This window comes from Callionymus lyra, chromosome 10 (assembly GCF_982586985.1).
Source record: "Callionymus lyra chromosome 10, fCalLyr1.hap1.1, whole genome shotgun sequence".
Lineage (NCBI taxonomy): Eukaryota > Metazoa > Chordata > Actinopteri > Syngnathiformes > Callionymidae > Callionymus > Callionymus lyra.
Window position 1 is genome coordinate 7,701,970 of NC_141827.1, and position 117,829 is coordinate 7,819,798.

General features: G+C 40.2%; 6 protein-coding genes across 8 annotated transcripts; 4 read left to right on the forward strand and 2 right to left on the reverse strand.

The window, feature by feature from the left end:
* Positions 1 to 6,914: 6,914 nt before the first annotated feature.
* On the forward strand, positions 6,915 to 14,532 carry ccndbp1 (cyclin D-type binding-protein 1). Its single transcript, XM_087801830.1, has 11 exons — positions 6,915 to 7,072; positions 7,393 to 7,452; positions 7,529 to 7,608; positions 7,697 to 7,778; positions 8,752 to 8,848; positions 8,953 to 9,026; positions 9,644 to 9,720; positions 9,809 to 10,068; positions 11,062 to 11,122; positions 11,902 to 11,948; positions 13,981 to 14,532. Exons 1-11 carry the CDS (start codon positions 6,955 to 6,957, stop codon positions 14,087 to 14,089), a joined length of 1,065 nt encoding a protein of 354 aa, XP_087657956.1. The 5' UTR covers positions 6,915 to 6,954; the 3' UTR covers positions 14,090 to 14,532.
* A 1,673-nt stretch (positions 14,533 to 16,205) lies between these two features.
* On the forward strand, positions 16,206 to 32,294 carry tgm8 (transglutaminase 8). Its single transcript, XM_087801826.1, has 15 exons — positions 16,206 to 16,369; positions 19,819 to 19,989; positions 20,050 to 20,295; positions 20,355 to 20,473; positions 21,486 to 21,614; positions 22,337 to 22,511; positions 25,077 to 25,212; positions 25,288 to 25,397; positions 26,611 to 26,726; positions 26,795 to 26,921; positions 27,075 to 27,451; positions 29,088 to 29,262; positions 30,370 to 30,533; positions 31,760 to 31,893; positions 31,968 to 32,294. The coding sequence occupies exons 1-15, from the start codon at positions 16,345 to 16,347 to the stop codon at positions 32,113 to 32,115; spliced, it is 2,352 nt and encodes a 783-aa protein (XP_087657952.1). The 5' UTR covers positions 16,206 to 16,344; the 3' UTR covers positions 32,116 to 32,294.
* Positions 32,295 to 33,306: 1,012 nt separating this feature from the next.
* tomm34 (translocase of outer mitochondrial membrane 34) lies at positions 33,307 to 39,086 on the forward strand. The gene is made up of 9 exons (XM_087801829.1): positions 33,307 to 33,413; positions 33,524 to 33,634; positions 35,119 to 35,260; positions 35,323 to 35,422; positions 36,036 to 36,188; positions 37,315 to 37,472; positions 37,541 to 37,697; positions 38,053 to 38,179; positions 38,853 to 39,086. Exons 3-9 carry the CDS (start codon positions 35,137 to 35,139, stop codon positions 38,946 to 38,948), a joined length of 915 nt encoding a protein of 304 aa, XP_087657955.1. The 5' UTR covers positions 33,307 to 33,413; positions 33,524 to 33,634; positions 35,119 to 35,136; the 3' UTR covers positions 38,949 to 39,086.
* Positions 39,087 to 40,135: 1,049 nt separating this feature from the next.
* Positions 40,136 to 57,032, reverse strand: LOC148070123 (14-3-3 protein beta/alpha-A-like). 3 transcript variants are annotated; one of them, XM_087801832.1, is made up of 7 exons: positions 56,891 to 57,032; positions 46,286 to 46,445; positions 46,053 to 46,193; positions 44,372 to 44,495; positions 43,555 to 43,718; positions 43,344 to 43,439; positions 40,136 to 41,821 (listed from the first exon to the last, which is right to left on the reverse strand). In XM_087801832.1, the coding sequence occupies exons 2-7, from the start codon at positions 46,436 to 46,438 to the stop codon at positions 41,765 to 41,767; spliced, it is 735 nt and encodes a 244-aa protein (XP_087657958.1). In that variant the 5' UTR covers positions 46,439 to 46,445; positions 56,891 to 57,032; the 3' UTR covers positions 40,136 to 41,764. The 3 variants fall into 3 exon arrangements, with proteins under 3 accessions (XP_087657958.1, XP_087657959.1, XP_087657960.1); XM_087801833.1 differs by having other exon boundaries at positions 46,286 to 46,448; positions 56,891 to 57,027; XM_087801834.1 differs by lacking the exon at positions 56,891 to 57,032 and adding an exon at positions 47,764 to 47,868.
* A 13,355-nt stretch (positions 57,033 to 70,387) lies between these two features.
* On the forward strand, positions 70,388 to 105,536 carry rims4 (regulating synaptic membrane exocytosis 4). Its single transcript, XM_087801405.1, has 6 exons — positions 70,388 to 70,922; positions 92,592 to 92,736; positions 95,193 to 95,305; positions 96,444 to 96,545; positions 98,851 to 98,990; positions 101,421 to 105,536. Exons 1-6 carry the CDS (start codon positions 70,826 to 70,828, stop codon positions 101,634 to 101,636), a joined length of 813 nt encoding a protein of 270 aa, XP_087657531.1. The 5' UTR covers positions 70,388 to 70,825; the 3' UTR covers positions 101,637 to 105,536.
* Positions 105,537 to 108,747: 3,211 nt separating this feature from the next.
* On the reverse strand, positions 108,748 to 113,158 carry abraa (actin binding Rho activating protein a). Its single transcript, XM_087800877.1, has 2 exons — positions 112,492 to 113,158; positions 108,748 to 110,065 (listed from the first exon to the last, which is right to left on the reverse strand). The coding sequence occupies exons 1-2, from the start codon at positions 113,122 to 113,124 to the stop codon at positions 109,628 to 109,630; spliced, it is 1,071 nt and encodes a 356-aa protein (XP_087657003.1). The 5' UTR covers positions 113,125 to 113,158; the 3' UTR covers positions 108,748 to 109,627.
* Positions 113,159 to 117,829: the final 4,671 nt, after the last annotated feature.

Genomic DNA, 117,829 nt, shown 5'->3' on the forward strand with positions numbered 1-117,829 from the left:
ATAAAACCTCTTCTGTTATTTAAAAAAAAAAATGTTCTTTACTTTTTTATTCATCAATAACGAGAAAGTGTTTAGAACTAAAGTCACAATTTACAACTTTTATATCAACTTTTCACTTTATAAAGGTGCCAAGAAAAATAAACGCTGACTATCTTTACCGAGTATTTATATTTTTTCCTTCTTTTTTTCTCCTCGTGTCGATGATGTTTTGTGGAATTTTACTTTTTGTTGTTGGTATGAGTCGATTGACACGATTATCTCAATTATTCTTCCTTTCGTTTGCTTCGTCCACGTGCGCGACCTTCTAATGCTAATGATGCTAACTGCTAACAGCACGAGTCACTAATGGAAGTGTGTCATAGTGTTGTGTGTCTGTGAATGGTCTGTGTGGTGGTAGTGTGTTGTAGTGTTGTGTGTCTGTGAATGGTCTGTGTGGTGGTAGAGTGTCATAGTGTTGTGTGTCTGTGAATGGTCTGTGAGCTGGTAGTGTGTTGTAGTGTTGTGTGTCTGTGAATGGTCTGTGTGGTGGTAGTGTGTTGTATGTTGTGTGTCTGTGAATGGTCTGTGTGGTGGTAGTGTGTTGTAGTGTTGTGTGTCTGTGAATGGTCTGTGTGGTGGTAGTGTGTTGTAGTGTTGTGTGTCTGTGAATGGTCTGTGTGGTGGTAGAGTGTCATAGTGTTGTGTGTCTGTGAATGGTCTGTGTGGTGGTAGAGTGTCATAGTGTTGTGTGTCTGTGAATGGTCTGTGTGCTGGTAGTGTGTTGTAGTGTTGTGTGTCTGTGAATGGTCTGTGTGGTGGTAGTGTGTTGTAGTGTTGTGTGTCTGTGAATGGTCTGTGTGGTGGTAGTGTGTTGTAGTGTTGTGTGTCTGTGAATGGTCTGTGTGGTGGTAGTGTGTTGTAGTGTTGTGTGTCTGTGAATGGTCTGTGTGGTGGTAGTGTGTTGTAGTGTTCTGTGTCTGTGTGGTGGTAGTGTTGTGTGTCTATGTGGTGTAAGTGTGTGAAGTGTTGTGTGTCTGTGGATTGTATGTGTAGTGGTAGTGTTGTGTGTCTGTGGATGGTATGTGTGGTGTAAGTGTGTGTAAGTGTTGTGTGTCTGTGGATGGGCACATGGTGCCCAATAGTGGTAGTGTGGTGGTAGTGTGTGGTAATGTTGTGTGTCTGTGTGGTGGTAGTGTGGTGGTAGTGTGTGGTAGTGTTGTGTGTCTGTGTGGGTGAGTCAGTGTGAGACTCAGCTGAGTCAGAAGGAACCAGGTGCTCCAGTCACTGACAAGGACTTGACTCACAGTCTGAGAGACGTTTATCAGATTTGAACTCACAACCCCCTATGTAAGGCGCACACACATCAAACAACACAACTGCAGTGAAGATCTCACCGCTCAGGAATGTCTCGGTGACCCTGAGATAAGAAACATTTGTGGGTTTACGACTACGATGTGAATCAACTTAGACGACTGAGTCTGTTAACATATCGAGTCTTTTGACGTGTCATCACTTTGTTTCACTCTTTCTCACTCTGTTTCTCTCTTCATCACTCTATTTTACTCTCAATCAATCTGTTTCACTCTTCGTCACTCTTCGTCACTCTTCATCACTCTGTGTCACTCTTCATCACTCGGTTTCACTCTTCATCACTCTGTGTCACTCTTCATCACTCTATTTTACTCTCAATCAATCTGTTACACTCTTCATCACTCTGTGTCACTCTTCATCACTCTATTTTACTCTCTATCAATCTGTTTAACTCTTCATCACTCTGTGTCACTCTTCATTGCTCTTAATCACTCTTCATCACTCTGTGTCACTCTTCATTGCTCTGTGTTACTCTTCATCACTCTATTTTACTCTCAATCAATCTGTGTCACTCTTCATTACTCTGTGTCACTCTTCTTTACTCTGTGTCAGTCTCAATCAATCTGTTTCACTCTTTCTCACTCTGTTTCTCTCTTCATCACTCTATTTTACTCTCAATCAATCTGGTTCACCCTTAATCACTCTTCATTACTCTGTGTCACTCTTCATCACTCTGTTTCACTCTTCATCACTCTGTGTCACTCTTCATTACTCTGTTTCACTCTTCATCACTCTGTGTCACTCTTCATCACTCTATTTTACTCTCAATCAATCTGTTTCACTCTTCATCACTCTGTGTCACTCTTCTTTATTCTGTGTCACTCTTCATCACTCTGTGACACTCTTCATCACTCTGTGTCACTCTTCATTACTCTGTTTCACTCTTCATCACTCTGTGTCACTCTTCATCACTCTATTTTACTCTCAATCAATCTGTTTCACTCTTCATCACTCTGTGTCACTCTTCTTTATTCTGTGTCACTCTTCATCACTCTGTGACACTCTTCACTGCTCTGTGTCACTCTTCATCACTCTGTGTCACTCTTCATCACTCTGTGTCACTCTTCTTTACTCTGTGTCACTCTTCATCACTCTATTTTACTCTCAATCAATCTGTGTCACTCTTCTTTACTCTATGTCAGTCTCAATCAATCTGTTTCACTCTTCATCACTCTTCATTACTCTGTGTCAGTCTCAATCAATCTGTTTCACTGTTCATCACTCTGTGTCACTCTTCATCAATCTGTTTCACTCTTCATCAATCTATTTTACTCTCAATCAATCTGTTTCACCCTTAATCACTCTTAATCACTCTTCATTACTCTGTGTCACTCTTCATCACTCTGTTTCACTCTTCATCACTCTGTGTCACTCTTCACCACTCTATTTTACTCTCAATCACTCTGTGTCACTCTTCATCACTCTGTGAGACTCTTCATTGCTCTGTGTCACTCTTCATCACTCTATTTTACTCTCAATAAATCTGCGTCACTCTTCATCACTCTGTGTCACTCTTCTTTATTCTGTGTCAGTCTCAATCAATCTGTTTCACTCTTCATCACTCTTCATTACTCTGTGTCAGTCTCAATCAATCTGTTTCACTGTTCATCACTCTGTGTCACTCTTCATCAATCTGTTTCACTCTTCATCAATCTGTCTCACTCTTCATCACTCTGTGTCACTCTTCATCACTCTGTGTCAGTCTCAATCAATCTGTTTTACTGTTCATCACTGTTCATCACTCTTCATCACTCTTCATCACTCTTCATCAATCTGTTTCACTCTTCATCAATCTGTCTCACTCTTCATCACTCTGTGTCAGTCTCAATCAATCTGTTTTACTGTTCATCACTGTTCATCACTCTTCATCACTCTTCATCAATCTGTTTCACTCTTCATCAATCTGTTTCACTCTTCATCAATCTGTCTCACTCTTCATCACTTTTCATCACTCGTTGTCACTCTTCATTACTCTGTGTCAGTCTCAATCAATCTGTTTCACTCTTCATCACTCTTCATCACTCTTCATTACTCTGTGTCACTCTTCATCACTCTGTGTCACTCTTCATTACTCTGTTTTAGTCTTAATTGTTTTGTTTCACTCTCTTCACCATTTGTATTCTCTCTTCATCACTCTGCTTCATCACTCTCTTCACAATGTCTCCCATCACTATGTTTCTGCCTACATCACTCTTTATCACTCCATTTCAGTTTGTATCACTCTCACTTCAGTTTCTCTCTTCATCCACACTTTCTGTCTTCATCACTCTTTACCTCTCTTTTTCGTTCTTGATCATTTTGTTTCTGCTCTAGAATCCTCTCACAAGGCATTTTCACTCTTATGTATTTGCTTTTTAATTCAACTTGATTGGACATGAATGTGTGTGTGTTAGTGTGTGTCAGTGTGTGTTAGTGTGTGTGTTAGTGTGTGTCAGCCCTGAGGTGTGTCTTAGTCTGAGTGATGTGGCGTCGCAGGTGGGATTGAACAGGGATTAAACTCGTTTCTCTGAGAATGCAGACAGACAGACTAATCTGACTTTAGCCGAGTTGAGAAAACTGAAGACTCGAACAATCTCACTCCACCGAGTGTGTTTCCGTGTTTGTGTATCTTTATTAGAGTGTGACGAGTTAACAAATGAAGGTCATGTCACACACACACACAAAAAATCCACAGTCATTAGAAACGACTCGACGATGGAGAGAGAGAAAAACGACAAGCTGATCAAGAAAAAGCGACGGTGAAAAAAAACCTGCCCTCTGGCTCAGCTCGCCATGAAGCAGCAGCGAAGAGGAATTCTGGGGAAATGATGAGTTCAGTCACATCCTGCTCCAGACACACACTCGCTCTGCAGTGTGAGGTAACGTCTGACTCGTCCTCCTCCTCCTCTTCTGCTGTTTCCACTTTCTTTCTCCTCACTCCTGCTGCCTCGCACCACTACAGGGTTGTGGGTTTGATTCCTTTGGTTCTTTCGAGGTGTGCGTTTCCTGTGTGGACCCTCTGGTTTCCTCCCACGACCCCATGTACCTGTAGACCTGTCCAGGGTGTCTCTCGCCCAGAGTAGCTGGGATACGATCCGTCCCTGCCGCACTGCTTGTTACGTAAGTGAACGTCACTGCCACCTGCTGCACAGTTGAGGTCATTGCTGCCGATCATTTTTCAAATGCTAAAGAAGGAGAAACTTCTAAAAGTGTAAATCCCTGTTTAACATTTTTCTCTTTTGTTATCCCCCCTCATTTAGTTTGGACCGGACTGCACCACACTTGCTCCTTCTGCATGAAGGTGCCTCTGCATGTGGTGTCGCCCCCTACAGGCTGGAAGACCCCCCCCCCCCACACACACACACTCTCTCCCACCCGTTCAAACTGAAGAAAGTTCTCGCCTGTGAAATGAGGAACAGCGTTAGCTCTCGACTGCAACCTACTTCTGTCACCCCAAAATCATCGGCTCACACTCCCACACACAACTTCTTAAATCTGCACATAATGAAGCTCACACACACACACACGCACACACACACACAGATACACACACCTACACACGTTAAGCTTCCGCGGAGAAAATAAAAAACAGCAGGCATCTGTGAAAATAAACAAACAACCTATATAGAGGTTCACAGACATTTTCATCACACACTCACACGTACACAACAACACACACATGTACACACAAGCACCTACACGATACACACACACACGGTCTGGTAAATGGATTAAATGATGTCATTGTGTAATCACACTAATCTGATTACGGCATGACAGATTTGATGTCTCTCAGTTTCCTGTCTGTCTCTCCGTCTCGCTGCCGGAGAACCCGTCTGTGTGCGGAGCCTCGTCTTATCCGGGCTCACCTGGACAGGTGGACACGAGGCTGTTGTCACCTTTTTTTGATTTATTATCATTTAAATCCCATTTAAATTATTATTATTGCTATTATAATAACTCCATCTGTTTGAAGTATCTCTAGTCCGAGTCTCTCCTGATGGACCGACCGAGAGTCATGTGCTGAGATGACATCACAAGTCAGGTGGTCTGATGACATCATCAGCATGAAGGCCGCATGTGTGTTCCAATCTGCAGGTCACTGGCCTGATTTTTCTTCTGGAACTTTTTCCTCCATTTTTTTTAACTTTCAGTTGAGTCATCGTCTTCTCCGCTCCCTCCATCCATCCACTCCTCTTTCTCACCCAACCTCATCCTTCGTTCCCCCCCCTCCGCACACACACACACACCCACACACACACACACACTCTGTCTCTTCACCTCCCTAAAACAAGCCTTCTTCCTGTCTCTCGGTACCTCACCTGTCTGTCTCATCCCTTCCTCTCGGTCACGGTCTCTCGCTCCCCCGCCGCATCTCCCCCGTCCTCCTTCTCCTTCTCATTATTCGCAGTAATCGCTCGTCTAGACATCCTCCCGCCGTCGCCCCCCTGAACACATCACACCTGAGAGAGAGTGGGGGGCGAGGAGAGAAATGAAGGGAACGAAAAAAGGAAAAGTGGTAAAATGATTTTCCTCTTTTGTGAGGGAACAGGGTGGCGGGGGGTGTCTGACTGGAAATAGACAGAAGTAGACATGGGGGAGGAAGAGAAGAGACGGAAGGAACACAAAGAAAGATAATTTGTCGTTTTGTTTCTCCCCCTCAGTCATAACATAATGGCCACTAACCCAGAACCTTGTATGTCTCACATTTGCAGCCAAAACCAACAACGTTCTGCTTTCCAAAAGAAAATGTTATCACCTTGAAGTGTTAGTATTGTAAATGACATTCATTTTCCTTTTATATTTCAATATTTTGAGTCATTTTCACAAAAAAGTGCACAATTTATCCATGAAGGACCACATTTTCCTGTTTTAATCACAACATTTTAAAATAATTATGTTAATACTGAACAATTCGATTTTAATAATGTTTAAAAAAAACATTTCTTGGAAATAGAAATCATGATTTATGTCCATCCTGCAGTTTTACACACCGACATAACATCACAGACTTACTCAAACCCTCGCGGGAGCCAAGGGCCCTAGGAGGCCAAGTTCAGATACAGTTTGATAAATTGGTAGTTTGATGGTGGTCAGTTTAACTTACCTACCACGCCGTCACACAAGATCAATTTAAAGTGTAACAATTAAGTTATTTTCTAGCAATAATAATGAAAGGACTTTACATTGTAATTCGTATTTATTTAAACCAAGTGAAGTGTCGTGAAATCTTTGAATCTTTGTTGAAGATTATAACGCAAATTGTGTAAAAATATAAAATCAAATATCATATTTCATTTAAAATTTTGTTTAACTAAAGAAAATAACATGTTTAACTTGAATAAAAGTTTCAAAATGTAGTGCATCTGGTCTTTTACTGGTCGAAAAATATATTAATCTATAAGATAGTTTGTACTGGGTAGACTTATATTTGGTATAATGATACCAGAAATACTGGATTCATATGTTGTGAGAAAAGTCTAAAAACTGAGAACATTCACTTGAATCTGATGGTTTCTCCTGCAGTAACATGGACCTACCACAAGGATGCAGACGCTAGCCTGGTGTCACCTTTAACACCTTCCCCCTTGAACTCGCTCCCTCGTCTTCAGTTCCACAACACACATGTTTGTCACTTTCCCGGCTCGTGGTGACATGAGTGGCGATAACAGAACCGGAGATGTGTCGGTACCTCTTCGGAACCTTCTCAATTCGGTCCAGTGTCTAAGAGACCGAGTCTGTGGTCAGTATGTTTCGGCGTTTCCTTCTGAAAACGAGCTGCGTGGAAGCTTAGCTGTTAGCATTAGCAATATCTGTTTACATCTGTCCTGAGCTAACTTTAGAGCGATTTACTCTAGATTCTGTGTTTTTTAGTTATATTTGATGAAAAGTCTGAAAAAGGGTCATGTTTGTTCGTAATTAACACATGTTTTCTATTTAAAAATTGTATTATTCATAACTAGTTTCAGGCATATAAAGTACAAGTAACTTGTTCATGCTTTAGTTTCGCAATTTTTTTTTTTTTTTTTTTTTAAATAGTTGTCTTTACGTTTTCTTTCACAGATGGAGAAGCAAATGAATCTGATGGAACGTTCAGTCTCTCACAATTCTGGCAGACTTTGAGTTGAGTGCTTGTTTACTCTATTTCTAACTGCTTTCAAACTCCTGTATATTAATATTTGTCCTCCGTCTTTCTTAGATCAGTCGGTGAAGATGGTCTCGCAGGAAGCCACCAAGCTGAGTCTGGCCTTCTCCAAACCTCCGCTGCCTTCACAAGAGGTGAGACGATACTTGCGATATTCATGTTGAAATAATACATCTGTAAATATATGACTTTGTTATTTGGTCTTTTCTTGAATGATTACAGGATGTTGAAAAGTTTTCAGAGTCGATCCTAAAGAGCGTCTTGACTCTGTCGACTGTTTACTACTGGCTTCCAAAAAGTCAAGGTACGAGACTTGTGCTCATAAGATCACGTCCACAAGCTTTTGTAATAGTTTAATTGGCCTTAATTCCTTAAATAAAATCTTATTTAAAATGTATTTTTACTCATTAAAACTCCCTTTTTATTTGAAAAAACATTACATGTAAGTAAGTAAGTAAGTAATATTTATTTATATAGCGCTTTTCGAGACCAGGGTCACAAAGCGCTTAAACAATCAAAACAATACTCAAAAAAGTACATACTTTAAAGATCAAGATAATACTGAGAACACAACAGGAGTTCGAGAAATTCAAGGAAAAGCCTGAACAAATAGAAACGTCTTAAGATGTTTGTGGTAGTCTTTTATAAGCAAAGTTATCCCAACTTGAACAAAATGTCCTTATTTTACTTTCCTTACTTTTAATGTACTTCAAATCATGTGTTTACATCTCATTAAAAACTCTCCTGGGAAAAGTGTGGCCCAATAAAGTCATTGTTAAGCAGGGATGTGAAACCTTAAGAGGTGGACATGTTTTAACGGACAAGGTGGTGAACCAAACAAAATGTATATTTTTAAAATTGTAACAAGAATTATCAGTCTGACTGTGATGTTGTCTTTTAATTATTCGAGGCTGAATACATTGAAATGATCTTCTTTTATTATTCCTTTAATCCTACATCATTTTATCTTATTGTAAGAGTTTGTAAAATTGTCTATCTCTTCCTTAGCTTATCTTTAAAACCATGTTTTAGTCATGGAAACTAATCTACTTTGATCCAACCTTGAGTGTACTACATGTACTGTAAAGTCGTAAAACTGATTAAGAATAAATGTTTGTGACAGACGACTAGAAATTTAATTGAATACATATTTTATCATAATTCACCACTGGTTCTTTTCCAAATATAACTTTTCAAAGTACTAAGTGTTTAGGATTTTCTACAATCATATTTATTTCCAAACACATTTTTAACATGTCGCGTCTCTCTTCTTTCAGGAGTCAGTCTGCGGAGACAGATCCGAAACGCAGTAGTGGAGGTTCTGGAAGGCGTGTCGGCGCTGGTGGAGGTCATTCTGAGTTCGCCGCTTCAGAGGTAACTCTCAAACCAGGGACATCACAGCATGAACTCGAAGACTCAACTCTCAGGAAAGTCATGAAGAAACCTAGAACTCATCCTTCTGTTGATTCACTCTGCAGCCTGAGTCAGGAACAGCTGATGTCCACTGGAGGAGTTTGGTCTGCCTGTGATCGGTTCACTCAGTTACCCACAGGTCGGTGTGTTTCGCCAACAATCATCCTTTAGTTGATCTCATTCTTAACTTGACTTTGTTTTGTGCGTCATCGGCTTCTTCAATTCTGTCACATGATCACATCTCAAACTAAACATTAAAAAAACAAGATTAATCTTTTGTTATTCTGGTAATCATAGGCAGTTAAACCTGTCTCGTGTCCACTCGAATAAACTGTGAATCAACTAAAGTCTTCACGTCTTCTGCTAAAGGACGCCCTCTGGTGGACTCCAACGTCACAGCTCCCTGTGATGTTGTTTTCAAATGTTTAAAAACATTTCTGATTTTATCAGCGTAACATCACCTGTTTCTAATGAATATTATTCAATTAAGTGTAGTTAATAAAATTATATTTATAATAAATTAAATATTTTAATATGCAAAATGTCATGTAATGTAGCCTTTTAATTGTATTTAATTAATATCCTTTTATTTAATCTATATGCATTTCATTCTATTCATTCTATGCTGTCATCACCAAACAACCCTGTTGACGAATGCAATAAACCCTAAAAACATTTTATTTTCAAAAGAACAGTTTCGATGAATTCCTTGATATAATAATAGTAAATAATAAAAAACATTTGTGTGTCTGACAGACAACAAAGCTGCCCTGCTCGTGCTTCTGTCCAACCACGTGGGAGTCGTCAAAGACGCTCTGGAGGAGATGCAGGAGGTCAGTGCGGTGCCTCGTACACCATCTTCACGACGTGCCAGTAGATGAAACGACAAATATCGTCACTTTGTTTCGTCTGGCGGCTCAGGCGCTGTCAGAGGTCAGCGACCCCTTCAGTGACGTGCTGGACGACAGCGCCGGAGATCTGGAGCAGCGAGGGAACCAGGACACGTACTGGTCGGAGAAGGACCGCGACGTCATCGCTCCGTGTCAGGGCCTCATGAAGACGGCGGCCGCCTGCTTGAAGAAGCTGATGTCGGCCGTCAAGAACAACGCTGACGTGAGCACGCCGCAGAACCTGGCGCAGCTGGACGACCTGGCAGACATCACCAAAGACATCAGTCCCGGGTCAGCGCATGCACACGTGCACACACACACACACGTGCACACACATGCACACGCACACACACGTGCACACACATGCACACGTGCACACACACACACACGCACACACACAGTGCTTATTAGTAATAAAGCCTTGCAGATATGAGGAAGAACGTTAACAGGCCACTAGGGGGCGACCTTGCCCCAAAGCATCATGACAGCGAGTCATTATTGAGGATTAAATAATTGGATCAATTGAGTCAAGCCAGCAAAACACTATTGAAGTGTTTCAATGTCATTGGATTGGATGGTTGAACTTAAAATTTAAAATAATTATTTTTAAGTATTTGAATTCCATCCTTTTTTTTTTTAAAGGTTGAATAATTGAATTCAATAATGTGTATTCTTAAACGTTGAATTATTATTATTAATTTAATTTTAAAAAAAAAAGATGATATATATAACTTGAATATCAATATTAAACTAGGTGTAGAAAAAAAAACACATTATTTTTTAAATTACATTAAATTATTTAATAAAAAGAAATTCAAACTTCAATGTAACAATTATTCAATTTAAATTATTAAAACAAATAATTCAATGCTTAAAAATAAAAAAATAAAAAAAAATTAAATTTAACCATTCAATATTCCGATGCACATATAAACTTCTTGTCTAAACTGAACAACATTGAGCATTTACCGACTCCTTTCGGATCAAAAGTGTCTAGTGTTTTGTCCTGATGCGTCAGATCAGGTCAACAGAGACTGGAGTTCCTGAATCATGACTTACAGTTGCAGACTAAATCCTCAGTCAATCCCACAAAAGCTCCAGAGAAGCTGGTTTCTATAAGTCAACACCACGAGTAACGTCGCACAACAAAGTGAGGTCACCTTAAAACACCCTTGTCTGTCATAACAACTCTCATGAACCTCATAATTCGTATTCAATGTTTTTTTGGTGTGATTTCCTCTTTAACTTCGAGAGCTAATGAAAACCTCCTCTCTTGTGACTCAGGGTGGACGACCTGGCCTTGTGTCTCTACCCACCCATGGAATACAGCGGCGTGGAGAGCAACGTAAGTAACGAACCACGACACCAGCTGTGACTGAACCTATTATTACAGGTCAATACAGACCATTGATCTGTCAGGGAAAGAGCTGAGCCAGAAGACAAAGCCCTTCTCTGTAGGGATGTGCATTAGCAAGAATTGACCATACTACAAGTATGATGATACAGGGTCAATGATACGATGTATCGTGATACTGTAGTAACAAGTATATATGTGTAGTATTGTCCAGTACTTGACTCTGGTTTTGCAGAATTTACAGACCACATGACTCTTGACAAGTCTTAACTTCTTTTTGTTTTGAAAAGAAAATATGTTTGAACATCTCCTGTATCCTCTCATACTCAGTCATCGCCGGTGTCTTTCATTGTTATTTAGCCGCAGAGAACGTAATGACTGCTGCCACCTACTGGCCAGGAGTTTAATTCCATCAAATAATGAACAAACGTGTGAATATTTGCATGTTAAAATCAATTAAATGGCCACGATCCGGGACTCTTGGCGTCTTCGGTCAGGCTTTGAACAGATGAGACAGATTTTACCAGAACAGTTCAAACAGTTTCCAATTTGCCCTGTAGCCATCAGCACAACCGTCTCCACCTCACTCGTTCTCTGTTCTCTGAAGGATTCATTTATCGGTGTTCTGGCTCAAAAGCTGTCAAAACAACAACTCAGGCCAGCTGTGATTAAATGTTCCTTTGGTGAGATTAAAACCTGTCTCGCTGGCACAGCCTCCGAGTGACTCCTCTGCCAGAGCGAGACTGTTTATTTATCTTTTTATGTTGCAGATCTCTAAACTGGGCGCGGTCCTGAAGAAGGTCCTGGGGATCACCAGGTGGGTTCTGGAGCAGGTCAACACTAACGTTTGTGGACGAGCGTCAGTTTACTTCTCAACTGCCTTCGTCTGACTCACCTGGGATCGTTGTACAAAATAACAAAATTAAATCTTACTCACACTCGTGAACTCAAAAGTAGATCAGATTAGATTAGATTAACCTAGTCTGTGAATAGGCAATGGTTCAGTTGGAATGAAAACTTGTTTTGAATGCGTTTAATTAAGATAAACAATCCTTTATAGATGAAGATTTTACATGCGTTTATTATGTGAGCGTCGACTAGTATTGAGTATATATTTTAACTAGTAGAAGTTATAAAGTTGAAATGGAGCCAGAGAGAACAAAGCAGAAAACTCGGCGCCTGAAGACAACCACACACCTGTTTAGTACGTGGGAGCGTCAACTCAGGTGTTCTTTTCACACACAAGTCGTTGGGTTCACAATAGACAACCGAACCCACGTAGAACCACCTTTGATGAATTTAAATTCTAAATCATCGAAAAAAACTACCAGTGGGTTCAAATGTACTCGTCCTCGGATAAGTCATCGGTTCAGGAGTTTGTCTCCGTGAACAAGAGTTCAGCTTCGTTCAAGAGAAGAAATGCCGACATGTTGGCGTCACCTGTGAGTGCAGGAGCCGGTTCTCAATCGCAAGAAATTAAAAATATATACAGTATTAAATTTGACTTGTAAACGTTGATCCCTCGTTTAATGCGGGGGATCAACTTTTGGTCGCGCGTTCATTCAACATTGATGTGAACTTTCAAACTCACTTTATAAGGTTTATAAGGTTATCTGAAAAAGCTCCCATGATGCTTTGCCGCCCAGCCAACCGAAAACTGCAGTTGACATCGAAACGCAGACCTTGAATTTAAATAAGGTAAGGTAAGGTAAACGTTGTTGTAGCGACCAATCAGCAGTCAGTAAATAAAGGTGTGTCGAAAGGCATCTTGGGAGTTCACTGTTTCGGAGCCAACATAAGTAAGTTGGGTGTGGTAGTTAGTGCCTCCCACTGGTCTCTGTGGTTGAGTTGAAGTTGTTTTGTTGTTGCCTTGTCTTGTAACAATGTTAACAATGACAATACCGCTTGTTACATTATATTTAATTATGCAGTACCAGAATAGAGAAGCTGCAGAAGGCGACTATAAGGCACAACTTTACCATTTTACTCATTATAACTTACAAATACTGAACAAATCGTCTACGTCACACTGTAGTTTATGGTACTTTTAAGGTGTGTGTACTGTCAAGAATCTGGTGATACGATACAGGGGCAGCTATACAATATATCGTTATATATCATGATACTGCAGTAACAAGGACATGTGTGTAGTATTGTCGAGTACTTGACTCTGGTGTTGCAGAATTTACAGACCACATGACTCTTGACGAAGTCGTAACTGCTTTCATTTGTTTTCAAATCAAAATATGTCCAAACATCAGCTTTAAAAAGCTGCTGGAGTCGATGTATCCTCTCGTCCTTAGCTGGGATCTCGCAGGAATTTCATTGTCCTACAGCTTCATAGTAGGTAATTACTGTGGACTTCCACTTTAATTGCAACACAAAAAATGAACAAACGCTGATATTAATTTAATTGAAATTGTAAATAAATAGTTACATTTTAATTAAAAAAAATTATAATTGTTATTGAACTATAAACTATAATAAATTATGTTGAATATCAATACGGTATTGATTTAAAAAAAAATCTTTGAATGCCTGAAGAAAAAAACCTTTGAGAGAAACTCAGACGTGTTTGATTATAGATCGTGTCAAACGACTCCAAACAGTTGACTGAAGATAGTTAGTCTTGTCGTCGTGAAAACAAGCTCGACGACTCGACTGTTGAGGTGAGTCGAGGCCAAATATTTTCCCCGACACACCTACAAGATAAATCTTGATTCAACACCGTCTGACTCGACCTAATTCCTCTCTCCTGCTCATCTGTAAATGTTTTCTAAACCTATAGTGAAGCGTCTCTGACAAAGAACCGATCATGTGACGTTCACCACCTGCTCTCGTCCCTGTAGGTCGAGTCACGTCTGCGGGGAACCCGAGCTGACCTGGGTGCAGTTTCTGGAAAGCGCCGTCGATCACAACCTGCAGAAAGCCACAGACCTCATTCACCAGCAGAGCTAGTGTGTGCGTGAGTGTTTATCACAGCCAATATCTTATATGTTCCGCAATAAAGGGCAGTCGTGTCTGTGCAAGTCTGGTTGCGTACCGTATGGGAATATTTTTATATGTCATTTATCTTGTTTCATTTGTGTAATTATGTCTTTGGCGTCTCACCAACACAAACAACACTGTTTTCTTTGCCTGTCACTCAACGATGTTGAAAGAACAGATGTTGAGCTCGATAAGCTTCACAACCATACATGAAAATCCCAACCCACCTCCACCCACAGGTGTCTTTTACTTCTGCTCTGCATCGTCATGGAAGGTTGTTTTTTTGTTTTTTTTAATGGGAGGATTTCAACACAGAAGCTGCCAGACGAGTCTAAAGATAGTCGACCGTGTTTTTTTTTTTTCACATTAAGATCCATTGTGTACGTTTGCGACACTCGAAGCTGAAGATAACTTGGTAAAATAATGTAACCAAGTGTTTCGACGACAAGCATCAAAGACATTAAAATGTATATTAAACTTCACTTGTATTTTCTAGTTGGTTTTTAAAATGTAAATCAACATTTTAAAATCAAGGCTAATGAAAGTTATTTTTTAATCGTTTTTATCACGAGGTGTCGTCTGTAGAGGTGAAGAACGAGATAAACTTCTCTTTTCAAGCTCCTACTGTCTTCGGTGACGATTGACCCAAAGAACAGGTTCAAATCTCAAACTGGACCTTTGCTCTGAGATGTTGTGAAGAGCTCAGTCGTTCAAGAGCGTGTCCGACTGGGAGGAGACCTCGGGGCAGACCCAGGACACGTTGGTGAGACTATGATTCCTTCTTGACCTTGACCCTATATTATTTACAACTACTGAATAACGTCCTAAATGTGAATGAAGTCTTGACATTACGACTTGATTTCTGAATAACGGTAAGAAATAATTTTGAAATAACTGCATTACCTAAGATTGATATATTGATTTCTGGCTCCTCCCGTGTGTTGGATCCGTGTAATTGTGTTGAATTAGATTAAAGTTCAACTAAAGTGTTGATGTAAGTCGTAAATAGATGTTCGACTCTATTGTATCATCAGTGTTTGTACAAAACTATCTTTTCATTGAAATATTTACATGAGAAAATGATCTTAAGCCCCGCCCACTGAAAAACGTTCCGTTTATCTGAAGATGAAATCTTGTTAACCATAACCACACCCAGTCTGCTGCGAAACATCGAGGTTTGTCACCGCGCGTCATCAAATCCCCGAAAGCTTTGAGAAGTTCTCTCGGTACTTAGATGGAAATAAACACAACCGCCGTCCCCGACCACTGCTGTATTCAGTCAGGTTGTTCAGTCAAAGTCATGTTTTATTCCGTGACGGATACAATACTTCAAACATGGGTTGTGTCAAACAAGCACCTAGGGGGAGGTATGTGCTGTCAAAGTGCTTTTCTCGTTAAGGATGCAGCTTCAAAAGAGCCATGGTTTGATTTAGTGATGTGTATTGGCAAGAATCTGTTGATACAATATATGGGTAAAGATACGATATATTGTGATACTGTAGTATCAAGGATGTTTGTGTAGTATTGTCGAGTACTTGACTCTGGTGTTACAGAATTTACAGACCACATGACATGAAGTCGTAACTGCTTTCATTCGTTTTCAAACCAAAATATGTCCAAACAACAGCTTTAAAAGCTGCTGGAGTCGACAGTATCCTCTCGTCCTCAGTCACCGCCAAATCTTGCTGGATTTATTGTATTCGTTCCTTAAGCTGCAGAGTAAATATAGATAGATAGATGAACTTTATGAATCGCTCTAGATATCTCCTTAAAGGAACTATAATACAAATGAAACATGATATGAAAGCAAACCCAAAAACAATCTATAAAGGACTTTAAAAAAAAAAATTCAAGTGTCGTACTCATACCACTAGTCTGAGTGTGAAGTACGACTTCCTTGTCTATACCACACCTGTGTGCCGCAGCGCCTCGGCTACATCAGCAGGTTTCAGTTCCCAGAACTTCTGCTTTGTGCTGAGCTGGTAAGTTACCAAACTTTTCCACCACTTCCTGTTTGCCTCTGAGCTGTGGTTTGAATTGAGACTCTGCCAGGATCTCATGGAGACCAGAAGGATCTGCTATCAAACAGTTAAACCTCCGGGCGTCTGACTCAGGTGGAGGGTTGGGCTTCTCCGCAGGTCTACCCTGCCTCATGCTCACGCACCTGTCAGTCGTCGCTGCAGCTGCAACTTATCGCCTCACTGACTTCCTGCGCCCGGAGAAAGATGGCCGCCCCCGAGGTGCAGCCCGGTGAGTCCATCAGCTCGGCTGGTCTAGTCTGGGTGCTCGTTGATGATGTCATCCGTGCGAGTCATGCTTCATAGCTTGTTGTTTTATGTTGTTATTGTTAGTACCTGAAAGTACTCTCATACTAATACCACTGAAAGTACTGATGTACTCATCTAGATAACGAAAAATACTGGTTTCTACTTTAGAAAAACGAGAAAGTACAACTTCAAAATCTGTTTTTATCCAGTTCACTTTCATTTTAAGTACCAGTACTGCACTTATGTTAAACTGCAACTCACTCTTGCAGCAAGTACTGACACCTGTTCCTACTTCAAAAACTGGTGAACAAACATGATACTATTAGTGTTACTACTCCACTTGATTATTCATTAAGTCATTACAACTTCTCCTACAAGTTTAAATATTTGACTTAAATGCTCCATCATCTACTAATAATACTGCAACTTCCGTAACAACTAGTACTACTGATGAGCTCCAGGATTTTTACTACAAATACTTTTTTACACATATTTATTTGACTACAACAGTGTCTGAATAAACAGTATATCTACTATTTATCTACGGGAAATACATGCATGTTCAATTCTTCAATTCTAGTTTTTGACGATAAGTACTACTACGACTGAAACTACTACCTATGTGCTTTATAAATCATTTCTGCTGTACCAGTACTTCTATTAAAACAACATAATACTATTAACACAACTACAGCAAAACCCGATGTTTATAAAAAAAATGTACTAGTAAAACTACAACTTTTGTCAAAATACCTTATTTTGTTAACTATACTGCTAAATGCTACATCATCCACTAATAATACTGCAACTTCCGTAACAACTAGTACTACTGCTGAGCTCCAGGATTATTACTACAAATCCTATTTACATCCATTTCTTTGACTACAACAGTGTCTGAATATAAAATATATGTATATATGGTTTTATAATAAATAAAATAATAATAAATAAATAAAGACGAGCAAATACAGATCAGAATGTTATGAAAACCTGTTCATCTGAACGTTTAATTTAAATCTTATTTTGATGAAAAGCTGCAGAGGAACGCTGGCGTTGAATCAATCAAATCAATCTCTACTTCTGCCTGGAGCTGAGAGCGATAACCAGGGAACCGGACAAACCTGCCTTAATGATTACTGTGAAGTTATTTTGATTATGCTTTTGGATCGTATAGTGTTTACAGGTAATTTTCCAGGAATCTGATTGAGCGCACACAACCTCAGCCTCAACACCTCAAGTTCAGCAGCTCCACTTGGTTGACTAGTAACTAGTTAGTAACCACTACTGTACCATATTTACCTCCTTTGATAGTATTGATGTTACTACTAAGCCGCTTTACAAATAACCTTTACTTACTTACAACTATGAATATTACCAGTACTACAGTACTACAGCAACACTACTTTTGTTTTCCAGGAGTATTACTACAATAACTATTTCAAGGGCTATTGTTTATTCTCATGTCTGACTATAAAAATAGTCTTCTAGTATTTCTAATACCGGTGTACCATTGCAACTACTTATATTAGAACTTGTAAAATTTCTCATTTGATTCTCGTTTCTTTATACAATTATATGTAGTAGTATATCTAAAAACTGCATGCATTTGTGGTTCTGCTACTTTACTACATATATGCTATAAAACAGTTACTTGTAAAACTAATACTTTAATCAAAATACCTGTATTTTTTAACTTTACTGCATATTTTACTACTTGTTCCTTTTCACAAAGAAGTACTTACTACAGTTACATGTATATACAATACTTGAATAAGAACAATTGCTCTTCTAAAAAAATGTCTGATATAACAGTATTTTACTAGTGTCTCTAATACTGGTGTACCATTGCAACTACTTATATAAGAACTTGTAAAAATAGTCATTTGATTCTTAATTCTTTTATACAACTCTATGAAGTAGTATAACTACGCATTCTACTACAAATTCATGCATTTGTGGTACTGTGACTATCAACGCAACATACATCACTACATCTACTGTTCGACTGTTCTCAACTCTGACTTCTTGTTTTTGACTCGTGTATAATATATAACCACGCATTCTACTACAAATACATGCATTTGTGGTACTGCTACTTTCAACGCAATATACTACAAATACTTTGTAAAAAATCTTTATTTTACTAAAATATTAGCTTCAGTTAATTACTATTGCAATACACTTGTCGTTCAAATCCTTCCGCGATTGTTATTGTTATTGTCAGGTTAATTCAGGTCAGATTTGATCTTGTTACAGTTCACAGGTCGCAGCAGGTCACATGATCAGTCAGGCGTGTCAGTGAAGTGTCTGATGAGTCACTGTCGACCTTTTTCTACGTGTTGTGTATCTGTTAGAAATACACTGGTGTAGTTGTATCAGCAGTGATGTCATCTTTCTGTCATCCTTCCATCATCCCTCTATCCATCCACTTATCTTTATATTCATCCATCTTTCTGTCATCCTTCAATCCATCCCTCTAACCTTCCATTTATCTTTATCTTCATCCATCTTTCTGCCATCCTTCCATCCCTCTATCCATCCATTTATTTTTCTATTCATCCATCTTCCTCTGTCATCCTACCATCCATCCCTCTATCCATCCATTTATTTTTCTATTCATCCATCTTCCTCTGTCATCCTACCATCCATCCCACTATCCATCCATTTATCTTTATCTTCATCCATCTTTCTGTCATCCTACCATCCATCCCTCTATCCATCCACTTATCTTTCTATTCATCCATCTTTCTGTCATCCTACCATCCATCCCTCTATCCATCCACTTATCTTTCTATTCATCCATCTTTCTGTCATCCTTCCATCCATCCCTCTATCCATCCACTTATCATTCTATTCATCCATCTTTCTGTCATCCTTCGATCCGTCTGTCTATCCATCAACTTATCTTTCTATTCATCCATCTTTCTCTGTCATCCTTCCATCCATCCCTCTATCCATCCACTTATCTTTCTATTCATCCATCTTTCTGTCATCCTTCCATCCATCTTTCTATTCATCTAGCCAATCAATCCATCATCTTTCTATCATCTATCCATCCATCCATATTTCTGTCCATCCATCTATCATTCGTACTTTCATCCATACTTGCATCCATCCATCCGTCTTCCCAAGAGCATATTTTGTAGTAACAGTACTAAAGTTGTAATCGCTGTAGTAGTATTTTAAGTTGTAATTGTATTGTTGGTTGCAGTACTGGTATAAAGGTGTATTAGTTTGTACTACGAGTATTTGTTCCCGTTTATAGAAATGTGGAAATATCTGGCGATAGAAGAGGTAGTAGTATTTTGAAGTAGAACTTAAAGCGTAAATAGTGATTGTAGGAGATGGATATTTTAAGTTATAACTGTAGCCATTAGTGCAGCGATGGTTGCTCTAGACTCACAGGGGTGGTGGCGTGGGTCCGTGTGACAGTCTTCACAGAGGTGGACCTCCACGTTGAGGCCAACAACACCGAGCACCACACCTGCGAGATCTGCACCGACAACCTGCTGGTGAGGCGCGGTCAGCCCTTCAAGGTCACCCTGGGGGTCGCGACGCCCTACAACTTGGCCTTCGACACGTTCAACATGGTGGCCCGTACCGGTGAGACTCACTCCGTCCAAGTGGCTCCTCTTACCCTCCTGACGTCTCTCGCTCTCCCAGGAAACCACGCCGCCGAGGAGGACGGGACCAAAGCCTGCTTCGGCGTCCCCGACAAGAACCAGGCCTCGCCGAATGCGCAGGCGAAGTGGACCGTGAGTCAGGGCGTCGGCGTGTTCAAGACTCTGGTCGTGAACATCACGCCGTCCGTGAAGGCACCGATCGGGTCGTACACGCTGACGGTGGAGTACAAGGGCAAGAGCGAGGAGATCGGGACGCTGGTGCTTCTGTTCAACCCGTGGTGCGGCGGTAGGTTCTTTCTCCGTCTTCACGCCGGTCCGAGTCTTGACCTCCGACCTTCCCTGCAGACGACTCCGTGTTCATGCCGAAGGAGGAGGAGAGGCAGGAGTACGTGATGAACGAGCAAGGCATCATCTACTGTGGAAGCAATAATTACATCGCGACGACAGAATGGGACTTTGGTCAGGTGAAGTGTTGTTGATGCCTTCAGGTAATGTAGGCCTGCCCTGTACACACATGCATACACATTTATACACACATGCACACACACATACAAACACATGCACACATACATACAAACACATTTATACACACATGAACGCACACATGAACACACACATACAAACACATGCAAACACGCATGCACACACACATACAAACACATTTATACACACATACAAACACATTTACACACACATACAAACACATACACACACACATACAAACACATGTATACACACTTGCACACACCAATACAAACACATTTACACACACATACACACACACATACAAACACATTTATATACACTTGCACACACCAATACAAACACATTTACACACACATACACACACACATACAAACACATTTATACACACTTGCACACACCAATACAAACACATTTACACACACATGCACACACACATACAAACACATTTACACACACATGCACACACGCATACAAACACATTTATACACACATGTATTCAAGCCCAAGCACGCACACACACACATAGGTTATTACAAAATTATATAGAGACTCGTACACATGTACAAACACACACACATGTTTTACCACAAACATTATACACATGCACGCACACCCACATTGACACACAAACAAAGGCACACACACACACACATATACATTGATTATTTCAAGCCCGAACACACAAGTTTTTACATGTATATACACATGCACACACACACTTGCACGGACAAACAATTACACACATAAGAAAATTCAAACACTAATGTACACAGAGACTGAAGCACACAAATATACCTACACTTACTCACACACACGCACTCTCTTAAGGGACTTTCATGTATACACATACACACACACATATACATAAAGTCACACACCATGACACACATTTGTATACAATTGTACACACAAATATACTTACAAATACACACACCAAACGGTTTCTGTAAAAATGTGTATTGATTAAAGTCTCTTTTCTTTCTCCGGTAGTTTGAGGAGAAAATGCCGAAGATTTGCCTGAAGATGTTGGACCAGAGCCGGCACTTCCAGAAGGATGAAGTGGAGGATGTGAAGTCGCGCTGCTCTGCCTCCTACGTCGGCCGGATCATCAGCGCCATGGTGAGCTGCTCGTGTCGCGTCTACACACCAGACTCCACATCCGACTCTGAAGATCTACACGATTCACATTCTCATCTTCAATGTGAACAAAGTGTTTGTAAAGTTAGTTTCCTGACACTGCAGCTAGCACTGTTAGCAGCTAGCACTGTTAGCAGCTAGCACTGTTAGCAGCTAGCATTGTTAGCAGCTAGCACTGTTAGCAAATGTAGCACCCCAGCAGCTTTTAAAGCTGATGTTTGGACATATTTTGGTTTTAAAACAAATGAAAGCAGTTACGGGGCATGTGGTCAAGTACTCGACAGTACTATAAATATATCCATGTTACTACAGTATCACGGTATATCACTATTTATCTAATCATTGTAAGGGGCCGTCAAGCTAAACAAAATAAGCTAAGCTAAGCGTAAGTTTTTCATCTCGTATTACATTAATTTAATTTAACTATCCTAAATATAAATAATTTAACAACTATAAACTAACATGTCAATATGAAATAAATTATTTTAAAATGCTTTTTTTTAAAAAAAAATTTAACATTTTTCATCAAATAGTTTTGTGTGAAAAGCACAATAACTCAAACAAACACTGATACAACTTATATTGAGACTTGAAAATGTGTGAACCCTCGTGTTATCTCGGGGTCAAGGTGACCCAGAGGCCCGAAAACAAATGTGTTTGTTGTATCCCTTGTCAAGGATGATGATTTTGTTCCTCTTCGAAAGGTCAACGATTTTGACGACAATGGGGTTCTGGAGGGCCGGTGGGGCGGGTCGTACGCCGCAGGGAAACGACCGACCCACTGGACCGGAAGCGGCCCCATCCTCAACCGCTGGTACAACACCGGAGCGCCTGTGAAGTACGGGCAGTGCTGGGTCTTCGCCGGCGTCATGTGTACAGGTACGAGAAGGTTCTCCTCGTCGTGATGTTAGTTTGATGAACGTGTGTTTGGAGAGTTTTAACCCTTTATAAACCATCACAACTTTAAACTTTGGATGGATGGATGGATGGACGGATGCATGGATGGATGGATGCATGGATGCATGGATGCATGGATGCATGGATGCATGGATGGATGGATGGATGGATGGATGCATGGATGGATGGATGGATGCATGGATGCATGGATGGATTGATGCATGGATGCATGGATTCATGGATGCATGGATGGATGGAAGGATGGATGCATGGATGCATGGATGCATGGATGCATGGATGGATGGATGGATGCATGGATGCATGGATGCATGGATGGATGGATGCATGGATGGATGGATGCATGGATGGATGCATGGATGGATGGATGGAAGGATGGATGCATGCATGATGCATGGATTGATGGATGGACGGATGCATGGATGGATGGATGCATGGATGCATGGAAGGATGGATGCATGGATGCATGGATGCATGGAAGGATGGATGCATGAATGGATGCATGCATGGATGCATGGATGCATGGATGGATGGATGGAAGGATGGATGCATGGATGGATGGATGCATGATGCATGGATTGATGGATTGATGGATGGATGGATGGACGGATACATGGATGCATGGATGCATGGATGCATGGATGGATGCATGGATGGATGGATGGATGGATGCATGCATGGATGGATGCATGCATGGATGGATGGATGCATGGATGCATGCATGGATGCATGGATGGATGGATGGATGAATGGATGGATGCATGGATGCATGCATGGATGCATGGATGCATGGATGCATGGATGCATGGATGCATGGATGGAAGGATGGATGCATGGAAGGATGGATGCATGAATGGATGCATGCATGGATGCATGGATGGATGGATGGAAGGATGGATGCATGGATGGATGGATGCATGATGCATGGATTGATGGATGGATGGATGGACGGATACATGGATGCATGGATGCATGATGCATGGATTGATGGATGGATGGATGGACGGATACATGGATGCATGGATGGATGGCTGCATGGATGCATGGATGCATGGATGCATGGATGCATGGATGCATGGATGGATGGATGGATGCATGGATGGATGCATGCATGGATGGATGGATGCATGGATGCATGCATGGATGGATGGATGAATGGATGCATGGATGGATGCATGGATGCATGCATGGATGGATGGATGCATGGATGCATGCATGGATGCATGGATGCATGGATGGATGCATGCATGGATGGATGGATGCATGCATGGATGCATGCATGGATGGATGGATGCATGGATGGATGCATGGATGGATGCATGGATGCATGCATGGATGGATGGATGCATGGATGCATGCATGGATGCATGGATGGATGGATGGATGAATGGATGCATGGATGGATGCATGGATGCATGCATGGATGGATGGATGCATGGATGCATGCATGGATGCATGGATGCATGGATGGATGGATGCATGCATGGATGGATGCATGGATGCATGCATGGATGGATGCATGCATGGATGGATGGATGCATGGATGCATGGATGGATGGATGGATGGATGCATGGATGGATGCATGGATGGATGCACAAACCAACTATACTAAACCCTCTATTATTGAATAGTGTTCATTTAAAATTAGTGAATTTACTGAAAGGTTGAATAGAAAAAATAAATGTTTTGAATTGTTTTTCGGTTCATAGCCTTAGATATTCAATATAGAAATGTTGTTGTAATATGTTGTTGTAATAATGCTGAATTTTAAGGGCTGTGAATATTTTCAAAAGATTTTTAAAATTTGATTTTCTAACAAAAATATATATTTTTAATTCAATATATGCAAGTGTTGGGATCAAAAAATACGTTTAATGTTGAGTTTCAAAGGCTAAGAATATTTTTAAAAAAAAACGTTACACATAGAGCTTTTGATATTTTAATTCTAACAATTCAAGAATTAAATTTCTAAATTTAATATTTTTTCAATTGTAGCTTTTTAAATTCTATATTAAATTGTCATCATAGTGCCAATGTTTTTATACTGTATTCAAAAGGCTTTAAAATATTTAAAATGTATGTGTTTTTTTACATATAGTTTACTATTCTAGTTTCAATTATTAAAAATGTATTTTATAAATTCTCTTTTACATATTTATCTTTTAGATTTAATACAAGCAAATCGGTTTAATACTGCTGGAATAAAAAATATAGAATTTTGAAAATGTATTTATTTAATGTATCGAACTCTATTTGCTAAAAGCAAATTGATCATGAAAATATTCGACTTTTAAAAATTGAATTATGAATAAAATAAAATAATTCAAACTTTCAATATCAAAATTATTGACTAATAAAAAAATGATTGAAATCTTGTTTTTCTAAGCATTTTTTTAACGTTAAATCCACTCAATATCCTGATGACACCGATCTACTTCCATACTGTTGACGTTGATAGCTTTGTTAGCACGTTAGCTAACTGCTCCACAACTGTCGTCTGCTCTCCCTGATGGTCGGACTCTCTGCAGTCATGCGGCTCCTCGGGATTCCGTGTCGTGTCGTGACCAACTTCGCGTCGGCCCACGACACCGACGGGAACCTCTTAATCGACTCGTTCCACAGCATCGACAGAAACCGGGAGATCAAATCCCACGACAGCATCTGGTGAGTCCACAACAGTGTGTAACCCTCGCTCACACCGGCAACTCTACACGGTCGCACAACTCTGTCGTCCGTCAGGAACTTCCACGTGTGGGTGGAGGCCTGGATGAAGAGGGAGGACCTCGATGACGGCGGAGAATTTGACGGATGGCAGGTGCTGGACGCGACACCGCAGGAGTCGAGTGGAGGTGAACGTTGCGTCTGTCCTTGAGACCAGAACCTTCAATGGTCGCCTTCATCCATCCTCGGACATTCAAGCATGAATGGCACCTGCTAGCTGCAATGTTCGAAGGTGTTCCAGTCACGTCACGATACAGGGTTAACAATACGATATATCGTAATAGTGAAGTAACAAGTATATATGTCTAGTATTGTTGAGTACTTGACTCTGGTGTTGTAGTATTTACAGACCACATGACTCTTGACGAAGTCGTAACTGCTTTCATTTGTTTTCAAACCAAAATATGTCCAAACATCAGCTTTAAAAGCTGCTGGAGTCACTGTATCCTCTCGTGCTCAGTCATCACCGGGATCTCAGGAGATTTCATTGTTCCTTTAGCTGCGTAGGACGTAATGACTGCTAATTGCAAATATTTGACAATTTAAATATTGGATACTTTCATTTTATTTAATTATTTTGATGAAATATAATCCATAAAACTATGAAAACAAATGAAATGTAAAAAGAGAGCATCATGCTAATGGCTACATAGAAGAAAAAGCCTTGTTTTTGTTTCACCTGATGACAAATATGATCCTTTGAACTGAGAACAGTTGAGAGACGCTTGTGTACTTCCTGTGCTTCACCTTCACAACATAGAAGAACTTTACAGCCGAGGTAGTATTTGTTTCGTATCAGAGTTTCCGTGGCATTTGAACAAAAAGAAAGATCCTGTTTGCTGGTCAAATATTGAAGTATATCAGCGTCATAATATTAAATGGTGGAGTTTTTATTTTCTAATTGAAATATAAGAAACGATTATGATTTTTAAAAATGTTTTCAATTATCTAAAGTTCTCTGTTGAACAGTTGAATTTCTTGTTTTGTTTTCATTTACTAACTGTATTGAGTAATTGAAATGTCTTCAAAGTTAATAATCATGAAAAAACATTTTCTGAATATAACATTTTTAAATCCGTAGCCTTTTAAATTAAAACTTAAAACTTAATGTTTTTACACATTTTTTTCACACATGGAGTTTAAAATTCTAAATCCAATAATACATTTTCAAAATGTTTATATTGTAATTCTATTTTAACTATAGGAATAAATGCATTTAAAAAAAACTACTTTTCAATATGCAAATAATTAAATGTAGTCATTTAAATAAAATGCGTAAATACCTCTTCAATAATAAAATAATTCAAGGTTTGAACATTGAAACCCTTGGTTATGCTGCAGGTCTCTTCTGTCTCGGGCCAGCGTCGGTCAAGGCCATCCTGAAGGGCAGGGTTGACCTCATGTACGATGTTCCGTTTGTTTTCGCCGAGGTCAACGCCGACTGTGTGGACTGGCTGGTGGGAGACGCTGCATGTCCTCGCCCTCTTCCTCGCCGCCCTCACCTGAACCTCGGTCTTCTTTCCAGGTCCTCGACAACTGGGAGAAAAAGAAGATCTTCTCCGACACCAAGAGAGTCGGTCAGAGCATCTCCACCAAGGCAGTGGGCGAGGACAAGAGAGTGGACCTCACTGACCTTTACAAACACACTGAAGGTCAGTCACACAACAAAGATGGCGTCCGGTCAAAACAAAGGGAAGCAAATTTCTCAAACCCCAGATGTTTTTTTTTTAAACGTAGCCATGTGTTCAACGTTCGTTGAAAGAAGAAACCCTTGAATCTCACTCCAGACTGTTGTCTCCTGACAGGGTCTGAAAAAGAGCGGAAGGTGTTTGAATACGCCCTGACCCTGGAGTACATAGATTGGGAGGAGTGGGAGGAGGAGGAGGAGGAAGAGATGGAAGAGGGGACGGGTGAGACAGAAGGAGAGGGGGAGGCTACTACAGGGGGTGAGACCGCTGGAGGGGGTGAGGCTACTACAGGGGGTGAGACAGCTGGAGGGGGTGAGGCTACTACAGGGGGTGAGACAGGTGGAGGGGGTGAGGCTACTGCAGGGGGTGAGGCTACTGCAGGGGGTGAGGCTACTGCAGGGGGTGAGACAGGCGGAGGGGGTGAGGCTACTACAGGGGGTGAGACAACTGACGTAGTTGTGAGGAGACACGAGCTGAACATGCAGTTTGAAGAGGTGAGATGTTGATGTGATCATTAAGATAATCTGTTTATCTTTCTAGAATGTGTGTCCATGTGTTTGTACCATGTTCACTTGTTAACTAAGTAATGAAAACATGTTTCCTTGTTAACTTTAAAACCAAGACGTGTTAACTAGTGAACCACCACATGTTCAGTTGATAACTAGCAAAGGAAGACTTGTTATTAGTGAACCACAACATGTTAACTAGTCAAGGCAGACATGTTCACCTATTAACTAGTAAACCCTGACATGTTTACTTGATCACTAGCGAAGAAAGACATGTTGGCTATTAAAGGCAGACATGGTCATTCGTTAACTATTGAACCACCACATGTTCACTTGATCACTAGCGAAGGAAGACTTGATAACTATCGAACCACAACATGTTAACTAGGCAAGGCAGACATGTTCACCTATTAACTGGTAAGCCCTGACATGTTTACTTGATCAGTAGTGGTGGAAGAAAAGTTCACATGTTAACTAGTCAAGGCAGACATGTTCGATTGATCACTAGCGAAGGAAGACTTGTTAATTAGTGAACCACAACATGTTAACTAGTCAAGGCAGACATGTTCGACTGATCACTAGCAAAGGAAGACTTGTTAATTAGTGAACCACAACATGTTAACTAGTCAAAGCAGACATGTTCAACTGATCACTAGCAAAGGAAGACTTGTTAATTAGTGAACCACAACATATTAACTAGTCAAGGCAGACATGTCCAACTGATCACTAGCAAAGGAAGACGTGTTAATTAGTGAACCACAACATGTTAACTAGTCAAGGCAGACATGTTCACGTGTTAACTAGTGAACTATCACTAATAAAGGGAGACTTGTTAACTTGTGAACCACAACATGTTAACTAGTCAAGGAACACATGTTCACCTATTAAATAGTAAACCCTGACATGTTTACTTGATCAGTAGTGGTGGAAGAAATGTTCACATGGTAACTAGTCAAGGCAGACATGTTCAACTGATCACTAGCGAAGGAAGACTTGTTAATTAGTGAACCACAACATGTTAACTAGTCAAGGCAGACATGTTCGATTGATTGCTAGCAAAGGAAGACTTGTTAATTAGTGAACCACAACATGTTTACTAGTCAAGGCAGACATGTTCACGTGTTAACTAGTGAACTATCACTAATGAAGGGAGACTTGTTAACTCGTGAACCAAAACATGTTAACTAGTCAGGCACACATGTTCACCTATTAAATAGTAAACCCTGACATGTTTACTTGATCAGTAGTGGTGGAAGAAATGTTCACATGGTAACATGTTAACGATTAAGGAAGACATGTTCATACGTTAACTAGTAAACGACCGCATTTTCACTTGCGAACTAGTGAGTGAAGACATGTTCACTTGTTAACTAGTGAATCGCAACATATTAACTAGTCAAGTCCTCTCCTATTACAAACTGGTATAACTAGTTCCCTCGTTCCTTCATTCATGTCTGGTTATGTTTCAAACGGTTAACGTGGGTGTGTTTGGTTCGTGTCTCATCAAATGTGTGGGAAAATGAACGTTTATGTAAGACTTACCAAACCTGGCCCCGGGAGTGTCGGCCATATTTGTTTGAGTCTGGCGAAGAAAAAACGGCTAGTGACCTCGTGACCTTTTCAGGTGACGAAGCTGCTGAACGGGCGAGCCATCCATCTGATGCTGGTGCTGACCTCCGACAACACGGTGCCGCGCTCGCTGACCCTCAACATCCGAGTCCAGGGCATGTTGTACAACGGTACCGTGGTGACCACCATCCAGGCGGTGGACCGGCAGGCCCAGCTGCTGCCCCGCACAGGTACCACCTCCCTGGATGTGCCTCGAGCTCGGGGTAGAAACCATCTTTGCCAAAACTCTTTCAACACAAAGAGCCCGAAGCGTGTTCTGACAAAGATGTTTGTTTAAACCCGGTTGCTTTGAGTGACACATCATTGTGAGGACGTGACACCTTAGTCTGTTGCTCATGAGATAAACGTATAATTTATAATAATCTCTATTTCTATAGCGCCTTTCTAGACCAGGGTCACAAAGCGCTTTGACAGTCATTCACACATACTGATGGGAGTAGGCTGCACACGCGCCAAGTCTGCCATCAGCAGCAATCAGGGTAAAGTGTCTTGCTCAGGGACACAAGCTAGTCTGGAGCTGGGATTGAACCTGCAACCTCTTGGACTGCAGGTCCATCTGAGCTATGACGCCACACACTTCAGGTGACATCACTTCCTGTTTCCATGAGCGATCCCGCGCTGTGTCTCAAATCGCATACTAGCGTACTCAAAGTTAGTATTTTTAGTGCGTAAGTGCGTCTCACTTCTTAGTATGCGAAGTTTAGTGCGCCATGCACACTAAATCATCACTAAAACGCCCACAAAACTGAGCATGGTTCGATGGACACTAACCACCCTAAACGCCGCCATCTTAGGGATGTTCTAAACGGAAGTTACATCATATATAAATGCATATATATTCATATACTTACAGGTGTGTTTTCAGCAGCAGTAGGAGGATAAACACGTCTTCGCTGCTGATACCAGCTTAAATATCTCGCGATTATTTAGATTCTCATATTTTTTCTTTATTGCTTTTTCCAAACTTGCAAAACGTGCTGCCAGCAGGTGTCGCTAGTGTTCCTACAGCTGGTTGAAACATCGTTAAATAGTAGTAGAAGAAGAAGCTGTCGAGTCATTTCCTGTTAGTGTGTAGCAGCAGAATTTGATTTGAGACATACTATCTGTGGAGAATGCGTACTAGTTAGTATGTACACTATCCTGATGCATACTAACTTCTAGTATACTACAGCACCAGCTTCTCCGAGGTCGGGACCGCGTTGACGAGCGGCCATATTTGTTGCGAGTCGCTCCTCTCTACCGCCCCCTGCAGGACTGATGTGTGTTGTGACCCACAGAGCTGAAGGTCCCCATCAAGGTCCCGTTCTCCGTGTACCACCCGCTCATGCCCGACTTCGACAACATCAGGGTGTCGGTCATCGCCACCGACAAACTGATCCCTGACGAGCCGTACCTGGCCGAGGATAACCTGGTGCTGCTGGACCCCCCGCTGAGACTGATTGTGAGTGTAGACGTGTCATCTTAGTGTGTCACCCTTCGTTTTTTGTATAGTCCTTCAAATGTGCGTGTGTGTTTCATCGTTTTTGTGTGTGTTTCATCGTTTTTTGTGTGTGTGTCATGGTTCATGTGTGTGCGTGTGTCATCGTTATTGTGTTTGTCGTCATATGCATGCGTCATTATCTATTTGATTGTGTGTGTCGTTGTCAATTGTGTGTGTGAACATGTGTCATCATAATGCATGAGTGTGTTCATGTTTGTGTTTCAAAAGTGTGTGTGTGTCATCCTTGGAGAGTAAATTGTGCGAGTGTTATCTTTTTTTGTGTTTGATCGTTTTTGCGTGCGTTATATTGTTTATAGTGTGTGTCGTCCTTCTTGTGTGTGTGTGTGTCTTATTTTTTGTATTTGTGTCATTGTTTATGTGCGTGTGTTATCGTTTTCTCATCGATTAAGTATGTTGCCGTTTTTGTGTTTGATCGTTTTGTGTGTGTTTTATTGTTAATAGTGTGTGTCGTCCTTCTTGTGTGTGTGTGTGTCGTATTTTTTGTGTTCGTGTCATTGTTTATGTGCGTTCGTTATCGTTCTCTCATCGATTAAGTATGTTGCCGTTTTTGTGTTTGTGTCGTTGTCAATTGTGTGTGTGAACATGTCATCTTAATGTGAGTGTGTGTCATCGTTCATATTTGTGTCATCTTTCACGTGTGTGTGCATGCATATGTCATCATACATGTTTGTGTAACTTTCATGGGGTGTGTGTGGTTTTGTCATTGTATATATGTGTGTGTGTGTGTCTGTGTCTCTATATCTGTCATTTGTCTTTATATATGTTTGTGTTTGTGTTTGTGTCATCTTTTGTGGTGGAGAATAAAGGGTTACATAAGTGTGTGTGTGTGAGTGTGTCATATTTTTTGTGTTTGTGTCATTGTTTATGTACGCGTGTTATCGTTAGATGTGTGTGCGTCTCATCGCTTTTATCTGTGTGTTGTCATCGATCATATTTGTGTCATCTTTCACATGTGTGAGATGTTTGTGTGTGTGTGCAAGCATATGTCATCACACATGTTGTGTGTTAACTTTCATGTGTGTGCCTGGTTGTATACATGTGTGTGTCATCATTCATGTTTGTGTGTCGTCTTGTTCGTGTGTGCGTCTGTCATCGTTTTTAGTTGTTGTTCGTTCTTGTGTTAGTGTGTCAAGTGTGTTGCGTCACTGGTGTGTCATGTGCTGCAGGTGTTGGGTGATGTGAGGTTGCTCAAGCCCACGCGGGTGGAGCTGATCTTCAAGAATCCTTCCAAAGAAACGTTGACCAACTGCAGCATGACGGTGAATGGAAGCGGTCTGTTGCGCGACGAGTTCCAGTTCAGGTGTGTGATCACGACACGAGCGCCTGTGCGTCACCAGTGAGTGTGTGTTGACGTCCGTCTCGTTGTGCGTCCAGTGTGCCCGACATCAAGGTGTCCAGTCGAGTGAGGGTCCAGATCAGCTTGTTCCCGTACCGGACCGGAACCAAGAAGCTGCTGGCCGACTTCGACTGCGACCAGTTCAAGGACATCAAGGGCAGCCTCACCTTAAACGTCACATACTGACGGCCACTGACCACTGCCGGCACCACCTGACTTGCTTGGTTTTGCTTCGATAAAAGAAAAGCTGCACCTTCCTTTTTTTTCCGCGGGAGTAATGGCAGCTGCTCTCCAGCGGGGGGCGCTAAGAGACTCAGAAGACTCTGAGGGGAAGTTTGTTCAAAATAAAGGAGATTTAAAATAAATGTGTCAACATCTCAGTATTGCTTCGACAAAAACTAAGAGGAACTAAAAAGTCCACATAATTGACCTATGAATGAAGCATGATCACCTTTTTGTGTGTCTTTGAACGCAGCACGTTTTTTTCTAACTCTTTTACACATGTGTGTGTCTTTGAACGCAACACGTTTGTTTCTAACTCTTTTATACACAAAAATGATTACTTTGCGTTTGTCTTTTGAGCAAACTAGTCCCGGAAATGTTTATGCTGTGGAATTACAGGATAGGATAATATAGGATAATAAATTGATTATTAGGGATTGCATATATATATATATTTATATATATATAATGCAACGAAAAACGTAGAAACTTCCAAAGTTGCATCTTTGATGACTCTCTAAAGATGCGTTCACAGTCCATGCGATGTGTCCATCAAATAACGTTATTTGTGCAATAATACAAATATTATCAATTAAATAAATTGATGTTAGAATTTCAACATTTAAATTGTGTTTATTTTTATTGAACTGTTGATTTTTTTAAGCCTTGATTTATCTCGTTCAATAATTAAATTCAACAGATTCAATATTAAATTGTTGACTTCATTTTTTAAATTGAATTCAAAATCCGATCTTTTAAATGTTTTTTTTTTTAATTTTTTACAGAGTTTGATATTTTACTTTCAAAATGTAACATTTCTAGTTATTGTAAGTAAGTATGTGAGTTAATTATATTTTCAATGTATTATAGAGACATTGGCACTATTATACGAATATATATTTATATTGAATTTAATCTTAAAAAATGATTAAAATGTATTTTTTACAAATGTTGGAATTACAATATTAAACGTTATGTCGTCGTCGTAAAATTAAATAATCAAAAAAAATTAAAAGAATAAAAAACAAACAAATTCAACCTTTAAACGTAGAAATGATCGAGTTTAATACATCAAAGACACAATTAAAACTTGCATTTAGATTTTTAAAATGAAGTTTCAACATTTAATAATAATATTTACCTTTAGGTGGCGCTATTCAGAAACAACGTCACAAGACGTGAACGCATCACGCGAGAAACGAAACCTTCTTCTTCTTCTTCTTCTCCTCTCGCCCCCCGTGGAAGTGACCAGAGCGGCGGCTGTAAGTTCCTCCGCGGCTCCTCCTCGCTCTCTCCCGGCCAGGAACCCTCGTGGACTCCCTCGAGTAATGCGCATTTGCTGCACTCTCACGCCGCCTTCACATCCCTCCAGGCGCCGGCAGACGACCGCCAGGCTCCACCGGTAGCTGCTCCCCCCCTCGCCCAGGGACGAACACCGGAGAAAACTTGCCCCTCGTGGCCGCTCCTCAAGCCCGTAGATCCGGTAAGAACCGCTCGAGCGTTACTAGCCGGTCCCGGTTCTCTTAGCATGCTAACAGGTGGAGCCGGGAGCTAGCATGCTTAGCTAGCTAGCTAACGAGAACAAATACAGCAACAAAAAGGTGCTTTTAAACCTCGAATAATTTAATTTTATATCGTTATTAACAATAAAACAACGTGAATGTGTCAAAATAAAACGTTAACGTCAAAGAATATTGGTAAATAAAAATACATTGAATATTAATTCGATGTCAAAAGTGTTGCCAGGTAAACTTCGTCTCTGGTTCGAGACTTTGGTCCAAGTATGTCAACATCTTTCTGCGTAAATGTATCTTAAGAACGTCATTATTACTCATTGCATTCAGTTGCACAAGTAGAGGAGAGGAAATAAATTAATAAAATCAAGATAAAAGCCAAAATTATTATTTTATTGTATCTTATAAAACTTGATGTGAAAGCACTTTTTTTTAAAAAAATATTGACTTACTTACTTTTTAAGGTGCAATAAAAACTCGCAAAACAGATTAAAAAAACTATAGTCACGTGTAAAGACTAGTAATGAACAAAAGAAGTGAATAAAAAAATCTGAATAAAATAGTTTCTACATAATGCAGTCTTGTGGCCCCTACTTTCCCAGGTCTGATCTAGTTTTTAACTTCGTCACAAAAGCCATAAAAGTTTTCAGTTAATCTGCGCATGAGCTTTATTTATTGTTTCACTTTAACACAGTGATGTAAAAGTGAAACGTCCTCAGGGGCCACATTATGTCCCGTGACTTTTACAAGGGGCCGTAAAGTGAACGCAAAGAAGGGACAAAATGAAGTAAAGGAAAGTAAAGTTCATTTTATGACGAAGCTACAACTTATACATTTTTAAAATGTAATATAATGAACCATAAATTATAATTTCTAAACACTTAATTAACTTTTTTAATTTTGTATAAAAAAAAAAGACAAAAGTAGAGAACCTTCAAGAAAATAAATAACGTGTTATTTTTATTTGTTGAAATGAACAATTGTATGTTGAAATGAATGACATAAATAAAAACAAAATAAGATTGTTTGCCATCAGAGGAACTCTAAGACCTGCTCATACTGACTTCACGAGGGCCACATAAATGCAGTCAAAGGGCCGCGTCTGGTCTCACTTTACTCGGGTCTGTAAAACTAATAACTTAAACTTCGTAAACGAGCAACAAACCAGTTAGTTCGCTTATTATTTATGCTTCGTCTTCAGGGGCCACATTATATTCTGTGGCTGTTGTTGGGGGCCCTAAAGCAAATAGAAAGCAGGAACACAAAAAAGTAAATAAAGCAAAGTTATTATTTAACGGGAAAAATAGCTTTTTTGAATGTGCGTACCCAAAATAATATACATTTGCAATATGTAATTATTTCATAAAGAATATAAAAGTGAAGCAAAAGTACCTGAAATGAATCATGTCACGGTTCTATTCCTTGTCGTCCGTCTCATCCCTCGTTCCTCCAGACGCAGACTGAAGACAACATGCCTCAGAAGCAGAAGTCCTGGTCGCAGCTGAAACAGGCAGGAAACGAGTGTTTCAAGAAGGGCCAGTACGGCGAGGCCACGGCTCAGTACAACCAGGCCATCAAGGAGCTGGAGAAGTCCAGTGAGTCCGACATCCGACCCCCCCCCCCCAGTCCACCTCTGACCCCTGTCGTCTCTGCTCAGGCACCAAGAACCTGGACGACCTGGCGGTCCTCTACTCCAACAGAGCCGCCAGCTTCCTGAAGGACGGGAACTGCTGCGAGTGTGTGAAGGACTGCAACACGTGAGTCCACTGAGCGCCTGTTGCTACACTTCTGTCGTTGCATATGTAGGTGGATCACGTCATCAGAATATTGTTACATCTTCTCTATATATGGATTTTTTTTAAGCATTTAAAAAAATATTTTTTACATTGGAATTTGTTTCTATTGAATATTTGTATTAAATGAAATCATTTTGTTAATACTAAATACTAAAAGATTACTGAGCTAATTGATCCAGTTATGGTGGCACTATTGTATCAATCTATATTGAATTTAAAAGACTACCAATTAAAAAAAAAATCAATTTATAAAATGCATTTTTTAATTATTGGAGTTAAATTGTCATTAATTCAATTTGAAAATATTCCACTTCTAAAAGTTTTTTTTTTACTAGCAAATTCAACCCTTCAATAAACAAATAATGAAATTCAATTATTAGATCACAATTCTATGCTTAAGAGAACCAAAAAGTTTTCAACATTTGAAATTCATTCAATGTTTTGATGTCACTGATCTATTCAATACCTGCCTCAATGCTGCCCCCGTGAGGCGGATGTGTGCACAACCATGACCACGTCAATATCAACCAGTGTTGTTCACAGAGAGTGTTGATGCGACCGTGTCTCCTCTCAGTTCGCTGGAATTGTCTCCGTTCAACGTGAAGTCTCTGCTGCGTCGAGCCGCCGCCCAGGAGGCGCTGGAGCGATACCGTCAGGCGTACGTGGATTACAAGACGGCGCTGCAGATCGACTGCAACATCGCGTCGGCCCACGAGGGAACCAACAGGTGCCAGAGAAACACTCGCGACTTGTTCTGGAGAAAAACACTAGTGTGTTTTAGAGAATCTGACGATACAGGGTCAACATTACGATATAGTGATACTGTAGTAACAAGGATATATGTGTAGTATTGTCCAGTACTTGACTCTGGTGTTGTAGTATTTACAGACCACATGACTCTTGACGAAGTCGTAACTGCTTTCATTTGTTTTCAAACCAAAATAAGTCCAAACATCAGCTTTAAAGGCTGCTAGAGTCGATTGTATCCTCTCGTACTCAGATGAGGAGGAAGTCACGACTGCTGCCATCTATTGGCCGAAGGTTTAATTGCAACAAAAAAAGCAACAAACGCTGTGAACATTTGGATTTAATTTGTAAATAAAAATGCTAATTATTTGATGTAATCCAAAATGTATTTGAATATAAACCATTAAACACTATAATTTAAATAAAATGACTTGGAAGCAACAAAAAAAAGACGCATACTTTTTAAAATCGACAAAGTATGAAAAAGTTATTGCGATATTTAAGTGTATCAATATTTCCTTACACCACTATTAACCAGCTGCAGTGATGAGTTCACAGAGAGGGAGTGAGAGTCAATTATTAAAGTTGTAAATATGTTGAATAATTCAATTGATTAAAAACTCTAGTCGGACCTAAATAAAGTTTTGAATGATTTTGAGACTAAAATGTAACTAATTGTGTAAAAGTTAACAAAAGGATAATTTTCTGTATCCATAATAAATATTATATTTATCTGGGATTGACAGGATGTTGATTTAAATAAAGTTAATTTAAAACTGCGTCCAGCTCGAACGTGGTTGTTTTCAAGTGTGTGTTCACGCGTGTGTACAAGTGTGTGTACAAGTGTGTGTACAAGCGTGTGTACAAGCGTGTGTACAAGCGTGTGTACAAGCGTGTGTACAAGCGTGTGTACAAGCGTGTGTACAAGCGTGTGTACAAGCGTGTGTACAAGCGTGTGTACAAGCGTGTGTACAAGCGTGTGTACAAGCGTGTGTACAAGCGTGTGTACAAGCGTGTGTACAAGCTTGTGTACAAGTGTGTGTGGAACATGGAACACGAGTTGACGGCTGGTTCTGGTTCCGCGGATCTTCTCCGGGTTCTTGCAGGATGTCGAAGGCTCTCTCTGAAGCTGACGGACCTTCATGGCGGGACAAGCTTCCTGCGATCCCGAGCGTCCCGATGTCTGTGAAGGAGAAGATCCATCAGCAGAGCAGCGGCGGCGGCGTCAGGGCGAGCCCTCAGCAGCAGCAGCAGCAGCAGCCGGGTGAGTTGTCGGTTCTACGCCGGCGTGCAACGGATGAACTACCGGTCGACTGACGACCGTGACTCCAGTGTCGTCGGCCGTGAGCTCGGAGCAGCTGAAGAAGGCTCAGGCTCTGAAGGAGGAGGGAAACGCTCTGGTCAAGAAGGGTCAGCACAAGAAGGCCGTGGAGAAGTACAGCCAGAGCCTGAAGCTCAACCCCGCAGAGGTCACGACCTTCACCAACAGGTGAGACTCAACATATTAGACACTATGAACGTGTTTGATGGTTCAAGTCCTCGCGTCAGTGAGAAGCAGGAACAGAAATAAAACGGGGAAACTTGCCCGTAACCGTGTTCAGGAACCATCAGTAGATCCTGATCCACAGACCTCAGAGCCCGAGCTGGGGTGTAAGTCTGGATCAGATCACTGATGGAAGGTCTGACCATGAATAGATCTGAAAGTAAGAAACGGAATTTTTAAAGTTGATCCTGAAAGAAACTCGCAGCCAGTGATGAATTTTAAGGATCAAGGAAATGTGAGTTCTTCTACTAGAGCGGCTCAGAAAGGTGAAGATGATCCTGTAGTATATTTGTGTGTTCAGGGCGCTGTGCTACCTGTCGGTGAAGATGTACAAAGACGCCGTCAAGGACTGCGACTCGGCTCTGAAGCTGGACGGCGGCAACGTGAAGGCGCTGTACAGGCGAGCTCAGGCCCACAGTGGCCTCAAGGTCAGTGCTACTGATGCAGATGTTGGACTGGTGTGTATCGTCTTTGAACTTTGAGAGGAGGCGAGAGAATTATACCTTATAACTTTATTTCTTAAATAATCAATTAAATAAATGTGAATTATCTGTAGCTACCACATGACTCTTGACGAAGTCATAACTGCTTTCATTTGTTTTTAAACCAAAATATGTCCAACATCAGCTCTAAAACCTGCTGGAGTCGACTGTATCCTCTCGTCCTCAGTCACGGGCAAGTTCCTCAAGGTTTAACTGTTCCTTTAGCTGAGGAGGGTGTAAGAACTGCTGCCATCTAGCGGCTGGACGCTTAATTGCAACACAAATATTAACACTGTGAATATCTGCATGTTGATTTCAAATAAATAATAAGAAAATCTAAATTATTTCTCAAACACACTTTTAAACTGAAAAACCATCAAATAAAACTCGTAAAAACATGAAGTTTTTGATACCTCGCTCAAATATTCCATCAATCGGCAAAAGAGAATTGGTCCCAAAAACGGGTAGAGAATGACCTCTGAGAAAACTGAAGGTCGTGAGAAACCTTAGGGGAGTTGACCTGAAAGAACATAACATTTTGAAAAAAGTGCGTTTGAATCCTGAAGTGAGAACCTCTGCTGAACGAGTGAATCCTGTTCTGACCGAGCGTCTCCTTCAGGACCGGAGCTCCTGCGTGGACGACCTGCAGCGTCTCCTGGACGTGGAGCCCAAGAACTCGGCGGCGCTGAAGCTGCTGGAGGAGGTTCAGAAGTGACCTGAAGGTCCGACCGGAGCTGGAGTCGTCTGCTGCACCGAGTGTTGCCTTTTTTTGTCTTTTAAATTTCAACTTTGGAAATATTTATGTCTATTTATACTGTGAATGTTCCGAAGAATAAACCAGTGTCTCAGACTATTGATGTTCAAACACGTCTTTCTCGTCCGGAGTTAAACCACCGCCATCTGGTGGTGTGTGTTGGTAATGATCAGGTGATATGATATATAGTGATAGTGTAGTAACAAGTATATATGTGTAGTATTGTCGAGTACTTGACTCTGGTGTTACAGAATTTACAGACCACATGACTCTTCACAAATTCCTAACTGCTTTAGGTGCAAACATCAGCTTTAAAAACTGCTGGAGTCACTGTATCCCCTCGTCCTCAGTCATCGCCGGGATCTTGCACGATTTCATTATTGATTTAGCTGTGGCTGACGTAACTGCTGCCATCTAGCGGCCGGAGGTTTGATTGCAACACATTGCATGTTAATTTATAAAAAATAAAAATCTAAATTAATTTTTAAACACATTAATCGAAAAACCATAAAATAAATCTATGATTCAAAAGTCAAACATTGATTTTCCATTTGGTTTTAAACATTAAATCTAGGAAGAATAAAGTGCCGTAAATAAAAAGAATATTGCGATGTAGTCGTAGCGACATTTTCAAACACCCTACCTCCACCTGTCGCCATCGTTATCTCGGCTTCCTTCGTGTCTCAAATCACCATATCATCAGCAAACATCATGGTCGATGAAGACTCCTCCCTCGCTAACCGAGCGCTCACAAAAAGTAACTTATGGTGGAAAACTGAAGGATGGAAGAAAATGGTTTCGTTTTAAGAACATTTATCACTTTTTCAAAAACAATTTGACAAATTCATTGACAAATTGTCATTTTGAAAAAATATATTCCCAAAATATTTTTGGTTTCATGTCAGGCGATAGTTTAAGAAACTGTCCAAATAAAAAGAACATTTTGTGAAAAATCTCTGGACAGACGTGACTGTAGGTGAAGAACTTGAGCTTCTGGACGAAGAGTGGACGTCCTGGTCCTTCCACAGACGTCGGTTCATCCTCCAGCAGGTGGCGCCACACCCGTATGAGTCCAAAAATGACGACGGTTCTGACGACGTTCTGACGCCGTGCTGCTCTGGGATCTCGACCCACACAAGAAGCAGAAGTTTTCGGAACTGATAAAACCTTTATTTCACTTAAAATCGTCTTTTACATTTCGTCCTGTTTATAACACGTAAGGTGAAACTAGAGTTTTATTTTTTGAAAAGACATACACAAATCTAGAATTACGTCAATAACCAGGGAGGGGGGCGGGGGGGACGAGGGAGGGGGAGGGGAGTGTCCGGGGGGCCTTTATTTATCTTTTGTCAGTTTGAAAATAAAAAAATTCAAATCGGCGTTCTTAAGCTAATCTAAAATTTCACAACCACGTGCGCTAAGCAAGAAAACTGTCACAGAAGCAATTTTTTTTTTTTCAAGATTTTAAGTTTTTTTTGGGGGGGAAGAGGAGGGGTTCGGGGGAGGGGCGGGTGGTTCTCTTTTTTTTGTATTTTTTGTACTTGGAAGCGGAATACTGGTCAGTAAAAACAAAAGATTGGAAATACCAGATATACAGACAGGCTCGGCGCCACATTCACTACTGCATGGATCAGTTTTTCCTTAAAAAGCGAAGAGTAACTTTTTTCTGTTTGGCTAATGAGAGAAGGGGGCGGGGCTTATGAGGGGGTGTGGTGGGGGGGGGAACATTCCAACTTCAGTGCATGTTCTTCACCAGCGGAACCATCTACGGGTGGAATGTGAGACGATTGTGACACTGATTCGTTGGGAATGTTGCGACGGAACCGAGTCACGGGACCAACCGGCGGGAAAGTCCCGAAGTCTCGGCTCGTCAACCTGCGACCGGGATTCTGTCGCCCGCGGCTGACGTGGAGCGACGCCCGCGGAACCGTCGTCTTTCGACGCGACGGCGACCGGACGCAGAATAACCGTCTGTGACCTCGGTCGGCTTCGACCCGGGACTCCCCCCCCCGGAGGTACGTCTGGATGCTAGCTGGATGGCGGCCGGTCTTAAGAGTCGTTTAATCTGTCGGGACTCGACCCAGAGGTCGTACACGGAGCGACCTTGGACTTGTGAAGATGCTCAGGGAACCCCCGGGGTGGTCGGGGGTGCACGAGAGAGAGAGAGAGGGGGGGTCAGGACGGACGACGGCGGAATGCTTGGAGTGTTTTCGCGCTCGCTAGATGTTTCTGGAGAAGCTCAGTGTCACAATCTGTCCTCGTGTGGAGCCTTCTGTATGACCTTCAGCAGAGCGACCCTGGGCTGGACGACCTTGGCCCTCCAGAGAGAAGAACGTAACATCACAGTGTTGTTGAAAATAATCGGACAGTTTAATATACTTTTTTTTTTGTTCTGGATTTGGAGTCAACACTAAGAAAAGCCAAAAGAGGGTCGGGAGCTAAGATCCATGAATCCACTAGAGGGCGGTGTTAGGGAGGAGATTAAATAGGAAAGGGGGGAGGAGGGGGTGTTAAAAAGACAAATCAATGTGGGGTCGGATTAAAAACCCTCCCAGCGTGCAAACGGACCGGCGGGTGGTCCGCCCGGCCCCGGAGTGCCATGATGGGGGGGACGAAAGGGGGAGGGGCTTAACCCCCCCCGCCCTCGCATGTTTGAGTCGGTCGGGTTCATGCTGCTGGTTATACAGAAGGTCGGGGGAGGGGATGAGGAGGGGGCTCGTGTACGAGGAAGAGGAGGAAGATAAGGGGGAGAGTCGGGGTCAACAGTGAAGTGCGCTCTAGTTCTCGCCCTCGCCAGCTTCACCCTCGTCGCCCTGGTTTTCTGATGTCCACAGCTGTGAAAAACAAACAAACAAACAAACAAACATGGTCAGTTCTGCGTCTTCATCATCATCAACATCACGTCTCTTGAGATTTTGTATCTGCTAATAAACAAACCTGGAGCTAGATACTATATGCTAACATGGAGCTAGCTATCATCTGCTAATAAACAAACCTGGAGCTAGATAGTATATGCTAACATGGAGCTAGCTATCATCTGCTAATAAACAAACCTGGAGCTAGATAGTATATGCTAACATGGAGCTAGCTATCATCTGCTAATAAACAAACCTGGAGCTAGATAGTATATGCTAACATGGAGTTAGCTATCACCTCCTAAAAAAAAATAGGGCTCGCTAGTATATGCTAACAGGGAGCTGGCTACCATCTGCTAATAAACAAACCTGGAGCTAGATAGTATATGCTAACATGGAGCTAGCTATCATCTGCTAATAAACAAACCTGGAGCTAGATACTATATGCTAACATGGAGCTAGCTATCATCTGCTAATAAACAAACCTGGAGCTAGATAGTATATGCTAACATGGAGCTAGCTATCATCTGCTAATAAACAAACCTGGAGCTAGATAGTATATGCTAACATGGAGCTAGCTATTATCTGCTAATAAACAAACCTGGAGCTAGATAGTATATGCTAACATGGAGCTAGCTATCATCTGCTAATAAACAAACCTGGAGCTAGATAGTATATGCTAACATGGAGCTAGCTATCATCTGCTAATAAACAAACCTGGAGCTAGATAGTATATGCTAACATGGAGTTAGCTATCACCTCCTAAAAAAAATAGGGCTCGCTAGTATATGCTAACAGGGAGCTGGCTACCATCTGCTAATAAACAAACCTGGAGCTAGATAGTATATGCTAACATGGAGCTAGCTATCATCTGCTTATAAACAAACCTGGAGCTAGATAGTATATGCTAACATAGAGTTAGCTATCACCTCCTAAAAAAAAATAGGGCTTGCTAGTATATGCTAACAGGGAGCTGGCTACCATCTGCTAATAAATAAACACAGAACTAGTTAGAGTCTTCTAATAAACAACAAAGTGCTAGCTAGTAAGGAACAAATACAAAGCTAGCTGGTACCTAGAGATAAACTAAAACACACTTGGCCCTAACTGGAAGTTGCTGATAAAAAAACATTGCGCTAGCTATCATCATCTGCTTAACACATTTGAGCTGACTAGCATTGCTAATTTACTAACAAAGAGCTAGCTACCATCTGCTTATAAACAAAAACAGATATAGCTAGTAAATGTTGAAAATCGAACACAAAGCAAGCTAGAATCTGCTATTAGACAGACCTGTCGCTAGCTAGTATATGCTAACATGGAGCTAGCTAGCATTAGCTAATAGACAAAAATGCTAGGTAGCATACATAAATAAACAAACATTTGACCGTTTTAATTGCGCTACAACCTCAGGAATGTTTGATAATGCGTCACATACTACACATGCTAGGTAGCATATCTAAATAAACATGCTAGCAGCGCGACTGCTCGTCAGACTCACAGTGAGGTTGTCCCTTAGTAGCTGCATGATCAGCGTGCTGTCTTTGTACGAGTCCTCGTTCAAGGAGTCGAGCTCTGCGATCGCGTCGTCGAACGCCTGACGAACACAAACAACAGCAGCGTTACGAACATGAATCTCTCTCAATGGTCAGGTTCTCATCCTGATCTTCTTCTTCTTCTTCTTCTTCTACTTCTTCGTCAGGCGACCTCACCTGCTTGGCCAGAGCGCAGGCCTCCGTCTGCGAGTTGAGGATTTCGTAGTAGAAGACGGAGAAGTTGAGGGCCAGACCCAGCCTGATGGGGTGCGTGGGCTGCATGTCCTTCTTGCTGATTTCGAAGGCTTCCTTGTAGGCCTTCTGGGAGTTGTCCACCGTGTCTGCAACACAACGCCAGGTTGAGCTAAACTCTTGGTTTTCTTGAGTTTAGAAGAGAATCAGAGACATCGGAATATTGAACGCTTGGATTTTAACTTCTTAAAATCTTGGAGTTTTTGTTTCTTTTTTATATAACCAAATTAAATAATTTGTATATTTAAAGGTTCAATTCATTTTTAGCGAATTAAATACATTTTTTTTTTAAATTTTCACACATGGAGTTTGATATGAAACCAAAATGTAAAAAATAAATGTTGTAAATGACCTTTGAATTTAATATAGAAACGTTGGTATAATGGTGCCACGATACGATTAATTGAATTGAAAATATATATTTTTTTAATGTGTAAAAAAAAGCAAAATATTCACATTATCTTAATTCAATTGTTAAAAAATATTTTTTGAATACAGATTTGTTTCGATAAATTTAATACAAAAATTCAATGGTTAAAAAACATTTAAATAAAACATTTTAAACATTAAATGTAATCATTCAATATTCTAAAGACTCTCAGATACTTCAATAGATCTTCTAACAAGACAAAAATAAACTCGATCTCCACTTCAAAAAGCTGAAAAATGGAAAGTTGATTTTGTGGTCTCTGGCGGAGGAACATCACATGACTCCTGCGGTGCTTCGGGTGTGAACTCTGACCTTTCTTCGTGTCTACGCCGGCGACCTCGGACAGGTATCTGAAGTAGTCTCCCTTCATCTTGAGGTAGAAGACCTGGCTCTCAGGGGGGTTGGCGTTGGGAATGAGGTATTCTTCCAGGAGTTTCTGAAACACAATCAAGAACCCGGTTCCATTACTCACTCCCGGACGGGTCGGACCCGCATCGGACGAGGTTCCTGAGCTACAACGTGGCCACTGACCACTGCGGACGAGTGACTCTCCCGCTATGTTAGTTTCCTTCAGCTGCGATCAGACAGAACGTTCTTCAGATCTTGTGACCGGATCAACGGGAGCCTGGAGCGTCTTCGCCACTGAGAGCCGCTTTGTTCTCCAGACATGAACATGGTGACGGTGGAATGTTCCGGAACACAAGCCTCATGTTTCATGAACGGACCGGAAGTTTGAATCATGTTCCGTCCAAACTAGTGACGAGTCCTTCAAATATTTACGTGACGTCAACATAGGAATGAAGTCAAATCCACTCATGCCTTCAGAAAATTTAGCATCAGACAATTTATCGATGTATTTTAACAAGTAAATCAATAAAAAAACGAAATTTCTTCACTTGTATTTCTCAACACGTCCACCAGGTGTCGCCTTCACTCTCCTCCCTTATTCCTTCAGTTTAAGTGACACCTTGTTTGACCTTCAGAATGAGATTAGACTTCTCATGACACTCTTTTAAACTTTGAGAGTCAACCTGAGTTTTTACCGCGGATGAACCGTGTGTAGTAATCAACACGTTTGTGTTGTCAGGCTTTGAAGCTAGTTTTGTGGCCGTTTTACACGATAAATGACATCATTTTAAATAACTTAAATGTATAAATAAGTAAATATATTTTTAAATGTTAGAATAAATAGAACAAAGAACAATTATATTTCTGTGTACATATAAAGTAATTTATTTTAACTTGTATTTAGTTTTCCTTATAATTATTATTATTATTATTATTTCAACATTTACTGATACATGTATTTAAAAGTTTCGCTTTTTCTTAATATCGATTTTCCCGAGATTGTCCAAAGTAAGAGGAGAACTGAATATAACTGTACATGTATTAAACATGAATAAGTAGATATGTATAATGTATAAATGTATATATATATATATAAATAAAAGTTTAAAAGTCTAAATGAATATTTACACAGAAGTTTTTCATCAAACATAACATTTATTTATTTATTATTTTTATGTTTATACATTTGGTGATTTTTTTTAATACATTTATTTAGTAATACTTTTAAATGATCATCCTTCATAATTGTATATGTTTTAATTTAATTAAAAAATAATCATTTTTACACTGAGATATTGTTGATATATGTTGATATAAGTATTCTGAAAACTAAGGACCGGAGTCACACCCACTCGTGGATCAGGACTCTGCGGTCAGATCTGTAACCTTTCTCCCTCGTCCTCGAGCACATGAACCCGGTCCGTACTCCGCTGCCGGTGGTGGCGAGAAGCCGCTCTAACTTTCTCTGCTCGACTCTGTGGAATCGATGCGTCACTGAGGAGATGAAACTGAATCTTTGTCTGCAGCGTCAACAGCTGTTGGCAACTTAAACGCAGCTTCCACGAGCAAACATGTGACGGTTTATTCTCTCCTCAGCCAGGAGGGATGAGCCCCCCCCCCCCCCCCTCCCTCGGCGTCCACCTACCAGAACATCATGGCAGATTTCTTGGAGTTCAGACTCGATCTTCATGCGGTACTCGCGGGCCATCTGCTGCTTCTTCTCGTTGCCCTCCGTCTTCTGCTCGATGCTGGAGATGACGCGCCAGGAGGACCGGCGAGCGCCGACCTGAGCGACGGAAGAAGAAGACGAACAGGGTTGAGGAACGTCTCGAGAGAAAAGCGAGCGTTTCTGGAGCCGAGCCCAGGACGCAGACGTACCACGTTCTTGTAGGCGACAGACAGAAGGTTGCGCTCCTCGTTGCTCAGCTCGTTGGCCTGCTCCGTCACCGCCTTCATGGCAGCCGCCATGTCGTCGTAGCGCTCGGCCTGCTCCGCCAGCTTGGCTTTCTGCACCAGCTCGCTCTTATCCATCTTGATGCTGCTGGAGGAGAGACACGGTTCAGTTCAACGATGCTGGTCCAACCAAACCAACCAAAACATTCGCTTGAAATCACGAGTCATGAAAGTGTATCAGTGTCATCAGATTAAATGGTTGAATTGAACATTTCAAATGTTGAAATAGGGAATATTTTTTATCTAAAAGGTAACTGCATTAAATCCTTTTTTAAATAATTTCACAATTTTATAGTGAAAGGCTAAATATGTCTTTATTAAATGAATTGACTTTGACATTTTGAATATATATATATATATATATATATATATATATAATATAATTCCAAATCAATGCTTTGTTCACACAGAGTTTGATATAATAATAATAATATTATAGTTCTAATAATACAAGAATAAACCTTCTCAATTCCATATTTCTTAATGTGTAGCCTTTGAAATTTGATATATTAATGTTGGTTTAATAGTACCACCAGAGAATTCCAATAGTGTACCGAGCTATGCAGCCGTTTTACAAATAGAGCTGGATATTCTAATTCCAATAATTTAAAAAAAGTACATTTCCTAAATTCTATACATTTTTTATTTCCTAGCCATTTCAATTCAACATGAAAATGTCGGTATAATAGCGTCACCACATTTGGCTAAAGTTGAACCAAGTATCTCTGTTCTCTTTTGGTTTTGTCTGGTTGTAATTATACCAACATTTTTATATTGAATTTAAAAGACTAAAAATGTTATAATATTAAATTCAGAAAATGTATTTTAGAATGAATGAGATTAGAATATCAAACTCTTATGTGTAAAACATTTTTGGGGGAAATATGAAGTTTATTAAAAAAAAATACACCTTTTTAATATAGAAATGATTGAAATCCCTCAAATAATACAACATTTGAAATTTGAAATTCAACTGTTCAATATTCCGATGCCACCGATTTACTTCCATCAACTCCCTGTAGCTGATGATGCGTTTCCTTCTAAATCTTCGTGGCGCGAGCTGAAGATGGAGGCCTGTGTCCTACTTAGACCTCCAGACTCATGTGGAGAACCGAGGAGCCCCTGGGAGGTGGAATGACTGGCAGCAGTCGATCCGCTGGAGTGAAACCAACACTTGAAACGTTGACGTCTTCACGCGTTACGTACAGTCAGGGCTTCGTCGGATAATCGCGGCGAAGAGAATCCCCGTCCGACACTTCGTGACGCGTCATGTTGATGATTTACTTACGACAAGGAAGTTCAACAATTCTCAGAAAGAACCATGAAGAGGATCAGCTAGCGTTAGCTAACATGCTAGCGGGACCAACAAAGCTAAGTCTAAAGGACGACAGACGAACACTCACCCTTTGAGCTCGTATTTCAGCCGATTCAATCAAAAGTTCTCAGATAAGACGCTCAACTTAATCCACTCTTAGACAACAAAACAACTTTGATTTCGCTCGAACAGAAGTACAACAGGCTTGCTCTGGTTCTTTATATCTCCCAAAGAGACCTTTGACTTCAGCGACGGTGACTTTCAAACACGCTCGGACCAATGACCACAACAGGACCAATAAAGACAAAGACTTTCAGCACAAACACATGAGCTAACAAAGACAACACAGCGGCAAACAGAATTGAAAATTATCATGTTTATCTATATCACCACTGGGGGTGTAAGAAAATATACTTGATATTGGGAAAATACATTCACTATACTGTTAAGATATTTAACAGCACTGTTTCAAAATGAACATTAAAATATTTACTATGTTCTTCATTTTGTACTAACACATGCAGTTGTACTTACAGATGTTACTTTCTTTGTAGCTAAAGTAAGAATAAAACCTCTTGAGATCACAGCGATGACTGAGGACTAGAGGATACAGTCGACTTCAGAAGCTTTTAAAGCTGATGTTTGCACATATTTTGGTTTGAAAACAAATGAAAGCAGTTACGACTTCATCAAGAGTCATGTGGTCTGTAAATACTACAACACCAGAGTCAAGTACTCGCACAATACTACAAATCGCAATATATTACAACATATCGTATCGTTGCCTCAGTATCGCCAGATTCTTGCCGATACACACAGCTAACAGAAATGTATTTTATTTTTATTGTTGTTACCATATAGATTATTTCTGTGAATTTGTTTATTCCACACTTTCAAATGAACTGGTCGATTTCTATGCAGAGAAAGCTAGTAATATAAAGGTAGTTTTAAGACAAAATTAAACAAGTTCTTATATTGCTTTAGTCAAATTAACTATTTTAGCATCGACTTTACGTTGTATAAGTAAGTAAGTAATTTTTATTTGTATATCGCTTTTCAAGACCAGGGTCAGAAAGCGCTTAAACAATCAAAACAATATTCAATATATATATATATACGTTAAAAGGTCAAGATAAAACTGATAGCACAACAGGAGTTCCAGAAAATCAAGGAAAAGCCTGAACAAATAAAAACATCTTAAGATGTTTCTTGAAGGAGTCAGTATAGTCTCATTCTAGTTTGTCATTATCTCCATATTTGTGTCTCATTTTGTTTGTAACACAGGATAATAGCTTGTTTATTTACAATATTTCTAATACATTTTGGTTGAAAGGTGACGGTGTCATCAATGTATAGACAAAGACTGGACGGGTCAACTCTTACGGAGCTAACCTCGTTTTTTCCACGCGTTCACATGTGAAATCCATTTTTAAAGTGTTTCACTGGCACTGCAGTCCCATGTGTGAGCAGAACAAAGTAGCACAGAGAAGCCCTGGATGACATGAATCTACACAAGGACTCGGCAGCGAGACATTTATATCACATGACCGCAACCACACGGCTGAAAATTACCCGGCGTCACTGTTCTTCTGTCACACATATTGAAACACGAGGTCCGGGCCTCGTAATGAAGACGGACGCGGCCGCCGACTTCCAATCCGCCTTTAATAGCGACATCACTCTTTGAGTTCTGGTTCTGGCGACGCTGAATAAACAACGTTTCTTCTTCCAAAGGATTAGAACCGGCGTATATCGTGCGGCCCCGAAGTGACGCCAATTTTAAAGATGAATGCAGCGTCCCGGAGCGTTGGGACGGCGGTTGTGACTTGTGATCGTTTATGTAACCGAGCGTTAAAAGTAGGAGCGACTACGGGTGAACTCCAGCGGGCCATCAGCGGACGCCATCATGATGCATTTTTAAAGGCTGCTGCGGGGAAATGAACTGAAGGGGAATCTCACAAGTACCCGGGTCGGAGACCAGCATGTGGATTTTTTAACAAGGACTGTGGACCTGAGAAGTTTACGGCTTCCTCACCCACATGAGCAACGCCGCATCATAAAAACATAAAAACGGTCTCCATGGCGATTTCAACTCCTACACCTGTTTGTTCATGAAAGTACTTAACCTCAACCGATCTGGATTAGTTCTTATTTTTTTTTTGGGTCTCATTAGAAACAATAGCATTTAGTTTGACCCTAAAGTGAAAGTTCAACCAAAATTCTAATTCCTCTCATTTTCTACTCACCCTCATGTCAACAAAAAGGGGTTGGGATTATTTATTTTCGTTGTACGTCCACATGACGGTCACAAACGGCGCCTCCTCTAAGTCGTCCAAAAAGGCACTTAAAAAACAGCCAAATAGCTCGTCTGTGGCGTCCATCTTGTATTGAAGCAACGACATGAGGAATTGTTAATAAAGAAAATTAAGTCTATTTTAGAAGCTTGTTTTTGACAGAAGCTAAAAGGCTAAAATGCTACGTAGACATGAACAAAAAGGTGAATCATCTCTTGTAAGGTCTCGTCTTGTAATTTGAGGAATATTTGAAAAGAAAAGAAACGAGTAAACGAACATGATACAAAGCAGTGTCACCCTAAAAAGAACTACAGAATGATGTGATGACTCATCGCTTATCTCGGACTGCTTACTCATAGACGGGTCAAAGCGCTAACAGTGATTCTTTAGCAACAAACTCATCAACCCGACAAGAAGTCAAAGGTGTTACTGCACCTTTATAATGAATCTTAAATGATCCACTTTGACATGAAACATCATTTAAAATTACCACCATTCAAACAATGGACACAACATTTGTCAGACTCTAAAAAAAGCAAGTCATTCTATAGAAACATAAGAGTCACATAAGCACTACACTTTGACCCACAAAGATCATCGTTGACTACAATACAGAAACTTTGGAAAAAGACATTTTGATGAAAAGTTAGCATATTTATGTATCAAGGATAGCGTCTGTTATGATTTTTATCAGGACAACGACAGAGATAATTATGATAAAATGATGTCTACAGATTTAAATACAATCTAAATCATGTTTCCTGGTAAAGGAATGTCAGTTTGGTTTGTTAAAATTATAAGTTGTGTTTAAAGGTTGGTCCCTGGACAGTTGGATTATCTTATTTAACCAAGTTCTGGTGAAGAAAAATGTTCGCCTCGTTTATCCTACGTGTCATCGCCAGGAAAAACAAACGTGTTCTGATTTGTGTACTTCGATGCTGACACACGAGTATAAAATCAAAGTGTCTGAGGGTCCAGTACAGAGCAGTGATTGTCTGACTTAAACGCATGTTTGCTTTTAAAGACGATGTTTTCCCTAAACAAAAACTAATTTGTTGTAGCCGGTTTGAACACCACTAGAAGAAGAGCTAAAAGATGTACAAAGAAATATGCAGTTTCAGGTTCAAAAACTCCCTGTAAAACGCTCCATTACTTAACTGAACTGACTTCCACCAAACTCACAAGTCAAAGGTCACATAGTGACTGCAGGGACTACTTTTATGGGTCCAGGACCAATGGAATGGATCAGTCAAGCACAGAAAAGAAGGCAGTTATAAGTGCTGGAGAGTGTTCCGCTCACAAGAGAAGGTTGAGTTTTCATACGGTAATAACTACTTACGATCACGCCCCAACCCTAGAGCTACTCATTTTCTTTCTTTCTCGGGATGACTTAAATAATTGCTCTTCGCTATTATAGAGCAGGGAAGGTCCGGGTGGTAATTGAAGCCCCACAGCACATTTCCACTGCTGATTGAGAGGCGCGATCATTAAATCAATTGATGGCAATTATTGAGCGAAAAGTCATTCGTTGTATATTAGTAGCGGAAATCATTAGATTCTCTCTTTTGTTTTTCGGTTGGATTTGACACACTTACATGTCAATGACTGAACCTTCTAACCACAGAATCAACTTAAAACTTGTGTTGGAACAACAAAGAAAAAATATTATTTAAATTTGACAATATGTGATTATCAAGATCAGAAGATTATTTGACGAATTGAAACGTTATTGCCTGATATAAGCATGTAGATTAAACAATACACACAACACACACTAAACAATTTCTCGAGGGAGGCCTCCTGAGGGATCCATAAAGTTTATCTATCTATCTAGATAAGTATTAGTATTGTTTCTGACCCAATCCCATTACAGCAAAGCCCTTCCAGTAGTTACATAAGAAATATTGATTTTTGTAGACCCATTTCAAATGGGTCCTAAATTATAGCAAACAATAACTTATGAATCATATAACTTCATTGACTGTATTTTTTTAGACTATTAGCCAAACACAAAATCCTTTAATGTTCTCAGTAATTGAAAGTGTGCCATAGACATTAACTCTGGTTATACTTACTGAGCTTGAACCAATTTGATGTCATACACGTCGTTAAAAAAATATGGTAAAATACGTAGCCACACTGCGAGTCACAGTAGTATTACTCCATGATTCTTGTAGTATTACTCTGTGAGGCGCCTGACTATGGAGCTTTACCTGGCCACGCGAAGCCTCACTATATTTATTCTGTGATTTAAGAACATTTGAAACCATGTAAAAGTACAATAAACACCTAGAAATGACTGAGAAGGAGAAGAGCAAAAACACGGTTATTTATTTTTCTAAATAGTTCCAACTTTGATACACATGTAAATGTTGACACCCCTAATATAGACAGTATAAATAGAGTAAAATATATATATAACTTTATCTACGTTGTTTTAATACTGCACTTTTCGTCTGAATAATTGTCATGTTTACATCAGGGAAAGAGTAGAATAAGAGTGATTTATTTAACCATTTACAACACTTTGACACGGGAGATAACAACAACATTTTTGTATGAAGTAGTTATGATCAGAAAAATGTCTAGTGCTCGGTTCTGTTTTTCAGTCATCTTATTTCATTCTTTTACTCTGTACCGACACTAAAACAAATTCCTAAGTTGTGTTTACAACACTGGCAATAAAAGTTTCTGATCCATCAAACAATCTAAAACTGAAATAAATTCTTACGATTACATAACATAAATGTTATAAATCATTATACACTTTTTTAAAACCGGCATTGTTCTTATTGCAGTGCACTTTTCTACAGTTGAAAAGAAAACCCGTCCGAGCTAAACATGATCATCTGAGGATAAAGATATCGATTAAGAATCGGCTTTTAACAACCATGACGTCACTGTCGTTTCATGCGGTCACATCTGGCTAACACGTTAGCCTCGCTGGCCTGCACGAGCTAACGACGCACAATGATTATAAATCAATAACTACAAACGTATTAAGCACTTGAATCGAGGTGTTATGTCTTATATCACCTAATATCACAGCTGTGCTGCATATTTCATCGAATAATCGAAGGTGGATCAGCTCCGTGGAGCCGCTAGCTTGAAGCTAACGGGCTCAAGCTAACGGGCTCCGGGCAGGAGGTGTGTTCAGTTCAGTGAGCGGCTGTAAAAAAAAAAAAAACGTCGCCCCGGGGAACTGTTTTAAAAAACACACGGTGCTCGTAAGTGTCAAGCGTCTCGCAGCTTCCAGGCAGCCGTTTAAAACACCGTCGTTACCGCTCCTCACTGGAGCGATAGCGAGGCTGCTAACCCGACGTCACGGCGCTGCCTGCGGGCACAGCAGTTAGCTCGGCCGGCTAAAGGCACTGACCCAGATCCGTCTCTGTGGATGTTCAATAGCAAACATTGATTGATTTGCATTCGATTATTACACTAAACTGCCTTAAAAAAACTACGAATACTAAGATTCTCCAATTTTACAAATAATATAGTATCAAGATCTTCCTCTCTCTTTGCTCTTGATGATCTACTGACTCCTTTAAGAAACATCTTAAGACGTTTTTATTTGTTCAGGCTTTTCCTAGATTTTCTGGAACTCCTGTTGTGTTATCAGTTTTTATCTTGATCTTTAAAGTATATACTTTATTGAATATTGTTTTGATTGTTTAAGCGCTTTTTGAACCTGGTCTGGAAAAGCGCTATATAGATAAAAATTAGTTACTTACTTACAACGTGTCCTTCATTGAGACCTGCTGGACATGCCAGTTAAACCTGCAGCTGATCAAAAATGTCACTTATTCTATAAAATACATGTCAGGTTTGCTTCTATTAAGAGCTTCTTCTCTCAGGTTTGCTTCACCGGCGTGACCGGGACGGGAAGACAAACTAAGGCGACGAAGTGCAGGTGAGTTTATTAACCGAGTTTCGATGTAAACTCATGGATTATTCGAAGCATCGTGGTTCTGTTGCAACTACTGCCATTAATGTTTTTATTAAAGTAAATATCAATGAGCTGATGCCGACAAAGTATTAGTCAACCAGGATGAGATGAATGTCGAACACGTCGCATGAAGCCATAAGAGTCTCATGGAGACGTTTTTCTGAAACACTTGAGAACAAACAGGCGAGGTCAACAAAAACACAAATTAAGTTTCCTCTCACCCCCTGTACGAGGCCAAAACATTTTACTGTCGGCGCTGCAGTCTCCTTGGTAATAATGTATGTTGCCATGGCAACATATGAGTGTATTCTCCTCGTAAGTTGCCATGGCAACATACATTTGAAACTACTAGCTTTGTCTTAAGGTGTGATTCTATTTTTTTTTTTTACTGTATCCATGTGTCCTGTGATGAACCTTTAAACTCGCATGACGTCAACAAGCTATGGCAAGTATAAACTTTTTTTTTTGTTGCATCTAGTAGATGGTTGCTATGGCAACACAAATTATGGCTTTTTACATTTTTACCAATAATATACTTTTTGTACACAATGTTTAATCTCACTTTACCATTTAAATGTTATACACCTTAGTGTATTTGGTATACTTGGGAATATTTAAAAAATGTAAAATACTTTTATTATTAGCTTTTAGTCATGTTACCAAGTCATACTTTATTCAGGAGTTCTTATTTCCCCAAAGGGATACGTGTGGTTGTCATGGTTATTACCTAATGATTCTCATCCTTACATTTATTTAAATGTTTGAATTAAATGATTTATGAAGATAAACATAACAGTTATTCTTTTGAATTTCTTTGACACAATTGGAACTATTTTTGTTTCCAATCCATAAACTTTTTTCTGCTCATCCCTAGTTCTTGAAAATATAATCAAAATAAACGACAACGTTTTAATATCAATATACGTCTTCTGGCCGTATTTTAACGACTGTGTAATGAGATTTTTTAGATTGCAAGATTTCTGAACTAACAAAGATTTATCTTAGGTTTAACCTTTAACCTTTCGACTATCTTTCTTTTCCCAACAATGGCTCTGTTGTGCTGCTCAGAGTTGCCATGGTTGGCTTTAATCACCTCATCAAAGAGATTTTTATCCATTTTCAAAGTCTGTCTTGGTGACTTCTTTTAAGACTTGAACTAAACCTGATGTAAAAGCGATAGTTCACCCAACGTTCAACTTTCACTCATTTTCTACTCACCCTCATGTTGACTAAGGGTTGAGATTATTTCCAGAGCAGTCCGTTCCTTTTTAGAGTTATAGACGAATATGTTTGTTCATTTTAATGTAGCAACTGGAGCTTAGTTGTCTTCATCTTCGTCCAAACAGACACTTAAAAACATCCAAATACCTTCATACTGCTCGTCTGTAACGTTCCTCTTGGATTGAAGCCTTGACATGAGGACTTGTGCCCGAAAAAATGTGATAATTGTATAGTTTAAGCTTGTTTGTAGCAGAAGATTAAAGAATAACAAGCGATAATATTGTGAGCGCATACAGTCTATTGTTTACACTAGAAGCCCTTGCGACATTAACCAGAAGTACTTCCGTTCGATATCGCTTGTTATGGCTTTAAATTTCTGTTAAAAACAATCTTAAAATACAGATTTATCTTTTTTTTTCTCTGGAACAATTCCTTTCGTTGAGGCTTCAATACAAGATGGTCGTTCCAGACGTGCATTACGAAGGTATTTGGGTGTTTTTAAGTGTCTTTTTGGACAAAGATGAAGACGAATACGACTGATCATCATTCGCTTAATTCAAATGGACAAACATATTTGTCTAAAACTCTAAAAAAGCAACAGATTACTCTGAAAATAATCCCAAAACCTTGAGGGACATGAGTTGAAAATGAAGGAATTCACTTTAACTTGTCCTGTATTAATAGGTTATAAATCTGTAAATATGTGTTCTATGACCGACCACATTGCTGCATGATGTTTGATGCTCCTCAAGGGATGCTGACAGGTTGCCATGGTAGCCAGGTGCTTTAATTGAATTCTCCACTAGAAACGGAGTCACAGAATTTCCCCAAATCCTATATCATTTAAGATTAATCCATCAACCGTTTTTTTTATTGATAGCTGGAGAAGTCTTTTGTGGTCTGTGTGCGGGTGACATTAGCATGGTTGTAGGTGTTCAGGTGATCGAGTGTTGCTCAAGGACACCAGGGTAGCTGGAAGGTAGCCTGAGGCTCCTCACCGTAATCTCTATAATCGCCGCTGCTCAGCACTGCGGCTCTCGACACCGTCGAAATATAGAAGGATTTATATCCTTCTTTTTGGATGATTGTTGATTTTTTTTTTTAACGCCGTCTCAGTGTGGCCCCGAGAGAGAGGAGTGGGGGAGAGAGGGGGCTCCCTGGATACGGGGAGGGGGGGGGGGAGTGTTAGCTTCCATATCCATCCGCTACGCCATGACAGAGCGCAGCTAACGAGCGACAATTACGGAGCAATAACTGAAGAACCGCCGCACGTCCGCCGAACCGAACCCACTTCCCCGCGACCTTCCGCGCCGCACGGTCGCCGCGGACGACGGCGGTGGAGATGCTGCGGAAGGGGGATAAAAGGGGGCGAGCACCACCGCGGCAGTTAAGCTGTCAAAATGGCCAGACTCGGGCTTCTCCCTCCCGAGTAACGGTGCGCGAATAACGGGACTCACGCAGAAAAAATAGGCCTTAGACCGAACCGCACGCAGCGCCAATGAAAAAAATAGGGCGTGTGTGGAATGATAGTCGGAGGATACCCCGCATCTTTCGTGTATTATTGCGGTTTTACAGACGCATTATCTCTCGGCCCTTAAATCCTCGCATCCAGTCCCCGGACTACAATGGACATCCTCCGCCGCGACGTAAACCCCGAGCCGCCGCTTGGGGCCGCATCACACCCACACAGAAACCCCCCCCCCGCGCCCCGCGACAAAATGACACAAAAATCCGCGATATGGCGGCGGACTCACATTTTGAGCACACAGGCGATGCCGAGTGAATTCTGCGAGAGATGGGGAGTTGACCAGAGTCCGTCCTCCGCTGCTGCTCAGGGTATTCAGGGCAGTACCACTTCCGCCTGCTCTGACACTTCCGCTTCCTCCACCCCTCCCCCGCCGGTTGGCAGGGCGACCCTGCCGCAGGGTTTCCCGCGACTCTCGCAGGGGCTTTGACGTCAGAGCGGCCATGGCAACAGCCAGGACGATGACGTACGAGCAAAATCTGTGTTTTTCAAGCGACAGAAGGTAAAACACAAGAGTTCGGAGTAACAAGATTGGTGTTTTAGCCACGCGGTCTAACGAGGGCTCGTGACGTCACGAGTCTATGACATCATAGGTCAAATAACAGATGTGAAATTGTGATGGATTGATATAACTTTATCTAATATATACTTTAAATGTCACCTGAAGGTTCTCTCTCTCGCCAAAGACGTTCAGTTCAATTATTAAATTAAGATGCTGTTGTGAGGATCAGTGTTTGCTGCTCTTTAACGTTAAAAAAAAGTTTTTAAACTTCATGTTAACTTCATGACGTCGTGAGGTCAGAGTAGATCATGTTGGAAAAGTTTCTGAAGGCTAACTATTTTCATTTTATATATTTTATACGCAACTCTAACTGTTCAAGTTCTTGACCTTTTTTCTTTTGTACTTTTCGGTGAACATTTCTCTTCCCTTAAAATTCCTTGAGTTAATATAAAAAATGTAAAATAGTGATATCGTTTTTTAAATTAACGGTTTAATTAACTATTTTATAGGCAAATATAGGTTTATTTTCTGTTTTTATTATTGACTCACTGTCGTTTTGGGCTTTTTTTTGCTTTTAACTAAATGACCCCTACAACAGGCAGAGTATAAATGTGGCCCCTGAGGAATGTGTCGCCATCCCTTGGTCTAGAGACACAATGACTATAGTGTTTTCAAAAGGTTGTGGTCCTCGTGTGTAAAGTTGTTGTTTTTTTTACCTTACCTTATAAGTATTTAAGTATGATAGCAAAGCTTTATATTTATTTTTATTTATTTATTTTTAATTGATGAAATGACAGTTTCTGGTCCTACTTTTGTAATTGTCGTTTGACCTTAAGGGCCACCGTATAATCCTCCTCTCTCCTCTGATACAAACTCACCCGCTGTCTCACCGTCCTCATACTCGTGCTGCACAACCCTCACACACTTCTCTGGTAAGCTCAACCCCCCCTCATAGAACTCATCACTTCCTCCCGACCGTCTCGCTACCAACATCCTCGGTGTGAGCAGCAGATCTGTGAGGAACACACCGGTGTGATCTGGTTCAGAAAAAGGTAAAGAAGGAGTTTCCTCTGGTGATGAATCAAGACTTGAACCGAAGACGAGTCTGGAGTCTGAACCGTCTTCACTGATATGTGTTCTTGGCTCCGTGTAAATCATTTATAAATCTTATAATGCTGCAGCCGATGAAATATTTATGTTGGTTTCACGAGAGATGTTCCAGCGACGGTCACGAGCGTTGACTCGCGAACACGAGTGATTCTGGCGAGCGATTCACGACCAGTGACTTCCACACGAGTGTGAGGACGGAGAGCGTCGAGCATCACAACAGTGCTGTGTTGTTGCTTTTACTGAAACAGACCTGGATGATGTAAGTTGGTCTCCATGGCAACTGTCTGTGATGCTGCAGAGGTTTTTTAATTTGAAAACTTAAACAACAGCACTGGGCGTCACTGTGAGGAGATGAGAAGGTTTGAGTGTTGGATTCACTGTCGAGATCTGCACTGTTGTGTTTGTGAAGTTATTTTAACGATCCTAACGTGAGATTGTTTTTGTGTTGCGTCAGATTGAAGTTCACGAGAGCCAAGAAAACTGTCTATTTGATGAGGAAAAACCTCAAGAGAACCAGACTCAATTGTTGCTGTCAACAGTCTGGACGTACAGTAAATACATTAATTTTGAAAGGAAGACTGACTGAGATTATTTGCTTGTTTATATCTTTATTTAACTCTTCTGTTGTCACATCCAAAAATCTTAGTATAAAATGTAGAAATAATAAAATGGTTTTATTTAATAGAGTAAATGTTTAAAATGTGAGGATTGAGTCTGGTAATCTGTCCTCAGCAACGGTACTCATTATTATTGTTATCTTTTAATTGAAATCATTTAAGCGTCATCGCTAAAATCCCCTCTCGGTGGCGCTAAAACCCCATCGCAAAAAACACTTAAAACATCTTCTCTAATTGTGACACAAAGAGCAGCAACACTTCACAATTTAAACCCCATTGTAGATTATTAATCTGAACATTTTAGCCGTGAAAATCATTTTTTAACGAACTGTCGTTAAAATGTCATTTATTTAATCGACTCTTGTGTTGACCGCTAGATGGAGACAGAGACCAGTCTGTCTGGTTCGACTCTGCCGGTTTGGAAACGTTTTTTTTTTAATCTACTTGCTGACTATGTTTATTTTTAACAAAAGACCAAAATAAAACGTTTTAGACTAAAAGATGTAAGACAAAACTTCTGGATCCAAAATTGTATTTTATATGGAAGTAAAAAACACTTTAATTAACTGAAATTATCTTAATGACCAGACTGGTTTATTTTATTACAAAATAACTTCACAGAACAATAACATGATTTAGAATTATAATCTCAGACAAACCTTCAGATTAGAACAGCAAAAATAAATGATTTGTTTTAAACTCATTTACACTTGTTTTGACGCGTCAAGAGTCACAGGCTAATGTTACTTCAAAAAAAATACCATCTCCTTAAAAAACAAAACACCTATAAATAATAAATATTTTTTAAATGGTACGGCCCAGTAACCAATGCCAGGGACTTAGATGAAAGAAAAAGAAGAATTAAATGAGAAATACAAATGGAAGACGAACAGAAACAAAACAAACTAGTTACACTCAATAATATTAAAAGACTTTCAGGATCAGAATCAGTAACTTTTACAAGTGAGAATTGTTTTTGGTGTCACATTTTTTTTTCCATCAATTTCTTTTATTCTTTTCAAACAACAATATACAGACACATACAGTTTCACAATAAAGTCACAAACGAAAAAGTAAAATACAAAACAAAATCACAAAAAAACCATATATCAAAAATAAAATAAAATGAGGGTGAAATAACATTTACATGAATAGATTCAAGCCCCAGAATATGATGTATCCATAATTTTTGTCCCAATTAACATAAAAAGGAAAATTAATGCTGTCCATTCGAATTATCCCAGGTCATGATACCTCTTGCTCAGGTACTTCCATCATTTGAGAAATGTCCTTATTAATAAGGAAATTACAGAAGGGGCCCCACACATCTTCAAAACATTGCTGTTTACCCTTGATGGTGTATGTGATTCTAACAACCATCTTCCAATATTTGGCTTGTCCACCTCCTTCCATGCCACTGCAATCACTCTTTTGGCCAACAATAGAGCAATATCAATGATTATTCTGTGTTTCTTTAGGATTGGACAACCAACAGGGTACAAACTTAATAGGAAAAGTTTAGGTTCCAGATTTAATTTAATTCCCAACATTCCTTCGAGACTTAGTTGTACTTCCTTCCAAAATGTTTCTATTTTGGAGCATTGCCACAAACAGTGGAAGAGTGTGCCTTTCTCACTTCCACACTTGACACAAACATCTGGGACAGTGCTGTTGAATTTATTAAGTGTGACTGGTGTCAAATAAGTACGCATTAGCCAGTTATATTTTGGTGTCACATTTAACAAAAAATAAATTAATTAAAAACTCTTTTCGCCGTCGAGTGACAAACATTGAGTTCTTTACTTCAATTAATGTTTTTTTTTATGTTGTTGTTGTCGTAATTAATGTCAATAAATGGTAAAATACAAATCCCAAATCAAATCAGTTGACACTAAAACAATGAAATATAAATCGATAAAAAACAAAACTTTTTAACAGCATGTTGTTTAAACTAAACATCTAAAACTGAAAAAAGATATTCAACAATCAAAAGAAAGTATAAATATAAATCCAAAATAAGATTTCAAATCAGTTCATGGTGCAGGTCCCTGGAGGAGGACGTGAGCGCAGACGTGCTGAGAGCCTGCAGGAACGTTAACGTGTCTCTGGAGAGTCTTCATCAGTGCAGCGACGAGGACCCGACACACATCTGCACCAGTTGGAGACTTGAAACCGGAGCAGACGTCTCCTCCAAGTGGTTTATGGGTCACTTGACTGATCCACTTCAAGTCTTCAGACACATCTTCAAGTGGTTTCCTTCTAGTGACCCGGGTCTGACGATGATGCATTCAAAGACTGACAGACGTGTAGGAAAATCCAGGGCGCTCGAGTCGGTGACTCATGGGTTAACGTCGGTGTGGCCTCCGGTCCCTGCGACTCCTCTGGGTTTGGCAGGAAAAGTTCTCTTCGTAGATGAACGACGGGTCTCTCTGGACCCGGCAGCTCCACATGAGTGATACCACTTCACATGGTATCGATTCAGCTCCAGTTGATGGAGGGCTGCAGGGAAGACGCCCCGGGAGACCCTCGCTCCCCGACCAGCTTCAACACACTCGTCCACAACAACCTGTCGGTGAGACCAAACATGAGTTTTTAGTCACAGAAACGTCCGTTGAAGAAGCTTCTGAAGATCAAACCATGTTAAGACAGGAAGTGACATCAGCGACTGGATCCTTGTGAGTTAATGACTCGAAGGAACCACTGAGCTATAGATGGTCTTGGTCTCAAGAATCGTAAGAATATTTTTGAGTCACTTAAATGATTCTTTGAAAGTAAACCTTTTAAACGACTCCACAACCATCAACCATCTGTGGAAACAGAGTAGAAAAGTTAGAGTAAATTATTTCCATTTTCCTTTACTAAGACTAAAGGCTGCTTTTACATGTTTAATACACACTTAAAACTATTTAAAGTAATTTAAATGTATATATAGAGACTTAATTTTCCATTTCTCCTTTTATTATTTTCTATTTTTGAGTGCATATATGTATCTACATCTTTTAAAAACAAATTGAACTCACATTTATACATTTTTTTTAATGTTAATTTATTGATTGAATTAATCTAAAGTATTTTTGGGGAAGTCTGTCCTTTTCCTTCATGTTTTTTTTAGATGTATTTGGACTTGAGTCATCATAAAATGAAACATGTCGCAAGAGGAAGTATTATTTTGAAACATTTAAAAAATACATGAATCAGTCAAAAACGACAATAAAATACATATTAAATGAATACAATTAAAAAGTATATAAATACATTAAACATATTGTTGAATAAATACGTGAAAACAAAGTGGTAGTAACTAAAGATGCGACTTTCAGTTCAACGACCGAATGATGTCGCTCAACTCAAAAAAAGGAAGAGCTCCACCTACTGGTTGGTCATAGAAAGTGTCTTTTTTTCTTTTTGTTTTTTTACTCCTGGCAGCGACGAGGCGAACAGCAGGTTTGTTTATTTTGGGATGTTTGTGTTCAGAAGCAGGACGCAGAAGAATCCTCAGGGTGAGAGGAGGGTAGATTTTAAAATAACACGGACGTGAATAATTGTGACGCAGGTTTTCTGCAGCAGGTGGACGAGGTTCTGCACAAACACTCCTGCAGACTCTAGACTCTAGACTTGACACTTTTAGGATTTATTTCTTTCACTTGATGCTGCTGTCATCACCAGTGACGTCACAGTTCTTTATTCCTTGTTTATTTACTTCCGTGTTTAAATGTGTTGTTAGATTTTTTCACGGTTGAAAGAAAAGACGAGAAGAAACAACAAGATATATTCAGTTCAGACTTGACTCCTGAGGAGGAAGTAGAGAAAGTAGAGAAATGGATCTCTCGCTTTCTCTTTCTCTCTTTCTCTCTCTCTCTCTTCCTCTCCATCTCTCTTTCTCTTCCTCTCCCTCTTCCTCTCTCTTTCTCTTCCTCTCTCTCTCTCTCTTTCTCTTTCTCTCTCTTTCTCTCTCTCTCTCTCTCTCTTCCTCTCTCTTCCCCTCTTTCTCTCCATCTTCCTCTCGTTGTCTCTTTCTCTCGCTTCCTCTATTTCTCTCTCCCTCTCATTCTCTCTCTCTCTCTATTCCCCTCTTTCTCTCTTTCTCTCTTTTCCCCTCTTTCTCCCTCTCCTTTTCTCTCTCTCTCCCCTTCTTTCTCTCTCTCTCTCTCTCTCTCTCTCTCTCTCTCTCTCTCTCTCTCTCTCTTCCTCTCTCTTTCCCTCTTCCCCTCTATCTCTCTTCCTCTCTTTCTCTCTCTTCCCCTCATTCTCTCTCTCTTCCTCTCTTTCTCTCTCTTCCCCTCATTCTCTCTCTCTTCCTCTCTTTCTCTCTCTTCCCCCCACTCTCTCTTTCTCTCTTCCTCTCTCTCTCTCTCTCTCTCTCTCTCTCTTCACCACCTGATGAAACGGTTTGTTCTAAAGAGACGTTTGTTCACAACTCAATTCTATTAATGCCGACAGCTTCGATCCTGGCAGGCACACCATGTACATTAGTTGTTGTGTGTGTGTGTGTGTGTGTGTGTGTGTGTGTGTGTGTGTGTGTGTGTGTGTGTGTGTGTGTGTGTGTGTGTGTGTGTGTGTGTGTGTGTGTGTGTGTCAAGACGCATTAGGAACAGCAGCTGGTTCCCTGATGATGACTAATGTCACACACACACACAAACACACACCGTGATAATTTCTTAAGTAACAATTTAATGAAACGGTCGTTGAGTCTCTGGCCGACACTTTCACTGGACGATAAAAACCTGAAGGAATGAAAGTTTGAAAAGAGTTGACTTTAGAGGACAAACATTTCTGTGGTGTTTTCTCTCAGTTCTCAACCGTCCTGCCACCATTTTGAGTTTTGTAACAGGATTTGTCTCTTATAGTTCAACCAAAATTTGAATTTCACTGATTTTCTACTCACCCTTATGTCGACTAATATTTGGTTTATTTTAAGAGTATAATCTACTTCTTTTTAGAGTTGTAGACACAAATGTTTGTTCATTTTAATGTAGCGACCGGAGCTCAGTTGTCTTCATGTCTGTAACATCTTGTATTGAAGCCACGACATGATGAATAGACTCAGAAAAAACTTAAACAAGTCTATATTTTAAGGTTGTTTGTAACAGAAGTTTAAAGAATAAAATGCTACACAGACAGGAAGTACTTCAGGTAATCCCTGTATCACAGCGGAACCCCTTCTTAAGAGCCTTCTTACATCCTTAAGAACGATCGAATCCTGGCTGTTAATATTTCCAACATACTCACATAGTTTATTAGTACACTCACGAAAACATACATCGTGAAACTTTGAACCGTTACTCGTAAAATATATTACAGCTCCTCTGATCTCGCTGCCTCCCCACCCTCGTTTGTTAGCCAGGATTCAATTAAATACTGGTTGAATTCTGAAATGGGGGAAGGAGTGAGAGTTGTTACTGTTGTTGAGTGATTAAAAACTAAAGACTGCTTTGTGACCTCTCTCGTAACCTCTTGTTCGCCCAGATTCATAAAGTAATACGTTTAAAACATGGTCATGATGAGGAAATTTCAACATTTGAAACAGGCGAGTCAGGAGAGTTTTCACATTAGTTGACGTTCAAATAATATTGATAAAGAGTATTATTCAGTCTAGCCTATTGTCAAGCTGTGTGTTTGTGTGTGTGTGTGTGTCTAGTCAGTAGGGATATGAAGGCGGCGGCGCAGGCACAGATGGAGAGCAGGGTGAAAAAACAGACACCAGTGTTTGTTCGCCGTTTGTTTGTTTGTGCCGGCAGCATTTCAGGCAGAAACACCACAAACTTTATCAACATTTGTATTTCTGCTGAGTCAGCGGGGGCGCAGGATTCTGGCGGCGGACTCGCCACCGTGGCGAGAGTTTCGTCACCCTTTGACGGCGAACACATCCATCAGGTCCAGAATCTCCTTCGGGTCACAGACGAGAATCTTCAGTTTTTGGACTTACAAAAAAAAAAAAATACACTAAATGTCGACCAGTATTTCTTGGGAGCACCGTCAGTGAGCCGGGGTGACGTCGTCGGGCGTGCGATTGGTCAGCAAAGCATCGCATCATCGTTCATGTGCCGTTGAAAGTCATCCTCGAGAGATGAGTTCAGAAACGACACACACTTGTGCGCAAACGCACACACTCACATTGATCTGGAACAACAAATAGTAATTAAGAGATTGCAGAAGGAGGACATTCCAGGTGAAATCGTGTGTGTTTGTGTGTGTGTGTGTGTGTGTGTCCTTGGTTTGATGTTGCCTCAGTACAGTACGCTCTCATTAAGGGAACTCACACACACACACACACACACACACACACACACACACACACACACACACACACACACACACACACACACACACACACACACACACACACACACACACACACACACACACACACAGGATTTATACCTCTTATTAGCGTGACCTCTCTTTGCCCCCCAGACTGAGTTTCTCCTTTAAACTCAAATTGAAAAGATTTACGACGATGTTGGTTTTCCTCGCTCGCTTTTCTGTGAAAAATCTCTTCATCGGCTCATAGTATTATCTGGCACCGTCGTCGTGGCCTGAACGTGGTGTTCCTACGACCCTTTGACCTCGATTTTGAAACCTTATAAGATCTTCACTTTATTCCCAGTTTGAGTTTAGTATAGTTTAGTTAAGATAGGAATGTTGTTGGTCGACCAGATTCTCGGCTCTTACGCGCCCCCTAGTGGACCGTTTCCAAGCAACCCGAAATTTAAAAAATATATATTTTAAGAACCTGCACGATCCATGTCGTCGTAAGACAAGTCACGAACCGTTGACACAAAGATCCTCGTGTGCAGATTCACAGCAGCCGCCGACTCCCGCGTGAGAACATCCTGAGCCACGTCCCCCCGGCGCCCCCTCCAGGGCGGCTCTGGCAGGGACGGCCAAACAGCGGGACACGACCGCCTCGAGAATCTAACATCTGCAACATGTGACCTTTAAACAAGGAAATGTCAGGCAGACAAATGACGACGGCCCTGCTGGCTATTAACGGTGCTGCGCCTTGACGCCTCGCTCGCCGGAGCGCCCTCTGGTGGCGCCCAGCAGGTGACACGTAACAGACGCCGTAGAAAAGGGAATTCGAACCGTGAACACAGAACCTGCTGTGTTTAACTTTTGTTGTCCTGACATTTTGAGTTATTTTTAGTTTAAAATATGAGATTTAGTTTTGCTGTCTACGACAAATTTCTCTTTTTCTACATCATTTTTTTTTCACTGGTTGACTTTGTACGATTTTTCTTTTTGCGTCAACAATTTTAAGACATTTAAGAATTTTTTTAATGAATAGATTGTATTTTGTGTAAAAATATGTTATTATTTTTACCTACAAAATAAACATAAATAAATAAATGAAGCCAAATAAAAAATAAAATAAAAGGGACACTTTTTTGTATTCATTTCTTACCCCTTTTATTTGTTTATAATTTAAACTTCTGTTTGTAGCAAATTGCCAAATATTTCTACCCTTATAAATATTTTATATAAGCAGTAATAGCAATACATTATATCCACATGGAATTATTATTATTATCCTACTAAATAAATACCATATAATAATTAAATTTAAACATAACCGTCACCACTTTTCTTTTATTGGATTAATCCATTATTATAACACTTCTTCTTTAATATACTTGTATAAAAATAGTAGTTTTTTTTCACAGTACAGTACAGTTTTTTCTTGTTGCTCCTGACTGTCTGTTCTACAGTCAAACCGTTACGTGTTGACGATCATCTAAAAACAGCAGCTTGACAGATGCCAGAACGTATCGCTTCTATTCCTGGTTCTGGACATTCCTCAGGATAAATATTTGCCTCGTCTTGGTTTATGTTTTGTCTTCTGTTGACCCACGAGACATGTGCCTCTCCGTCCCAAGTTTTGGCTCACGACCCACCAGTTGAGAATCACTCTCTTCCTCCTGGCTCGACCAGTTCCCCTGCGTCTAGTTCAGAGTCGCCATTTTATTAGTTAGTTTGTTCTCTTTATTGGTTTGAAGCTCTTTAAGTGTGTCATCTCCGCCCTCGGGTCCTTTCGTAATTGTTGCCGGTTCGACTGACCTTTGACCTGCGTGTGTCTCAAGTTTAAAAAAAAATAAATAAAAAAAATGTACGACTTAATCAAAATTGACAAAATTCTGCGGCTTCAAGCGTTCAGCTGGTGAACAGATGGTGTGTGTTTCTTGCCCAATATTTAAAAGCAGGTACCTGCACACACACACACACATACACACACACTCAGTGTTCCTGCGTTCTTGGTCCTCGTCCATTATTTCCCTCCTTGTTACTTTCCCTTCCCGGACACCAGAACACACAAAATCATTATTCACATGCTGTCATACACACGCACGCACACACACGCACACACGCACACACACACACGCACACAGGTACGTTGAGTGATTGCACAGATGAAAGACTGGAAGCAGGAATCGAACCTGTTCTTTTTCTCTCGGGACTTTTGCTTCATGTGATTGTGATTCAGACTGCAGAGCCAAGAGACGACGCCCATCAGCTCATATGAACTCACACACACACACACACACACACACACACACACAAAAAAAAAACACGCACACACACACACACAGAGCAGCACATACTCACTCAAAGTAAAATACGTTGGAAAAGGATGTAGTGACAAGAATGAGAAGTGAGAGTGAGACAAAGAAGGTTAAAAATGTTACCTGTACCTGTCGCTCCACTCCGAGTCTCTGTTGGACGACTGTTTAGACTCTGATACTAACTCACAACAGGGATTCTCATGATCGACAAAGCAACACACAGACACACCTACACACGCTCGCACACACACCTAATTTGGCCATTCGAGGACGTACAACATGTAAAGTTCGTCTGAAAATATGGGCGAACGAGAGGTTACGAGAGCAGAATCCATTGTGACGTAATAATAATCACACCCTGCTTTGTTTATACAACGAGTCCCTTGGAGGTGGAGACTTCATTGCGCGCGGTGACTCACGTCAATGTTTGACCAATCACAGCAGAGTGGGTGTGGTTTTTCAGTAGGCGGGGCTTAAGATCATTTTCTAATGTCAATGTTTCAATGAAAAGAGAGTTTTGTACAAACACACACTGATGATACAATAGAGTCAAACATCTATTTAATACACACTTAAATCAACACCTTTAACATTCGAGCACATTGATTTAAAAAAGAATATAGTTATAATTAATGATCTTACATGCGGGGTGTAGTACCTCACACTTACGATAGAGGCAGTGTTTAAGATTAGATTAAAACATCCACAATTTTCAGTTAAGTAAATGTACACACACACACACACACACACACACACACACACACACACACACACACACACACACACACACACACACACACACACACACACACACACACACACACACACACACACACACACACACACACACACAGAGTCAGTCCTGCTGCGTCTCTGCATCCATTCAGGAGGAGACATAAGGTTGAGCAGGAGGAGCTGAAGACCTGCTGTGTGTGTGTGTGTGTGTGTGTGTTTGTGTGTGTCTGTGTGTGTGTCTACAGCTCTTAATGAATTAAAAGACTAGAGAGAAGATGAAGAGATGAGAGAGAAGGTCACATGACTTTGACTCGAGTCACAGAGTCAGACTCTATTTGAGTCTTATCACTTCATTGAGTGCTTGCTCCCCACAATGACTCGTCACCAGCCTCAGGACCGGATCAGAGACTCCCCTGAAGGTCCATCCAGCAGGCAGCGACTCGGAGTCAAGTCTCAGACTCGATTTGATCCAATTCTCTGTAGCGACTCGAGTGTTTTGACTCGAGCTCTGCTGGACTCGCTCCAGTCTCGCCGACGGGTCGACCGTGCGGGTCGGAAAGTTCACGGATCGGCTGCCCAGCCGGCGTTGCCACGGTAACCGCATCAGCGACGTCAGAAGCAGCTGATGTGAGACGACGAGACCACCCAGTGAGCCGGGGTGATGGGGTGATGGGGTGATGGGGTGATAGGGGTGATAGGGGGGTACATGTGTGTGTTTGCTAACCAGAGACGAAGATAAAACATATTGATTTGTTTTCTTCTCCTCATCCTGATGCTTGAAAATCTTTTTATCAATCATTTCTTTCCTCTTTAAGAACAAGAATCCCCTGATTCTGTCGTTTCAGTTCTTCACTTTCTTATATGTCTTATCAGCTCTTCTCCACAGAGCGCCCCCTAGAGTCCTGCATTTAAAGCTGGTGAAAGGATGATGTTAATCTTTGTATCCTTTTTTTGTGATATTTCTTTTGAACTATGCTCTTTATATTTGTAATTTGTCATCTCTTTGCTTGTTGTTCTTTTTTATTTGCACTTCATCTTCTCTTTGCTTGTTGTTCTTTTTTATTTGCACTTTTTCATCTCTTTGCACGTTGTTCTTTTTTATTTGCACTTCATCTTCTCTTTGCTTGTTGTTCTTTTTTATTTGCACTTCATCTTCTCTTTGCTTGTTGTTCTTTTTTATTTGTATGTTTTCATCTCTTTGCACGTTGTTCTTTTTTATTTGCACTTCATCATCTCTTTGCTTGTTGTTCTTTTTTATTTGCACCTTTTCATCTCTTTGCTTGTTGTTCTTTTTTATTTGCACGTTTTCATCTCTTTGCACGTTGTTCTTATTTATTTGCACATTGTCTTCTCTTTGCATGTTGTTCTTATTTATTTACACGTTGTCATCTCCTTGCACATTGTTCTTTTAATAAAATCCTTTTAATCTAATCTAATCTAATCTAGAAACAACTAAACACATACTTTTCACAACCACAGAGGCATTTTGAGATAATTGACATATACATCCAAGTAATTCATGTAAACATCAACACAGAAAATGAGATGGTGAGAAACTCACAAGAAACTTCATTAAAAATACATCTTTTCTTTTTTCTCATTTTTAAATTTTTTTTCCTTCTCCAGTTTAAGGAAAGCTTCGTCGTTTTCAAAATGGCGCCAGAATGAGAATAATGTTTTAATCAATAAAAGGAAGAATTGATGTTAAATCTCTTTCCTTGAGTTTTCTCCTTCATTTTTTAATAGTTTAACAGGATAATAAATGCATAAAAAGTAAATAAAGGACGAGGAAAGCGCATTTCTCCCCCAGGACTTTCATTTTGTTTTTATTTTACAAAACAAAAACTAAAAAATAAAGAACATTTTTAATAAACAATTGCTGTCCTATTTGGATGAAATGTAAACGTGACTCAGTTTCAGGGATACGGGCGCATTTGCTGACTCAGGAGTTTTTCTTCCCACTGTAATTAATTAAAAGCTAATTCCAAAGGATTAAAGATGCGTAAAGACTGTAATCCTGCGAGCAGAGGCGAGAATCTGCGCCGCATCCTCGGCCTCAAGCCCCGCCCACATCCTTCCCACCGCGCCCTGACTGGCTGAAATCATCCTTCCCCTCCTCCTCCTCTCATCCCTCTCTCCTCTCATCCCTCTCTCCTCCAGTGAATGAGTGCAGTCAGACACAAGCTGCTTCGTCTCTCACATCATCATCATCATCATCATCAGCAGCAGCAGCAGTGGATCACATCTGGAATAGCAACAGTTGCTGCAAGAGTGGGGGGGGCGTCAGGAGGACATCAGGAGTTATTTTTTTTGGGGGGTGTTGAAGCAACACGTTTGTCAACACCAGCATCCTCCCGCCAAACGAACCCGCGTGCACGCCGCGCATGCACAAACAGCAGGAGGCAGCGGCGGCGAGTTCAGCTCCGACCCTGACCCGCCGGGACACACACGTCTGGAGTTTGAAGTTTTTCCCGTGGAAAAAAAAGGGGGTTCGCGCCGTTTGTTTCCGAGGTGAGGGGCGTCTGCCGTAGGGGGGCAGCCGACATCCGTCCAAGACGCCGCGCGCAGTACTCCGCGTGAAGAATGCTCAGACGCGCCTGGCCAAGCCGGCGGACCCGGGCCCGACGCCGGGTCTGTACATGGAGCGCTCGCAGAGCCGCATCAGCCTGTCCGCGTCCTTCGAGGCGCTCGCCATCTACTTCCCCTGCATGAACTCCTTCGACGAGGACGATGGAGGTGAGACTGTTTTACATCCGTACAAACAATATCAACAGTTATTGTTTGTTTTAAAAAAAAGGATAAAAAGGTTTATGAGTTTTCACTGCTAGCTTGAGCGTAGACTACTTCAAAATGGCGCCAAAATGAGACGCTAAAAAAACTTCTTAATAATAATAAACACTAGATGCAATTTTTCATTTTTTTTCAATCTGCTTTTGCTAATTAACTAAAATAATCAAATTGTCGATGAATCTGTTAAATGAAATACTTTTCTTGTACTAAATCCTTGCAAAGTTACACGAATTTTCGTCGCTAGCTTGAGCGTCGGCTACTTCAAAATGGTGCCAAAATGAGACGCAAAAAGGAACTTCTTAATAATAATAAACACTAGATGCAATTTTTCTTTTCTTTTCATTTTTTTCAATCTGCTTTTGCTAATTAACTAAGTAATCAAATTGTCGAAAATGAATCTGTGATATTAAATAATTTTTCTTGTACTAAATCCTTGCAAAGTTACACATCAGGAATTTTCACCGCTAGCTTGAGCGTCGTCTACTTCAAAATGGCGCCAAAATGAGACGCTAAAAAAACTTCTTAATAATAATAAACACTAGATACAATTTTTCATTTTTTTCAATCTGCTTTTGCTAATTAACTAAAATAATCAAATTGTCGATGAATCTGTTAAATGAAATACTTTTCTTGTACTAAATCCTTGCAAAGTTACACGAATTTTCGTCGCTAGCTTGAGCGTCGGCTACTTCAAAATGGCGCCAAAATGAGACGCAAAAAGGAACTTCTTAATAATAATAAACACTAGATGCAATTTTTCTTTTCTTTTCATTTTTTTCAATCTGCTTTTGCTAATTAACTAAGTAATCAAAATGTCGAAAATGAATCTGTGATATTAAATAATTTTTCTTGTACTAAATCCTTGCAAAGTTACACATCAGGAATTTTCACCGCTAGCTTGAGCGTCATCTACTTCAAAATGGCGCCAAAATGACTTGCTAAAAAACGTATTCTTAATAATGATAAACACCGTAGATGCAACTTCTCTGTTCTTTTTATTTTTTTTTCAATCTGCTTGTGCTAGTTAGCTAAAATGTTAAAATTGTCGAAATTGAATCTGTGAAGTTTAAGTTTAGCTTTAGCTTTGTAGCATTAACTTCCGTGACCGAGTAGGATTTAAAATACTTTTATTTTAACTAAAACAAATATTAAACTATTTTTTTTTAAAATCAAAAATCATTTTTTGTACCAAATCCTTGCAAAGTTACAAATCAGGAATTTTCACTGCCAGCTTTAGCTTCGTCTACTTCAAAATGGCGCATAAATGAGTGGCTTTCAAAAAAACTGTCTTCTCTATAAAAATAAACATTGGTATGGAGGAAGTTGGAGATACAAATATATATTTTTTCTCATTTTTTCAAGTTGCTTTTGCTAATTCATGGGCAACTAAAATGATCAAATTGTCAAAAAGGAATCTGTTTGAATGTAAGATTAGCATTAGCCTTGTAGCATTAACTCCTGTGAACAAGTAGCATTTTAGAAAACAAATTCTTGCAAAGTATCAAATCAGGCGTCTTTTTCAAAATGGCGCCAGAATGAAAACGCTAAAAAATGTTTAGCTTCTAATTACGTCTTTTCTATTTCGTGAGAAAATAGCAAGAACAAATATCTAAGATTCTGCTAAATGCATCACTCATTAAGCCAAAAAACTTTTGGAGAAAACGATATTACACACCTGTGTGTTTTTCGTTGACGTATATCGAAATATCTGTAAAACAAATCCCAAAATCTGTCAACAGTTTAATGCCTTTGTCATTTCTAAAGAAAACAAAAATGAGCAAACTGAAAACTGAAGTTAAGCTTTAGCTTGGTAGCATTAGCTTCCTTGATTTTGTTATGTTCCGTAAGTACAGAAGTTGAGTAATCAAGAGTTATTATGCTAGTTTTAGCTTCAGCGCGCTAACCTTCATCTAAATCGTTTGAAAGTAGAATCAACAGATCTGCGTGTTTTATCACTTATGCTCATGTTTTGTTCAAGTTATCCGTGCTAGCTCTTGCTTCAAGTTCCGAGCCATCGACTTCCCACGTAGAAAACCTCTTTTTCTAGACATTTGTTTCAATATCGGGGAAAAGAAAGGTGGAAATGTTTCACTATTTCCGAATAAAAATAAAAAAATACATCGAATGAATTGAATCCATACCAAATGTATCCATGCTAGCTTTAGCTTGGTAGCATGCGTTGCTAACGTCCTGTGTATTCTACACGTTGTGTTCTTCATGTTTTGTCTAAATGTTGTAGCGCTGTATCGGCGCAGTTGTGTAGTGCTGAAGTTGTGCGAGAGAGACTCGATGAGATGATTGAGTCTGAGATCAACACTGTTGGCTCAGAGCGACACCGTCAACGCAGGAGAACAAACACCAGTTCAAACATGAAGGCTTCATGGAGGAACACTGAGTTAACTGAGTTACTCACTTGAACACTCTGGTTTCCTCCCTAAAGAAATATATGAATAAGAATAACGAGAGGAAATTTGTGTTCAAAAGAACCTTGACGTGTCACCTGCAGATCATGTGTACACATGTGTGTGTGTGTGTACATGCGTGTTTATGAACGTGAGAGCGCATGTCTGCTTTTGTGTTTGTGTACATACTGTATGTGTATATATGTTTGTGTGTGTGTATACACAGGTTTGTGTATGTACTTGTAAGTGCATGTGTGATTGTGTGTATACACTGTATATGTGTGTGGCCTGTGTGTGTATAAATGTGTTTATACATATCAGTGTGTGTATACACTTGTGTGTACACACATCATATATATATATATATGTGCTTGTGGGTGTATATGTAAATATGTCTGTGTGCTTGCGTGTGTATACGTATGTATATGCGTGTGCGTTTGTGTACGTATGTGTGTGTACAGGCTGGTATATATGCAAGTGTGTGTGTGCGTGTGTGTGTTTGTGTGTGAATCTGTTCTTGTGTGTATGCATGTGTGTATACAGGCTGGTATATATGCAAGTGTGTGTGTGTGTATGTGTGAGTACATGTGTTCTTGTGTGTGTATACATATGCACTGAATGTGTGTGTTCGCCTATGAGCGCTTGCGTGCTTGTATGCGTGTGTGTGTGCATGTATACATTTGTGTGCGTCTGTATAAATGTCTTTACATTTGTGTATGTATTTGTGCATAAACAGCTGGTGTGTGTGAATGTGTGTCTACCTGAATGCATCTGTGTATACATTCATGCATGTAGATGTGTGTGTGTGCGTGTGTTTGTGTGTGTGTGTGTGTGTTGTTATGTCAGACCTGGATATTATTCTCAACAGGATCATTTAAATCCCTGAATCAGATGATTTGATTCTCGGAACAGTTTCATCTCCACAAAACCTCGAATGCTTTTTATATATATATATACTGTATATATATATATATATATATATATATACTGTATATATATATATATATATAGTGTGGCTGGTTTTTAACAGACCATCTGTGGAAGTTTGTTGGCGTTTGAGTTAATAAACACGTGATTTCCAGAAGTGATGAATCAGAACCGGGTCTCGGTCGCTCTGCCAGCTGAAACCGGACCAGACGCTCGTCGGCCGCAGCTGATCTGATTATTTACGTTTTCAAATCCTCAAGTGGACTCGTTGAGCAGAAAACGCTGAGCGAGCGCAGACGTTGGCAGCCGGTACGACGCTGCAGCACTTGAGCAACGCGAGCGACGATGAAACTGGCACACGTGTCTGAGAAACTATCACCTGCCAGCAGGGGGCGACCGAGAGCTCGTGACTATTTGGAGAGTAACTGTCTCTGGATCAGTAGTTTTCTTGTGTGTTGACTTTTGTGTCTTTTATTCCTGAATCATTGGTTATTAAGATTAAGTGTGATTTGTGTGTTTTTTAAATTCAAGTGTGTTTCTGCATGTGTGTTTTTGAGTGTGTGTGTATGTATGTGCATCATCCTATGCCCAAGTGAATGTGTATATGACCTGTATTTGTATGCATGTGTTAGTGTGTGTGTGTGTGTGTATGTCATATGCGTGGTGGTGTGTGTATACATTTGTGTGTCTATATGTGTGTGTATGTAAGTGTGTATATAATATGTTTGGTAGTGTGTACAGTTGTGTGTGGATGTAGAATGTGTGGATGTATGTGTGTATTTGTGTATCTGTAATGTGTTGTGGTGTGTGTAGAATGCGTGCATTTGTGTGGGTGTGGGTGTATGTGTGTATGTAATGTGTTGTGGTGTGTTTACTTTTATGGGTGTATATGATGTGTGTAATTGTGTGTTTATAATATGTGTGATATTGTGTGTGTAAATATGTGTGCATGTGTAATTGTGTGTGTAAATATGTGTCTGTAGTATGTGTTTATTTGTGTGTGTGAGTATATGTAGTATTTCTGCGTCTATATTATATCTGTGTGTATATGTAGTATGTTTGTATTTACGTGTATGTGTGTGTGTTTTTGTGTAATATGTATGTATTTGTGTGTGTCTATATACGTGCGTGTGTGTAAGTACAATGTGTTTAATGAAGAATGTTTATTATGTGTACTGGTAGCGTGTGTGTGTACGTACAATGTGTTTGAATGAAGAGTATTGTGTAGGATGTGTGTGACTATATGTGTTGTGGTGTGTATGTAGAATGTTTGTGTGGGTGTATGTGTGTATATAATATGTGTGTAATTGTTTTATGTGTGAGAGTGCATATAAGATGTTTGTGACTGTGTGTGTAAATATGTGTGTATTGTCTAATATGTGTGTGTGTGAAATGTGTTTAGATGTTTTGTGTTTCACATCTCACACATCTGTTCATTTCCAATTTATCTTTGCTATTGTGTTCCTCTGAGAGTCAACGTGTGAAGACATGATGCAACATTGTGATAAAGGAACACACACACACCAATGACTACACACACAAACACACTTTCACACACACACCTTCACACACCTACACACACACGCACACGCACCTACCTACGCACGCACGCACGCATGCAAGCATGCCCGCGCACACACACAGACGCACACACACACACACATGCACACACATGCACCCCCCCACACACACACACACTCACACTCACACACACACACACACACACACACACACACACACACACACACACATGCACACACACACACACACACACACACACACACACACACACACACACACACACACACACACACACACGCACACACACACACACACACATGCACACACACACACACACACACACACACACACACACACACACACACACACACACACACGCACACACACTAATCAGGGAGCAGCAGGTCGTTGTTGGGTCTCAGTGTGTAATTAAAGCTGCTCTGAGTGTTGATTGTGTTCGACTGAAGCTCAAACACTCGTCGCAGGTTAATTTCCTTCACGACTGTGATCTGCTGACAATGTTTCTCTAATTGCTCCGGTTTCCTCCCTCGACCGACTGGAGTCAAACTCACGTCAAGATGTAAAAATAGAATCTTTGTCTCGTCGTTCAGTTCAATCTTCATCAACGCAGCTGGTTCTTCAGCTCAGGACGCCTTGTCAGTATCTTTCTTTTCTAGTCCTTTACTCGTCGTCTCTCACTTCCTTTACTCGTCGTCTCTCACTTCCTTTACTCGTCGTCTCTCACTTCCTTTACTCGTCGTCTCTCACTTCCTTTACTCGTCGTCTCTCACTTCCTTTACTCGTCGTCTCTCACTTCCTTTACTCGTCGTCTCTCACTTCCTTAACTCGTCGTCTCTCACTTCCTTTACTCGTCGTCTCTCACTTCCTTTACTCGTCGTCTCTCACTTCCTTTACTCGTCGTCTCTCACTTCCTTTACTCGTCTTCTTTCACTTCCTTTACTCGTCGTCTTTCACTTCCTTTACTCGTCGTCTCTCACTTCCTTTACTCGTCGTCTCTCACTTCCTTTACTCGTCGTCTCTCACTTCCTTTACTCGTCGTCTCTCACTTCCTTAACTCGTCGTCTCTCACTTCCTTTACTCGTCGTCTTTCACTTCCTTTACTCGTCGTCTTTCACTTCCTTTACTCGTCGTCTCTCACTTCCTTAACTCGTCGTCTCTCACTTCCTTTACTTGTCGTCTTTCACTTCCTTTACTCGTCGTCTTTCACTTCCTTTACTCGTCGTCTCTCACTTCCTTAACTCGTCGTCTCTCACTTCCTTTACTTGTTGTCTTTCACTTCCTTTACTCGTCGTCTTTCACTTCCTTTACTCGTCGTCTTCTACTTCATTTCCTCTTCGTCTCTCACTTCTTTTCCTCGTCATCTTTCACTTCTATTCCTCGTCGTCTCTCACTTCCTTTACTCGTCTTCTCTCACTTCCTTTACTCGTCGTCTTTCACTTCCTTTCCTCGTCGTCTTCTACTTCCTTTCCTCTTCGTCTCTCACTTCTTTTCCTCGTCATCTTTCACTTCTATTCCTCGTCGTCTCTCACTTCCTATCCTTGTCGTCTTTCACTTCCTTTCCTCATTGTTTTTTGCTTCCTTTCCTCGTCGTCTCTCACTTCTTTTCGTCGTTGTCTCTCACTTCCTTTCTTGTCGTCTTTCACTTCCTTTCCTCGTCGTCTTCTACTTCCTTTCCTCGTTGTCTTTCACTTCCTTTCCTTGTCGTCTTCTACTTCCTTTCCTCATCATCTTCCACTTCCTTTCCTCTTCGTCTCTCACTTCTTTTCCTCGTCGTCTTTCACTTCTTTTCCTCGTCGTCTCTCACTTCCTTTCCTTGTCGTTTGTCACTTCCTTTCCTCATCGTTTTTTGCTTCCTTTCCTCGTCGTCTCTCACTGCTTTTCCTAGTCGTCTCTCACTTCTTTTCCTCTTCGTTTTTTGCTTCCTTTCCTCGTCGTCTCTCACTTCCTTTCCTTGTCGTTTGTCACTTCCTTTCCTCATCGTTTTTCGCTTCCTCTCCTCATCTTCTCTCACTTCTTTTCCTCGTAGTTTTTTACTTCTTTCTCTCGTCGTCTCTCACTTCCTTTCCTCGGCGTCTCTCATTTCCTTTCCTCATCGTTTTTCACTTCCTTTCCTCACGTCTCTCACTTCCTTTCCTTGTCGCCTTTCACTTCTATTCCTCGTCGTCTCTCACTTCCTTTCCTTGTCGTCTCTCACTTCTTTTCCTCGTCGTCTCTCACTTCTTTTCCTCGTTGTCTCTCACTTCCTTTCCTTGTCGTTTTTCACTTCCTTTCCTCATCGTTTTTCGCTTCCTCTCCTCGTCGTCTCTCACTTCCTTTCCTTATCGTTTTTCACTTCTTTTCCTCATCGTTTTTCACTTCCTTTCCTCATCGTTTTTCACTTCCTTTACTCGTCGTCTCTCGCTTCCTTTCCTTGTCGTCTCTCACTTCCTTTCCTCATCGTCTCTCACTTAATTTCCTTGTCGTCTCTCGCTTCTTTTCCTCATCGTTTTTCACTTCCTTTCCTCATCGTTTTTCACTTCCTTTACTCGTCGTCTCTCACTTCCTTTCCTTGTCGTCTCTCACTTCTTTTCCTCGTTGTCTCTCACTTCTTTTCCTTGTCGTCTCTCACTTCTTTTCCTCGTTGTCTCTCACTTCTTTTCCTCGTCGTCTCTCACTTCTTTTCCTTATCGTTTTTCACTTCTTTTCCTCATCGTTTTTCACTTCCTTTCCTCATCGTTTTTCACTTCCTTTACTCGTCGTCTCTCACTTCCTTTCCTTGTCGTCTCTCACTTCCTTTCCTCATCGTCTCTCACTTAATTTCCTTGTCGTCTCTCGCTTCTTTTCCTCATCGTTTTTCACTTCCTTTCCTCATCGTTTTTCACTTCCTTTACTCGTCGTCTCTCACTTCCTTTCCTTGTCGTCTCTCACTTCTTTTCCTCGTTGTCTCTCACTTCTTTTCCTTGTCGTCTCTCACTTCTTTTCCTCGTTGTCTCTCACTTCTTTTCCTCGTCGTCTCTCACTTCTTTTCCTTATCGTTTTTCACTTCTTTTCCTCATCGTTTTTCACTTCCTTTCCTCATCGTTTTTCACTTCCTTTACTCGTCGTCTCTCACTTCCTTTCCTTGTCGTCTCTCACTTCCTTTACTCGTCGTCTCTCACTTCCTTTCCTCGTCGTTTCTCACTTCCTTTCCTCATCGTCTCTCACTTAATTTCCTTGTCGTCTCTCACTTCTTTTCCTCATCGTTTTTCACTTCCTTTCCTCATCGTTTTTCACTTCCTTTACTCGTCGTCTCTCACTTCCTTTCCTTGTCGTCTCTCACTTCTTTTCCTCGTTGTCTCTCACTTCTTTTCCTTGTCGTCTCTCACTTCCTTTCCTCGTCGTCTCTCACTTCCTTTCCTCGTCGTTTCTCACTTCCTTTCCTCATCGTCTCTCACTTAATTTCCTTGTCGTCTCTCACTTCTTTTCCTCATCGTTTTTCACTTCCTTTCCTCATCGTTTTTCACTTCCTTTACTCGTCGTTTCTCACTTCCTTTCCTCGTCGTCTCTCACTTCTTTTCCTTGTTGTCTCTCACTTCTTTTCCTTGTCGTATCTCACTTCCTTTCCTCGTCGTCTCTCACTCCCTTTCCTCGTCGTCTCTCACTCCCTTTCCTCGTCGTCTCTCACTTCCTTTCCTCGTCGTCTCTCATTTGTGGCGCTGGAGTCTTGTTTTAGTGCCTTGTGAATGTTAAACCCTGTCAGCGTCTGAGTGAGTCAGGCCTGCAGGTGGCTTCACTCAGTGCTGGAGACTCGCTCAGGTTCGTAGGACTCCACAGTACCATGAGTCCGACTCTTTTGCTTACAAACAAGGATGTATAAGCGAGTCCTGGAGTCTGACTCGAGCACACGAGTCATTAAAGCTCACAGATAGTTACAAGACAAGAAGACAGAAGTCTATGAATCCGTGGGAAGTAGGAGCCGTGACTCAAGGGTTAGAGTCTTGACCCAGAGTTGCTCAGCACATATCTTTAAAAAGAAATAAGAAGAAGGTGTACTTCCTGTTTGTACGAACGACTCATGAGTTCAGTAGGTTAATGAGTCACTTCCTGCTTCCCGAACATGTATTTGAGTGCGTGACTCTAGCGTGTGGACGGAGAATTAAAACATCTGCAGGTAACAAGATGTTCCTGCGAGAGGAGGATCCACCAATCAGAGGAGAGGGGGAGGAGAGGGAGGAGGGGGGAGGCAGAGGTGAGATAACGGCCAGGAAAAGTGAGGAAGCAAATGAGAATTGAAAAATTAAAACGTCTCGCGGGCCTCATTTCCCCCCCTCGCTCATTATTCATCCGTCCTCTCGTTAACTTTCCTCCCTCTCATCCCTCCATCCGTCCTGCCGCGTGAGGACGAGGGAGAACGAGGGAAGAACGTTCCTCCTCTAATGTGTCCGGGAGACGAGGAGGCGGCGGGTCAGCTGACGGATGGAGGAGAGACGGACTCCGGGGGTCTCTGGTGGCCCGGCCGGGCGAGGAGTCGACCCAGAACAGTCAGGAGTAAACGATGGAGCTGGGAAAAGGAGGTCTGTTCTTCGGGGAGGAGAGAGAAAAAAGGGGGATATTTTAGTGGACTCACGTGTCGAGCTCGGAGGAGAGAGGCCGGTTCTATACCCCCCGAAATACACCAGTGACGTGAGGAAGTGGTTCATGTGGGACACCAAAGTTCTGACGTTTGTTCAAGAACCTTTAAGAAACTGATACATTTTTTTTTAGAAATATAGTTTTACAACTGTGACAAAGTGTGACATAAACAGTCGTATTGTGTATGTTTGTATATAATGTGTGTGTGTATCTGTGTGTATTTGTGTATCTATTTGTGTATGTTTTATATAATGTGTGTTTGTGTGTGTGTGTATGTATGTTTGTATATCATGTGTTTGTGTATGTGTGTGTGTGTGTGTATCTGTTTATGTATGTTTTTATATAATGTGTGTTTGTGTGTGTGTGTGTGTATGTGTGTTTGTATATCATGTGTTTGTGTATCTGTGTGTGTGTGTGTGTGTATCTGTTTATGTATGTTTTTATATAATGTGTGTTTGTGTGTGTGTGTGTGTATGTGTGTTTGTATATCATGTGTTTGTGTATCTGTGTGTGTGTGTGTGTGTATCTGTTTATGTATGTTTTTATATAATGTGTGTTTGTGTGTGTGTGTGTGTGTGTGTGTGTTTGTATATCATGTGTTTGTGTATCTGTGTGTGTGTGTATCTGTTTATGTATGTTTTTATATAATGTGTGTTTGTGTGTGTGTGTGCGTGTGTATGTGTGAATATAATGTTTGTGTGTATCTGTGTGTGTGGGTGTATCTGTTTATGTATGTTTGTATATAATGAGTGTTTGTGTGTATGTATGTTTGCATATAATAAGTGTATGTGTGTATGTGTGTATATGTGTATATATGTTTGTATATAATATGAATATGTTTGTATCTGTGTATGTATGTTTGTATGTTGTGTGTGTATCTGTGTAAGTATGTTTGTATATAATAGGTGTGTTTGTTTGTTTGTATGAATGTGTGTTAACGTGTGTATATGATATATGTAAATGTTTATAGCAAATGTGTGATGAATGTGTGTTTGTATGTAAAGAATGCGTGTGTGTATTCTTTGAGTGTATTATGTGTGTGTATATATAGTGTTGGTATATTTGTGAATATGTATGAGTGTGTATATGTAGTATGTGTGTCTGTTTATGCAGTTTGTGTGTAGTATGTTTGTATATGTAGTATTTGTGTATAGTATGTCTGTACATGTGTGTGTGTGTGAACAAAGTATGTGCGTTGATTTCGATTTTAATTTCAAAAGTGTGATGTAACAAGTCACATGAGTCCAGTTTTGTCTCCTGGTGGACACAAACATCACTGCGCTCATTGAGTCACTGAGTGTCTGATTCATCGGGTCCATAAATCAGACTCACTTCCTGTCGCATGACAAGATACTGGATCCACAACAACCTTCACTTCAGTCCGTGAGAGAATATTATCCACTGATGAACATTTCAACGCCACATTAAATCCTGGACGACATCATCATCAACCGATCGCACACAAACATCTGGTTCGCCTCATTAGTCGATAATCCTTCGGCGTTTGATGATCCGGGTGTTGTTGCTGTCGTCGCTGTCACGGGTCGACACACCTGCGACACATCTGTCCGCCTCGCCGACCAGTGACACCTGAGGCTCGTCCGACCACCAGAGGTCAGCACTGAGTCTGGCAGAGGTGACACTTTTTATGTTGCAATCATGTTTGCGCCTCATTGCAATTTAGTTGTTTTTGTGTTGCATCACGTTGTGTAGTTTATGTAGAATTTGTTTTTCATTTTCAATATTGTTTTGGGTTTGTGTTGAATCGTATTTTCGTAGCTGTATGTTGCGTTTGCGATGTTTTCACACTGTACTGCGATGCATTCAAGTTTGCGTTACGTCTTGATGTTGTATTTGTTCTATGTTTGTATCTTCTTTTTTTTTATTACATTTTCGTAACTGTTGTTCACTTTTGTTTATGTTGCATTCTGTTCCATGTAGTTTTAACATTAGATTAATGTTCAATTGTGTTGTGTTGTGTTTGTGTTGCATTTGCATCGTATTTATTTCAGTGTTTCGTCTTTTTGTTGTGATTGCTTTTGTTGATTTCATTTCTTTATATTGTGTTGCACTTGTTTTTGTGTTATACTGTGTTTTATTTTGTTATTGCATTGCCTTTGTGTTTGATTGTATGTTGTCTTTTTGTTTCATTTTCATGGTGTTGCGCTGCATTCAAGTTTGTTTTATCTCTTTATTTGGTTTTTGTTTAGATTTTATTTTTGTTACATTTGTGCAGCAAAATCAATTGTGTTGGTTTTGCATTGCCTTCCCTTGTGTTGTCTCTTTGTTGCGTTGAATGATCTTTGTGTTATGTTACATTGTCTTTGTGTTGCAGTATATAGTATGTGTGTTGCATTTAATTTTGTGTGCTTAACTTTACTACTGTCCTCTTAAGCTGCACTGAGCTGAATTTATGAGTTTGTTTATGTAAAAAACACAATTTAAAAGAACTTCCCAGAGAAGCATAATGGTGTGCGTTCATGTCAAACGATCAGGTGATAAAACCATCAGCCGCAGGTTAAGGATCTCGACTGAAGACTCGTTAAGTCATATTGATTCTTGATATCGATCAGCTGATCAATACGTGTCGCCATTAAAAGGAAACATCTGTCTGTCAGGAATCTTCTCCTGATATCGGCTCATCAGGCAAACGAGGCTCGATTCAACGTTTTAGATGAAAATACATTTGATGAGTCAGCAAATTGATCCACGGGATGAGCGCGGCGGGGTCAGAGGTCACTAATGAACGGCTGACGAACGACCATGTGACGCCGGTGTCAAGCGTCTACGAGTCTCTCCGGGACTCTTCAGGGGAACCAGGATGGAAACAGTGACCAGCGGCAAAACTGATCAGTGCTTCCTGTGACCGCCACCTGGTGGCGCCACTGAGACTTCTGAAGATTAATCGTACCTAGCATTGTAGCTAACAAAAACTGTAATTTGAATTTCATCATTTTAAAATAACATTTTTTCAAATAAAAGTATTTTTTATATTCACATGAGAAGGATTCAAACTACATTATTATATAACGTGGCGCCTCTGAGCAAGAGGTCCTCTCTCTGCTCTACTCTGAGTTTCTCCTGGATGACTGAGCTCCTCTTAGAAAACTCCTGTTCAACAGACTTTCTCAGAAAACGTCCGATCACTTCAGAACAAGACCTTCTGTCGCCAGCGACACTGACTCTTTTGGTGCCATCGATGCTAACTCTTAGCTTCTAGCTCTATGGCTTGTGTTTTGGGTTCAATTCCACCTTTTTTTTCATAATGGCAGATTCTATCAATTCAAATATAAGTAACCTTTGACCTTTGTCAACGTAGTAATTGATGCAAACGCTTTTTTCATCCTGAATTTTCTCCTCAGTTTTTCTTGTAGAATGCTAACACTATTAGCCGTTAGCCGCTAGCTTCTGTCAACGGCAACGCACGGATTCGGGCCTTCGGGTCCAGCAGTGACACGTGCAGCGAAGCAGATGTTTTGACCGACAGACGTTGCTGAGACGTCCAGCTGTTGTTTACGCACGTCCAGATGTTGAGCGTCTTAAGAGGTCATGTGATCACGCTCAGCTGAAAATGAACTTCCGTCTACTTTTCGAAATAAGTTTCTCCGAATCGAGCAGATTGTCGCCTTCACTGGTGAGTCAAACCTACTGTCAGGTCGTGTTATTGTTAAAATATAAATATCTCTTAACATTATGACCACCTGTTGATGCTTTGATACACACAAACTGTAAACTACATTTAAAAATATATTTATATGTATATATTTATGTTGTTGTTCTACAATAGTGGTGTGTATTTTCAGAATCCGACGATACGTATCACGATAAGTGGGCAAAAGAATGACATATTACGGTATATTGTGATACTGTACTAACAAGTACAGTATATATGTGTAGTATTATTTGAGTACTTGACTCTGGTGTCACAGAACTCACAGACCACATGACTCTTGACGAATTTGTTTAAAAAACAAACAAAATACGTCCATACATCAGCTGTAAAAGCTGCTGGAGTCACTGTATCCTCTCGTCCTCAGTCATCTCAGGATTTCATTCTTCCTTCAGCTGTGAGGAGGACATAATGTGTGACTTCTGTCAGGTCATGTGACTTTAAGATGAGTGTGAGGCTGAAGCAGAAGTGACAGCCGAGAGACCCGCGAGTCTTTGATCAAGAGTGTGTGTGTGTGTGTGTATGTGTGTGTGTGAGTGTGAGTGTGTGTGGACCGTCATGTGGTATCTATTCTTCACGTGTGAAGTGGATCACGGCTGAGATGTAGAACAAGCTTCCGGCTCCTCTGGTGATGAATCATCCCGAGGACTTGTTAGTTATTCTCCCGGTGAGACTTGATAAAAATAGGAAACATCCGCCGGCAGACAGTCTGGGACAGCAGGTCCAAAACCTTGTCCTGGAAACACAGAAAGCCACTGAAGGATCCAGACGCGGGTTCTGCCCCCTGCTGGGCACGAGTGGAAACAGTTGAGTCGTTTCTATTTCCTGCAAATCTTCAGAAGAATCATGCGTAAGATTATGACTTTGAGAGTTTTAGACGTCACTTCCTGTTCTGGTGATGTCATCAACATGCTGCAGATCTGATGATGTCGTTGTTTCTCTTCAGCGTCTGGAGTTTTGACTGAAAACACCTGAAAAATAGTTGATGTTGTTTTTCTCCAAAAATCTCTTCAATCAGTTCAGAGAACGAGTCGCTGCCACAGAGACGCTACAAGCCCCCGAACACTTCACACCTGATGATGACATGTTCACACACAGACACACAATCTCAGAGAAGCACACACTCAGAGAAGCACACACTCAGAGAAGCACACACTCAGAGAAGCACACACTGAGAGAAGCACACACTCAGAGAAATACACACTCAGAGAAATACACACACTCAGAGAAGCACAAAATCAGAGAAATACACACTCTCAGAGAAGCACACACTCAGAGAAATACACACACTCAGAGAAACACACACTGAAACACACTCACACAAACACACACTTAGATTAACACACAAACTCAGATTAACACACACACTCATTGAAACACACACATAAACGGATACACAGAGAAACACATAGACACATGCATACTCAGAGAAACACACACATTCAGAGAAACACACACATTCAGATAAACACAAACACACACACGTATACTAGGAGAAACACACAGAAAAACACACAGCACACTGAAACACACACTCAGATAAACACACATATTCGGAAAAACACACAAACGCATGCATACTCAGAAAAACAAACACACACAGACAATCAGAGAAACAAACAAACACATTTAGAGAAACAAACACATGCACACTCAGAGAAACACATTCACACAAACAAACACAATGAGATAAACACAAACACACACTCATAGAAACACACACAAACATTTAGTGAAGCAAACACACACACACACACACACTCAGAGAAACACACACACACATTTAGAGAAACAAACACACTCACACAAACACGCACTCATAGAAACACAAACATTTAAATAAAGAAACACACACACACACACAGAAACACACACACAGAAACACAAATTCACACACGCTCAGAGAAACACACTCACATTAAAATGAAAGCATGAGATCAACTGTTCACTAAATGACAAGACAATGGCAGAAACTAAAGTTCTCACTCCAGTACACCTGGTGGCGCTGACGCACCATCACTGGTGTCATAAAACACACAAAGAAGAAGAAAAACACAAAGACTAAGAAGAATTTCCTCAGAACTTTTGAACTATCAATAGTTTGTTTCGTTCGTCTGAGAGGAGAGAGAAAGTCATGGGTTCAATTCCCAGAGCAACAGAATATCTACTGACCTTGAATACCTTTCCAGGGTGTCCTATGATGTTGAGAGAGAACCATGTGATGCATTTGTTTCAGGAACTTTGATGAAGTTTGTAAGATAAGCTTTCCGGACCTGCTGGGAAGATTTACGAGGCGCCACAGTGTGTATTAGTGTGTGTACGTGTGTGTACGTGTGTGTGTGTACATGTGTGTTATTGTGTGTCATTTTGACTGGACGTGACCGATGAGCTGCGCAGACGTTCATAACTGATGGTAGAATCGAAGCTAACCCAGATCTGCCAGACAGAAATAGAAGCGGGTCAACTGGAGAGTGAACAGAATTAATAAGTCGTCGCGTCAGACTGCAGAAGTCTTGTTCACTAGTTAACATGTTTACTTGTTAACTTGATCACTAGTTAACATCTTCACTTGTTCATCTGTTCACTTGTTAACCTGATCCCTAATTAACATGTTCACTTGTTAACCTGATCACTAATTAACATGTTCACTTGTTAACCTGATCCCTAATTAACATGTTCACTTGTTAACCTGATCACTAGTTAACATGTTCACTTGTTAACCTGATCACTAGTTAACATGTTCACTTGTTAACTTGATCACTAATTAACATGTTCACTTGTTAACCTGATCCCTAATTAACATGTTCACTTGTTAACCTGATCACTAGTTAACATGTTCACTTGTTAACCTGATCACTAGTTAACATGTTCACTTGTTAACCTGATCCCTAATTAACATGTTCACTTGTTAACCTGATCACTAGTTAACATGTTCACTTGTTAACTTGATCACTAATTAACATGTTCACTTGTTAACCTGATCACTATTTAACATGTTCACTTGTTAACCTGATCACTAATTAACATGTTCACTTGTTAACCTGATCCCTAATTAACATGTTCACTTGTTAACCTGATCACTAGTTAACATGTTCACTTGTTAACCTGATCACTAGTAAACATGTTCACTTGTTAACCTGATCCCTAATTAACATGTTCACTTGTTAACCTGATCACTAGTTAACATGTTCACTTGTTAACCTGATCCCTAATTAACATGTTCACTTGTTAACCTGATCACTAGTTAACATGTTCACTTGTTAACCTGATCCCTAATTAACATGTTCACTTGTTAACCTGATCCCTAATTAACATGTTCACTTGTTAACCTGATCATTAGTAAACATGTTCAATTGTTAACCTGATCACTAATTAACATGTTCACTTGTTAACCTGATCATTAGTAAACATGTTCAATTGTTAACCTGTTCACTTGTTTATCTGTTCACTTGTTAACCTGATCCCTAATTAACATGTTCACTTGTTAACCTGATCACTAATTAACATGTTCACTTGTTAACCTGATCCCTAATTAACATCTTCACTTGTTAACCTGATCACTAATTAACATGTTCACTTGTTAACCTGATCCCTAATTAACATGTTCACTTGTTAACCTGATCCCTAATTAACATGTTCACTTGTTAACCTGATCATTAGTAAACATGTTCAATTGTTAACCTGTTCACTTGTTTATCTGTTCACTTGTTAACCTGATCCCTAATTAACATGTTCACTTGTTAACCTGATCACTAATTAACATGTTCACTTGTTAACCTGATCACTAGTTAACATGTTCACTTGTTAACCTGATCCCTAATTAACATGTTCACTTGTTAACCTGATCCCTAATTAACATGTTCACTTGTTAACCTGATCATTAGTAAACATGTTCAATTGTTAACCTGTTCACTTGTTTATCTGTTCACTTGTTAACCTGATCCCTAATTAACATGTTCACTTGTTAACCTGATCACTAATTAACATGTTCACTTGTTAACCTGATCCCTAATTAACATCTTCACTTGTTAACCTGATCACTAATTAACATGTTCACTTGTTAACCTGATCCCCAATTAACATGTTCACTTGTTAACCTGATCACTAATTAACATGTTCACTTGTTAACCTGATCACTAAATAACATGTTCACTTGTTAACCTGATCCCTAATTAACATGTTCACTTGTTAACCTGATCCCTAATTAACATGTTCACTTGTTAACCTGATCACTAATTAACATGTTCACTTGTTAACCTGATCACTAAATAACATGTTCACTTGTTAACCTGATCCCTAATTAACATGTTCACTTGTTAACCTGATCACTAATTAACATGTTCACTTGTTAACCTGATCACTATTTAACATGTTCACTTGTTAACCTGATCCCTAATTAACATGTTCACTTGTTAACCTGATCACTAATTAACATGTTCACTTGTTAACCTGATCACTAAATAACATGTTCACTTGTTAACCTGATCACTAATTAACATGTTCACTTGTTAACCTGATCACAAGTTAACATCTTCACTTGTTCAGTTGCTCACATGTTAACATGTTCAATTGTTAACCTGTTCACTGGTTCATCTGATCACTAGTTAACCTGTTTGCTAGTTCCTCTGCTAACCTATTCCTCTGTTTTAACAGAACAACTTCAACATAACCAGTTTAACATAAATAGTTTAAAAGAACAAGTTTAATAGGAATAGTTTAGTTTAAAGAAAAAGTTAACAGAGCAAGTTTAACGTAACTAGTTTTACAGAAATAGTTTAGTTTAAAGAAAAGGTTAACGGAGCAAGTTTAGCATAACTAGTTTAACAGCACTTGTCAAATAGAAATAGTTGAACATAACTAGCTTAACAGAAATAGTTTAGTTTAAAGAACAGGTTAACAGAGCAAGCTTAACGTAACTAGTTTAACACAACCATTTTGACAGAACTAGCTTAAATAATTAGTTAAATAAAACGGGTGTAACATAAAAAATTATAACAGAACTTGTTTAACATGATTAGTTTAAACAAACAAGTTTAATAAAGGAAGTTTAAAAAAAATACCAGCAGGTTAAACAGAAACAGTTTAAAATAATTTTGTTTAATGAATGAATGAAGAACTAGTTTTCACAGAACAAATTTAATTGAACTTGTTTAGTTAACGGAACTAGTTTAGGTAAAAGAGCAAGTTTACCAGTTGAAACAGTTAAACAACTAGTTTAGTTCATATGTTAAAGTGATATTCGTATGTTCGTCCTCTTATGACCATGTTTGCTCTCTCAGGGATGGAACCAAACACCAGTTAACTGGATGTGAAGAAGCATATCTGGGTCAAACTCATGGGTACACTAGTGGATCCATCAGGCTGGAGAGTCCTCCCTGGTGGATCCTGAGGGAACAGTGCTCCGGTCCGGACCCACTCCTCAGAACATGTTGTTCCCTGAGAAGTGACGTGAGCTTCATGCTCTCCATCTGCTCGGCGTGGAAGACACTGAGGCGGTCGCTATGGATAATGGAAGCTGTCACCATGACGACCCAACGGGTACCGTCAGGGAAGGGGTCGGATGAGACGAAACATTGTCACGTGGTGACGAGTGTTTGACGAGCGCAAATAACTCAACAGGGATGAGGCGGCTGAAACATTATGACCCCCTGATGGAAGCACTTACGCTCAGAGGGTAGTCTGTGGACGGTCAGTCTTTGTGTGGTCATAATGTTTTACTTTAAAATACCTGCTTTGTGTTTCTTGTGGGATCTTCGTAGGACTCATATCTATGGTTCTTTCAAGAGCCCCATGGTTCTTTGTAGGACTCATATCTATGGTTCTTTCAGGAGCCCCATGGTTCTTTGTAGGACTCATATCTATGGTTCTTTCAGGAGTCCCATGGTTCTTTGTAGGACTCATATCTATGGTTCTTTCAGGAGTCCCATGGTTCTTCGTAGGACTCATATCTATGGTTCTTTCAGGAGTCCCACGGATCTTTGTAGGACTCATATCTATGGTTCTTTCAGGAGTCCCATGGTTCTTCGTAGGACTCATATCTATGGTTCTTTCAGGAGTCCCATGGTTCTTCGTAGAACTCATATCTATGGTTCTTTCAGGAGTCCCATGGTTCTTTTTGGGACTCATATCTATGGTTCTTTCAGGAGTCCCATGGTTCTTCGTAGGACTCATATCTATGGTTCTTTCAGGAGTCCCATGGTGCTTCGCAGGACTCATATCTATGGTTCTTTCAGGAGTCCCATGGTGCTTCGTAGGACTCATGTCTATGGTTCTTTCAGGAGTCCCATGGTTCTTCTTAGGACTCATATCTATGGTTCTTTCAGGAGTCCCATGGTGCTTCGTAGAACTAATATCTATGGTTCTTTCTGGAGCCCCATGGTTCTTTGTAGGACTCATATCTATGGTTCTTTCAGGAGTCCCATGGTGCTTCGTAGGACTCATATCTATGGTTCTTTCAGGAGTCCCATGGTGCTTCGTAGGACTCATATCTATGGTTCTTTCAGGAGTCCCATGGTGCTTCGTAGGACTCATATCTATGGTTCTTTCAGGAGTCCCATGGTTCTTCTTAGGACTCATATCTATGGTTCTTTCAGGAGTCCCATGGTGCTTCGTAGAACTAATATCTATGGTTCTTTCTGGAGTTCCATGGTTCTTCGTAGGACTCATATCTATGGTTCTTTCAGGAGTCCCATGGTGCTTCGTAGAACTAATATCTATGGTTCTTTCTGGAGTTCCATGGTTCTTCGTAGGACTCATATCTATGGTTCTTTCAGGAGTCCCATGGTGCTTCGTAGAACTAATATCTATGGTTCTTTCTGGAGTTCCATGGTTCTTCGTAGGACTCATATCTATGGTTCTTTCAGGAGTCCCATGGTTCTTTGTAGGACTCATATCTATGGTTCTTTCAGGAGTCCCATGGTTCTTCGTAGGACTCATATCTATGGTTCTTTCAGGAGTCCCACGGATCTTTGTAGGACTCATATCTATGGTTCTTTCAGGAGTCCCATGGTTCTTCGTAGGACTCATATCTATGGTTCTTTCAGGAGTCCCATGGTTCTTCGTAGAACTCATATCTATGGTTCTTTCAGGAGTCCCATGGTTCTTTGTAGGACTCATATCTATGGTTCTTTCAGGAGTCCCATGGTTCTTTGTAGGACTCATATCTATGGTTCTTTCAGAAGTCCCATGGTTCTTTGTTGGATTTTTTTTCCATTTGGTTGCTTGTAGGACTCCTACAGCTCTTTAAGGGTCATGTTTTTTTCTTCTAGAGTCAAATGAGTCTTTGTAGGACTCCTGCAGCTCTTTTAGAATGTATGTGGTCCATTGTATGACTCTTATAGTTCTTTTTGGACTTTTGGTGACTCTAGAGCGATGTTCTTTCAAGACCCCTGTTGTTCTTTGTAGGACTCCAGTGTTTTTTTTTCAAGAGTCATATGGTTTTTTGGAGGACTTCTACTGTTCTTTTATGAGTTCTGTGGTTCTGTGAATTCTTTTTGAAATCTTATTGGGTTCTTTGTAGGACTCTTGTGACTTTTGTGTTTGTTTCAAGAGTCAGATGGTTTCCTTGTTGGACTCGCTCAGCTCTTAAAGGAGTTCCAGGGTTTGTTGTAAGATTTCTGTGATTTAAAAAAAATCCAAATTTCCAGAGGTTCATTGTAGGGCTGTTGTGTGTTTTATTTGAGAGTCACGTGGTTATTTGTAGGACTCCTACAGGATTAAAAGTTCCTTGCATCATTGTAGGATTCCTGTGATTAAAAATAAAACGTGTTTGCAGGAATCCCATAGTTATTTTAGGTGTTCCTTGGTTAGTTTTCAGAATCCTTGATATTTTTTCCAAATGTCATGAGGTTCTTTGTAGGACTCGTGAGATTGTTTTTTTTCTCCAAAAAGTCACATAGTTCTTTGAAGGAGTCCTACAGTGTTCCCTGGTTTGTTGTTTGATTCTTGTGATTTTTTCCAAATATCATGTGTTTTTTTGTAGGACTCTCTTGTAGGAGTCCTGTGCTACTTTGTTGGACTCGTGGTCGTCAGCTGTGGCAGCTCGACAGGTGTGCGATCAAGAGGACTTGTGTGCGGTTGTCGTTCAGAGACGACTATTAAAAGTTTCCGCCTCCGGTTCCAGAGGAGACAAGGTCGCGACCTCTCGCCGCAGCACTTAATTACAGCCTCAACCTTTAGCGGCAGAAACGTCCAGGACGAGACTCCAGTCATCGATCTCCGGGTTCGTTTTGTGCGATCAGAGCTTTTGTCCTTGTGGCTCCTGAGCCGAGACGAGGTCGCCAGAGACACAGAGATTCTAAAAACCGCCGGTCGATTCCAGATATTCGTCGAGTCACAAACTCATCTTCAGGGTCACGCAGCAGAGACGGAGATGGTCCACGGGTCGCCGACCGGTCTCTGTGGTCCACGGGTCACTGACCGGTCTCTGTGGTCCACGGGTCTCTGTGGTCCACGGGTCACTGACTGGTCTCTGTGTGTCTTCAGTGGACACGGAGGGTCGGAAGCTGAAGGGAGCCATCCAGAGGAGCACGGAGACGGGACTCGCCGTGGAGATGCCGAGTCGGACGGTCCGGCAGGCGAGTCACGAGTCCATCGAGGACAGTATGAACAGCTACGGATCCGAGGGCAAGTGAGTGACAGTCGATCTCATCACGACCAACATGAACAAGAAACTAACTTTCATTTTAAAGTGTTAGAAACCATGAAAAAGTGTCTAAAACAAACAATTATTTATACTATTAGAGAACTTAATATTGTCTAAAGACAGAGAAATACTAATGAAATGACATAAAATTACGAACAAATTCAAGACAAAACAGACTGAAACTGTAAAAATCCTGATAAAACAGACAGAAGTCACTATGAAAACAGGTGAAGAAGTCAAATACAAACACTGACAACGAAAAGTACTGACATTTTTTTTTTAAGTAGAAAAAAATAGTAATTTCATTTCCTGCTGTTCATTCCTTTATCTGGATCTCCTGGGCTGGGGTTTATCATTGTTTCTCAGGGCAAGAGACACACACAGACACACACTTCACTAAAGTAATGTGTGTGTGTGTCTGTATATGTGTGTGTGTGTCGGTGATTTTTTATCGTCGCCTTCTCCTCCGTCAACACAAAGAAACATAAACTGAAAAAGAACATGGAGGTCAGTGAGGGAGAGCGATGACATCGGCAGACAGACACACACACACACACACACACACACACACACACACACACACACACACACACACACACACACACACACACACACACACACACACACACACACACACACACACACACACACACCCCACACACACACACACACACACGCGCACACGCACACGCGCACACGCACACGCACACACACACTCACCCGGCGTCGACCTGGACATGAATTGTGCAGTTACATAATGAGTCGGAGCAGAAAGAGGATTTAGGAAGCGCGGCAGAGATAAGGAGGTGAAGAAGGTTTTGTCTCATTTTTAAGATATGCAGCAGCAGTAGAAGTGAGCACTCTTGTTCACTCCTGCTGCTCACTTCTGTTCACTCTTGTTCACTCCTGCTGCTCACTTCTGTTCACTCTTGTTCACTCCTGCTGCTCACTTCTGTTCACTCTTGTTCACTCCTGCTGCTCACTTCTGTTCACTCTTGTTCACTCCTGCTGCTCACTTCTGTTCACTCTTGTTCACTCCTGCTGCTCACTTCTGTTCACTCTTGTTCACTCCTGCTGCTCACTTCTGTTCACGCTTTTCACTCCTGCTGCTCACTTCTGTTCACTCTTGTTCACTCCTGCTGCTCACTTCTGTTCACTCTTGTTCACTCCTGCTGCTCACTTCTGTTCACTCTTGTTCACTCATGCTGCTCACTTCTGTTCACTCCTGCTGCTCACTTTTGTTCACTCTTGTTCACTCCTGCTGCTCACTTCTGTTCACTCTTGTTCACTCCTGCTGCTCACTTCTGTTCACTCTTTTCACTACTGCTGCTCACTTCTGTTCACTCTTGTTCACTCCTGCTGCTCACTTCTGTTCACTCTTGTTCACGTCTACTGCTCACTTCTGTTCACTCCTGCGGCTCACTTCTGTTCACTCTTTTCACTCCTGCTGCTCTCTCTTGTTCACTCCTGCTGCTCACTTCTGTTCACTCTTGTTCACTCATGCTGCTCACTTCGGTTCACTCTTGTTCACTCCTGCTGCTCACTTCTGTTCACTCTTGTTCACTCCTGTTGCTCACTTCTGTTCACGCTTTTCACTCCTGCTGCTCACTTCTGTTCGCGCTTTTCACTCCTGCTGCTCACTTCTGTTCACTCTTGTTCACTCCTGTTGCTCACTTCTGTTCACGCTTTTCACTCCTGCTGCTCACTTTTGTTCCCTCTTTTTACTCCTGCTGCTCACTTCCGTTCACTTTTTTCACTCCTGCTGCTCACTTCTGTTTACTCTTGTTCACTCCTGCTGCTCACTTCTGTTCACGCTTTTCACTCCTGCTGCTCACTTCTGTTTACTCTTGTTCACTCCTGCTGCTCACTTCTGTTCACGCTTTTCACTCCTGCTGCTCACTTTTGTTCACTCTTTTCACTCCTGCTGCTCACTTCTGTTCCCCCCTTTCACTTCTGCTGCTCACTTCTGTTCACTTGTTTCACTCCTGCTGCTCACTTCTGTTCACCCTTGTTCACTCCTGCTTATTCCTGCTCACTTCTGTTCACTCTTGTTCACTCCTGCTTATTCCTGCTCACTTATGTTCACTCCTGCTCACTTATGTTCAATCTTGTTCACTTCTGTTCACTCCTGCTTACTCCTGCTCACTTCTGCTTACTCCTGCTCACCCCTGCTCACTCCCGCTCACCCCCATTCCCTCCTGCTCACTCCTGTTCACTCTCAGAGAAAGGTGAACAGTAGTCACTCTTCCTCGTCAGTCCAGTGAGGCGTCCTGGCGCAGGAACATAGAGATAAAACACAAAGAGACTGAAGGACTTGACTTCTTCTCCTCTCTCTCACTGCTTTTTCCTTCTTCCTTCTTCTTCATTGTGAGTCAACTTTTCTTCTTCTCTTCCAGACTGAACCCTCTCTTCTTCTTCTTCTTCTTCTTCTCCTCCTGCAGTCTCAACTACAGCGGCGTGTGTTTGGCGTCGGACTCTCAGTTCAGCGACTTCCTGGACGGGATGGGACCGGCCCAGTTCGTGGGCCGACAGACTCTGGCCACCACGTCCATGGGTGAGTTTTCAACGCAGCGCCCCCTGCTGCCCGGAGGTCAACACTAGTTATGTCAGTGGAAGAAATGTTTTGATCATAATCGTCAGGTTTTTGAAAAATGAAGGTCAAGAGTATGAACATACGAAACATGACATTTAAGTTTCTGAGTCATGACCTGATCATTCTCAGCCTCAAACAATTACCTGAGATGACTTTAGGCCACGCCCACAAACATCTGCTTCAGCTGAAAGTATTAAACAGTTTAAAAAATTAAAAAACAATTAGAAGCCAATCACTAAAAATTATCAAAAAACTTTTTTTTTTTAAATAAAAAATATTAATATATAACATAAAATATAATTAACAAAAGAATACTTTTTTTGTATTGATTCTCTTTTTGCTCAAGTATTAAATATATATAAAAATATATATTTTACACATAGAGTTTGAATATCTCATTTTAAATCAGTCAAAAATAAATGTTCAAAATCCAATATAATTTTTTAAAATCATTTAAAATGTTGTTTTAATAGTTTTTCGAATTGATTCATTCAATTATTAAATAAAAACTAATTCAAATTTTCGATATGGAATCAAAAATTAATTCTAAAACACAACATTTAAACATAAAAAAATAATAATAATAATAATTCTGACACAGATTCACTTCTATAGTTTTTCTTCCGTCTAGTGTTTTTTTTAATTGACATTAAACATTAAATAACGCCACAATATGTTGTAGTGATGGAGAATGTATTGAACTCACAACTTTATCAACTACAACTATGAACATGAAAAATGAAGCTTCAAACGTTAAACTTCAGTCGTTAAAACTTTATTCGTTATGTAAGAAAACAAAAAAAAAAGTTGTGAGTTTTTGTGTTCGTGACTTTGGTCTCGATAAAGTGGGTCAACCTTCTCTTGGACCGGATCCACCGCAGACCTGCTGTCCCGGCTCGGATCCCGGACCGACTCGCGGTCATCTGCGCTCTTTTCACGCCGACACTCACGCGTTTGTTCGCCGAACCATGTGTGACTTTTAGCAGCAGAAGAACAAAAAGTTGTTTCAAGGATTTTTTTTTTTGGGCCACAAAGTGTGGAGTTCGGTCTCTGATGGAGGAGATGAAGGAACCGACGTGTCTCTGGTTGATGTTCGCAGGAGACGTGGAGATCGGGCTGACGGAGAGGAACGGAGGTCTGGAGGTGGAGGTGGTCCAGGCCAGAGGCCTGATCATGAAGCCGGGATCTAAAGGACCTCCAGGTAAATACTATTAAAACAAATGTTCACTAATGTTTCAAAGTAAAAAAAGATAAACATTTCAGTGTCACATGTTATATTGAAAATATCAATGAATAAAATAAATTATTAAAAAAACTAAAACAAAGATAAAAGGATTTTTAAGAGGATAGAATTAGATAAAAATATTGGAAAAATGTAAAATATATATATACAAAAGACAGAAGATAATATTGAGAAATATATCACAAATATATATACGGGGAAAAATGTAAAAAAAACCCAGAGGAATACATTTTTTTAAAAGTGAAAATAATTGTTATTGAAATTTTAAAATACAATTATAATCTATATTTAAGAGATTATGTTTTACATAAAGGGTTTGATAGTATAATTTCAAAAATAAGAAAAGTAATGTTATACAGTAAATCTACATTTAATGTTATATATCTAAGTAACTATGTAAGAAATATTTACTTTAACTTAATTCTTAGCCTTTTATCACCAACATTTTTGACGTTTCTGTTTCAATTATTCAGTAAAAACATGTAAAGTAAGAATTGTTGAAATGATGAAAAATATCTTAAGCCATAAAATATATATTTATAAATCGAAAATTAAAAGCTATTTATTTTTTTCGTATAGAGTTGGATTTATTGACTTTAAATGTATATTTACTTTAAAAAGTAATTTAAGATATACAGGATAAAAACGATTGAATATATGGTTGAAAAAAAAGGTTTACCAAGTAAAGAAAACAACATTTTTGAATGTTTAAACAGGAAAAACAATATTTTTAAACATTAAAAAATAAATGAATGACAAAATATATTCTTGCAATTTCATTGAACACCAAAAAAATCATCAAATGTACAAATTAAATAAAATATAAAAACTATATTTTTGCAAATATCATCAAATAAATCACCTTTATTCACAAATTAAAACGTTAAGAGTTAATAAAAATATCAAAAGTTTAAAATATAAAATAAAATAAAACCTCACATCAACGTTTTTAAAGCTGATTAAAAAAAAATCCACCAAATTAATTTGTTCTTCACAAAAATTTGATGAGAATAAAACGTTTTTTGTAGAAAAAAAGCTGAACTTGTCGAAGAGACTCGGAGTCAAAAGTCAAAACAAGTTCACGTTTATTCATTTTCAAACTCTCTGTGTCGGGTCAGACCAGGACTGGAGCAGAACCAAGCGGTCTGGGGAGCAGAACCTCGGCGGTTAAGAGGCGAGCGGACGTGAAATCGATGCGTTCAAACAGCAGCAGCAACTGTTGTGTAACGGCGTCGTCCCGCGGTTGCGTAATATTCGACTGCCATTGATCCAAATTGCATAAGAAGCTCCAGAGCTCGTGAAACCAAATTTTAAATGCTTTAAGCTGGAAATAAAGTCGCAGATAAAAAAAAGCGGGTCAACCTCGGACCGGATGTGGGGGAGGATAGGATTTAGTTTATGTATCAGAGACGACATCGATGGTTGAACCCAATGTTTGGAGTCGAAACTTTGATTTTTTTATTACAATGTGTGGAATGTGAGCATTAAATAGTATATTTTTTAATAATTGGACTTAATAATTTTGTAAAATAGATTTTTCATCGAATAATTAATTCAATTATTGAAAGAAATTATAAAACTACGCATGAAAAAACAAAATACCTCATAGTGACAAATACCTACGTGTTTATATTGAATTTAAAAGGCTACAAATGAAAGAAAAAAGATTAGAATTGTATTTGTTCTTTTGTAAATAATAATTAGAAATATTGAACATTTTAAAATTATTTATTTATTTACACATAGGGTTTAATATTCTTATTTAGGTGATGAAATGTATTCAATAATATTTAATTTGTTTAATTGAATGTTTTCTATATTGAAACATCCCTTGTGTTATCTCTGGGTCAAGTTGACCCGAAGACCCGAAAACAAATGTGTTTGAGGTATCCCCTGGGTTATCTCTGGGTCAAGGTGACCCGAAGACCCGAAAACAAAAGTGGTTGAGGTATCCCCTGGGTTATCTCTAGGTCAAGGTGAACCGAAGACCCAAAAACAAATGTGTTTGTGGGATCCCTTGTGTTATCTCTGGGTCAAGTTGACCCGAAGACCCGAAAACAAATGTGTTTGTGGGATCCCTTGTGTTATCTCTGGGTCAAGTTGACCCGAAGGCCCAAAAACAAATATTTTGACCCAGAGGCAACACAAGGGATACTTCAAACACATTTGTTTTCGGGTCACCTTGACCCTGAGATAAGACAAGTAACTCAATATTTTAACACTTGTGTTGCTAACATGGTGATGATCCGACGACTGGTTCCAGCCGCCTACATCAAAGTCTACCTGCTGGAGAACGGCACTTGTGTGGCGAAGAAGAAGACCAAGGCCGTGAGGAAGTCCCTGGACCCGCTCTACAACCAGGTCCTGGTCTTCTCCGAGAGCCCCCAGGGGAAGGTGGTCCAGGTGAGTGCGGTCACGTCTCCTCCGGCAGCAGCAGCGTTTGTGTAATTAACCGTCGCCTCTTAATCACGTCCTCGAGCTCCTCAGGCTCGTTCTCGCCGGATAATGAGAATCGCTGACATCAGCAGCAGCTTCTCAATCCCTCACGTCCCGATTTAGCCACGAAGCCGCAGGAAAATGAAAGCGCTCTTCGTCACCAGACCCTCGGTTCGTCCATGATTTCAAATGTGTGTGCGTCTCCTGCTGTTGTCGTCGAACCGTTGTGACGTCAACACAACTGAACATTTACAGAGGAAGACTTCACAGGGCGACAACTTCCTGTGTGACCTGCAGAGTAACAACAGTAAATAATCAACACTTCCTGTTCTAGGGGGTCAAAAGGTCAACAGGAAAAGGGAAGTAGAAAATGCGCCACCTAGTGGTAAATCGCATTTTTGGGTAAAATTCCCAATAAATGCTGAATATTGTGACAAATGTTTTTACAGTAGTAGTTGTGAGTTGTGTTAAGTGGTTGTGTTGTTGTTGTCAGCATTTACATGTTGACAAACTAGCATTAGCGGTGCTGGATGAGTTAGCATTAATTCCACCAAGTTATCATTGATTCAATACAAACTAGTGAAGCACTGAAGGAGCACATACCTCCCCCAAGGAGGTCAAGTCTGTGTCTGTGAGTGTGAGTTAAAAAAATCAATAAATCTCAATATATCAATATTTCTTTCCTGTAACAACACTGTATCGATTACTTTTTAAAAAATAATGTTTTTTCAAAACCAATTTTATTCTTTTCAAAGTTCTTTCCTGGTTTATCTTTTCAATAAAGTGTGTTTAAAGTAAATTATTTGATTTAAAATGTTTTATTTTTTATTTACAATTAACATGCAAAATATTCACAGCGCTTGTTCGTTTTTGTGTTGCAATTAAACTTCCGGCCACTCGATGGCAGCAGTTATTATGTCCTCAACAGATGGAGGAACAAGAAAATCCTTTGACATCATGACTGGGGACGAGAGGATACAGTCGACTCCAGCCCCTTTTAAAGCTGATGGTTGGACATATTTAGACTTTCAGGTTTATTAATTCAACCTAAAAAGAGTCGAAACGATAACAAGTGTCACTAATAACGTGAGTCGTTCAAAGTCAATGTGACTCATCGTGGCCTCACCTGATGATGTCATCAGTCTGTGACCTGCAGTCACTCACTGTCGTAAAAATGCAAATGAGTTCGTCGATCATCGTGGTTTCAGCGAAACTCTTCACCTTGACGTGCGTCGGTCGCCACACGGACTCACAACATGAACATGTGTTTGTGAAGGATTGTGTGTCTGTGGGACACACCTTCAAACGCACACAAAACAGGGATGGTCGCACACTGGCTCGGTGTCGATCGACACGATGTCGGAGCGACTGGAGAGAATCCGACAGGAAGAATCTCCCCGACCACAAATTCTCTGTTAAACAACTTCAGCGACACTAACATTTCCTCGTGACGATCCAACTCCACACTCTCTTCATCTCACCTCCTCTCAGTGAACTCAGCCCTGCCTGTCCAGTGGGTTTTTAAAATGTTCATGTTAAACATGGAAACTTTATTTTAGTCTGTGTAATGTGTGCGACTCAAGCTATAAACTGTATTATTCAAATAGTGATACAACTTTCTTTTTGTATTATAAAAATAAAGCTTTGTTAATGTGACGCAATAGTTTTAATTAATTTGAACACACAAATATTTATAAACAAAATAAATGTTTTTTTAAAAATGGGAAAAAAATTCAGATAGAAATATTAAAACCTAGATTATTTCATTTTATTTTCTCTTTCCTTTAATTTATCCTTAATAAAAAAAATGAATTTAATAAATTACAAAATCAGGAGTTTTTGATTTGCTGCAACCAAAGCATTGTTTTTTAAGATAATTTTCTCCTCAGCTGAGTCCGTCAGGTGGAACTCACAGATTTGGGATACATCGTGATACTGTAACAAGTATATATGTGTAGTATTGTCGAGTACTTGACTCTGGTGTTGCAGAATTTACAGACCACATGACTCTTGATGAAGTCTTAACTACTTTCATTTGTTTTCAAACCAAAATATGTCCAAACATCAGCTTTAAAAGCTGCTGGAGTCGAGTGTATCCTCTCGTCCTCAGTCATCGCTTGGATCTGGCAGGATTTCAATTGTTCCTTTATCTGCGGCTTACTTGATGACTGCTGCCATCTAGTGGCTGGAATTACAACACAAAACAACCTGAATATTTTCTTGTTAATAGTAAATTTTAAAATGACATTATTTTATTTTAAACCATAAAAGAACAAAAAAAACTAATAAATCCACACAGTGCTGTTGAATATTAATACAGTATTGTTAAAAAAAAGTATTGTGATATTTGGGTGTATTTATATTTTGCATCACAGATGTTCTCCTCTGTGTCTGCAGCTGATCGTCTGGGGGAACTACGGCCGGATGGACCGCAAGTGCTTCATGGGCGTCGCCCGCATCCTGCTGGAGGAGCTGGACCTGAGCAGCGTGGTGATTGGCTGGTACAAGCTCTTCCCCACGTCCTCCATGGTGGACCCGGCCACGGCGCCGCTGATCCGCCACTGCTCCCAGATGTCGCTGGAGAGCACGGTGGGTCCCTGCGAGCGCTCATAACACCAGTCCTTCCTCGCCTCGCACCCGAGAACTGCTGCCTCCAGGAACCGTCTCGGGTCTCCTGCGCCCCCCCGGCGTGGGTGGAGCCGGTGGGCCGGTCCCTGACCCCACATGAGGGAGTCCCGGCACTTCCCGATCATCCTTTGATATCTTCGGCTTCTTTAGTTGTCGGGAGGAGGACGCTCCGACGCAGGAATGTTCCCCTTTTGACGAAAAAACCTTCTTGAAAGGAGGAGTCTGGTTCTGGATCAACCCGGAACCAGAACTCACTGAGGACTTCATCGCCGCCGCCATCTTTTGTTTCTGTGCTCATCAACCACAGGAGGAGGCTTTCCGGGGAAGGTCAGAGGTCAGAGGTCAAAGCTGGACCTTTTAAAAAAAAGATGACGGTCCACCTCTGTTCGTGTTGATTGACAGGTCACGACACTTTTGTTTACATAGAATTAATGTTGTAGTTGTAAAGAAAACAAACATAATTCAACGTTAAAACCACTTCTTTAAACATGTAGTAGTAGTTTTTTATGTTATTTTTATTATTTATTTTTAAAGTCATTTTTATTTATTTATACTGTACATACATTTTTTTTTTTATTCTGATAAAAACTAGCAGCCTTAAATTGGCAATTTCTAACTTTTTATTTTAAAATAAAACTTCCCAAAACGTCAGATAGAAACATTTCTACACATTTTTTGATTTAATTCGTAGAAAGTGTAACTTGACTCACACATTTACTAAATCGAAACAGGGCTCAAACATTTCAGAGTCTTGAGTCAAGTTAAAAACGACATATCATCGGTGAGTCTTTTATTGTGAAAATCAACTGTTGTTATCAACGTAGCCTGTTAGCATCGTTTAGATTGGTCGAGCTCGTACCATGTGACACATGCTGACGAACAACGTCTCGGTTGTTCTTGTGATGATCTTTGTCGTGTCGTAACAAATGTCACATTAATTCTACAATAAGTTTAGACAAAATCAGATGAAAACTCGTCATTAGAACAAAAATCACAAGAAATCATTTTCTTATTCATAAAAAGCAATATTTTGAGTCAGAACATTTTTCTTTTAACATTTAATATACATTTAATTATGAAAACTTACATATTAAACATGTAATTTAAGGTTTGTTCAGAGTCAGAATGAGAATTTAAAAATGGGTCTAATTAATCAGTTTTCCTTTTTCCTCAGTTACTATAATATTTGGACCGAAAAACGTTTATTTATTTTAAATCCAAAAATATAAAAATAAACGATTTTACCACTAGTTCACCTTCAATGATCGGAAAAACTAAAAATAATAATGAAATAATGTAAAATATTTTGTCTTTATTTTTCTTTCAACAAAATTTTCACACACTAGCACAACAAAAAAAATTACATTTACGTAAACGGCTTTTTTAAAAGAATAAATATTGGAAAAAACAATTATAGCTATGATTATAAATAACTTCACAAAATAAAAAACACAGCATTTTCCTATTAATAGAAACGTCACTCTATGAAAAATAATCTTTAATATTTATCAAATTAATTATCAGTACTAAACAAAATAAAAACGAAATATTAAATCATTTGAATTTAAAAATATTTATAATTTTTTTTTAATACATTATTTCAGTGGTAAAAGCATTTATTTTCCTTTTGGATTTAAAATAAATAAACGTTTTTCAGTCAAAACCTTCTGGAAACTGAAGGAAAACAAGGAAACCTTTGATTAATTTTGGTAAAAAGGAGATTAAAGCAGAGAAATGTAAAGGAAACGACCAACAAACAAAGCGTGTATCGAACAGTAAACGTTGTTTCTTCATCGGACTCTTTGTTCTAATTTTACTTCCCCGGCGTTCGTCTAATAACAGCTTGTTCGACGCTAATCTTCGCGGCGTCCGCTTCAATTACAGTTCGACGCCGCCGGGTGTCAGCGAGTGACGGCGCCGCTTCCAGAGACACCCGGCCATTAAGGCGCGTCACTTCCTGTCGACCACAGATGGAGCGAAGGGAAGCAGAAACGTCGTGACTCGCGCGTCGCTAACTTTAGCGCACACCCGTGTGTACATATGTCAACGTGTGCGTTGGTTTCAAAGCGAGAATTAAGAGCAAAACGCTCAAAACCTTTATTTCGCTAGAAAAATCTAGCGCTAGCTAGCATAGCATCTGCATGATTAGCGGCTAGCGGATTGGATCAAACTTAGCATGAGCCGCTTAGCCGCGCGTTACTAGCAACAGAAATGTAGCCATTTTTCTTATTCTTGTAACGCAATTTAATGCTATTTTAGTCCATTAAAAAAGGGTTTAAAAATAATTTTGAGAATACAGCGTGATATTAACTTAACTTTGTGTAGTTCAACTGTCTAAACCACCCTTTGACACCGAGTATTTAAACTTTTTATGAATTACTTTTAGATAAACGACTAACTTGATGAATCTTTTGGATGTTTTGATGTTTGTCGCTCACTAATAACAATTCCTCAGGAGTTTAAGAGTTTCATCCATGTTTTATTAACTACCGTCGACCTGCTGACATCACTTCCTGTGCGAACAGCATTTTATCATCATTTCAACTCAGCAAATACTTCTAGCGTAAAGTGTCGCTGTGTCGGCAGGAAGTCAAACCTGGTCAACAGTCGGAGAGAGTCGCTCTAGATTTAATTATTTTCCTCACTTAAAACTTTCTAAAGCAATAAAGGTTTATTTCGTGACATCGATAACAGCTTATTATTGCCGCAGCATTGTAGCGTGACTCCTGCCTCTGGCGTCGGAGGTAGGATGGTGTCAGACGATAGAACCCAGAGCTCGTAGAGAGACGGACCTATAGCGACGTCCAGGAAAAATCGAGGTGCGTTTTGATGTGTAAACTTTATCGATATACTTCGTCATGTTCGACCTTCTGAATGTCGCCGTCGGTGTTTTTCCTCGTGTTGTCGAAGCGTCGTCTTGACGAAACACGTCCGTCGTCGTCCACTTCCTGTCGCTCGTGCTACGACGTTATGATCCCACGAAATGTCAAAAGACTCCGAAGAGTCCTACACATCTTGACCGATGTAACTATCGCCGGTTAAACCCGGTCAAAAGTCTGAGCGACTCAGGTCTGCAATGCTGTATAAGTCCAGTGAACCACTTCCTGTTGACTTCTCTGACTCACTAGGGACGCGGGACAAACAGTGGCGTGAGAAAATATAGATACTCTTAAATATTGCAATATTATTTTTTCACAAAACTGTATTGATATTCAACAGCACTTTATCAAAATTTAAAAATATATAATATTTAGTAAATTAAATGACTTTTAATCATAATTCTTTTATGGTATATATTTTAAGAAAGTGTATATATAACATAAAATAATTTATATTTTAAAGTTCAATGAACATGAAAATATTCAATTAAACCTCCGGCCACTAGATGGCAGCAGTCGTTACGTCCTCCAAAGATGTATAGGACCAATGAAATCCCGCGAGATCTCGGCGATGACTGAGGACGAGAGGATACAGTAAAGAGTCGTGCGGGCTGTAAATTCCGAAACACCGGAGTCAAGTACTCGACAGTACTACACACATATCCTTAAGTATCACAATAAAGTTGCAGCAGATGTTCACGTCTTGACGGAGAGTTTCTCTTTGTGTAGTACTACGAATCTGAGGAGTTGTACTCGGAGTGGTTCTGGTGTCGCACATCCACAGTTTCCGTGTTGAGTTTGTCGTCCTCCGTAACACAACTGTTCGTAACACAAGCGTTTGTAACACAACTGTTTGTAACACAAGCGTCCCACGTGAACTCTGTAGAGGCCTTAAACACTTGTCAGGGCTAAACTGAAGAAGAAGAAGCAAAAAAAAACAAACTTTTACAGCTTCGATGTTTCACTTCATGTATCAACTGGAATGTTGGAGAAAACGTTTGTTTCATGAATCAATAAAGATCGTTCATCGACGCCGTCGTTCTTCACCGACACACTCTGGCGCTCATCGGTATGATGAACTTTAGTCACCTCCACCGGGGAGGAGGAGGAGAGGAGGAGAGGAGGAGAGGAGGAGAAGAGGACGGACTCATTAGTTTGACAGCAGAAGTCTGGTTCCTCATCTCTGTCCTTTCTTTTCATATTTCCTCTTCACTCTTCCATCACTCATCGCTCATCGTTCAGCAGCGTCTCTGACGCTCAGACTCCCTGGAGACCAAACTGATTGGCTTGTATTAAGGTCTCACACACACACACACACACACACACACACACACACACACACACACACACACACACACACACACACACACACACACACACACACACACACACACATAAGGCTCACACACACCAGACTCACACACACTGCAGTTACATGACAGTGAGGTTACACTGGGAGGACTCAGGCATAAGCACTACACACACATACATATATACACACATGCACACGTATTCATACACTCACACATATTCATATATACACACATGCACACGTACACACATGCACACATATTCATATATACACACATGCACACATACACACACAAATGCAAACAAAAAAATATATACACACACATGCACACATTCATATATACACAAATGTACACATACACACACATGCACATGTATTCATACATACACACATGCACACATATTCATATATACACACATGCACACATATACACACCCATGCAAACACACACATAAACATATATATGCACACACATACAAATATACACACATATGCAGACCTTTTAATATATAAATAGACATTCACACACAAATTCACCGATATACATATATAAACACACATTCACACACACACACACACATCAGACTCACACACACACACACACACACATAAGGCTCACACACACACACCAGACTCACACACACTGCAGTTACATGACAGTGAGGTTACACTGGGAGGACTCAGGCATAAGCACTACACACACATACATATATACACACATGCACACGTATTCATACACTCACACATATTCATATATACACACATGCACACATACACACACATGCACACATATTCATATATACACACATGCACACATATACACACAAATGCAAACAAAAAAATATATACACACACATGCACACATTCATATATACACAAATGTACACATACACACACATGCACATGTATTCATACATACACACATGCACACATATTCACACCCATGCAAACACACACATAAACATATATATGCACACACAAATATACACACATATGCAGACCTTTTAATATATAAATAGACATTCACACACAAATTCACCAATATACATATATAAACACACATTCACACACACAAACACACTAACACACACACAGACACATAAACGTATATGCCCACATATACACAAACGCAAACACAATCATAAACATCAGAGATCTTCTAAGAAGAGTCAAAGCCGTTGGCGGCCAATCTTTTGTTGATTTTTTTTTTTAGAACTAAAAAATATAAAAGCGTTGGACATCTATATATATGTATATATATATATATATGTGTATATATGTATATATATACATATATATATATATGTATATATATATATGTATATATGTATATATGTATATACATATATATATACATATATATATATATGTATATATATATATGTATATATGTATATATGTATATATACATATATATTTATATGTATATATACATATATATATATGTCCAACGCTTTTATATATATATATACACATATACATACACACACAAACATGCACACATACATATATAAACACACATATACATACACACACAAACATGTGCACAAGATGAAGAAAAGATATTTGTCGTTTGTTTAAATCGACTGAATATTTTAGACAAACTAACATCCTTCATGTTCATTGTTGTCATGGTGACGTTGAGTGACGTCTGGTCACATGTGTGGATGACCTTCGTTCCAAGAAGGTCAGAGTTTGTCTTTGAACGTCAAAAACAGATGAAGGAGAAAATCGGGTTCAGGTTTGAACCGAGAACCTGGAGCGACCGCTGCTCAAGGGTCGCTGCCCGCAGACGAACTCTGAAACAACAGTGATGACTTTGAGTGACGTCCCTTCGTCCGAGTGTCTCACAGCAGCGTCAGCAGGTACTTAAAGGCTTCAGAGTCCTGCTGATCCCTCGGGGGCTTTCCAGCAAGTCCTGCCACCTTGTCCGGCTGAAGGAGGAACGTTCGGAGCAAGAGAAGCAAAAAGAAATGTGAAGTGTGTGAGAAGAAGGTGACGCAGCAGTTCACACTTTCTACTGCAATACTGAAGATAGTTGGAAAGAAAAACATTTGACAAATTTAATTTAATTTTTCTTTGAAACACAAATCGAAAAAAAATCCTTTTGAATTATTCTTAATGAATTAAAATACTTTAAACACTGAATTTTTGTATTTTATTTTATTTTAAGCACTTTATTCTTTTTTATATAATAAAATGCAATAACTTCTCTATTTAAATCGTATTTTATGTATATATTTTTATCTTTTTTTAAATTTTAATTGTCTCTTAAAATTATATCATTTTTATAATAAAGGGTTCATTTTTTTTTCTATAGTTCAAATTAAGTATTTTTATATTTTGAAAATGTATTATTATTTGTCTTTTAACCTTTTCACCTTCTAAATTAAATGTAAAAAAAATGTTTTCATTATAATGCAGACTTTTTTATATATATTTAATTAAAAAGCGCAACAAAAAATATCATAAATTCATAATTGAGAAGATTTATCTTTTAAATTATTGGAATTATAATAATTAAAATATCAAACTCTTAAAAAATGAAGAAAAAAAAGCCATTTATTTTGAAAATGTTCTATTTTTTAAACAAATTATTTCACAAAAACAACAAATTTAACTTTACAATAATCCAATTATAGAATTTCGATTATTAAAAAAAAAACAATTTAATATTTAAAAAAAACGAAATATTGCAGTAAAATTAAATCAACATTATTTCACTTTATAAATGTTAAATTCGATCAATATTCTGATTAAATCTGGTGAAATCATTTTTTTTATTATTGTAATTTAAAGTTGTTGAACTTGAAATAAAAGACAGGAGTTGAACCATCAACTCAGCATCTTCAGACATTAAATACACATTTTATTGACCAGTTTAACAACAACAACTACTGGCGAATGTAAAATTCCTTCTTTAAGAAGACAAACACGCTTTCAGTTTGAAAGAAAGAAAATAAATAAATCCTGAGATTCCGTGTCGACGTCCGACGACACTTTTCTCTTGAAGAATCCAAAAGTTTGTTTGTGTTCACACCAGCGTCGCTACACGTGATAGCATTAGCATGTAGCATAGCTAGCATATCTGTGGCGCTAAAGATAGCTTTTCCGCGCACGTGTTCCTCAGGTGGCGGGCGAGGAATTACGAGTCGGGATCATCTTGCGAGCGTAAGAACTCGACACCTGTTCCCGCTCCGGGTCAAAGTCCCAGTCGACCGGGGACACGGGGTCGCATGCCTCCTGAGTAGAAACAGATAATTCATACTCCCTGGGATCATGTGACCTTCATAAAAATAACTGCTGACTCATGACAGCAGGGGGAGCTGTTTCGACTTGGCGGAAGTTTCACCTGTTGGACTCGGCGCCCCCTGCTGGTCGACCTACTACTCGAGTAAGATCGTTTCCTGTGACTTATTGTTTTGATTTAAACGATATCCTCTCGTCCTCAGTCATATGCCGAGATCTCGCGGGATTTCGTTGGTCCTATACATCTTTGGAGGACGTGACGACTGCTGCCATCTAGTGGCCGGAGGTTTAATTGAATATTTTCATGTTAATTGAACTTTAAAATATTAATTATTTTATGTTATGTATACACTTTCTTAAAATATATAGCATAAAAGAATTATTTAGATTAAAAGTGGTTTAATTTACTAAATATTATATTTTTCAAATATTGATAAAGTGCTGCTGAATATTTTTAATATTTCTGAAGGTCGTTGGTAGGGATTCAGGAAGTCCAGAATGGAGTTCCGGTTCCTAAAAAATAGTTCCGCTCGTCCTCAGTCCCTCACTGTGATGATGACATCATCGTCCTGACCCTTCCACAGCATCTCGCCCTGGAAGTCCACCATCTTGTGCTTGCGGCAGCGCAGCAGGATCCCCACCACCTTGTCGGAGATCTTCACGTAGCGGTCGAAGAGTCGCCCGAAGGTGATGACGGTCCGGCCCTCCCGGTCCTTGAAGTCCATGTCCCTGATGATCCAGACCATCTCCTCCATCTCCCGCCGGATGTGCTTCTGGGCCCGGTCGCCCCGCTCCGCCGTCTTGGAGCCGCCCTTGGGGCGACCGTAGCCGTCGTCGCCCTTGCGCAGCCGCTGGTTCATGGCGTACTCGTGGTCGAAGTCCTCGCTGAAGGGGTTCAACCTTTGACCCTCCACGTGCTCCACCGACCACTGCTGCCAGCGCGACTTGATGTCGCCCATCGTGGAGATCTTGATCTGGAGGAAGAAGAGTCGGTCGTCGTCACCTCTTTCAAAATAAGGGCGTAAGAAAATATTGATACACTTCATGATACTAGTATAAATATATATATATATAATATATTTAGTAGTAGTTTAGTTAATATTATTTAACAGTATTGTATCTTTTTTTTCCGGTTTTCAAATCATTTTTTAACATAATTAATTAAAGGTTTAAATTCCAATGAAGTTTGTTTGAAATTAAATTAAAATATATATTTTAATTGAAAATATACACGCAACTGTTGGTTAATTTGTGTGTTGCAATTAAACATCCGGCCACTAGATGGCAGCAGCCGTTATGTACTCCGCAGTTAAAGGAACGAGGATATCCTGCTAGGATGACTGAGGACGAGAGGATACAGTCGACAAGTTTTGCATTGCGAGAAATAAAACAATATTTATTTAGAAAAAGTATTTTCCTTAAAAACGAATGAATTATGTAATAAAATGTACAATAACTATACTTTTACTAAACAAAAGGTTGATTTAACAGACAAAAAATAGTCAGTTAGTAAAATAGTTCAGTAAACTGAAAAAAAATAAAGTTTGAATAAAGTAGTTTAATTTTTTTAATGACTAAGTGACATCGTTCTTTAATAAAATATTTTGAATTAATATAATTTAGTAAATTAAGTGGAAAAATTTGACAAAAAATGTAATCGAGGAATTTTTTTTTTTTTACATCAAGCTATCAGTCAAAATAAAGTTAAAAAATAAAAAAATATTTTGAATCATCTGGAAAGATCCTGAACAAAAACCAGGTCACGATGAACACAGCACGTTCATCCGGGGTCGTGACCTTTGCTGTTTTCATCTCCCCCGACATTAAACCTCAGGTTTCATTCACTAATCTGTCTTTTATGTTCCGAGTCACATCTGCACGTGTCGCTCTGACGGACGCTTCCACCTGAAGGTCAGGAAACATGACGCACTCGCCGGATCTATTTACATATTCCACTCTTACGACTCGTCTTTCTGGAACATCGCTCCGTGACCCCCTTTTTTTAGCTGCCGGACCAGGAGGAGGATTTATTTGAGAGAATATTTCATAACACTTTGGACGGACGAGTCCTGTAAAGGGATCATCTGTGGCACCTGACGACCCTGGCTCTCTGGGACGGACTAGCGTCTGGTTAGCTCAGTGAAGCTAACACTGTGTAGAGCTGTTGCCGAGCTAATGCAGGTGATAGCAACATGCTAACATGCTAACACGCTACGTTGTGAAGTGTCTTCAGAATATATTTTTATACGTTTTTTAAAGCATTAAATTATTATTTTTTAAGATAATTAAATTCAGTTATTCCTATAATTGAAGGTTGAATCTGTTTGGATTTAATAACTTAATTAAGTAATGTAAATTGAGTTTTTTTTTTTTTTAACCCTCTACTCTCCAGTCACTATACGTCATGTGATCGTCTACTCGTCGAATGATTGGCTGAAAGTTTGATCAAGAGCTCGGTGCTCTATTGCTATTGTCTGGTGACTCTATTATACCAACATTTATATATTGAATTTAAAAGGCTATGAATTAAAAACTATTGAATTTACAAATATAGTTTTTGGATTATTGGAATCAGAATATCAAACTCTATGTGTAAAAAAATGTATTAATTTTTAATTTAAATTAAAATTTTAAATTCCATGAGTAACCCTTGAAATTATCTCTGGGTCAAGGTGACCCGGTGGCCTGAAAGCAAATGCGTTTGTGGTATGCCTCGTGTTGCCTGTGGGTCAAGCCAGGTAGGTGATTCGTTTTTCAGGCCCACCGGGTCACTTTGACCCAGAGATAACGCAAGGATTACTCATGGAATTCAATTTTTTTTTTTACATTTTAAAAATGAATAAATTTTTTTACACATAGAGTTTGATACTTTAATTCCAATAATTCAAAAATAAAAATTATTAATTCAATTTTTCTTAAATTGGAGTCTTTTTAATTCAATATAAAAATGTTGGTTTGACACCAGACATTACCAATAGAGCACCGAGCTACTCGATCAAACCCTCAGCCAATCATACGACACACAGACGATCACATGACAAAGTGAACTGTTGCGTCATTTCCATAGCAACGGTAAGATTTCAGATATTTTTCAACTTAATGGTAGATTTGGCGTGAATTTAAAAGTTAGGGCGAGCGGCTCAGGGCTCGATTGATTATGTCTGGTTAGATGGTTTGTACCAACATTTTTATATTGAATTTAAGATGCTACGAATTAAATAACTAATTAAAATTTTAAAAAAATGGGGGGAAATTCTATTTGTAAAAAGAAAATCTCAATATAAATACAAAAAAAGTTAAAAATTTCAAAATATTCAGTTCAACTATTCACTGATATACTTTCACGTGTCACACTAATCACGGTTAGAGAAACTGAAACACATGGATCGGTGGTTCCTACCTTCGGTCTGTTGCCCAATTTTTTGGAGATGATTTCGCTGTTGCTCGTTTTTTTGGCGTCGCCCTGTTCGCCGCCGTCGCTCAGCGGCGTCTCCTCGCCGATGCCGCTGTCCTCGGTGTCCACGCTGCTGCTCCTGGACTCCTCCTTGCTCTCCTGCAGCATCGACTTCCTGTCCTGGATCAAGCCGCCCGCCGCGCTCTGAAGCGCCCTCATGTGGCGGCGGCGCGTCGGCGACTCCTTCCCCAGGAAGGGCCTGCTGCTCTCCTCCGGCCCGGCCTCCATCTTCCCCCGGATGGCGTTGACCACGTCGCTGCCCCCGCACTCGCTGATCCTGGGCTGGACCGTCTTGGTCACCGACACCGATCGGATCTTGTCGGCGCCGGTGTCGGCGGCGACCACGCGGGGCGTGACCGTCAGCTTGACCACGTGGTGGCGCTCTTTCTTGTCCTCCTCCTCGACGGACGAGGGCATCCAGCCGCTGGGGATGGACTCCTGCTTCCCCGAGTGGTCTTCGGCCCAGCCCTGCCAGCTCTTGGCCAGGTTGGCCACCAGGGCGGCGCACTTGATCTTCTTCACCGCCCGCTTGAACGCCGGCGCGCCGCCCGGCGTGGACGTGGAGGTGGCGCCGCTCATCTCAAGAGTTTTTGACGTAACCTCAGGTTCCGACTTTGTTTTTCCGAGTCTTTGGGAAGTTCCGGACCCGGGACCGTCTGACGAGTCTGTGCGAGGAGCTCGAGGTTTTGGGTTCCAATCCCCCTCCTGGCACCACCAGCACCCTTTAAATAGAGGCCGGTCGTAAAGGAAGTGATGCAGCAGTGGGTCTTGTGTTACAAAAATACACACACACACACCTACACACACACACACACACACACACACCTACACACACACACACACACACACACACAGACACACACACTGGGTGACACTGGGGAGTGGAATTTCTCCCACTGGGATCAGGGAACAGGTGATCGTTGTTTTTAGACTCAGTGACACAAATATACAGACTGACCAACACACTTTTGATGTGTGTGTTTGTGTGTGTGTGTGTGTGTGTGTGTGTGTTTGTGTGTGTGTTTGCATGTGTGTGTGTGTTTGTGTGTTTTTAGACTCTGTGACACAAATATACAGACTGACCAAAACACTTTTGATGTGTGTGTCTTTAAGTGTGTGTGTGTTTGTGTGTGTGTGTGTGTTTGTGTGTTTTTAGACTCTGTGACACAAATATACAGACTGACAAACACACTTTTGATGTGTGTGTGTGTTTGTGTGCGTGCGTGTATGTTTGTGTGTTTTTAGACTCTGTGACACAAATATACAGACTGACAAACACACTTTTGGTGAGTGTGTGTGTGTTTTTAGACTCTGTGACACAGATATACAGACTGACAATCGAACTTTTGATGTATGTGTTTGTGTGTGTGGGGGGGTGTTTGTGTGGGGGTGTGTGTGTGTGTAGGGGTGTGTGTGTGTGTGTGTGTGTGTGGGGGTGTGTGTGTAGGGGTGTGTGTGTGTGTGTGTGCGTGTGTTTTAAGACTCTGTGACACAAATATACAGACTGACAAACACACTTTTGATGTGCGTGTGTGCGTGTGTGTGTGTTTTTAGACTCTGTGTCTTGACACAAATATGCAGACTGACAAACACACTTTTGATGTGCGTGTGTGTGTGTGTGTGTGTTTTTAGACTCTGTGTCTTGACACAAATATGCAGACTGACAAACACACTTTTGATGTGCGTGTGTGTGTGTGTGTGTGTGTGTGTGTGGGGGTGTGTGTGTGTGTGTGTGTGTGTGTGTGTGTGTGTGTGAGTGTAAATATAGAAGTGTTTTCATCCACTTCCTCCACTTAAGTCTCCGGCTTTGTGTCGCACACTTTGAATTCCAAAAGTTTGACTCACAATAATACGTGACATCATCAGACGCTGATGACGTTACGACTCTTTAAATGACTCAGTGACAGTTTTTTAAAAATTCTGATTTGTTCCCAGCATTCCTCACAAACATCTACACACAACACTAGTGTAGGAGTGTGTTATACAACAACACTTTCCCACTGGACACAAAGTGACTCGAAAACTTTGACTCGAGTGTGTGAGTCGCTCCAACTATTGACCAGGTTTAACTCAAAGAACAAACACAACAGACTAACAAAATGTACACACACACAGACGGACAAACACACACAGGAACTTGAGCTCGAGCACATCCAGGTTATTTTGGTCGACACACACTCGAGTCTCTGCGAGTCACAAACTTGTAGAGTTTGAGTTGATATTTGGATCTTCAGTCGCCTGTCAATCAAACTCCTCCTGATCGTCACTGACGAGCGTCTCCACCGATGAACCTTGACCTCGTTACGGCTTCGGTCGAACCGGGAACATCTGATGGGAATTTGTGGAAACGACGGGAATGTTGACACGTTCACTTCTTCTTCTGAACCTTGAACTACGTCGGTTGTTGCGATGTCGCCCCCTAGTGGTCCTCGAAAAAATTCAGCGATTTATTTAAAGTATGTCTTTACCATTAAATTATTTTTTAACTGTTAAAATATATTAAAATAACTTTAATAAATTAGCTTATGTTGTCTAACTATTGGATTTTATTTTGGAGGAATTAATTGAGGAAAGAAAACTTTTGACTTTATAACAAATTATTTAATTTTCTAACTGGTTCAAAACACAAACAAAAAATCTTAAAAATATTTTTGTATTTTGTGTGTGTTCGCCTGTGTGTGTGTGTGTGTGTGTGTGTGTGTGTGTGTGTGTGTGTGTGTGTGTGTGTGCAGCAGCTGCTGGCGCTCTGGTCACCTGCTGTGCTCAGTGATGGATCCTTAAATAGATTTCTGGCTCAGAAACACGTTTGAAACACGGAAGAGTTTTGATGATAAATCAACTCAAGCAGAGTTTGTTCAGGTTTGATTCTCACGAGTGAAAATCATGTTTGTGAGGAAGAAGTGTGTGTGTGTGTGTAAGGTGTGTGTGTGTGTGTGTTCATGTGTGTGTCTTCATGTGTGTGTTCATGTGTGTGTTCATGTGTGTGTGTGTGTGATCATGTGTGTGTGTTCATGTGTGTGTTCATGTGTGTGTCCATGTGTGTTTATGTGTGTGTGTTTATGTGTGTGTGTTCATGTGTGTTTATGTGTGTGTTTATGTGTGTGTGTTTATGTGTGTGTGTGTTCATGTGTGTGTTCATGTGTGTGTTCATGTGTGTGTTCATGTGTGTGTTTATGTGTGTGTGTTCATGTGTGTGTGTTCATTTGTGTGTTCATGTGTGTGTGTTCATGTGTGTGTGTGTTCATGTTTGTGTGTTCATGTGTGTGTTCTGTGTGTTCATGTTTGTGTGTGTTCATGTGTGTGTGTTCATATGTGTGTTCTGTGTGTTTATGTGTGTGTGTGTTCATGTGTGTTTTCTCATGTGTGTGTTTATGTGTGTGTGTTCATGTGTGTGTTCATGTGTGTTTATGTGTGTGTGTTCATGTGTGTGTTCATGTGTGTTTATGTGTGTGTGTGTGTTCATGTGTGTGTTCATGTGTGTGTTCATGTGTGTGTTCATGTGTGTTTATGTGTGTGTGTTCATGTGTGTGTGTTCATGTGTGTGTTCATGTGTGTTTATGTGTGTGTGTGTTCATGTGTGTGTTCATGTGTGTGTTCATGTGTGTGTTCATGTGTGTGTTTATGTGTGTGTGTTCATGTGTGTGTGTTCATTTGTGTGTTCATGTGTGTGCGTTCATGTGTGTGTGTTCATGTGTATGTGTGTTCATGTGTGTGTGTTCATGTGTGTGTGTTCATGTGTGTGTGTTCATGTGTGTGTGTTCATGTGTGTGTGTTCATGTGTGTGTGTGTTCATGTGTGTGTGTACATGTGTGTAGGTTCATGTGTGTGTTCATGTGTGTGTTCATGTGTGTATGTTCATTTGTGTGTTCATGTGTGTGTTCATGTGTGTGTGTTCATTTGAGTGTTCATGTGTGTGTGTTAATGTGTGTTTTTACTCAGGTCTGAAATTGTTTTCATGTTTGTGTTCATGTCTGTATTTGAGGTAATTTTTGTGTTTGTATTCATGTGTGTGTTATTGCTGAGTGTGAATTGGTGCGTTTTTATTTTCATGTGTTTGTGATTAATCATGTGTTTGTGTTCATATATTGGTGTTTCTATGTGTGTTTGTGTTGTATATTTATTTATCATCAAACTAACATCAGAACATTATGACACAATGATCAAATCAGAAGTAAAGAACAAAAATCTTGATGTAACAAGTGTTACTGTGTGCGTCAGAGAGGGCTGAGTGTGTGCGTGTGTGTGCGTGCGTGTGCGCGTGCGCGTGTGAGACTAATAAGCAGAGTAACAAATGAGCTCCTCATGAAGCCTCGAGCTCGCAGGAAATATTGCTGCTGTCAAACCGACATTAAATAAATTCATCATGTGCAGAGTCGCCCTCTAGTGGAGACGTGACAGTCGTAATGAGGGTTGTGTGTGTGTGTGTGAGTGTCTCTGTGTGAGTGTGTGTTTGGAGACAAGGTTATTACTTTGCATTAATCAGAAAGTGTGTGTAACTGTCTGATTTATGGCGCAGTGTGTGACTTTGTGTGCCTTTACCACAATGTGTGTTTCTGTTTCCACACTGTGTGAGTCAGCATCACTGTTTGTGTAACCATTTTCGCACATATTTGTGTGTATTGTAAAGACACTGTGAGTGTGTTTTTGTTGTGTGTGATTGTGTGTTACTGTGCATTTTTGTTGATTGGAACAAGGTATTGTATGTGTGTGTTTGTATGTATAGTGTATGTGTGTTTGTATGTATAGTGTATGTGTGTGTGTGTGTGTGTGTGTGTGTGTGTGTGTGTGTGTGTGTGTGTGTGTGTGTGTGTTATCAAGTGTGTGTCCCCTCTGGATGATTTTCAGGCGTCTATCTGCTCCAGTTCAGCAGCTACAAATAGAAGTATTTGGGGTCGCAGCCCGAATTAGTGCGACTCACTTCTGCGAAGAACGACAAGTTCCACAAACTCACCGGAAACTTCGGGAGTGGGTCAGGTGACCTCTGACCTTCCACGGGGTGATGATGTAACGACAACAACAACCTAAGTGTTTGTTGTCATCGTTTTTATGTGTTAGTGTGTCTGCTGTGTGAGTCTTTGTTTGACCTTTAGAGGAAGTTAAACCTGGTCAAAAAGGTGAGCAACTCCCACCTTCTGACTCTGAGTGACAGGAGAGGTCAAGTCCAATAAGACACTCAAGTACTTTCACTGAGACTGTATTTTCGGAAACTTAATTTTTTAATTTTATTAGAATGTTGTCGTTTTAAAGCATTGAACTGTTTTTTTGTTCAAATATTTCTGGGTAC

Bases quoted from the DNA above. Each gene is read 5' to 3' on its own strand.
- ccndbp1 (XM_087801830.1), top strand. From the start codon at position 6,955: ATGTTTGTCACTTTCCCGGCTCGTGGTGACATGAGTGGCGATAACAGA. The intron at 8,849-8,952 runs GTAACTCTCAAA...TTCACTCTGCAG, and splicing joins CTGAGTTCGCCGCTTCAGAG to CCTGAGTCAGGAACAGCTGA. The intron at 10,069-11,061 runs GTCAGCGCATGC...CTTGTGACTCAG, and splicing joins ACCAAAGACATCAGTCCCGG to GGTGGACGACCTGGCCTTGT.
- abraa (XM_087800877.1), bottom strand. From the start codon at position 113,124: ATGAGCGGCGCCACCTCCACGTCCACGCCGGGCGGCGCGCCGGCGTTC. The intron at 110,066-112,491 runs GTAGGAACCACC...TTCTTCCTCCAG, and splicing joins AATTGGGCAACAGACCGAAG to ATCAAGATCTCCACGATGGG.
- tgm8 (XM_087801826.1), top strand. From the start codon at position 16,345: ATGGCCGCCCCCGAGGTGCAGCCCG. The intron at 21,615-22,336 runs GTGAGCTGCTCG...CCTCTTCGAAAG, and splicing joins GCCGGATCATCAGCGCCATG to GTCAACGATTTTGACGACAA. The intron at 27,452-29,087 runs GTGAGATGTTGA...TGACCTTTTCAG, and splicing joins TGAACATGCAGTTTGAAGAG to GTGACGAAGCTGCTGAACGG.
- rims4 (XM_087801405.1), top strand. From the start codon at position 70,826: ATGGAGCGCTCGCAGAGCCGCATCAGCCTGTCCGCGTCCTTCGAGGCG. The intron at 70,923-92,591 runs GTGAGACTGTTT...GTGTGTCTTCAG, and splicing joins CTTCGACGAGGACGATGGAG to TGGACACGGAGGGTCGGAAG. The intron at 96,546-98,850 runs GTAAATACTATT...GACTGGTTCCAG, and splicing joins GGGATCTAAAGGACCTCCAG to CCGCCTACATCAAAGTCTAC.
- LOC148070123 (XM_087801832.1), bottom strand. From the start codon at position 46,438: ATGGATAAGAGCGAGCTGGTGCAGAAAGCCAAGCTGGCGGAGCAGGCC. The intron at 44,496-46,052 runs GTAGGTGGACGC...ATTGTGTTTCAG, and splicing joins AAATCTGCCATGATGTTCTG to AAACTCCTGGAAGAATACCT. The intron at 41,822-43,343 runs GTGAGTCTGACG...TGTTTTTCACAG, and splicing joins TACTAAGGGACAACCTCACT to CTGTGGACATCAGAAAACCA.
- tomm34 (XM_087801829.1), top strand. From the start codon at position 35,137: ATGCCTCAGAAGCAGAAGTCCTGGTCGCAGCTGAAACAGGCAGGAAAC. The intron at 37,473-37,540 runs GTGAGTTGTCGG...CCGTGACTCCAG, and splicing joins GCAGCAGCAGCAGCAGCCGG to TGTCGTCGGCCGTGAGCTCG. The intron at 38,180-38,852 runs GTCAGTGCTACT...CGTCTCCTTCAG, and splicing joins AGGCCCACAGTGGCCTCAAG to GACCGGAGCTCCTGCGTGGA.